The sequence below is a fragment of the Petromyzon marinus genome, chromosome 4, assembly GCF_048934315.1.
Source record: "Petromyzon marinus isolate PM22_M1 ecotype Great Lakes invasive population chromosome 4, UKy_Petmar_22M1.pri1.0, whole genome shotgun sequence".
NCBI lineage: Eukaryota > Metazoa > Chordata > Hyperoartia > Petromyzontiformes > Petromyzontidae > Petromyzon > Petromyzon marinus.
Window position 1 is genome coordinate 4459860 of NC_133670.1, and position 144179 is coordinate 4604038.

General features: G+C 44.8%; 3 protein-coding genes across 3 annotated transcripts in view; 1 reads left to right on the forward strand and 2 right to left on the reverse strand.

Annotated features, from left to right (window-relative positions):
• LOC142906425 (uncharacterized) overlaps nt 1-17835 on the reverse strand; it is a 24625-nt gene extending 6790 nt beyond the window's left edge. Inside the window, exons 1-2 of the mRNA XM_076054117.1 lie at nt 17817-17835; nt 2509-2649 (exon numbers count right to left, since the gene is read on the reverse strand). Of these exons, the coding sequence (XP_075910232.1) occupies nt 2509-2649; nt 17817-17835 (160 nt within the window). The remainder of the gene's footprint in view (nt 1-2508; nt 2650-17816) is intronic.
• Nucleotides 17836-42015: 24180 nt separating this feature from the next.
• On the reverse strand, nt 42016-116709 carry LOC142906426 (uncharacterized). Its single transcript, XM_076054127.1, has 3 exons — nt 116661-116709; nt 65657-65797; nt 42016-44918 (listed from the first exon to the last, which is right to left on the reverse strand). The coding sequence occupies exons 1-3, from the start codon at nt 116707-116709 to the stop codon at nt 43138-43140; spliced, it is 1971 nt and encodes a 656-aa protein (XP_075910242.1). The 3' UTR covers nt 42016-43137.
• A 1047-nt stretch (nt 116710-117756) lies between these two features.
• Nucleotides 117757-125863, forward strand: LOC142906624 (pre-miRNA 5'-monophosphate methyltransferase-like). The gene is made up of 2 exons (XM_076054833.1): nt 117757-118075; nt 124586-125863. The coding sequence occupies exons 1-2, from the start codon at nt 117830-117832 to the stop codon at nt 125219-125221; spliced, it is 882 nt and encodes a 293-aa protein (XP_075910948.1). The 5' UTR covers nt 117757-117829; the 3' UTR covers nt 125222-125863.
• The last annotated feature ends 18316 nt before the right edge of the window (nt 125864-144179 follow it).

Genomic DNA, 144179 nt, shown 5'->3' on the forward strand with positions numbered 1-144179 from the left:
GTACTATAGGAAACAGTATACACGTGGTCACAACACTATAGTACTGTAGTAAACAGTATACACGTGGTCCCAACACTATAGTACTATAGTAAACAGTATACACGTGGTCACAACACTATAGTACTATAGTAAACAGTATACACGTGGTCACAACACTATAGTACTATAGTAAACAGTATACACGTGGTCACAACACTATAGTACTGTAGTAAACAGTATACACGTGGTCCCAACACTATAGTACTATAGTAAACAGTATACACGTGGTCACAACACTATAGTACTGTAGTATACAGTATACACGTGGTCACAACACTACAGTACTATAGTAAACAGTATGCACGTGGTCACAACACTATAGTACTGTAGTAAACAGTATAGACGTGGTCACAACACTATAGTACTATAGTAAACAGTATACACATGGTCACAACACTATAGTACTATAGTAAACAGTATACACGTGGTCACAACACTATAGTACTGTAGTAAACAGTATACTCGTGGTCCCAACACTATAGTACTATAGTAAACAGTATACACGTGGTCACAACACTATAGTACTGTAGTATACAGTATACACGTGGTCACACCACTACAGTACTATAGTAAACAGTATGCACGTGGTCACAACACTATAGTACTGTAGTAAACAGTATAGACGTGGTCACAACACTATAGTACTATAGTAAACAGTATACACATGGTCACAACACTATAGTACTATAGTAAACATTATACACGTGGTCACAACACTATAGTACTGTAGTAAACAGTATATACGTGGTCCCAACACTATAGTACTATAGTAAACAGTATACACGTGGTCACAACACTATAGTACTGTAGTAAACAGTATACACGTGGTCCCAACACTATAGTAAACAGTATACACGTGGTCAAAACACTATAGTACTATAGTAAACAGTATACACGTGGTCACAACACTATAGTACTATATTAAACAGTATACACGTGGTCACAACACCATAGTACTGTAGTAAACAGTATACACGTGGTCACAACACAAGCAATCGTCTTCAGGTGAAATAATACAGCAGGCAGACTGCTGAGACAGGAAGAAATGTAGCGAGAGAGCTACTGCAACCAAAGGTTACACTATATACGTTTGTGGTGGGATTTGCAAGTAAATGTAAGATCGCAGAGCAAGCATACCCCGGCTAATCCCTCGGCTACTCCGAGGGGGAGTGGGAGCGGAGGGGCTGCCGTAACGGGCGAGATAGTGGGGGTGAAATTTACAGAGGGTACAAGCTGATAGAAAGAGGATCAAACTCAGCAAACTTAGAAATGTAATGCAACTCATTGAGTCGGCCAACACAACAAATAATACTTTGCCTGGTTGATCACCGTCCTTCTCTGCTTGTGTGTCTCCCTGTGTGGGGAGCGGTGGTGCAGCTGTTAGCGCTACGCTGCGCTATGAACCTGGCGACCCGGGTTCGATTCCCGCTCACGGCCAACACCAGTGACGATTATCTGAACCGGTCCCGGGCCTCCCCTAGGTCGACTCAGCCTCAAATGAGTACCTGGTGCGGTGTGTAAACATCGCCACTAGGGAGACAAAGGCGGTCGGGCGTGGTGCTGGCCACCCACCCCCTCGTGTACTGTTCCGGCCTTCACAGGTGCTCGCTAACAGCACTTGCCCCTACAGTCTGTTCAGGCTATACGGGGGATCTTTGTGTCTCCCTGTCTGTGTTTGGTCTCTCTCTCTCAAATTTAGTTTCACCTGATGACGACTGCTTGAGTTGCAATCGAAACGTCGTATTCTATTATTTTGTTTATTTTTTCTACGTGACTTTACCGAAAGACCATTGAGTAACAACAGTGTTTTTACGAATCACAGCTAAGAGACAAACAACATTATATTTTCTATTAAACATAACATTTTAATAACATGTTAAAAAATACTTTAAATCTCATCACTGCTCCTCATACTCAATCCGTGATCAGTGCCGGATTATCCTCGGAACAAAATAATCATTAGCTGTGGGCCCCGCACTTTCAAGCGCCCCGCGCTAAATGATCTCACCCTATAAATCCCCGTTCAGTGATTCTGTACTTGCTCTATTACTATAGTAAAATTACAATTACTTTACTATGCAAGTTAAAAACTTCGTGCTTTATAATTGTGTTTTTTATTTATTCTGGGCACCTTTATAATATAAGCTACAGGACCCGCACGAGCTTAATCCGGCACTGTCCGGGATACTGTTCCAGTGCCCAACCAGGCTGTTGAAGACACCGTGAGTGGAGTTGAGGGGGATCGGTGGAGGTGTGAAGGGGGCGAGTGATGCCGACGGGCTGCGAGGGGGTCATCCGAGAGGGTGCCCAGTGGGGAGATGAAGCAATGAAATCGCTCCACGTGCAGGTGCTGGGTGGATTACTGCACAGCGGCATCGTGGGAGGTGGCGACGGCTCGTGGAGGTCTCTACCCACTAGTGGATTGACCATGGCTGATGGTGGTGATGATGATGGATGTTGCTCACTCACTTGGCGACGTATGAAACGCCAGAGATGCACGGCGATGTGCAGGGTGTTCAGCAGCATGGTGGAGCTGATGGCCTCCTTGCAGCCGCTGTACAGCTGACCTACAGCGTGGAGCAGAGCAGGGAGCACGCTGTCCACAATGTCCTCACTGTGGCTACTGAACATCGGTCCCCAGGTGGCGACCCCTGCTGATGCAGAGACGTTCTTCACGAGTCCCGAGTAGTTGATCGTGGTGGTGATGGTGTTGGAGGCGTTAATGTCCGAACCCCCACGCCGAGATCCTCCGAGGAGCTCCACCATCGGCTGCGTGAGCAGCAGAACCACAGTGAGGACAGCCGTGAAGATCGCCATGGTGGTGGTGGTGGCGAAGGTCTCTGAAGAACTCGAAGTGGAGGAGCAGCGTGGGGTGAGGTGGTTTCCTCTCCAGGAGCCGACTCCACTCTGACCTCTGCCGTGACGTCACCGGGCCATGACGTCACCGTGACGTCAGAGGTTTCCACGGCTCTTACGTCATTATAGCATTTGGAACGTGGCTGTGCAATGGAACATCAACACGTGATGCACTACAACACTGTATTGTTTATAGAATTGTAATACAATACTAATTATTCACATCTGAGACAGAACATCGGCAGAGGAGGGAGCCTCACTCCTCACTTCTCCCAACCAGCTTAAAAGTCGCTACGAATCTTAACAGCGTTCATTGAAGCTCTGTGGATGTGTAGGCCTTACTTTAACATATATTTCTGTGACCAGTCACTAGCAAATCACCCAGTTATTTCAATGCTAAATTCGCCTAGTTATTTCAATGCTAAATTCTCCTGTTTTGATTTGTACTAAGTGCCTCGGTGAATGTGTATGCTCTGACTTCAACGTAACTATTTCTGTAGCAGTTACAAGCGAGTCACTCAGCCATTTCAATGCTAAATTCTATGCTAATCCCATTGTCAAGGGGTGCCTCTGCGGATGTGTATGCCTTAACTTAGCTATTTCAATGCTAAATTCTATGCTAATTCCTTTTAACAATGGGGGCCTCTGCGGATGTGTATGCTTTAACTTTTAACATAGCTATTTCTGTGACCAGTCACAAGCTAATCATTCAGCCATTTCAATGCTAAATTTTATGCTAATTCCTTCGTCAAGGCTCTTTGTTCCTCTCACACAGCTTAAAAGCCGTGATCTGAACGTGGCTCTTTCACTCCAGCGCTGTCCTACCAGACAGTCTCGCCCCCTTCACCTGATGAAGGCCGCTTGTGTTGTGGCCGAAACGTCGTGAGAATATTATTGTGTTATTTTATTTTATAAATTTATTATTTTATTCTCATTCTACGTGACTTTACCGAAAGAACCAAAGAAGATGTAGGTTTTTACTTTAACATAGCCATTTCCGTGACCAGTCACAAGCTAATCCCTCAGCTATTTGCACAAGCTAATCCCTTAGCTATTTCAATGCTAAATTACTAGTTGCCTCTGTGGATGTGTAGGTTTTGACTTTAACATAGCCATTCCTGTGACCAGTCACAAGCTAATCCCTTAGCTATTTCAATGCTAAATTACTAGTTGCCTCTGTGGATGTGTCGGTTTTGACTTTAACATAGCCAATTCCGTGACCAGTCACAAGCTAATCCCTCAGCTATTGATATGTAAACCCCTTTGTCAAGGTGCCTTACTTCTCCCAACCAGCTTAAAAGTCGCTACGAATCTTAACATCGTTAATTGAAGCTCTGTCGTCCCGACAGTACTGTACCTTTCACCTAAAGACGGCCGCTTGCGTTGTGGCCAAAACGTCGTGAGAATTTTATTGTGTTTTTTTTATTATTTTATTCTCATTCTACGTGACTTTACCGAAAGAACCAAAGAAAATAAAATAATAAAGATATAAAACAATAAAATTCCCCAAATCAAAATTCATATACTGTTGATTTATTCACTCCATCTCCGCAGTGGACACTGCCGGTTGTGTTCCTTCCTTAGCTCCCATTCCCACGTTAGTCTCGACCACCGGCCGTCATCACTTCAAGTTGTGTGTCCTGCCTCACCCCACCTTTCTAAACTAAAATTACGTCCTTAATTATATGAAGTCATATGAAGTCCAATTGACGTGTCCGTCTTCCAGTATCAGTGTAATTCTTAGGATGTGCATCATCTCTACGCTTCCTTGTGCATTTCTAAACATTGGTTCTATTTTCCGTTTGTGATGCATCTGTTTGAAAAAAACGTTCTGCTTAAGGCATATGGCTCAGTTACGTTTCATTATTAAGTTAAGATAACAATAAGCACTTTGTTCTGCCCTGATACACCTCTCTTAATCATTTTCATCCGTCTTCCCCTTCAACAACCGCCCTACGTGTAGATGCACTTCTGTGTTTTCAAGGCTGTGTCCCTGTTCTTTTTGCGTTCAGTTTGTTATTCCCCCGCACCTCCAGTAAAGCATGGTTGGCTGCGTACGGTGCGAAAGAAGTTCACCATGCAAACATACGCTGCGTTGAAAAATGATTCTACTGACTGCAGACCAATCCTGGACAGATTTCTCAATACGAGTGCAATATCGAGGGTACAGATCAATACCAACTGAACACAGATGCTAATTCATGGACGGGTGGCAACTCTAGCCATGCCCATGCAAACATACACAACATCTTGACCATGAATCGCCTATGCGGCAGATTAAATGTCAAGCATTATACATTGAATTTCGATCTACTTTTGTTCGTTTTGATTTATTTTGGCGCAGTTTCAAGTAAGTATTTTTAATAGAATTATTATATTGCCATTTACTGTATAATTGTGATAATAGACCAAGCACTGAGACATTGCCCAGGGTTGGTCTACAATCGAAAAGGTGGCAACCCCATAGCACACCCTCATGTGTTCCAGTGTTAACACATCGTATGTTTGTATCTTGAAATTCTTTCGCACCGTACGTAGCCCACCGCTCCCCCCACCACACACGTGCACAGCAGCTCCAGAGAGCGACTTTTGGGTCAGAGGTAGCCGCATTGTACTGGGGCCGTTCATAAATGAGGGGGGGGGGGGTGAGAAATGTGACGTCACATCAAAATGCGCAACTTTAAATAAATATAGACAACACGTTCTACGTAATTAAATAGACTTTTTAATAAATATTTTCTCCTACAACATCAGAGTGCAGCGCCACATTAAATAAGCACCACGATGACAATAGTTTAAAGCGATATGAAGCATGTTTTATTTTGGGGGGGGGGCACAGCTTTGTACCGTCATATTTGAGGGGGGGCTCTGACTCTTTGTGACGCCGCGTGACGATGGGAGGGGGGGTCAAAAATCGTCTAAAATCGCGTGACGTCATTTATGGACGGCCCCCACAGCGTGAAATAGCGCAACAAACCGAACCCGCGTACAGCGAGGGAAGCCCTGGCTGGTTTATCATTCATTAATCTCCAGTTCAGTCACAAACGAATCTCTTAGAGCCGAAGGCGCGATCCAGTATCACGTTGGCATGCCGTGTCAACCCGTACGGGGTTACCCCGTATTGGTGTACAGGGAGATTGAGTTCTCAGGTCCATACGGCTTACTAGAGCCGTTTCAAAACGGGCAAAACAATGTTTTGTGTTTCTCCCCTTGTGATGGGACTTTGTAGGATGAACGTTGAGATTTGTAAGGGGCACGGGGTGACCAATAAGGTCTGAATTGGTCTGTAATAAGAGAGGCAATGGTTAGGGGTTGACAGGTGTGCGTTGGCACTGCGTGCCACGTCGCGTTGTCATACAGCTGACACTCCGATGAGCAATGATTCGGCGACGCACGGTGCCAAAGGGGCCGTCCATAAATGACGTCACGCGACTTCTGACGATTTTTGACCCCACCCCCCCATTGTCACACGGCGTCACAAAAAGTCAGACCCCCCCCTCAAATATGACGTCACAAAGCTCTGGCCCCCCTCCCACCAAATAAAACATGCTTCAAATCGCTTTAAACTATTGTCATTGTAGTGCGTATTTAATGTGGCGCTGCACTCTGATGTTGTAGGAGAAAACATTTATTAAAAAGTATATTTAATTAAGTAGAACGTGTCGTCTATATTTACTTAAAGTTGCGCATTTTGATGTGACGTCACATTTCTCACCCCCCCCCCCCCCTCGTCACACATCGTCACAAATGTCTGATCGCCCCCCCCCCCAGGTGCGTGACGTCATTTATGGACGGCCCCAAAGACGTTCAACATTCGTGCGTATCCGCCGTGATGTGGGGCGAAGTAATATTCTAATCTTATTATCCGCGATGCCTGCAGGATTAGCTTTTTTCTTCTTCGTCTTCCAAAGCAGATTATTAATGAGAATATTGATGGAATTTCCCCCAGTGCATGTTGGCTGGGGAAGGGCTGTTTAAGACCCGCGGTGAACCCGCTCATCTCCACGTATCGGCATGAAATGATAAAATCGCAGATTTTCGGAAGCGCGTTCGTTTCAAGTGGATGCTTGTTGTCAACACCGCCATATTGACAGCACTCGCAATCATCCCATACTCAATTGAAACTCTTCTTAAGTAATTGCTTATTGTGTTTAGTTCCTTGTCCTTATCTCATACCTCCGATTAGCACGGTGGGCTACGTACGGTGCGAAAGAATTTCAAGATACAAACATACGATGTGTTAACACTGGAACACATGAGGGTGTGCTATGGGGTTGCCACCTTTTCGATTGTAGACCAACCCTGGGCAATGTCTCAGTGCTTGGTCTATTATCATAATTATACAGTAAATGACAATACAATAATTGTATAAAAAATACTTACTTGAAACTGCTCTAAAATCAATCAAAACGAACAAAAGTAGATCGGAATTCAATGTAAAATGCTTGACATTTAATCTGCCGCATAGGCGATTCATGGTCAAGATGTTGTGTATGTTTGTATGGGCATGGCTAGAGTTGCCAACCGTCCGAGAAATAGCATCTGTGTTCAGGTCGTATTGATCTGTACCCTCGATATTGCACTCGTATTGAGAAATCTGTCCAGGTTTGGTCTGCTATCAGTAGAATCATTTTTCAACGCAGCGTATGTTTGCATGGTGAACTTCTTTCGCACCGTACGCTGCCAACCATGCTTTAATGGAGGTGCGGGGGAATGACAAACTGAACGCAAAAAGAACAGGGACACAGCCTTGAAAACACAGAAGTGCATTTGCACGTAGGGCGGTTGTTGAAGGGGAAGAGGGATGAAAATGATTAAGAGAGGCGTATCAGGGCAGAGCAAAGTGCTTATTATTATCTTAACTTAATAATGAAACGTAACTGAGCCATATGCCTTAAGCAGAACGTTTTTTTCAAACAGATGCATCACAAACAGAAAATATAACCAATGTTTAGAAATGCACAAGGAAGCGTAGAGATGATGCGCATCCTAAGAACAACACTGATACTGGAAGACGGACACGTCAATTGGACTTCATATGCAAATTAAGGACGTAATTTTAGTTTAGAAAGGTGGGGTGAGGCAGGACACACAACTTGAAGTGATGACGGCCGGTGGTCGAGACTAACGTGGGAATGGGAGCTAAGGAAGGAACACAACCGGCAGTGTCCACTGCGGATATGGAGTGAATAAATCAACAGTATATGAATTTTGATTTGGAGAATTTTATTGTTTTATATCTTTATTATTTTATTTTCTTTGGTTCTTTCGGTAAAGTCACGTAGAATGAGAATAAAATAATAAAATGACACGATAAAATTCTCACGACGTTTTGGCCACAACGCAAGCGGCCGTCTTTAGGTGAAAGGTACAGAACTGTCGGGACGACAGAGCTTCAATTAACGATGTTAAGATTCGTAGAGACTTTTAAGCTGGTTGGGATAAGTAAGGCACCTTGACAAAGGGGTTTACATATCAATAGCTGAGGGATTAGCTTGTGACTGGTCACGGAATTGGCTATGTTAAAGTCAAAACCTACACATCCACAGAGGCAACTAGTAATTTAGCATTGAAATAGCTAAGGGATTAGCTTGTGACTGGTCACAGGAATGGCTATGTTAAAGTTAAAACCTACACATCCACAGAGGCAACTAGTAATTTAGCATTGAAATAGCTAAGGGATTGGTTTGTGCAAATAGCTGAGGGATTATCTTTATTATTTTATTGTTTCCCTTCTACGTGACTTTACCGAAAGAACCAAGAATATAGTATATGAATTAGATCATTTATTTATTTTGCTAACTTTACAATTAATCGTACATTTTAATTGTACTAGTTTAATGTCTTCAGGTTTAGTTTCTAATTCTCTAGGATAAAACAAGTTATTTTGTCAAAAAGAATGACGTTAATTGGCGCATACATTGAAAGTGCAATTTTAAATGAACCGTGTCAGTCTTCAAATACTGTTCTGGTTATTCCCACCTTGTTGGTGTCCCTATTGTCTCCTGCACCCACTAACAACGGAGTTATTGTTGGGATGGAGAGAAGCACAGCCAGCAGCCAGCCAGGAAACTCGAGACATAGAATATATTAATAGCAGCATGACTTACACTGCTACAGCAGCGAGGTGGTCATGTAACTATTTACATTCTCTGTGTCGCAAACATTAAATGGCAACTAATCTTTCCGTGGTACGCTTGTCCCCACGATTTGAGGACCAATTCCTTAGCGAAGGATTTACTACCAATTGAAGGATGATACAAGTGAAATGTGAAGTGGTAAGATTGATCTTAGATCATTGCAAGCCAATCCCAGATTCTGAGTGCGGAGTGACTCGGCAGGGCCGACGGCGTGAGCCTGGCACCTTGGGAGTTGTCATGGACAGGGAGCAATGAGGCCGCGTTACCGGTTGTCTTAGTTTTGGGGAATTCTGTGTCCAGAACTCTGGTCCACAGTAACGATGAAACAAACACAATGTAGAAAAAAAGAACAGTTGCAACTCTTGCAGGAAAATGAAAGGTATTTTATTACAAAAAACAAACATCATTTACCATTCACACAAACAGTATAGTATTATAGTAGTTCGAAAATTAGACTGTGGAAAAGTCATATGTAATGATGAAAAATAATTAAAGATAACATTTATCATTATCTTATTGCAATATATGAACGTGTAATGGCAAATTAAAACGATGCGATACAATTTGACACTCCTTTACAGCGATAGACTTAATCCAATGAAGTTGAATGTGAACGCTGAAACACGTAAATATTACTGAACATAGCGTGGATAGAAGAAACTGCTCTTTGTTTTTTTCGGTAAAGTCACGTAGAAATAAGAAATAATAAAATAAAATTACAGAATAGCATATTCCCTGGCAGTAGCTACGAGCAGATGCCAGGGGCAGCCAGAAGCGTCCAGAATGACGCAGCTGCTCCCAGGGGCTTACATCATCCGCCCAGAATCAAGAGCGTGACTCGTGTCTCAGGCTGCAGTTTATGACAAGTTCACTACAATAGCATTTAGTCCACCCTGCCAATGTGTAAGTATCAAACCATAACATTACGTATATTTTAAAAATAACCATTGTACAGAATTGATAGTTTTTTATTAATTAAGTTAAATGAAAGGGACATTCGTTGTTTTTGTGTGACTCAGTCTTTCCTGATAAGGCTGATGATGTCATTGTGCTGTGTAAGCGAGAATTTATGTTTCGGTTTGTATCACCCTTCAAAGTGTAGTAATTTCAGTTAAATATAGAAGAGCACATCACTCTGTTTTACATTCATTATGAGTGCTGAGTGAATTCCATGGCAGTAAACTGCTCACAAACTGCACCCTGAGACACGAGTCACGCTCTAGATTCTGTGCGGATGGAGGAAGTCCCTGGGAGCAGCTGCGTCATTCTGGACGCTTCTGGCTCCCCCTGGCATCTGCTCGTAGCTACTGCCAGGGCTATAAAAGCAGCTCCTGTAGCTGCACTGGCAGAACATCGGCGGAGGAGGGAGCAGCGCTCACAGCTGAAGCGAGCCTCACTGTGAACCACATCAACAAGCATGGCCCTGAGTGTTTACTTCCCTGCGATGCACGTGATGGAGAGGAGCGTCTGGCCAGGCTGGCCGGTCTGGAACCCCCGCGGTGAAAGTCTCTTCCAGCAGCTGCAGCGAGACATGAGGAGCGAGATCGAGAGGATGGAGAGAATCTTCCGTGGAGTCGATCAGCTCAGCAGCCACACGCGGGCCCCGGGCAGCCACGGAGACGCACTGCTGCAGCAGCCGGCCGTGAGCAGTGGGTTCCAGATTGAAGATCCACAGGAGCAGGGAGGCGGGTTTGTCGCGTCCCTGGACGTGCAGGACTTCTCCCCACAGGACCTGGCCGTGAAGGTGTCTGGAGACAAGCTGGTGGTGGCCGGACGGCGCGAGGTGAAGAGCGGAGAAGTCAGCAGCGGCAGCTACAGCCACAGCTGCCAGGAGTTCCACAGGGAGACGCAGCTGCCCAGGGACGTGGACCCGCAGAGCGTGAGCTGCTGCTTGACTGAAGACGGGAAGCTGAAGTTCAAGGCTCAGCGCCGCGCCCTCCCTGCAGCGGCCGAGAGGGTGGTGGTCATTGAGCAGCCAGCGACAGCGACTCCTGGCACGGCCTCTCAGTCCACTGGCACCACTCACGCGTAGAGTGGCGCCTGGAGGATCCATTCCAGCAACCTGCTTTATTGATGTTTTAATTGTATTGATATTTAGTTAAATCAGTTTCTTCTATCCACGCAATGTTCAGTAATATTTACGTGTTTCAGCGTTCACATTCAACTTCATTGGATTAGGTGTTTATTTTCCACAGTCTAATTTTCGAACTACTATAATATATACTGTTTGTGTGAATGGTAATGATGTTTGTTTTTTGTATTAAAATGCCTTTCAATTTCCTGTAACAGTTGCAACTGTTCTTTTTTCTACATTGTGTTTGTTTCATCGTTACTGTGGATCAGAGTTCTGGACACAGAATTCCCCAAAACTAAGACAACCGGTAAAACGGCCTCATTGCTCCCTGTCCATGACAACTCCCAAGGTGCCAGGCTCACGCCGTCGGCCCTGCCGAGTCACTCCGAACTCAGAATCTGGGATTGGCTTGCAATGATCTAAGGTCAATCTTACCACTTCACATTTCACTTTTATCATCCTTCAATTGGTAGTAAATCCGTCGCTAAGGAATTGGCCCTCAAATCGTGGGGACAATCGTACCACAGAAAAATTAGTTTCCATTTAATGTTTGCGGCACAGAGAATGTAACTAGTTACATGATAACATCGCTGCTGTAGCAGTGTAAGTCACGCTGCTATTAAAATATTCTATGTCTCGAGTTTCCTGGCTGGCTGCTGGCTGTGCTTCTCTCCACCCCAACAATAACTCCGTTGTTAGTGGGTGCAGGAGACAATAGGGACACCAACAAGGTGGGAATAACCAGAACAGTATTTGAAGACTCACACGGTTAATTTAAAATTTCACTTTCAATGTATGCGACAATTAACGTCATTATTTTTGACAAAATAACTTGTTTTATCCTAGAGAATTAGAAACTAAAGCTGAAGACATTAAACTAGCGCAATTAAAATGTACGATTGATTGTAAAGTTAGCAAAATAAATAAATGATCTAATTCATATACTATATTCTTGGTTCTTTCGGTAAAGTCACCAAGAAGGGAAACAATACATTAATAAAGATATAAAACAATAAAATTCTCACAAATCAAAATTCATATACTGTTGATTTATTCACTCCATCTCCGCACTTGACACTGCCGGTTGTGTCCCTCCTTAGCTCCCATTCCCACGTTAGTCTCGACCACCGGCCGTCATCACTTCAAGTTGTGTGTCCTGCCTCACCCCACCTTTCTAAACTAAAATTACGTCCTTAATTTGCATATGATGTCCAATTGACTTGTCCCTCTTCCAGTATCAGTGTAATTCTTAGGATGTGCATCATCTCTACGCTTCCTTGTGCATTTCTAAACATTGGTTCTATTTTCCGTTTGTGATGAATCTGTTTGAAAAAAACGTTGTGCTTAAGGTATATGGCTCAGTTATGTTTCATTATTAAGTTAAGATAACAATAAGCACTTTGCTCTGCCCTGATACACCTCTCTTAATCATTTTCATTCCTCTTCCCTTCAACAACCGCCCTACGTGTAGATGCACTTCTGTGTTTTCAAGGCTGTGTCCCTGTTCTTTTTGCGTTCAGTTTGTTATTCACCCGCACCTCCAGTAAAGCATGGTTGGCTGCGTACGGTGCGAAAGAAGTTCACCATGCAAACATACGCTGCGTTGAAAAATTATTCTACTGACTGCAGACCAAACCTGGACAGATTTCTCAATACGAGTGCAATATCGAGGGTACAGATCAATACCACCTGAACACAGATGCTAATTCCCGGACGGGTTGCAACTCTAGCCATGCCCATGCAAACATACACAACATCTTGACCATGAATCGCCTATGCGGCAGATTAAATGTCAAGCATTTAACATTGAATTCCGATCTACTTTTGTTCGTTTTGATTTATTTTGGCGCAGCTTCAAGTAAGTATTTTTGATATAATTATTGTATTGTCATTTACTGTATAATTATGATAATAGACCAAGCACTGAGACATTTTCCAGGGTTGGTCTACAATCGAAAAGGTGGCAACCCCATAGCACACCCTCGTGTTCCACTGTGAAGCACATCAACAAGCATGGCCCTGAGTGTTTTCTTCCCTGCGATGCACGTGATGGAGAGGAGCGTCTGGCCAGGCTGGCCGATCTGGAACCCCCGCGGTGAAAGTCTCTTCCAGCAGCTGCAGCGAGACATGAGGAGCGAGATCGAGAGGATGGAGAGAATCTTCCGTGGAGTCGATCAGCTCAGCAGCCACACGCGGGCTCCGGGCAGCCTCGGAGACGCACTGCTGCAGCAGCCGGCCGTGAGCAGTGGGTTCCAGATTGAAGATCCACAGGAGCAGAGAGGCGGGTTTGTCGCGTCCCTGGACGTGCAGGACTTCTCCCCACTTGACCTGGCCGTGAAGGTGTCTGGAGACAAGCTGGTGGTGGCCGGATGGCGCGAGGTGAAGAGCGGAGAAGTCAGCAGCGGCAGCTACAGCCACAGCTGCCAGGAGTTCCACAGGGAGACGCAGCTGCCCAGGGACGTGGACCCGCAGAGCGTGAGCTGCTGCTTGACTGAAGACGGGAAGCTGAAGTTCAAGGCTCAGCGCCGCGCCCTCCCTGCAGCGGCCGAGAGGGTGGTGGTCATTGAGCAGCCAGCGACAGCGACTCCTGGCACGGCCTCTCAGTCCACTGGCACCACTCACGCGTAGAGTGACGCCTGGAGCATCCGTTCCAGCAACCTGCTATATTGACGTTTCAATTGTGTGGATATTTAGTTTGACCGTCCCTCTGTGCTGCATTATATTGTTTCCAAACTTGACTAAATCTTGTTCAATTTGACGTGCTTCTCCATCTCTCTGTGTTTCCTCTCTCTCTTAAATTTAGCTATTCTATACCTGATGATGATTGCTTGCGTTGCAATCGAAACGTCGTATGCTATTCTGTAATTTTATTTTATTATTTCTTATTTCTACGTGACTTTACCGAAAAAACCAAAGAGCAGTTTCTTCTATCCACGTTATGTTCAGTAATATTTACGTGTTTCAGCGTTCACATTCAACTTCATTGGATTAAGTGTATCGTTGTAAAGGATTGTCAAATTGTGTCGCATCTTTTAATTTGCCATTACACGTTCATATATTGCAATAAGATAATGATAAATGTTATCTTCAATTATTTTTCATCATTACACATGACTATTTTCCACAGTCTAATTTTCGAACTGCTATAATACTATACTGTTTGTGTGAATGGTAAATGATGTTTGTTTTTTGTAATAAAATACCTTTCAATTTCCTGCAACAGTTGCAACTGTTTTTTTTCTACATTGTGTTTGATTCATCGTTACTGTGGATCACAGTTCTGGACACATAATTCCCCAAAACTAAGACAACCGGTAACGCGGCCTCATTGTTCCCTGTCCATGACAACTCCCAAGGTGCCAGGCTCACGCCGTCGGCCCTGCCGAGTCACTCCGCACTCAGAATTTGGGATTGGCTTGCAATGATCTAAGATCAATCTTACCACTTCACATTTCACTTTTATCATCCTTCAATTGGTAGTAAATCCTTCGCTAAGGAATTGGTCCTCAAATCGTGGGGACAAGCGTACCACAGAAAGATTAGTTGCCATTTAATGTTTGCGAGACAGAGAATGTAAATAGTTACATGACAACATCGCTGGTGTAGCAGTGTAAGTCACGCTGCTATTAATATGTTCTATGTCTCGAGTTTCCTGGCTGGCTGATGGCTGTGCTTCTCTCCAGCCCAACAATAACTCCGTTGTTAGTGGGTGCAGGAGACAATAGGGACACCAACAAGGTGGGCATAACCAGAACAGTATTTGAAGACTGACACGGTTCATTTAAAATTGCACTTTCAATGTATGCGCCAATTAACGTCATTCTTTTTGACAAAATAACTTGTTTTATCCTAGAGAATTAGAAACTAAACCTGAAGACATTAAACTAGCACAATTAAAATGTACGAATGAATGTAAAGTTAGCAAAATAAATAAATTATCTAATTCATATACTATATTCTTGGTTATTTCGGTAAAGTCACGTAGAAGGGAAACAATAAAATAATAAAGATATAAAACAATAAAATTCTCACAAATCACAATTCATATATTGTTGATTTATTCACTCCATCTCCGCAGTGGACACTGCCGGTTGTGTTCCCTCCTTAGCTCCCATTCCCACGTTAGTCTCGACCACCGGCCGTCATCACTTCAAGTTGTGTGTCCTGCCTCACCCCACCTTTATAAACTAAAATTACGTCCTTAATTTGCATATGATGTCCAATTGACGTGTCCGTCTTCCAGTATCAGTGTTATTCTGAGGATGTGCATCATGTCTAGGCTTCCTTTTGCATTTCTCAACATTGGTTCTATTTTCCGTTTGTGATGCATCTGTTTGAAAAAAACGTTCTGCTTAAGGCATGTGGCTCAGTTACGTTTCATTATTAAGTTAAGATAACAATAAGCACTTTGCTCTGCCCTGATACGCCTCTCTTGATCATTTTCATCCCTCTTCCCTTTCAACAACCGCCCTACGTGTAGATGCACTTCTGTGTTTTCAAGGCTGTGTCCCTGTTCTTTTTGCGTTCAGTTTGTTATTCCCCCGCACCTCCAGTAAAGCATGGTTGGCTGCGTACGGTGCGAAAGAAGTTCACCATGCAAACATACGCTGCGTTGAAAAATTATTCTACTGACTGCAGACCAAACCTGGACAGATTTCTCAATACGAGTGCAATATCGAGGGTACAGATCAATACCACCTGAACACAGATGCTAATTCCCGGACGGGTTGCAACTCTAGCCATGCCCATGCAAACATACACAACATCTTGACCATGAATCACCTATGCGGCAGATTAAATGTCAAGCATTTTACATTGAATTCCGATCTACTTTTGTTCGTTTTGATTTATTTTGCGCAGCTTCAAGTAAGTATTTTTGATATAATTATTGTATTGCCATTTACTGTATAATTATGATAATAGACCAAGCACTGAGACATTTCGCAGGGTTGGTCTACAATCGAAAAGGTGGCAACCCCATAGCACACCCTCATGTGTTCCAGTGTTAACACATCGTATGTTTGTATCTTGAACTTCTTTCGCACCGTACGTAGCCCACCGTGCTAATCGGAGGAATGAGGTGAGCGGGAATCGAACTCGTGTAGTCGGGGTTCGTAGCGCAGTGCGCTAACCGCTGCGCCACCGCTCCCCCCACCACACACGCGCACAGCAACTCCAGAGAGCGACTTTTGGGTCAGAGGTAGCCGCATTGCACTGGGGCCGTCCATAAATGACGTCACGCACCTGGGGGGGGGGGTCAGACATTTGTGACGATGTGTGACGATGGGGGGGGGGGGTGGATTGAGAAATGTGACGTCACATCAAAATGCGCAACTTTAAATAAATATAGACTACACGTTCTACATAATTAAATAGACTTTTTAAATAAATATTTTCTCCCATAACATCAGAGTGCAGCGCCACATTAAATACGCACTACAATGACAATAGTTTAAAGCGATTTGAAACATGTTTTATATTTGGGGCGTGGGGGGGGGCAGAGCTTTGTGACGTCATATTTGAGGGGGGGTCTGATTTTTTGTGACGCCGCGTGACGATGGGGGGGGGGGGGTCAAAAATCGCGTGACGTCATTTATGGACAGCCCCCACAGCGTGAAATAGCGCAACAAACCAAACCCGCGTACAGCGAGGAAGCCCTGGCTGGTTTATCATTCATTAATCTCCAGTTCAGTCACAAACGAATCTCTTAGAGCCGAAGGCGCGATCCAGTATTACCTTGGCATGCCGTGTCAACCCGTGCCGGGTTACACCGTATTGGTGTACAGGGAGATTGAGTTCTCAGGTCCATACGGCTTACTAGAGCCGTTTCAAAACGGGCAAAACAATGTTTTATGTTTCTCCCCTTGTAATGGGACTTTGTAGGATGAACGTTGAGATTTGTAAGGGGCACGGGGTGACCAATAAGGTCTGAATTGGTCTGTAATAAGAGAGGCAATGGTTAGGGGTTGACAGGTGTGCGTTGGCACTGCGTGCCACGTCGCGTTGTCATACAGCTGACACTCCGATGAGCAATGATTCGGAGACGCACGGTGCCAATGGGGCCGTCCATAAATGACGTCACGCGATTTTGGACGATTTTTGACCCCCACCCCCCCCCCCCCCATTGTCACACGGCGTCACAAAAAGTCAGACCCCCCCCTCAAATATGACGTCACAAAGCTCTGCCCCCCCCCAAAAAAAATATATGTATAAAACACGCTTCAAATCGCTTTAAACTATTGTCATTGTATTCTTGGTTCTTTCGGTAAAGTCACGTAGAAGGGAAACAATAAAATAAATAAAATATGAAACGATAATCATTGTTTTTTTGTTTCCCTTCTACGTGACTTTACCGAAAGAACCAAGAATATGAATCCCTGCAGTCACGAAAGCTTTAAATCAAAATTTATTGTCATTGTAGTGCGCTTTTAATGTGGCGCTGCACTGATGTTGTAGGAGAAACCATTTATTAAAAAGTCTATTTAATTAAGTAGAACGTGTTGTCTATATTTATTTAAAGTTGCGCATTTTGAGGTGACGTCACATTTCTCAGCCCCCCCCCCCCGTCACACATCGTCACAAATATCTGACCCCGATGCCTGCAGGATTAGCTTTTTTCTTCTTCGTCTTCCAAAGCAGATAAGTAATGAGAATATTGATGGAATTTCCCCCAGTGCATGTTGGCTGTGGAAGGGGCTGTTTAAGACCAGCGGTGAACCCGCTCATCTCCACGTATCCGCATGAAATGATAAAATCGCGGATTTTAGGAAGCGCGTTCGTTTCAAGTGGATGCTTGTTGTCAACACCGCCACATTGACAGCACTCGCAACCATCCCATACTCAATTGAAAACTCTTCTTAAGTAATTGCTCATTGTGTTTAGTTTCTTGTCCTTACCTCATACCTCCGATTAGCACGGTGGGCTACGTACGGTGCGAAAGAAGTTCAAGTTACAAACATACGATGTGTTAACACTGGAACACATGAGGGTGTGCTATGGGGTTGCCACCTATTCGATTGTAGACCAACCCTGGGCAATGTCTCAGTGCTTGGTCTATTATCATAATTATACAGTAAATGACTATACAATAATTTTATCAAACATACTTACTTGAAACTGCGCCAAAATAAATCAAAACGAACAAAAGTAGATCGGAATTCAATGTAAAATGCTTGACATTTAATCTGCCGCATAGGCGATTCATGGTCAAGATGTTGTGTATGTTTGCATTGGCACCCGTCCGGTAATTAGCATCTGTGTTCAGGTGGTATTGATCTGTACCCTCGATATTGCACTCGTATTGAGAAATGTGTCCAGGTTTGGTCTGCAGTCAGTAGAATCATTTTTCAACGCAGCGTATGTTTGCATGGTGAACTTCTTTCGCACCGTACGCAGCCAACCATGCTTTAATGGAGGTGCGGGGGAGTAACAAACTGAACGCAAAAAGAACAGGGACACAGCCTTGAAAACACAGAAGTGCATTTACACGTAGGGCGGTTGTTGAATGGGAAGAGGGATGAAAATTATTAAGAGAGGCGTATCAGGGCAGAGCAAAGTGCTTATTGTTATCTTAACTTAATAATGAAACGTAACTGAGCCACATGCCTTAAGCAGAACGTTTTTTTTCAAACAGATGCATCATAAACGGAAAATAGAACCAATGTTTAGAAATGCACAAGGAAGCGTAGAGATGATGCACATCCTAAGAAAAACACTGATACTGGAAGACGGACACGTCAATTGGACATCATATGCAAATTAAGGACGTAATTTTAGTTTAGAAAGGTGGGGTGAGGCAGGACACACAACTTGAAGTGATGACGGCCGGTGGTCGAGACTAACGTGGGAATGGGAGCTAAGGAGGGAACACAACCGGCAGCGTCAACTGCGAAGATGGAGTGAATAAATCAACGTTATATGAATTTTGATTTGTGAGAATTTTATTGTTTGTATTTTTATTATTTTATTTTCTTTGGTTCTTTCCGTAAAGTCACGTAGAATGAGAATAAAATAATAATATAACACAATAAAATTCTCACGACGTTTTGGCCACAGCGCAAGCGGCCGTCTTCAGGTGAACGGTACAGAAGTGTCGGTACGTCAGAGCTTCAATGAACGCTGTTAAGATTCGTAGCGACTTTTAAGCTGGTTGGGAGAAGTGAGGCACCTTGACAAAGGGGTTTACATATCAATAGCTGAGGGATTAGCTTGTGACTGGTCACGGAAATGGCTATGTTAAAGTCAAAACCTACACATCCACAGAGGCAAATAGTAATTTAGCATTGAAATAGCTAAGGGATTAGCTTGTGACTGGTCACAGGCATGGCTATGTTAAAGTCAAAACCTACACATCCACAGAGGCAACTAGTAATTTAGCATTGAAATAGCTAAGGGATTAGCTTGTGACTGGTCACAGGAATGGCTATGTTAAAGTAAAGGCCTACACATCCACAGAGGCAACTAGTAATTTAGCATTGAAATCGCTAAGGGATTAGCTTGTGACTTGTCACAGAAATAGATGTTAAAGTCAAAGCCTACACATCCACAGAGGCACCTCGTTCATGGACGCCAAAGGGGGCTGCAACAACTCAACTGTCATACAGTAAAGCGATGTGCAAACCAACCGGCTACCATGAGAGATTCGTTCATGAGTCCATCCACATATGAGTCCATCCGCAGCTCTTTCGCTGGCACTGACTTTTAATACCTCTCACACCACGGTTAATGGTATGGTTTATAACATGGAGTATAACAGCGCCTCGCAGCTGTTTCTCCCCTCCCTCCGCCGCTCCAACCATGGATGGACTCGTCCGTCTGAACGTAGCTGTCCGTGGTGAGGAAGGTAAGAATCCACCCGTTTTTTCACCATATAACATTGTGATATAACATTGAGGTAGTTTATATTTAGTTTTTATTGGTTTACTATATGATATTCATTATATGGTGTAGTGTATACCCAGTGAATGTTAATAGCTCAGCTTATTGAAGAATATATTGAGTACATTTATTATATTGATGTAATTTAGAATTAGGTTTTTCACATCGCTTTACTGTATGACAGTTGAGTTGTTGCAGCCCCCTTTGGCGTCCATGTACGAGGTGCCTCTGTGGATGTGTAGGCTTTGACTTTAACATAGGTATTTATATGACCAGTCACAAGCTTATCCCTTATCTATTTCAATGCTAAATTCTCCTGTTTGATTTGTACTAGGTGCCTCTGTGGATGTGTAGGTTTTTACTTTAACATAGCCATTTCCGTGACCAGTCACAAGCTAACCCCTCAGCTATTTGATATGTAAACCCCTTTGTCAAGGTGCCTCACTTCTCCCAACCAGCTTAAAAGTCGCTACGAATCTTAGCAGCGTTCATTGAAGCTCTGTGGTTGTGTAGGCCTTTACTTTAACATCTATTTCTGTGACCAGTCACAAGCTAATCCCTTAGCTATTTCAATGCTAAATTACTAGTTGCCTCTGTGGATGTGTAGGTTTTGACTTTAACATAGCCATTTCCATGACCAGTCACAAGCTAATCCCACAGCTATTTGCACTAGCTAATCCCTTAGCTATTTCAATGCTAAATTACTAGTTGCCTCTGTGGATGTGTAGGTTTTGACTTTAACATAGCCATTCCTGTGACCAGTCATAAGCTAATCCCTTACCTATCTCAATGCTAAATTACAAGTTGCCTCTGTGAATGTGTCGGTTTTGACTTTAACATAGCTATTTCCGTGACCAGTCACAAGCTAATCCCTCAGCTATTTGATATGTAAACCCCTTTGTCAAGGTGCCTCACTTCTCCCAACCAGCTTAATAGTCGCTACGAATTTTAACAGCGTTCATTGAAGCTCTGTGGATGTGTAGGCCTTTACTTTAACATCTAATTCCGTGACCAGTCACAAGCTAATCCCTTAGCTATTTCAATGCTAAATTACTAGTTGCCTCTGTGGATGTGTAGGTCTTTACTTTAACATAGCCATTTCTGTGACCAGTCACAAGCTAATCCCTCAGCTATTTGCACAAGCTAATCCCTTAGCTATTTCAATGCTAAATTACTAGTTGCATCTGTGGATGTGTAGGTTTTGACTTTAACATAGCCATTCCTGTGACCAGTCACAAGCGAATCCATTATCTATTTCAATGCTAAATTACTAGTTGCCTCTGTGGATGTGTAGGTTTTGACTTTAACATAGCCATTTCCGTGACCAGTCACAAGCTAATCCCTCAGCTATTGATATGTAAACCCCTTTGTCAAGGTGCCTCACTTCTCCCAACCAGCTTAAAAGTCGCTACGAATCTTAACATCATTCATTGAAGATCTGTCGTCCAGACAGTTCTTTACCTTTCACCTGAAGACGGCCGCTTGCGTTGTGGCCAAAACGTCGTGAGAATTTTATTGTGTTTTTTTAATTATTTTATTCTCATTCTACGTAACTTTACCGAAAGAACCAAAGAAGATGAATCCTTGCAGTCACGAAAGCTTCAAATCGAAAAATATAACTTTATTGTTTCCCTTCTACGTGACTTCACCGAAAGAACCAAGAATATAGTATATGAATTAGATCATTTATTTATTTTGCTAACTTTATAATTAATCGTACACTTTAATTGCACTAGTTTAATATCTTAAGGTTTAGTTTCTAATTCTCTAGGATAAAACAAGTTATTTTGTCAAAAACAATGACGTTAATTGGCGCATACATTGAAAGTGCATTTTTAAATTAACCGTGTCAGTCTTCAAATACTGTTCTGGTTATTCCCACATTGTTGGTGTCTCTATTGTCTCCTGCACCCACTAACAACGGAGTTATTGTTGGGGTGGAGAGAAGCACAGCCAGCAGCCAGCCAGGAAAATCGAGACATAGAATATTTTAATAGCAGCGTGACTTACACTGCTACAGCAGCAATGTTGTCATGTAACTATTTACATTCTCTGTGTCGCAAACATTAAATGGAAACTAATTTTATCTGTGGTACGCTTGTCCCCACGATTTGAGGGCCAATTCCTTAGCGAAGGATTTACTACCAATTGAAGGATGATACAAGTGAAATGTGAAGTTGTAAGATTGATCTTAGATCATTGCAAGCCAATCCCAAATTCTGAGTGCGGAGTGACTCGGCAGGGCCGAAGGCGTGAGCCCTGCACCTTGGGAGTTGTCATGGATAGGGAGCAATGAGGCCGCGTTACCGGTTGTCTTAGTTTTGGGGAATTCTGTCTCCAGAACTCTGGTCCACAGTAACGATGAAACAAACACAATGTAGAAAAAAGAACAGTTGCAAATGTTGCAGGAAATTGAAAGGCATTTTATTACAAAAATCATTACCATTCACACAAACAGTATAGTATTATAGTAGTTTGAAAATTAGACTGTAGAAATAGTCATGTGTAATGATGAAAAATACTTGAAAATAACATTTATCATTATCTTATTAGAATATATGAACGTGTAATGGCAAATTAAAAGATGCGACACAATTTGACAATCCTTTACAGCGATACACTTAATCCAATGAAGTTGAATGTAAACGCTGAAACACGTAAATATTACTGAACATAGCGTGGATAGAAGAAACTGATTTAACTAAATATCCATACAATTAAAACATCAATGAAGCAGGTTGTTGGAATGGATGCTCCAGGCGCCACTCTACGCGTGAGTGGTGCCAGTGGACTGAGAGGCCGTGCCAGGAGTCGCTGTCGCTGGCTGCTCAATGACCACCACCCTCTCGGCCGCTGCAGGGAGGGCGCGGCGCTGAGCCTTGAACTTCAGCTTCCCGTCTTCAGTCAAGCAGCAGCTCACGCTCTGCGGGTCCACGTCCCTGGGCAGCTGCGTCTCCCTGTGGAACTCCTGGCAGCTGTGGCTGTAGCTGCCGCTGCTGACTTCTCCGCTCTTCACCTCGCGCCGTCCGGCCACCACCAGCTTGTCTCCAGACACCTTCACGGCCAGGTCCTGTGGGGAGAAGTCCTGCACGTCCAGGGACGCGACAAACCCGCCTCCCTGCTCCTGTGGATCTTCAATCTGGAACCCACTGCTCACGGCCGGCTGCTGCAGCAGTGCGTCTCCGAGGCTGCCCGGAGCCCGCGTGTGGCTGCTGAGCTGATCGACTCCACGGAAGATTCTCTCCATCCTCTCGATCTCGCTCCTCATGTCTCGCTGCAGCTGCTGGAAAATACTTTCACCGCGGGGGTTCCAGACCGGCCAGCCTGGCCAGACGCTCCTCTCCATCACGTGCATCGCAGGGAAGTAAACACTGAGGGCCATGCTTGTTGATGTGCTTCACAGTGAGGCTCGCTTCAGCTGTGAGCGCTGCTCCCTCCTCCGCCGATGTTCTGCCAGTGCAGCTACAGGAGCTGCTTTTATAGCCCTGGCAGTAACTACGAGCAGATGCCAGGGGGAGCCAGAAGCGTCCAGAATGACGCAGCTGCTCCCAGGGCTTCCCTCATCCACAGCAAATAGCAGTGACTCATACCTGGGGTTCAGCTGTGTGACGCCTTCTCTAAACTAAAAATGATATTTCCATTGGAAACAAGCAGGCAAGACACAACTTTAATACACTATAGTACACCAGGACAGTGATATTTTGAAATGTACATATTGTCAATGAGAAAACGTGGTGTGCATTTGTGTCATTCCTTCACGTAAAGTCCTGGTCACAAAAGCAAAGTTTATGGGGAATAATAATACCCATTTTATATAGTTTTGAGGCATAAGCAATTAGAAAATAACACTTACTACCCAGGAACAAAAATCGTGTTACATAGTGAATTATCAGTGCAGAGCGAATTCCATGGCAGTAAACTGCTCACAGACTGCAGCCCGAGACACGAGTCACGCTCTTGATTCTGTGCGGATGGAGGAAGCCCCTGGGAGCAGCTGCGTCATTCTGGATTCTTCTGGCTGCCCCTGGCATCTGCTCGTAGCTACTGCCAGGGCTATAAAAGCAGCTCCTGTAGCTGCACTGGCAGAACATCGGAAGAGCAGGGAGCAGCGCTAACAGCTGAAGCGAGCCTCACTGTGAAGCACATCAACATGGAAGCATGAGATGTCCTTAATTAAGGCTAAGACACATTAATCAAAAACGCTAAAACACCTATTAGCAACATCAGTAAGGATGAGCGCTTTGAGCTTCCTCAATTAAAAAAGAGAGAGGACATCGTCATCCTCTCAGCCGACAAGGGCAATGTCACTGTCATCATGGAAAAAAAAAACACATACAATAACAAAATTCAGGACCTACTGAATGATTGTAGCTATACCAAAGTCAATAGAGATCCCACCAACCGCCTTGTTACAAAAACCAACAATATCATCACTGATTCAACATCTTTAATCGAACCAACCAAGCGGCTTTCCTTAAAACCCTCTGCTGCTAGACCACACAGATTTTATGGCTTACCACAAATCCATAAAGAAGATACACCACTTCATCCTATCTTCTTCATCATTAACTCACCCACCTACAAACTGGCCCGATTTCTGTCTGAGACCTTACAACCATTCACTGGTAAGACCACCTCAGCTGTACTTAAATCAGCTCACTTGGTATCGTTAATTAAGGACATCTCACTATCTCCAGGTGATTTGCTTGTCACTTTCGATCTAGTATCGTTGTTTACCAAAGTTCCTGTGCCTGACACCATTACAATCATTGAAGATTTGGTCCAACAAGGATTGAATGCTGATGTACCGGCCCTGGTTAGACACTGCCTCACCAACACTTACTTCACCTGGAATGGAACATTGTACAAACAAGTTGAAGCTACCCCAATGGATTCGCCCTTATCTCCAGTTGTAGCCAATGTTTTCATGGAAAAATGTTTTGAGACAGATGCCATCCAGGCATCCACCCTACGTCCTTGTCTAAGAGGTGCATAGATGACACGTTCGTCATCTGGCCACATGGCCTACCAGCTCTGGGCCAATTCTTCAACCACATCAATTCCATACACCCAGTGATCAAATTCACCATGGAGGTGGAAAAAGATGGAAAGCTACCCTTTTTGGATATCTTAATTAAAAGGAGACCTGATGGTTCAATGAGCCACTCTGTCTACAGCAAAGCTACCCATACAGATGCTTACTTGAAACCGGATTCCCACCACCATCCATCTCAGAAGAGCTCCCTCATCAAGACTCTATACCATGGAGCCCAATGCATTTCCGACCAGGAACACATTACCAGTGAACTCAAACACGTACACCAGGCTCTCAGGGCTAATGGTTACTCCGACTACACAATCTGCAAAGCCATCACTCCAGTCATGAAGAAGGATCCTTTTGCGGAGCCACTCAAAACCATCACCTTACCCTACATTGCAGGGGTCACTAAAAAGATCTCCAAAATCCTGAATAAACACAAGATCCAGATCCGATTCAACACAGTACATAAAATCCGTGATCTGGTTCCATCTGTAAAAGATGCTGTTCCAGACATACAGTAACCGGGTGTTTACAAACTAAAGTGCCTCTGTGGTAGTAGCTACATTGGAGAAACCAAACGACATATCTCGGACCGCATCCGCGAACATAAAGCAGACTTGAAACACAGTAGAACGAACTCCTCCGCCGTGGCAGATCACTGTTATAATTCAGTGGGCTCACATGACATTGACTTCTCCAAGACGGAGGTTCTTTGCAAGCCAACCGGCTACCATGAGAGATTCGTTCATGAGGCTATCCACATTTACAAGCACAGAGACAATTTCAACCGAGAAGATGGATTCTGGCTTAGTAACCATTGGAAAGATGTTTTAAACCATTTCGGTTCTTAATTAATTATTTTATGGTGACCTTCAGACCGCAGCTCTTTCGCTGGCATTGACTCTTAATACTTCTCACACCACGGTTAATGGTATGGTTTATAACATGATTATAACAGCGCCTCGTAGCTGTTTCTCTCCTCCCTCTGTTCCGACCATGGATGGACTCATCCGTCTGAACGGGGCTGGTAGCTGTCCGTGGTGCTGATGTGGAGGGTAAGAATCCACCCATTTTTTCGCCATATAGCATCGTGATATATAACGACTTATTGTTGGTAGCTCAGCTGATTGGAGAATATATAGAGTTTATTGTTAACATTGAGGTAGTTTATATTTTAGTTTTTTTTATCTGTTTACTATATGGTATTCATTATATAGTGTAGTGCATACCCAGTTGCTGTTATGAGCTCTGCTTATTGAAGAATATATTGAGTACATTTATTATATTGATGTAATTTGGACTCAGGTTTTTTCACATCGGTTTACTGTATGATATTTGAGTTGTTGCATCCCCCTTTTTGCATCCTTGTACGAGGTGCCTCGGTGGATGTGTAGGCTTTGACTTTAACATAGCTATTTCGTTGACCAGTCACAAGCTAATCCCTCAGCTATTCAATGCTAAAATCTCTTGTTTGATTTGTAGTAGGTGCCTCTGTTGATGTGTAGGCTTTGAATTTAACATATCTATTTTTGTGACCAGTCACAAGCTAAATCCGTCAGCTATTTCAATGATAAATTCTCCTGTTTGATATGTTAACCCCTTTGTCAAGGTGCCTCTCTTCTCTCAACCAACTTAAAAGACGCTACGAATCTTAGCAGCGTTCATTGGAGCTCTGTCGTCCAGACAGTCACAAGCTAATCCCTCAGCTATTCAATGCTAAATTCTCCCGTTTGATTTGTACTAGGTGCCTCTGTGGATGTGTAGGCTTTGACTTTAACATAGCTATTTCTGTGACCAGTCACAAGCTAAATCCCTCAGCTATTTCAATGATAAATTCTCCTGTTTGATATGTTAACCCCTTTGTCAAGGTGCCTCTCTTCTCTCAACCAGCTTAAAAGACGCTACGAATCTTAGCAGCGTTCATTGGAGCTCTGTCGTCCCGACAGTTTTTTGTTCCTTCACCTGAAGAAGGCCAATTGTGTTGTGGCCGAAACGTCGTGAGAATTTAATTGTTGTATTTTATTATTTTATTCTCATTCTACGTGATTTTACTGAAAGAACCAAATAAGATGAATCCTTGCAGTCACGAAAGCTTCAAATCGAAAAATGTCCTTAATTAACGCTAAGACACATATTAATCAAAAACGCTAAGACACCTATTAGCAACATCAGTAAGTATGTGCGCTTTGAGCTTTCTCAATTAAGAAAGAGAGAGGGCATCGTCATCCTCTCAGCCGACAAGGGCAATGTCACTGTCATCATGGAAAAAAAAACATACAATAACAAAATTCAGGATCTACTGAATGATGGTAGCTGTACCAAAATCAATAGAGATCCCACCAACCGCCTTGTTACAAAAACCAACAATATCATCACTGATTCAACATCTTTAATCGAACCAACCAAGCGGCTTTCCTTAAAACCCTCTGAATGTTAGACCACCCAGATTTTATGGCTTACCAAAAATCCATATAGAAGATACACCTCTTCATCCTATCGTCTTCATCAATAACTCACCCACCTGCAAACTGGCCCCATTTCTGTCTCAGACCTTACAACCATTCATTGGTAAGACCACCTCAGCTGTACTTAAATCAGCTCACTTGGTATCGTTATTTAAGGACATCTCACCATTTCCAGGTGATTTGCTTGTCAGTTTCGATCTAGTATCGTTGTTTACCAAAGTTCCTGTGCCTGACACCATTGCAATCATTGAAGATTTGCTCCAAACTGGAATTGAATGCTGATGTACCGGCCCTGGTTAGACACTGCCTCACCAACACTTACTTCACCTGGAATGGAACATTCTATAAACAAGGTGAAGTTAGCCCAATTGGTTCTCCCTTATCTCCAGTTATAGCCAATGTTTTCATGGAAAAATGTTTTGAGACAGATGCCATCCAGGCATCCACCCTACGTCTTTGTCTAAGAGGTACATAGATGACACGTTCGTCATCTGGCCACATGGCCTACCAGATCTGGGCCAATTTTTCAACCACATCAATTCCATACACCCAGCGATCAGATTCACGATGGAGATGGAAAAGGATGGCAAATTAACATTCTTGGATGTTTTAATCGTACAGAGACCAGATGGCTCAATGGTACACTCTGTCTACAGGAAAGCCACCCATACGAATGCCTAACAAAACCTGACTCCCACCACCATCCATCCCAGAAGAATTCTCTCATCATAACTCTACACCATAGAGCTCGATGTATTTCCGACCATCACCGCCTAGCCAGTGAACTGGATCACGTACACCAAGGCCTCAAGATGAATGGATATTTAGACTACACAATCCGAAAAGCTATCACCCCAACCATTGGGAAGGAACCATCTGAGGACCCAATCAAAACCATCACCTTGCCATACATAGCAGGGGTCACCAAAAATATTTCCAAAATCATGAGCAAACACAAGATCCAGGTTCGATTCAACACAGTACATAACATTTGTGATCTGATCCCATCTGTGAAGGATGTGATCCCTGACATGCAATACCCCGACGTCTAAAAACTAAGCTGCGTCTGCGGCAGTAGTTACATTGGGGAAACTAAGTGACATGTCTCGGACCGTGTTCGTGAACATAAGGCAGATCTGAAACACGGTAGGACCAATACCTCAGCCATGGCTGATCATTGTTTTAATGCTGTGGGCATACACGAAATTGAATTTTCCAAGACGAAGTTACTCTGCAAACCCACTGCTTATCAGCAAAGATTCGTTAATGAAGCCGTCCAGATGTGTTAACACAGACACAATTTCAACCGACTTGCGTACAAACTGAGCAATCATTGGAAGGACGTTATTAACCAGTTTAAGTCATGACGGGCCATGATGTTCCCAGCCTACCACCTTGATATTAGTTGTTTTTTTCGGCTCTCTGATTTTTTACATTAACAGATGTCATTTCTCACTAACACAGCTACCTCGTGTGCCATCCTCGAGGCTGCTGCTTCAGGATCTCCCATTAACATGCTAATCTCTCACATTAACATAGACACCTTGGCGCACTCGCCGTGAAGGAGTCTCGGCGATCTTGCATTGACATGCTAATTTCTGCCTGGCAGCCCTGTGATTGGTGGAAAGCCCACCACCGCCGCGGTCGCTACCCACCACTTGCATTGGCATTGGCTGCTGACATTTGGGCCACGCCCTTTTCAAACCTTTATACCTTTATAAGCAGTTGTTTTTAGCAGCTAACCCCACCTTTCCTGATGACGACCGCTCGTGTTGCGATTGAAACGTCGTGAAATTTTTTATTATGTTTTCTTATTTTTTCTCTCTACGTGACTTTACCTAAAGACCCAAACAATATGAATTCCTGCAGTCATGAAAGCTTTGAATCAAGGTTGATTAAATGTCAAGTATTGGAGATTTAATTCTGATACAATTATGTTAGTTTTTATTGATTTTGGCGCAGTTTCAAATAATTATTTTTATATCAGTATTTACGTAACTACACTCGTTTACATTCGGCTGTACTCAGCTCACCATTCCTTTGAACTAATAAAAAACTTCTGCTTAACAATTATTAAACATCCTCAGTTGTGTGTCATTAGGTTCAGTATACAAACTGGACTAACAACATTTGGTTTTATGCAACAAAAACTTTATTTCAAAATGTATTTTTTAAAAAGTGTACTGACGAAAGCAACAAATTAAACGTTCTTAATTATATTGTACGTGTACTGCATACAATGTTAACAGTAAGAGCTCAAAGCAGGAACGTACATGTACACCAGATAACTATATTCGTGTGTAAACAATAAATTGCTTACAATATTGTACTTAATGTTGCCCGGTGAAATGAAACATTCTAAATCTAATGAGTCGCATTGAAAATAACATCCTACAGGCTGTTAATATTACTGTTTAGATACGACACATTACATGTCTTTAACATTCTCATGAAGACAAATTACAAAATGCATGACATTGTATCACACTGAATTCCAGCACGAATACTGTTAAATAGTTAGACTACTGGAATGGATGCTCCAGGCACCACTCTACGCGTGAGTGGTGCCAGTGGACTGAGAGGCCGTGCCAGGAGTCGCTGTTGCTGGCTGCTCAATGACCACCACCCTCTCGGCCGCTGCAGGGAGGGCGCGGCGCTGAGCCTTGAACTTCAGCTTCCCGTCTTCAGTCAAGCAGCAGCTCACGCTCTGCGGGTCCACGTCCCTGGGCAGCTGCGTCTCCCTGTGGAACTCCTGGCAGCTGTGGCTGTAGCTGCCGCTGCTGACTTCTCCGCTCTTCACCTCGCGCCGTCCGGCCACCACCAGCTTGTCTCCAGACACCTTCACGGCCAGGTCCTGTGGGGAGAAGTCCTGCACGTCCAGGGACGCGACAAACCCGCCTCCCTGCTCCTGTGGATCTTCAATCTGGAACCCACTGCTCACGGCCGGCTGCTGCAGCAGTGCGTCTCCGTGGCTGCCCGGGGCCCGCGTGTGGCTGCTGAGCTGATCGACTCCACGGAAGATTCTCTCCATCCTCTCGATCTCGCTCCTCATGTCTCGCTGCAGCTGCTGGAAGAGACTTTCACCGCGGGGGTTCCAGACCGGCCAGCCTGGACGTGCAGGACTTCTCCCCACAGGACCTGGCCGTGAAGGTGTCTGGAGACAAGCTGGTGGTGGCCGGACGGCGCGAGGTGAAGAGCGGAGAAGTCAGCAGCGGCAGCTACAGCCACAGCTGCCAGGAGTTCCACAGGGAGACGCAGCTGCCCAGGGACGTGGACCCGCAGAGCGTGAGCTGCTGCTTGACTGAAGACGGGAAGCTGAAGTTCAAGGCTCAGCGCCGCGCCCTCCCTGCAGCGGCCGAGAGGGTGGTGGTCATTGAGCAGCCAGCAACAGCGACTCCTGGCACGGCCTCTCAGTCCACTGGCACCACTCACGCGTAGAGTGGTGCCTGGAGCATCCATTCCAGTAGTCTAACTATTTAACAGTATTCGTGCTGGAATTCAGTGTGATACAATGTCATGCATTTTGTAATTTGTCTTCATGAGAATGTTAAAGACATGTAATGTGTCGTATCTAAACAGTAATATTAACAGCCTGTAGGATGTTATTTTCAATGCGACTCATTAGATTTAGAATGTTTCATTTCACCGGGCAACATTAAGTACAATATTGTAAGCAATTTATTGTTTACACACGAATATAGTTATTTGGTGAACATGTACGTTCCTGCTTTGAGCTCTTACTGTTAACATTGTATGCAGTACACGTACAATATAATTTAGAACGTCAAATTTGTTGCTTTCGTCAGTACACTTTTTTAAAAATACATTTTGAAATAAAGTTTTTGTTGCATAAAACCAAATGTTGTTAGTCCAGTTTGTACACTGAACCTAATGACACGCAACTGAGGATGTTTAATAATTGTTAAGCAGAAGTTTTTTATTAGTTCAAAGGAATGGTGAGCTGAGTACAGCCGAATGGAAATGAGTGTAGTTACGTAAATACTGATATAAAAATAATTATTATAAACTGCACCAAAATCAATAAAAACGAACATAATTGTATCAGAATTAAATCTCCAATACTTGCCATTTAATCAACCTTGACTTAAAGCGTTCATGTCTGCAGGAATTCATATTGTTTGGGTCTTTCGGTAAAGTCACGTAGAGAGAAAAAATAACCAAAAAAATAATAAAAATTTCACGACGTTTCAATCGCAACATGAGCGGTCGTCATCAGGAAAAGTGGGGTTAGCTGCTAAAGACAACTGCTTATAAAGGTTTGAAAAGGGCATAGCCCAAATGTCAGCAGCCAATGCCATTGCAAGTGGTGGGTAGCGACCGCGGCGGTGGTGGGCTTTCCACCAATCACAGTGCTGCCAGGCAGAAATTAGCATGTCAATGCAAGATCGCCGAGACTCCTTCACGGCGAGTGCGCCAAGGTGGCTATGTTAATGTGAGAGATTAGTATGTTAATGGGAGATCCTGAAGCAGCAGCCTCGAGGATGGCACACGAGGTAGCTGTGTTAGTGAGAAATGACATCTGTTAATGTAAAAAACTCAGAGAGCCGAAAAAAACAACTAATATTGGAAGGTGGTAGGCTGGGAACATAATGGCCCGTTATGACTTAAACTGGTTAATAATGTCCTTCCAATGATTGCTCAGTTTGTACCCATCTTCTCGGTTGAAATTGTGTCTGTGTTTACACATCTGCATTGCTTCATGAACGAATTTTTGCTGATAGGCAGTGGGTTTGCAGAGTACCTTCGTCTTGGAAAAATCAATTTCGTGTATGCCCACAGCATTAAAACAATGATCAGCCACGGCTGAGGTATTGGTCCTACCGTGTTTCAGATCTGGCTTATGTTCACGAACATAGTCCGAAACATGTCACTTAATTTCCCCAATGTAACTACTGCCGCAGACGCAGCTTAGTTTTTAGACGCCGGGGTATTGCATGTCAGGGATCACATCCTTCACAGATGGGATCAGATCACAAATTGTATGTACTGTGTTGAATCGAACCTGGATCTTGTGTTTCCTCATGAGTTTAGAAATATTTTTGGTGACCCCTGCTATATATGGCAAGGTGATGGTTTTGATTGGTTCCTGAGATGGTTCTTTCCCAACAGTTGGGGTGATAGCTTTTCGGATTGTGTATTCTGAATATCCATTCATTTTGAGGGCTTGGTGTACGTGTTCCAGTTCACTGGCTAGGTGGTGATGGTCGGAAATACATCGAGCTCTATGGTGTAGAGTTTTGATGAGAGAATTCTTCTGGGATGGATGGTGGTGGGAGTCAGGTTTTGTTAGGCATTCGTATGGGTGGCTTTCCTGTAGACAGATTGTCCCATTGAGCCATCTGGTCTCTGTACGATGAAAACATCCAAGAATGGTAATTTGCCATCCTTTTCCACCTCCATGGTGAATTTGATCGCTGGGTGTATGGAATTGATGTAGTTGAAGAATTGGCCCAAAGCTGGTAGGCCATGTGGCCAGATGACGAACGTGTCATCTATGTACCTCTTAGACAAGGACGTAGGGTGGATGCCTGGATGGCATCTGTCTCAAAATATGTTTCCATTAAAAATTGGCTTCAACTGGAGATAAGGGCGAACCTATTGGGGTAGCTTCAACTTCTTTGTATAGTGTTCCATTCCAGGTGAAGTAAGTGTTGGTGAGGCAGTGTCCAACCAGGGCCGGTACATCAGCATTCAATCCTTGTTGGACCAAATCGTCAATGATTGCAATGGTGTAAGGCACAGGAACTTTAGTAAACAACGATACTAGATCGAAACTGACAAGCAAATCACCTGGAAATAGTGAGATGTCCTTAATTAACGATACCAAGTGAGCTGATTTAAGTACAGCTGAGGTGGTCTTACCAGTGAATGGTTGTAAGGTCTGAGACAGAAATGGGGCCCGTTTGTAGGTGAGTGAGTCAATAATGAAGACGATAGGATGAAGGGGTGTATCTTCTTTATGATTTTTGGTAAGCCATAAAGTCTGGGTGGTCTAGCAGCAGAGGGTTTTAAGGAAAGCCGCTTGGTTGGTTCGATTAAAGATGTTGAATCAGTGATGATATTGTTGGTTTTTGTAACAAGGCGGTTGGTGGGATCTCTATTGATTTTGGTAAATCTACCATCATTCAGTAGGTCCTGAATTTTGTTATTGTATGTGTTTTTTTTTCCATGAGGACAGTGAAATTGCCCTTGTCGGCTGAGATGATGACGATGTCCTCTCTCTTTTTTAATTGAGAAAGCAAAAAACGCTCATCCTTACTGATGTTGCTAATAGGTGTCTTAGCGTTTTTGATTAATATGTGTCTTAGCGTTAATTAAGGACATCTTATGCTTGCTTGTTGATGTGCTTCACAGTGACGCTCGCTTCACCTGTTAGCGCTGTGAGCGCTGCTCCTTCCTCTGCCGATGTTCTGCCAGTGCAGCTACAGGAGCTGCTTTTATCGCCCTGGCAGTAGCTACGAGCAGATTCCAGGGGAGCCAGAAGCGTCCAGAATGACGCAGCTGCTCCCAGGGCTTCCCTCATCCACAGCAAATAGCAGTGACTCAAACCTGAGGTTCAGCTGTGTGACGTCTTCTCTAAACTAGCACATCAACAAGCATGGCCCTGAGTGTTTACTTTCCTGCGATGCACGTGAAGGAGAGGAACGTCTGGCCAGGCTGGCCGGTCTGGAACCCCCGCGGTGAAAGTCTCTTCCAGCAGCTGCAGCGAGACATGAGGAGCGAGATCGAGAGGATGGAGAGAATCTTCCGTGGAGTCGATCAGCTCAGCAGCCACACGCGGGCTCCGGGCAGCCTCGGAGACGCACTGCTGCAGCAGCCGGCCGTGAGCAGTGGGTTCCAGATTGAAGATCCACAGGAGCAGGGAGGCGGGTTTGTCGCGTCCCTGGACGAGCAGGACTTCTCCCCACAGGACCTGGCCGTGAAGGTGTCTGGAGACAAGCTGGTGGTGGCCGGACGGCGCGAGGTGAAGAGCGGAGAAGTCAGCAGCGGCAGCTACAGCCACAGCTGCCAGGAGTTCCACAGGGAGACGCAGCTGCCCAGGGACGTGGACCCGCAGAGCGTGAGCTGCTGCTTGACTGAAGACGGGAAGCTGAAGTTCAAGGCTCAGCGCCGCGCCCTCCCTGCAGCGGCCGAGAGGGTGGTGGTCATTGAGCAGCCAGCGACAGCGACTCCTGGCACGGCCTCTCAGTCCACTGGCACCACTCACGCGTAGAGTGGCGCCTGGAGCATCCATTCCAGCAACCTGCTTCATTGATGTTTTAATTGTATGGATATTTTGTTTAATCAGTTTCTTCTATCCACGATATGTTCATTAATATGTACGTGTTTCAGCGTTTGCAATTAACTTAATTTGATTACGTGTATCGCTGTACAGGATTGCTAAATTGTTTCGCGTCGTTTTAATTTGCCATTACACTTTAATATATTGCAATAAGATAATGCTAAATGTGTTACTCAAGTATTTTTCATCAACGCTGCTATAGCAATGTAAGTCATACTACTATTACAATAATCTATGCCTCGAGTTTCCTTACTGGCTGGGTTTCTCTCCACCACAACATTAACTCTGTTAGTGGGTTCCAGCTGTTTCCACCGAAACTAGCTGGGTTACTGGCTACACGGATTTTTCCGTTTACAGTAACAAATAAACATTACACATACATGCAGGCATCGACTTACGAACACTCGACTTACGAATTTCCGCACTTAGGAACCAGCTATCATGAAACATGTTTTAACATTGAGAATTACAACGCGAACTCGTTCTTGCAAACTGAACCGAGGATCTATTCTTTTTTCAGCGGAGCGATCCTCCACGAGTTGTGTCATCCTCGCGCTTCCAGTGTTTGTGCTCGTGTGTGCGTGCGCGCACGTGTGTACATTATTGTGTTCCCACTTACAAACCGTTTGACTCACGAACGGGTCCCAGGAACTAATTGAGTTCATAAGTCGAGGACTGTCGGGATCGTTGTGTGAAACATAAAATACATACAAATTTATAAAAACATTTTATGTTCAAATACCTTGCATCCTGATGCTGGCTTGTCGTAAGGGGCGAAATGAGTCACCACAATTGCACACACACACACGGACAACAAACGCCACTAAGTGGCGGTGACGTTGCCACGGCACTTGTGCCAGGCTAAGTGCACTTTATGGCCACGTGATCACGGGTCAGATTCAGCTGCCATGGTTTGACAGAGATGAGTGGCAGATGCGTCAGCTGTGCCTCCCCTACTGTGCCAACTTGATGTGTTTTATCCGCCTGAGGCTCTGCTCGTTGTTGTGAGCGTCTCTCTGCTGCCCTCTGTTGTTGCTGGAGGGCGACTACCTCCAACTGCCCAGTATCGTCCATCATGAGTCTCCTCCACATAGGCCGCTCTTTACACTGCTGGTACCAGTCATTCGCAAGTCAATTCAGTTCCACATCCTCTTGTACCACATCATTTAATCTCTTCTCTAGCCCGTGCCGCGCCTGTTTAGACCCCTTTAATGCAGTGGTTAGGGAGGCGTGGTACATGACCCAGCCAATGTAGCATTACCTGCTGGAGGCGCTTACCGATGGGACTTTGTCCAGATCTGTAAAGGATTGTGAGCTCACACAATCCAGCCTGGTTAAACACAGGATGGATCGTAGGAAGGCCATCCTGAATGTTTATTACCGGCGAAGATGTTCCATTAGGGGGGTCCACGTTTGGCAAGCATCGAGAAGGAAGGGCATGACCGTGGCCGAGAAGATCCGAAGACTGCTGTGGAGCGACAGATATCAGGTAGCTTCCACACAGCGTCATGCAACCGATGAAAAGATAATGCCGCTCGACTGATTCGGAGTGAGATCTCTTCTGTCAAACCGGAGTTGGTCATAAGCACACTATCCAGATGTGGAAAACCATCCAATTTACAACTGCCCCATTACCAATGGGGAGTTAAGGGGTGGAGGGTTTAATGCAGACATGGGCTGGGCTTTTTAATCCGGCCCCCCGAACTTGTCCAAATATTATTAAATTAAATTTTACTTTTCACCTGTAATGCCCTCATTTCCCCATTAGATGGAGCACTTTGTCCGGGAATGTGGTAATTGGTTTGGGCTCAGGCCTCAGATGTTTTCATGATGTTTGATCAGTCACGTTACGACATGTTTTTGTATTGTTCATGTTCGTGCAATTTGTTAAATTGCCTTGCAAATAAATGCTTTGCTACCTGTTAAAGGCCAAATCCTTTCATGTAATGATTTTTACATGTCATTTATATTAGTTCACACAAACACTCCATCCATCTGTTCCTTGCCCGGCCCCTCTGTCAAATTTTAGAACCCATTGTGGCCCGCGAGTAAAAAAAATTGCCCACCCCTTGTTTAATGGCACAACATAGCGAGGCAGGTGCTTAGTTTTGGTGGGGCTGATGGTTAAGGCCCCACCTCTTAGTGCAGGGGTGGGGAACCTTTTTTGTGCCAAGGGCCATTTGGATATTTATAACATCATTCGCGGGCCATACAAAATCATCAACTTAAAAATGAGCCTATTATATTTGGTCAAACATTTAGTTAACTCACCCCTAATGCGATGGCTGGAACTGCTTCTCTTTGGTGAGGCGTGTGGAGATATTAGCTGGCATTGATGATGTTAGCTGGTATTGATGATGTTGCTACTCGCAACTGCTTTTCCAGGTTTGCTCCAAGATTGATTGAATTTCGAGTCCCGCCTGCGGTTGCCTTGGCAGGGCCAGACCAAATGATTTCGCAGGCCTCATGGCCGGCCGGCCGGACGTTCCCCACCCCTGTCTAGTGGCACGCTCCAGGTCTAGATCATTCGCATACGTAACATGGATGACAAATCGGGAGCAAGCTCTCAAGCGCACCCGGGCATCAATCCGCCTCCCATTGTATCTATATCAGATATAGATTGCTCCGGTACGGACATGGAAGGTTTCTCGAACGACGTGGACCAAAAATATTTTAAACAGTGTATGGAGCCAGAGGACATTACTGTCGAACCCCAAGGTTAACGGGGAATAGCTTTGTCTTCCGGCCAAGTAGCTTTACTCGGCCCTGCTCAATATCATGGAAGTCCTTAATTATTGTGAGCAGAGAGTCAGAGACTCCGAAAGCATGAAGAACAACCCAGAGTCCAGACCTATTGATGGTATCATAGGCATTGACCAGGTCAATAAAGCAGAGATGTAAGTCCTGTCGGAATTCAACACTCCTCTGCTGTAGCAAACGGAAGGAAGATGTGGCATCTGTGGCTGCCCTGGCCTGAAACCACAATGGGGCTCCCCAATCCTCTTCTCAGCATGCCTGGCAAGGTGATGTTGAATAATCCTTGCCAGGACTTTTTCTGGCACTCTAACACAGGCACAGACTCTAACCAAAACTATCGAATAATTACACGGTTTATTTAAAATTGCACTTTCAATTAATGTGCCTATTAATGTCATTATTTCGGCAAAAAATGTTTTTATCTTAAACTAGTGCAATGAAAAAAATACCCTTTATTGTAAAATTTGCAAAATATAGACGATATAATTCCTGTACTGTTTTAGTTTATCTTTCTGAATACACATTTAATGAAAATGTGTTTTAGTGAATGGTTGTTTTTGAAGGTAATATCGTGTAAATGTTTTCCAAAACTGCTTATGCAGCCGTCACCATCTCCAGCCGTGATTTCTCCACTTCTGTCCGAAGCCATCACCATCTCTTGCGGATTTGCAATGCAAAAATCTGTCTGGCTACTGCCCACCGGTTGATTTATTCGATCCATCTTCGCAGTGGACGCTCTATTGGTTGTGTTCCCTCCTTTAGCTCCCATTTCCACGTTAGTCACGACCACCGGCCGTCATCTCTTCAAGTTGTGTGTCCTGCCTCACCCCACCTTTCTAAACTAAAATTATGCCTTTAATTTGCATATGATGTCCAATTGACGTGTCCGTCTTCCATTCTCAGTTTAATTCCTAGCATGTGCATCTCTATGCTTCCTTGTGCACTTCTCAACATTGGTTCCATTGTCTTCGTCAATGGCCATGTTTGTGATGCATCTGTTGTTGCAGGTCATATCCACTGATTAAAAAACGTTCTGCTTTAGGAAAATGGCTTTGTTACGTTTCATGATTTAAGTTCAGATTCCAATCAGCACTGTGCTCTGCCCTGATACGCCTCTCTTAATAATTTTCATCCCTCTCCCCCTTCAACAACCGCCCCACGTATAAATGCACTTCTATGTTTTCAAGTTGTGTCCCTGTTCTTTTTGTTCAATTTGTTATTCCCCCGCACCTCCAATAAGCATGGTTGCCTGCGTACGGTGCGAAAAAAGTTCAGCATGCAAACATACGCTGCGTGAAAACTTACTCTACAGCATATTCACACTGGAGACGCAGGAGGGTGCTGCTATGAGATTGCCACATTTTTGACTGTAGACCAAGCCTGGACAGATTTCTCAGTCAGCACTCAGTCTAGAATTATCAGAACTACACAGTAAACGACACAATGCGGGTGCTATATCTCGTAAGAATGAATACCCACCACCTAAACACAAATGGTAATTCCTGGACAGGTGACAACTCTAGCCATGCCCATGAAAAAATATATAGTGACTAACTTGGAGACGTAACTTCTTCGAGGCAATTCTTTAATTACACACCGAGCATACTGTTACACACTCTCTGCTGTAATACAACGCTCTGTCCCTCGCTTAAACGCAACTCTCACTCGTGGCTAGCCTACAACACAACGCTCGCCATCTGACACTGACGGCGCTGAACTAAGACAGGCAACTACTGCTAGCAGCACAATTATCAAGTGGATGACGACAGCGGCGAAGGCGACGATCTTCAACAGCAACGACGACGACGACGACGGCGATCCCACTCCAAACGATGGCCCTCATCCCCTGCTCGGGGTCCCCTTTAATCCTCTTAGCGCGGCCTCGCTCCCCTCCGGCCACGCTCCCCTTCTAGAATCTACTAGCAGGATCTCGACGTGTCCTACCCGAGATCCTTCTCAGGTCTATCACGTGGTCTGCTGTCAATCAGGGCTGCTTCACTCTGCAGATCCCCTTCCCTGCCAGCAGCCAGCGCTATGCTACGTAGTGACCAATTCTATGTGACTACACATACACAACATCCTGACCATCACTCGCCTATGCGGATGATAAAATATCAAGCATTGTAGATTTAATTCTGATCTACTGTTGTTCGTTTTGATTGATTTTGGCACAGTTTAAAATATATATTTTAATATCAGTACCAGCGGGAAGTACCCAGCATTTCCCGGGGCAAAAATATATTTACAAACTTGTCTTCTCTTAAAAACATAACATATACATACACAAACACTAAGCTATTGTGCCCTTTGTCCATTTGTCCGTCAACAAAATTATAGGAGGAGCGACACTAGAAAAACGGCGTATTCTATTATTTAATTTTTTTCTGTCAACGTGACTTAACCGAAAAAACCAAAGAGTAATTCCTGCAGTCACGAAAACTTTGAATCTAGTTTTAGCGTGTTAATGTTAAATAAACGTGTTGTCTCCTATAGAAGCCTGAGTCTCCATTTGAGCCCACTACAACTGGTGTTGGAAGTGGCCAAACGTTAGTTAATTAACTATAGATTATGGAGACTAGGCGAACAATACGTACCAGGTCTCCAGATGAAGAGGACGACGACCCACCGGCCCCGGGGATGTCGGCGCAATCCCCCAGCCCCAACTGGGGGCCTGGGGTGTCCACCTCCGGTTCCAAACCGCCCTCCAAATTGCCTTACCTACGAGTCCTACTTGGTACAGGCCGGACCCGCTATTGCCGCCTGTTGGGCCCTGACTGCAGCTACATATTTTCCAGTAGTGGTGGCGGCGTATTACGCCTGACAATTACCCACCACATTAAGAAGCACGATGGTAGCTTGCAGTTGTGTGTCGACTTTAGGAAGCTTCATAAGATATCGGTGGCTGACGCGTATCCTCTCCCTCGGATGGACGATTCCCTGGACGCTCTGGCGGGAGCACAGAACTTCTCCACCCTTGATCTCCTGTCCGGATTTTGGCATTTGCCACTAAATGAGGCCTCTAAACCCAAACGGCTTTTCGAACACCTCAAGGCCTGTTTGAATTAAATCAGCTTCCCATGGGACTCCACGCAGCACCGGCTACGTTCCAATGACTGATGGAGCTGGTGCTGGCTGGACTTCAATGGGACTCATGCTTACAATACCTCGACGATGTCATCGTCTTCAGCCGTACGTTCAAAGAACATCTTGATTGGTTACGCGCTGTCTTTCTTAAAATGCGAGCGGCCCATCTCAAATTCAAGCCGCAGAAGTGTTACCCCCTTCAGAAATCCGTGCGGTATCTCGGTCATATTGTCAGTAAATCGGGCATTGCGATAGATCCCGACAAAACCACGTGTGTTCGGACGTGGCCGACCCCCACGTTGATGATGCAGGTGCAGAGTTTTATTGGTTTTGCGTCTTATTATCGCCGGTTTGTCACTGGGTTCGCTACCTTCGCAAAACCTCTCCACGCCTTGACGGTTATGGGTCAGAGGTTTCATTGGGGGGAGGAGGAAGCCGCATTTGTTGCGCTTCGCAATTCCCCTCCGCTACTCTGACTTTGCCATGCCGTGCGTCCTTGATACTGACGCAACCAACACCAGCATTGGCGCGGTTCTGTCCCAGGTTGTCAACGGGGTGGAGTGTGTTGTTGCATACGGCAGCAGAGTGCTGTCGCCAGCCGAACAGCGTTACTGTGTCACGCGCCGGGAACTATTCAGGTCTCCCACATTAACGAGTTGATTGCTCTGGACATCCCTGGTTCGGTTCCCGTCACCCCTCGTGGGAATAAATATTTGTTGGTTGGCGTCGAATATTTATCGCGCTGGCCGATGGCCTGGCAGCTATGGATGGGAGCCATCCGGTAGTGCCACCTAGGCACATGCCATGGTACAATGGTGAGCACACAGGACTTGTAATCAATACAGAGGTACTATGTACAGGGGCGGCAAGCAGCTAAAAAATGGTGCACGTTTATTATAAATACGACATTCTCAAATGGTTTCGAAATTAAGTGTCTTATCAGCAGAATCGTGCAGAGTTTCTGCCGAACATACACAGCATTAGTTCCTAACACACTTTGGCAGAGTTGGTGTCACTGCCCGGGAAAGGAACATTAATGGTGATTTTGTGGAAAGTCAGGTGAAATGGGTGGTTGGTCAGACTGACCAGCACCCTGTGCTGTGTGGATCGCTCGTGGTTCTGGCCACCAATCGCCAAGCAAATTGGTTGCAGAGACTTCCACGTGTAGAGTGACTTCAGTTGTGTGCAACCGAGTTGCGCAACTGCTTGCACCGGCTGTGGCCGTGTGCGGAAAGCTAACTCGGGTCAAACCTGGGTTTCGAAGCGCAGTGTAGCGTTAACCATGACACTACCGCTCCACACAATCACACACACGCGAAGATCGACACCAAATACGTGCTCTGTTGCACCGCACAGCAACTCACACGCACACTGCAGTGTCCAATAACAACACAAATGTATTAATCATGACAACCACCTGCTCTGCCACTCAAAGCAATGTCCATCACATGGCCATCAACGCGACACATATAGTTCATCACGGTCACCCGACCAGCAGGAGTCACGTGTGTGAGCAGTCCGTGAATGTCGCCGGGCTATGGTGATGCAGTGGTGTGGGTTGGACAAGGGGCGGATGATGATGTCTGTCGTGGAAATCTGTGGAGCGGCACGGAACAAAAGTGGGACGGGTGGCCCAGTGTGGAGCAGGAGCCGCTCGGCTGGGACGAAGGTGGGGAGGAATCCACTGATCCGGTGGAGGCGTGGGGAGGAGGGCGGGACGCCGCGTGAAGCGCGACTCGTGGGAGTGGTGCCAGGCAGAAGGGGCACCTGGGACTCCGTACGCGGGACCCCGGCCGTTGCACCTGGGCTGGGGGGGGATCCGCTGCCCTGCAGGTGGAGCGAGGCCGGGGGGAAGGTGCTCTCGGTCCGGGTGGATGGGACGAATCAATGCGGATGGAGTTGAGGATTCGAGAGGAGGTTTGCGGAGGCGGGGAGGAAGGCGGCTGTTGCGGGACTTGCGGTAACGCTGCCGTGAAGAATAGGGAGCAAAAGACTCGTGTGTCGGGCCCGGTCTGGTATCACGGTGGCGTGGAGGAACCCAGGGCTCTGGTGGAGGTGGAGGCAGGTGGAAAGCAGGGAGCTCCCAATCCTGGGGGTTAGCTTGATTACTCATGGGTGGAGGTGATGGTGCGAGTGGCGGTGGTGGCGATAGTGGCAGTGGAAGCGATGGCAGAAGTGGAGGTTGAGGCAATGGCAGGAGTGAAGGTGGAGTCGATGTCAGCAGTGGGGGTAGAGTTGATATCAGTGGTGGAGACAATGGCCTGAGTAGAGATGGAGGCGATGGCAGCAGTGGAGTTGAGAATTCGAGAGGAGGTTTGCGGAGGCGGGGAGGAAGGCGGCTGTTGCGGGACTTGCGGTAACGCTGCCGTGAAGAACAGGGAGCAAAAGACTCGTGTGCCGGGCCCGGTCTGGTATCACGGTGGGGTGGAGGAGCCCAGGGCTCTGGTGGAGGTGGAGGCAGGTGGAAAGCAGGGAGCTCCCAATCCTGGGGGTTAGCTTGATTACTCATGGGTGGAGGTGATGGTGCGAGTAGCGGTGGTGGCGATAGTGGCAGTGGAGGCGATGGCAGAAGTGAAGGTTGAGGCAATGGCAGGAGTGAAGGTGGAGTCGATGTCAGCAGTGGGGGTAGAGTTGATATCAGTGGTGGAGGCAATGGCCTGAGTAGAGATGGAGGCGATGGCAGCAGTGGAGCCGATGGCCCGATTGGAGGTGTAGGCGATGGCAGCAGTGGGGGCGATGTCCTGAGTAGAGATGGAGGCGATGGCCTGAGTAGAGGTAGAGGCGATGGCCTGAGTAGAGGTGGAGGCGATGGCCTGAGTTGAGGTGGAGACGATGGCCTGAGTAGAGGTGGAGGCGATGGCCCGAGTAGAGGTGGAGGCGATGGCCCGGGTGGAGGTGGAGGCGATTGCCTGAGTGGAGATGGAGGCGATGGCCTGAGTAGAGGTGGAGGCGATGGCCTGAGTAGAGGTAGAGGCGATGGCCTGAGTTGAGGTGGAGACGATGGCATGAGTAGAGGTGGAGGCGATGGCCTGAGTAGAGGTGGAGGCGATGGCCTGAGTGGAGGTGGAGGCGATGGCCTGAGTAGAGGTGGAGGCGATGGCCCGAGTGGAGGTGGAGAAGATGGCCCGAGTGGAGGTGGAGGCGATGGCCTGAGTGGAGGTGGAGGCGATGGAAGCAGTGGAGGTGGAGTTGATATCAGTGGGGGAGGCGATGGCCTGAGTAGAGATGGAGACGATGTCCTGAGTGGAGGTGGAGGCGATGGCCTGAGTAGAGGTGGAGGCGATGGCCTGAGTTGAGGTGGAGACGATGGCATGAGTAGAGGTGGAGGCGATGGCCTGAGTAGAGATGGAGGCGATGGCCTGAGTAGAGGTGGAGGCGATGGCCTGAGTAGAGGTGGAGGCGATGGCCTGAGTAAAGGTAGAGGCAATGGCCTGAGTAGAGGTGGAGGCGATGGCCTGAGTAGAGGTGGAGGCGATGGCCCGAGTGGAGGTAGAGGCGATTGCCTGAGTGGAGGTGGAGGCGATGGCCTGAGTAGAGGTGGAGGCGATGGCCTGAGTGGAGGTGGAGGCGATGGCCTGAGTAGAGGTGGAGGCGATGGCCCGAGTGGAGGTGGAGAAGATGGCCCGAGTGGAGGTGGAGGCGATGGCCTGAGTGGAGGTGGAGGCGATGGAAGCAGTGGAGGTGGAGTTGATATCAGTGGGGGAGGCGATGGCCTGAGTAGAGATGGAGACGATGGCCTGAGTGGAGGTGGAGGCGATGGCCTGAGTAGAGGTGGAGGCGATGGCCTGAGTAGAGGTGGAGGCGATGGCCCGAGTGGAGGTGGAGGCGATGGCCCGAGTGGAGGTGGAGGCGATGGCCCGAGTGGAGGTGGAGGCGATGGAAGCATTGGAGGTGGAGTTGATATCAGTGGGGGAGGCGATGGCCTGAGTAGAGATGGAGGCGATGGCCTGAGTGGAGGTGGAGGCGATGGCAGCGGGGGAGGCGATGGCAGCGGTGGAGGCGATGGCCCGAGTAGAGATGGAGGCAATGGCCCGAGTGGAGGTGGAGGCGATGGCCCCAGTGGGAGCGATGGCCTGAGTGGAGCTGGATTCTTCAGGTGAGGAGCACAGCTCTGCTTGGTGCCGGGGCTGTTTCCCCTCCCCTGCGCCCGCCGCTTTCGTCTCCGCGCCGCGGCCATACGAGCCCAGGGACTCGGTGCTCGGCCGAGACCTCCACCTTTCTTTCTCTGCAGCGCCCGGGAAATCTTCCTCCTTCCGGTCCTCATCCTCATTCTTATCGCTCTCTGCAAAAGTTACGAAAAACATCAACGGCGTCATTAGCTGAATCTCCCTGCTCCGTGTCTGTGAGTGCGTTGTGACCCTGGGGACAGACTTGCGAGTTTGTTTTTTACGTTTTTGAGCCAGGAGGCCAGGATTGGGAAAAACTTGGGCCACTTTTCATCCAGGCAACTGGAGAGCAGCACAGACTAAGTCTTACTTACCAAACATTTAAACTAACAACAGCATACTCTTTGGTTTCTTTCGGTAAAATCACGTAGATAGAAAAATAACTAATAAAGTGAAACCTTGGATTGCGAGCATAATTCCTTCTGGAAACGTGCTCTTAATCCAAAGCACTCGTATATCAAAGCGAATTTCCCCCATAAGAAATAATGGAAACTCAGATGATTCGTTCCACAAACCAAAAATACCGTATTCATATAAAAAAGATTAATACAAAATACCTTTTTATATTTTTATTATTTAATATAAAGTAATCAAATTTATTAATTACATTTAATCGTGGCTGGTGTGAGGGAGACGAGATAGAGGATGGTTATTGTGTAGGACGACTTTCACTTGCAGTACAGTTACTAAAGAACAGTCACTACACATGGACACAAAATAAAAAAATGCTTTACGCACACACACGTATTCACAACACTACAGTACTGTAGTAAACAGTATACACGTAGTCACAACACTATAGTACTGTAGTAAACAGTATACACGTGGTCACAACACTATAGTACTATAGTAAACAAGATAGGTTCGCACGGATGTTGACTATACGAGTGAGGCACACCGACTGAGACCGAGCATGGGAGACGATTACCCACAATCCCGCAGTATACACGTGGTTACAACACGATAGTACTATAGTAAACAGTATACACGTGGTCACAACACTATAGTACTGTAGTAAACAGTACACACGTGGTCACAACACTATAGTACTGTAGTAAACAGTATACACGTGGTCACAACACTATAGTACTATAGCAAATACAGTATACACGTGGTCACAACACTACAGTACTATAGTAAACAGTATACACGTGGTCACAACACTATAGTACTGTAGTAAACAGTACACACTTGGTCACAACACTATAGTACTGTAGTAAAGAGTATACACGTGGTCACAACACTATAGTACTGTAGTAAACAGTATACACGTGGTCACACTATAGTACTATAGTAAACAGTACACACGTGGTCACAACACTATAGTACTGTAGTAAACAGTATACACGTGGTCACAACACTATAGTACTATAGTAAACAGTATAGACGTGGTCACAACACTATAGTACTATAGTAAACAGTATACACGTGGTCACAACACTATAGTACTGTAGTAAACAGTATATACGTGGTCCCAACACTATAGTACTATAGTAAACAGTATACACGTGGTCCCAACACTATAGTACTATAGTAAACAGTATACACGTGGTCACAACACTACAGTACTATAGTAAACAGTATACACTTGGTCACAACACTATAGTACTGTAGTAAACAGTATACACGTGGTCACAACACTATAGTACCATAGTAAACAGTATACACATGGTCACAACACTATAGTACTGTAGTAAACAGTATACACGTGGTCCCAACACTATAGTACTATAGTAAACAGTATACACGTGGTCACAACACTATAGTACTATAGTAAACAGTATACACGTGGTCACAACACTATAGTACTATAGTAAACAGTATACATGTGGTCACAACACTATAGTACTGTAGTAAACAGTATACACGTGGTCCCAACACTATAGTACTATAGTAAACAGTATACACGTGGTCACAAGACTATAGTACTGTAGTATACAGTATATACGTGGTCACAACACTACAGTACTATAGTAAACAGTATGCACGTGGTCACAACACTATAGTACTGTAGTAAACAGTATAGACGTGGTCACAACACTATAGTACTATAGTAAACAGTATACACATGGTCACAACACTATAGTACTATAGGAAACAGTATACACGTGGTCACAACACTATAGTACTGTAGTAAACAGTATACACGTGGTCCCAACACTATAGTACTATAGTAAACAGTATACACGTGGTCACAACACTATAGTACTGTAGTATACAGTATACACGTGGTCACAACACTACAGTACTATAGTAAACAGTATGCACGTGGTCACAACACTATAGTACTGTAGTAAACAGTATAGACGTGGTCACAACACTATAGTACTATAGTAAACAGTATACACATGGTCACAACACTATAGTACTATAGTAAACAGTATACACGTGGTCACAACACTATAGTACTGTAGTAAACAGTATACACGTGGTCCCAACACTATAGTACTATAGTAAACAGTATACACGTGGTCACAACACTATAGTACTGTAGTATACAGTATACACGTGGTCACAACACTACAGTACTATAGTAAACAGTATGCACGTGGTCACAACACTATAGTACTGTAGTAAACAGTATAGACGTGGTCACAACACTATAGTACTATAATAAACAGTATACACATGGTCACAACACTATAGTACTATAGTAAACAGTATACACGTGGTCACAACACTATAGTACTGTAGTAAACAGTATACACGTGGTCACAACACTATAGTACTATAGTAAACAGTATACACATGGTCACAACACTATAGTACTATAGGAAACAGTATACACGTGGTCACAACACTATAGTACTGTAGTAAACAGTATACACGTGGTCCCAACACTATAGTAATGTAGTAAACATTACACACGTGGTCACAACACTATAGTACTGTAGTAAACAGTGTACACGTGGTCACAACACTATAGTACTATAGTAAACAGTATACACGTGGTCACAACACTATAGTACTGTAGTAAACAGTATACACGTGGTCACAACACTATAGTACTGTAGTAAACCGTATACACGTGGTCACAACACTATAGTACTGTAGTAAACAGTATACACGTGGTCACACTATAGTACTATAGTAAACAGTATACACGTGGTCACAACACTATAGTACTGTAGTAAACAGTATACACGTGGTCACAACACTATAGTACTGTAGTAAACATTACACACGTGATCACAACACTATAGGACTGTAGTAAACATTACACACGTGGTCACAACACTATAGTACTGTAGCAAACAGTGTACACGTGGTCACAACACTATAGTACTATAGTAAACAGTACACACGTGGTCACACCACTATAGAACTGTAGTAAACAGTATACACGTGGTCACAACATTATAGTACTATAGTAAACAGTATACACGTGGTCACAACACTATAGTACTATAGTAAACAGTATAGACGTGGTCACAAAACTATAGTACTATAGGAAACAGTATACACGTGGTCCCAACACTATAGTACTATAGTAAACAGTATACACGTGGTCACAGCACTATAGTACTGTAGTATACAGTATACACGTGGTCACAACACTACAGTACTATAGTAAACAGTATGCACGTGGTCACAACACTATAGTACTGTAGTAAACAGTATAGACGTGGTCACAACACTATAGTACTATAGTAAACAGTATACACATGGTCACAACACTATAGTACTATAGTAAACAGTATACACGTGGTCACAACACTATAGTACTGTAGTAAACAGTATACACGTGGTCACAACACTATAGTACTATAGTAAACAGTATACACATGGTCACAACAATATAGTACTATAGGAAACAGTATACACGTGGTCACAACACTATAGTACTGTAGTAAACAGTATACACGTGGTCCCAACACTATAGTAATGTAGTAAACATTACACACGTGGTCACAACACTATAGTACTGTAGTAAACAGTGTACACGTGGTCACAACACTATAGTACTATAGTAAACAGTAAACACGTGGTCACAACACTATAGTACTATAGTAAACAGTATACACGTGGTCACAACACTATAGTACTGTAGTAAACAATATACACGTGGTCACAACACTATAGTACTATAGTAAACAGTAAACACGTGGTCACAACACTATAGTACTATAGTAAACAGTATACACGTGGTCACAACACTATAGTACTGTAGTAAACAGTATACACGTGGTCACAACACTATAGTACTGTAGTAAACCGTATACACGTGGTCACAACACTATAGTACTGTAGTAAACAGTATACACGTGGTCACACTATAGTACTATAGTAAACAGTATACACGTGGTCACAACACTATAGTACTGTAGTAAACAGTATACATGTGGTCACAACACTATAGTACTGTAGTAAACATTACACACGTGATCACAACACTATAGGACTGTAGTAAACAGTACACACGTGGTCACACCACTATAGAACTGTAGTAAACAGTATACACGTGGTCACAACATTATAGTACTATAGTAAACAGTATACACGTGGTCACAACACTATATTACTATAGTAAACAGTATAGACGTGGTCACAAAACTATAGTACTATAGCAAACAGTATACACGTGGTCACAACACTATAGTACTGTAGTAAACAGTATGCACGTGGTCCCAACACTATAGTACTATAGTAAACAGTATACACGTGGTCACAACACTATAGTACTGTAGTAAACAGTATACACGTGGTCCCAACACTATAGTACTATAGTAAACAGTATACACGTGGTCACAACTCTACAGTACTATAGTAAACAGTATACACTTGGTCACAACACTATAGTACTGTAGTAAACAGTATACACGTGGTCACAACACTATAGTACCATAGTAAACAGTATACACATGGTCACAACACTATAGTACTATAGGAAACAGTATACACGTGGTCACAACACTATAGTACTGTAGTAAACAGTATACACGTGGTCCCAACACTATAGTACTATAGTAAACAGTATACACGTGGTCACAACACTATAGTACTATAGTATACAGTATACACGTGGTCACAACACTACAGTACTATAGTAAACAGTATGCACGTGGTCACAACACTATAGTACTGTAGTAAACAGTATACACGTGGTCACAACACTATAGTACTATAGTAAACAGTATACACATGGTCACAACACTATAGTACTATAGTAAACAGTATACACGTGGTCACAACACTATAGTACTGTAGTAAACAGTATACACGTGGTCACAACACTATAGTACTATAGTAAACAGTATACACATGGTCACAACAATATAGTACTATAGGAAACAGTATACACGTGGTCACAACACTATAGTACTGTAGTAAACAGTATACACGTGGTCCCAACACTATAGTAATGTAGTAAACATTACACACGTGGTCACAACACTATAGTACTGTAGTAAACAGTGTACACGTGGTCACAACACTATAGTACTATAGTAAACAGTAAACACGTGGTCACAACACTATAGTACTATAGTAAACAGTAAACACGTGGTCACAACACTATAGTACTGTAGTAAACAATATACACGTGGTCACAACACTATAGTACTATAGTAAACAGTAAACACGTGGCCACAACACTATAGTACTGTAGCAAACAGTGTACACGTGGTCACAACACTATAGTACTATAGTAAACAGTACACACGTGGTCACACCACTATAGAACTGTAGTAAACAGTATACACGTGGTCACAACATTATAGTACTATAGTAAACAGTATACACGTGGTCACAACACTATAGTACTATAGTAAACAGTATAGACGTGGTCACAAAACTATAGTACTATAGGAAACAGTATACACGTGGTCCCAACACTATAGTACTATAGTAAACAGTATACACGTGGTCACAACACTATAGTACTGTAGTATTCAGTATACACGTGGTCACAACACTACAGTACTATAGTAAACAGTATGCACGTGGTCACAACACTATAGTACTGTAGTAAACAGTATAGACGTGGTCACAACACTATAGTACTATAGTAAACAGTATACACATGGTCACAACACTATAGTACTATAGTAAACAGTATACACGTGGTCACAACACTATAGTACTGTAGTAAACAGTATACACGTGGTCACAACACTATAGTACTATAGTAAACAGTATACACATGGTCACAACAATATAGTACTATAGGAAACAGTATACACGTGGTCACAACACTATAGTACTGTAGTAAACAGTATACACGTGGTCCCAACACTATAGTAATGTAGTAAACATTACACACGTGGTGACAACACTATAGTACTGTAGTAAACCGTATACACGTGGTCACAACACTATAGTACTGTAGTAAACAGTATACACGTGGTCACACTATAGTACTATAGTAAACAGTATACACGTGGTCACAACACTATAGTACTGTAGTAAACAGTATACACGTGGTCACAACACTATAGTACTGTAGTAAACATTACACACGTGATCACAACACTATAGGACTGTAGTAAACAGTACACACGTGGTCACACCACTATAGAACTGTAGTAAACAGTATACACGTGGTCACAACATTATAGTACTATAGTAAACAGTATACACGTGGTCACAACACTATAGTACTATAGTAAACAGTATAGACGTGGTCACAAAACTATAGCACTATAGCAAACAGTATACACGTGGTCACAACACTATAGTACTGTAGTAAACAGTATGCACGTGGTCCCAACACTATAGTACTATAGTAAACAGTATACACGTGGTCACAACACTATAGTACTGTAGTAAACAGTATACACGTGGTCCCAACACTATAGTACTATAGTAAACAGTATACACGTGGTCACAACTCTACAGTACTATAGTAAACAGTATACACTTGGTCACAACACTATAGTACTGTAGTAAACAGTATACACGTGGTCACAACACTATAGTACCATAGTAAACAGTATACACATGGTCACAACACTATAGTACTATAGGAAACAGTATACACGTGGTCACAACACTATAGTACTGTAGTAAACAGTATACACGTGGTCCCAACACTATAGTACTATAGTAAACAGTATACACGTGGTCACAACACTATAGTACTGTAGTATACAGTATACACGTGGTCACAACACTACAGTACTATAGTAAACAGTATGCACGTGGTCACAACACTATAGTACTGTAGTAAACAGTATAGACGTGGTCACAACACTATAGTACTATAGTAAACAGTATACACATGGTCACAACACTATAGTACTATAGTAAACAGTATACACGTGGTCACAACACTATAGTACTGTAGTAAACAGTATACACGTGGTCCCAACACTATAGTACTATAGTAAACAGTATACACGTGGTCACAACACTATAGTACTGTAGTATACAGTATACACGTGGTCACAACACTACAGTACTATAGTAAACAGTATGCACGTGGTCACAACACTATAGTACTGTAGTAAACAGTATAGACGTGGTCACAACACTATAGTACTATAATAAACAGTATACACATGGTCACAACACTATAGTACTATAGTAAACAGTATACACGTGGTCACAACACTATAGTACTGTAGTAAACAGTATACACGTGGTCACAACACTATAGTACTATAGTAAACAGTATACACATGGTCACAACACTATAGTACTATAGGAAACAGTATACACGTGGTCACAACACTATAGTACTGTAGTAAACAGTATACACGTGGTCCCAACACTATAGTAATGTAGTAAACATTACACACGTGGTCACAACACTATAGTACTGTAGTAAACAGTGTACACGTGGTCACAACACTATAGTACTATAGTAAACAGTATACACGTGGTCACAACACTATAGTACTGTAGTAAACAGTATACACGTGGTCACAACACTATAGTACTGTAGTAAACCGTATACACGTGGTCACAACACTATAGTACTGTAGTAAACAGTATACACGTGGTCACACTATAGTACTATAGTAAACAGTATACACGTGGTCACAACACTATAGTACTGTAGTAAACAGTATACACGTGGTCACAACACTATAGTACTGTAGTAAACATTACACACGTGATCACAACACTATAGGACTGTAGTAAACATTACACACGTGGTCACAACACTATAGTACTGTAGCAAACAGTGTACACGTGGTCACAACACTATAGTACTATAGAAAACAGTACACACGTGGTCACACCATTATAGAACTGTAGTAAACAGTATACACGTGGTCACAACATTATAGTACTATAGTAAACAGTATACACGTGGTCACAACACTATAGTACTATAGTAAACAGTATAGACGTGGTCACAAAACTATAGTACTATAGGAAACAGTATACACGTGGTCCCAACACTATAGTACTATAGTAAACAGTATACACGTGGTCACAACACTATAGTACTGTAGTATACAGTATACACGTGGTCACAACACTACAGTACTATAGTAAACAGTATGCACGTGGTCACAACACTATAGTACTGTAGTAAACAGTATAGACGTGGTCACAACACTATAGTACTATAGTAAACAGTATACACATGGTCACAACACTATAGTACTATAGTAAACAGTATACACGTGGTCACAACACTATAGTACTGTAGTAAACAGTATACACGTGGTCACAACACTATAGTACTATAGTAAACAGTATACACATGGTCACAACAATATAGTACTATAGGAAACAGTATACACGTGGTCACAACACTATAGTACTGTAGTAAACAGTATACACGTGGTCCCAACACTATAGTAATGTAGTAAACATTACACACGTGGTCACAACACTATAGTACTGTAGTAAACAGTGTACACGTGGTCACAACACTATAGTACTATAGTAAACAGTAAACACGTGGTCACAACACTATAGTACTATAGTAAACAGTATACACGTGGTCACAACACTATAGTACTGTAGTAAACAATATACACGTGGTCACAACACTATAGTACTATAGTAAACAGTAAACACGTGGTCACAACACTATAGTACTATAGTAAACAGTATACACGTGGTCACAACACTATAGTACTGTAGTAAACAGTATACACGTGGTCACAACACTATAGTACTGTAGTAAACCGTATACACGTGGTCACAACACTATAGTACTGTAGTAAACAGTATACACGTGGTCACACTATAGTACTATAGTAAACAGTATACACGTGGTCACAACACTATAGTACTGTAGTAAACAGTATACACGTGGTCACAACACTATAGTACTGTAGTAAACATTACACACGTGATCACAACACTATAGGACTGTAGTAAACAGTACACACGTGGTCACACCACTATAGAACTGTAGTAAACAGTATACACGTGGTCACAACATTATAGTACTATAGTAAACAGTATACACGTGGTCACAACACTATAGTACTATAGTAAACAGTATAGACGTGGTCACAAAACTATAGTACTATAGCAAACAGTATACACGTGGTCACAACACTATAGTACTGTAGTAAACAGTATGCACGTGGTCCCAACACTATAGTACTATAGTAAACAGTATACACGTGGTCACAACACTATAGTACTGTAGTAAACAGTATACACGTGGTCCCAACACTATAGTACTATAGTAAACAGTATACACGTGGTCACAACTCTACAGTACTATAGTAAACAGTATACACTTGGTCACAACACTATAGTACTGTAGTAAACAGTATACACGTGGTCACAACACTATAGTACCATAGTAAACAGTATACACATGGTCACAACACTATAGTACTATAGGAAACAGTATACACGTGGTCACAACACTATAGTACTGTAGTAAACAGTATACACGTGGTCCCAACACTATAGTACTATAGTAAACAGTATACACGTGGTCACAACACTATAGTACTATAGTAAACAGTATACACGTGGTCACAACACTATAGTACTGTAGTAAACAGTATACACGTGGTCACAACACTATAGTACCATAGTAAACAGTATACACATGGTCACAACACTATAGTACTGTAGTAAACAGTATACACGTGGTCACAACACTATAGTACTATAGCAAATACAGTATACACGTGGTCACAACACTACAGTACTATAGTAAACAGTATACACGTGGTCACAACACTATAGTACTGTAGTAAACAGTACACACTTGGTCACAACACTATAGTACTGTAGTAAAGAGTATACACGTGGTCACAACACTATAGTACTGTAGTAAACAGTATACACGTGGTCACACTATAGTACTATAGGAAACAGTACACACGTGGTCACAACACTATAGTACTGTAGTAAACAGTATACACGTGGTCACAACACTATAGTACTGTAGTAAACATTACACACGTGATCACAACACTATAGTACTGTAGTAAACATTACACACGTGGTCACAACACTATAGTACTGTAGCAAACAGTGTACACGTGGTCACAACACTATAGTACTATAGTAAACAGTACACACGTGGTCACACCACTATAGTACTGTAGTAAACAGTATACACGTGGTCACAACATTATAGTACTATAGTAAACAGTATACACGTGGTCACAACACTATAGTACTATAGTAAACAGTATAGACGTGGTCACAACACTATAGTACTATAGTAAACAGTATACACGTGGTCACAACACTATAGTACTGTAGTAAACAGTATATACGTGGTCCCAACACTATAGTACTATAGTAAACAGTATACACGTGGTCCCAACACTATAGTACTATAGTAAACAGTATACACGTGGTCACAACACTACAGTACTATAGTAAACAGTATACACTTGGTCACAACACTATAGTACTGTAGTAAACAGTATACACGTGGTCACAACACTATAGTACCATAGTAAACAGTATACACATGGTCACAACACTATAGTACTGTAGTAAACAGTATACACGTGGTCCCAACACTATAGTACTATAGTAAACAGTATACACGTGGTCACAACACTATAGTACTATAGTAAACAGTATACACGTGGTCACAAAACTATAGTACTATAGTAAACAGTATACATGTGGTCACAACACTATAGTACTGTAGTAAACAGTATACACGTGGTCCCAACACTATAGTACTATAGTAAACAGTATACACGTGGTCACAAGACTATAGTACTGTAGTAAACAGTATACACGTGGTCCCAACACTATAGTACTATAGTAAACAGTATACACGTGGTCACAACACTATAGTACTGTAGTATACAGTATACACGTGGTCACAACACTACAGTACTATAGTAAACAGTATGCACGTGGTCACAACACTATAGTACTGTAGTAAACAGTATAGACGTGGTCACAACACTATAGTACTATAGTAAACAGTATACACATGGTCACAACACTATAGTACTATAGTAAACAGTATACACGTGGTCACAACACTATAGTACTGTAGTAAACAGTATACACGTGGTCCCAACACTATAGTACTATAGTAAACAGTATACACGTGGTCACAACACTATAGTACTGTAGTATACAGTATACACGTGGTCACAACACTACAGTACTATAGTAAACAGTATGCACGTGGTCACAACACTATAGTACTGTAGCAAACAGTATAGACGTGGTCACAACACTATAGTACTATAATAAACAGTGTACACATGGTCACAACACTATAGTACTATAGTAAACAGTATACACGTGGTCACAACACGATAGTACTGTAGTAAACAGTATACACGTGGTCACAACACTATAGTACTATAGTAAACAGTATACACATGGTCACAACACTATAGTACTATAGGAAACAGTATACACGTGGTCACAACACTATAGTACTGTAGTAAACAGTATACACGTGGTCCCAACACTATAGTAATGTAGTAAACATTACACACGTGGTCACAACACTATAGTACTGTAGTAAACAGTGTACACGTGGTCACAACACTATAGTACTATAGTAAACAGTATACACGTGGTCACAACACTATAGTACTGTAGTAAACAGTATACACGTGGTCACAACACTATAGTACTGTAGTAAACCGTATACACGTGGTCACAACACTATAGTACTGTAGTAAACAGTATACACGTGGTCACACTATAGTACTATAGTAAACAGTATACACGTGGTCACAACACTATAGTACTGTAGTAAACAGTATACACGTGGTCACAACACTATAGTACTGTAGTAAACATTACACACGTGATCACAACACTATAGGACTGTAGTAAACATTACACACGTGGTCACAACACTATAGTACTGTAGCAAACAGTGTACACGTGGTCACAACACTATAGTACTATAGTAAACAGTACACACGTGGTCACACCACTATAGAACTGTAGTAAACAGTATACACGTGGTCACAACATTATAGTACTATAGTAAACAGTATACACGTGGTCACAACACTATAGTGCTATAGTAAACAGTATAGACGTGGTCACAAAACTATAGTACTATAGGAAACAGTATACACGTGGTCCCAACACTATAGTACTATAGTAAACAGTATACACGTGGTCACAACACTATAGTACTGTAGTATACAGTATACACGTGGTCACAACACTACAGTACTATAGTAAACAGTATGCACGTGGTCACAACACTATAGTACTGTAGTAAACAGTATAGACGTGGTCACAACACTATAGTACTATAGTAAACAGTATACACATGGTCACAACACTATAGTACTATAGTAAACAGTATACACGTGGTCACAACACTATAGTACTGTAGTAAACAGTATACACGTGGTCACAACACTATAGTACTATAGTAAACAGTATACACATGGTCACAACAATATAGTACTATAGGAAACAGTATACACGTGGTCACAACACTATAGTACTGTAGTAAACAGTATACACGTGGTCCCAACACTATAGTAATGTAGTAAACATTACACACGTGGTCACAACACTATAGTACTGTAGTAAACAGTGTACACGTGGTCACAACACTATAGTACTATAGTAAACAGTAAACACGTGGTCACAACACTATAGTACTATAGTAAACAGTATACACGTGGTCACAACACTATAGTACTGTAGTAAACAATATACACGTGGTCACAACACTATAGTACTATAGTAAACAGTATACACGTGGTCACAACACTATAGTACTATAGCAAATACAGTATACACGTGGTCACAACACTACAGTACTATAGTAAACAGTATACACGTGGTCACAACACTATAGTACTGTAGTAAACAGTACACACTTGGTCACAACACTATAGTACTGTAGTAAAGAGTATACACGTGGTCACAACACTATAGTACTGTAGTAAACAGTATACACGTGGTCACACTATAGTACTATAGGAAACAGTACACACGTGGTCACAACACTATAGTACTGTAGTAAACAGTATACACGTGGTCACAACACTATAGTACTGTAGTAAACATTACACACGTGATCACAACACTATAGTACTGTAGTAAACATTACACACGTGGTCACAACACTATAGTACTGTAGCAAACAGTGTACACGTGGTCACAACACTATAGTACTATAGTAAACAGTACACACGTGGTCACACCACTATAGTACTGTAGTAAACAGTATACACGTGGTCACAACATTATAGTACTATAGTAAACAGTATACACGTGGTCACAACACTATAGTACTATAGTAAACAGTATAGACGTGGTCACAACACTATAGTACTATAGTAAACAGTATACACGTGGTCACAACACTATAGTACTGTAGTAAACAGTATATACGTGGTCCCAACACTATAGTACTATAGTAAACAGTATACACGTGGTCCCAACACTATAGTACTATAGTAAACAGTATACACGTGGTCACAACACTACAGTACTATAGTAAACAGTATACACTTGGTCACAACACTATAGTACTGTAGTAAACAGTATACACGTGGTCACAACACTATAGTACCATAGTAAACAGTATACACATGGTCACAACACTATAGTACTGTAGTAAACAGTATACACGTGGTCCCAACACTATAGTACTATAGTAAACAGTATACACGTGGTCACAACACTATAGTACTATAGTAAACAGTATACACGTGGTCACAACACTATAGTACTATAGTAAACAGTATACATGTGGTCACAACACTATAGTACTGTAGTAAACAGTATACACGTGGTCCCAACACTATAGTACTATAGTAAACAGTATACACGTGGTCACAAGACTATAGTACTGTAGTATACAGTATACACGTGGTCACAACACTACAGTACTATAGTAAACAGTATGCACGTGGTCACAACACTATAGTACTGTAGTAAACAGTATAGACGTGGTCACAACACTATAGTACTATAGTAAACAGTATACACATGGTCACAACACTATAGTACTATAGGAAACAGTATACACGTGGTCACAACACTATAGTACTGTAGTAAACAGTATACACGTGGTCCCAACACTATAGTACTATAGTAAACAGTATACACGTGGTCACAACACTATAGTACTGTAGTATACAGTATACACGTGGTCACAACACTACAGTACTATAGTAAACAGTATGCACGTGGTCACAACACTATAGTACTGTAGTAAACAGTATAGACGTGGTCACAACACTATAGTACTATAGTAAACAGTATACACATGGTCACAACACTATAGTACTATAGTAAACAGTATACAAGTGGTCACAACACTATAGTACTGTAGTAAACAGTATACACGTGGTCCCAACACTATAGTACTATAGTAAACAGTATACACGTGGTCACAACACTATAGTACTGTAGTATACAGTATACACGTGGTCACAACACTACAGTACTATAGTAAACAGTATAGACGTGGTCACAAAACTACAGTACTATAGCAAACAGTATACACGTGGTCACAACACTATAGTACTGTAGTAAACAGTATGCACGTGGTCCCAACACTATAGTACTATAGTAAACAGTATACACGTGGTCACAACACTATAGTACTGTAGTAAACAGTATACACGTGGTCCCAACACTATAGTACTATAGTAAACAGTATACACGTGGTCACAACTCTACAGTACTATAGTAAACAGTATACACTTGGTCACAACACTATAGTACTGTAGTAAACAGTATACACGTGGTCACAACACTATAGTACCATAGTAAACAGTATACACATGGTCACAACACTATAGTACTATAGGAAACAGTATACACGTGGTCACAACACTATAGTACTGTAGTAAACAGTATACACGTGGTCCCAACACTATAGTACTATAGTAAACAGTATACACGTGGTCACAACACTATAGTACTATAGTAAACAGTATACACGTGGTCACAACACTATAGTACTGTAGTAAACAGTATACACGTGGTCACAACACTATAGTACCATAGTAAACAGTATACACATGGTCACAACACTATAGTACTATAGGAAACAGTATACACGTGGTCACAACACTATAGTACTGTAGTAAACAGTATAGACGTGGTCACAACACTATAGTACTATAGTAAACAGTATACACGTGGTCACAACACTATAGTACTGTAGTAAACAGTATACACGTGGTCCCAACACTATAGTAATGTAGTAAACATTACACACGTGGTCACAACACTATAGTACTGTAGTAAACAGTGTACACGTGGTCACAACACTATAGTACTATAGTAAACAGTAAACACGTGGTCACAACACTATAGTACTATAGTAAACAGTATACACGTGGTCACAACACTATAGTACTGTAGTAAACAATATACACGTGGTCACAACACTATAGTACTATAGTAAACAGTATACACGTGGTCACAACACTATAGTACTATAGCAAATACAGTATACACGTGGTCACAACACTACAGTACTATAGTAAACAGTATACACGTGGTCACAACACTATAGTACTGTAGTAAACAGTACACACTTGGTCACAACACTATAGTACTGTAGTAAAGAGTATACACGTGGTCACAACACTATAGTACTGTAGTAAACAGTATACACGTGGTCACACTATAGTACTATAGGAAACAGTACACACGTGGTCACAACACTATAGTACTGTAGTAAACAGTATACACGTGGTCACAACACTATAGTACTGTAGTAAACATTACACACGTGATCACAACACTATAGTACTGTAGTAAACATTACACACGTGGTCACAACACTATAGTACTGTAGCAAACAGTGTACACGTGGTCACAACACTATAGTACTATAGTAAACAGTACACACGTGGTCACACCACTATAGTACTGTAGTAAACAGTATACACGTGGTCACAACATTATAGTACTATAGTAAACAGTATACACGTGGTCACAACACTATAGTACTATAGTAAACAGTATAGACGTGGTCACAACACTATAGTACTATAGTAAACAGTATACACGTGGTCACAACACTATAGTACTGTAGTAAACAGTATATACGTGGTCCCAACACTATAGTACTATAGTAAACAGTATACACGTGGTCCCAACACTATAGTACTATAGTAAACAGTATACACGTGGTCACAACACTACAGTACTATAGTAAACAGTATACACTTGGTCACAACACTATAGTACTGTAGTAAACAGTATACACGTGGTCACAACACTATAGTACCATAGTAAACAGTATACACATGGTCACAACACTATAGTACTGTAGTAAACAGTATACACGTGGTCCCAACACTATAGTACTATAGTAAACAGTATACACGTGGTCACAACACTATAGTACTATAGTAAACAGTATACACGTGGTCACAACACTATAGTACTATAGTAAACAGTATACATGTGGTCACAACACTATAGTACTGTAGTAAACAGTATACACGTGGTCCCAACACTATAGTACTATAGTAAACAGTATACACGTGGTCACAAGACTATAGTACTGTAGTATACAGTATACACGTGGTCACAACACTACAGTACTATAGTAAACAGTATGCACGTGGTCACAACACTATAGTACTGTAGTAAACAGTATAGACGTGGTCACAACACTATAGTACTATAGTAAACAGTATACACATGGTCACAACACTATAGTACTATAGGAAACAGTATACACGTGGTCACAACACTATAGTACTGTAGTAAACAGTATACACGTGGTCCCAACACTATAGTACTATAGTAAACAGTATACACGTGGTCACAACACTATAGTACTGTAGTATACAGTATACACGTGGTCACAACACTACAGTACTATAGTAAACAGTATGCACGTGGTCACAACACTATAGTACTGTAGTAAACAGTATAGACGTGGTCACAACACTATAGTACTATAGTAAACAGTATACACATGGTCACAACACTATAGTACTATAGTAAACAGTATACAAGTGGTCACAACACTATAGTACTGTAGTAAACAGTATACACGTGGTCCCAACACTATAGTACTATAGTAAACAGTATACACGTGGTCACAACACTATAGTACTGTAGTATACAGTATACACGTGGTCACAACACTACAGTACTATAGTAAACAGTATAGACGTGGTCACAAAACTATAGTACTATAGCAAACAGTATACACGTGGTCACAACACTATAGTACTGTAGTAAACAGTATGCACGTGGTCCCAACACTATAGTACTATAGTAAACAGTATACACGTGGTCACAACACTATAGTACTGTAGTAAACAGTATACACGTGGTCCCAACACTATAGTACTATAGTAAACAGTATACACGTGGTCACAACTCTACAGTACTATAGTAAACAGTATACACTTGGTCACAACACTATAGTACTGTAGTAAACAGTATACACGTGGTCACAACACTATAGTACCATAGTAAACAGTATACACATGGTCACAACACTATAGTACTATAGGAAACAGTATACACGTGGTCACAACACTATAGTACTGTAGTAAACAGTATACACGTGGTCCCAACACTATAGTACTATAGTAAACAGTATACACGTGGTCACAACACTATAGTACTATAGTAAACAGTATACACGTGGTCACAACACTATAGTACTGTAGTAAACAGTATACACGTGGTCACAACACTATAGTACCATAGTAAACAGTATACACATGGTCACAACACTATAGTACTATAGGAAACAGTATACACGTGGTCACAACACTATAGTACTGTAGTAAACAGTATAGACGTGGTCACAACACTATAGTACTATAGTAAACAGTATACACGTGGTCACAACACTATAGTACTGTAGTAAACAGTATACACGTGGTCCCAACACTATAGTACTATAGTAAACAGTATACACGTGGTCACAACACTATAGTACTGTAGTATACAGTATACACGTGGTCACAACACTACTCTACTATAGTAAACAGTATGCACGTGGTCACAACACTATAGTACTGTAGTAAACAGTATAGACGTGGTCACAACACTATAGTACTATAGTAAACAGTATACACATGGTCACAACACTATAGTACTATAGGAAACAGTATACACGTGGTCACAACACTATAGTACTGTAGTAAACAGTATACACGTGGTCCCAACACTATAGTAAACAGTATACACGTGGTCACAACACTATAGTACTGTAGTATACAGTATACACGTGGTCACAACACTACAGTACTATAGTAAACAGTATGCACGTGGTCACAACACTATAGTACTGTAGTAAACAGTATAGACGTGGGCACAACACTATAGTACTATAGTAAACAGTATACACATGGTCACAACACTATAGTACTATAGTAAACAGTATACACGTGGTCACAACACTATAGTACTGTAGTAAACAGTATACACGTGGTCCCAACACTATAGTACTATAGTAAACAGTATACACGTGGTCACAACACTATAGTACTGTAGTATACAGTATACACGTGGTCACACCACTACAGTACTATAGTAAACAGTATGCACGTGGTCACAACACTATAGTACTGTAGTAAACATTATAGACGTGGTCACAACACTATAGTACTATAGTAAACAGTATACACATGTTCACAACACTATAGTACTATAGTAAACAGTATACACGTGGTCACAACACTATAGTACTGTAGTAAACAGTATATACGTGGTCCCAACACTATAGTACTATAGTAAACAGTATACACGTGGTCACAACACTATAGTACTGTAGTAAACAGTATACACGTGGTCCCAACACTATAGTACTATAGTAAACAGTATACACGTGGTCACAACACTATAGTACTGTAGTAAACAGTATACACGTGGTCCCAACACTATAGTACTATAGTAAACAGTATACACGTGGTCAAAACACTATAGTACTATAGTAAACAGTATACACGTGGTCACAACACTATAGTACTATATTAAACAGTATACACGTGGTCACAACACCATAGTACTGTAGTAAACAGTATACACGTGGTCACAACACAAGCAATCGTCTTCAGGTGAAATAATACAGCAGGCGGACTGCTGAGACAGGAAGAAATGTAGCGAGAGAGCTACTGCAACCAAAGGTTACACTATATACGTTTGTGGTGGGATTTGCAAGTAAATGTAAGATCGCAGAGCAAGCATACCCCGGCTAATCCCTCGGCTACTCCGAGGGGGAGTGGGAGCGGAGGGGCTGCCGTAACGGGCGAGATAGTGGGGGTGAAATTTACAGAGGGTACAAGCTGATAGAAAGAGGATCAAACTCAGCAAACTTAGAAATGTAATGCAACTCATTGAGTCGGCCAACACAACAAATAATACTTTGCCTGGTTGATCACCGTCCTTCTCCGCTTGTGTGTCTCCCTGTGTGTGGGGAGCAGTGGTGCAGCTGTTAGCGCTACGCTGCGCTATGAACCTGGCGACCCGGGTTCGATTCCCGCTCACGGCCAACACCAGTGACGATTATCTGAACCGGTCCCGGGCCTCCCCTAGGTCGACTCAGCCTCAAATGAGTACCTGGTGCGGTGTGTAAACATCGCCACTAGGGAGACAAAGGCGGTCGGGCGTGGTGCTGGCCACCCACCCCCTCGTGTACTGTTCCGGCCTTCACAGGTGCTCGCTAACAGCACTTGCCCCTACAGTCTGTTCAGGCTATACGGGGGATCTTTGTGTCTCCCTGTCTGTGTTTGGTCTCTCTCTCTCAAATTTAGTTTCACCTGATGACGACTGCTTGAGTTGCAATCGAAACGTCGTATTCTATTATTTTGTTTATTTTTTCTACGTGACTTTACCGAAAGACCATTGAGTAACAACAGTGTTTTTACGAATCACAGCTAAGAGACAAACAACATTATACTTTCTATTAAACATAACATTTTAATAACATGTTAAAAATACTTTAAATCTCATCACTGCTCCTCATACTCAATCCGTGATCAGTGCCGGATTATCCTCGGAACAAAATAATCATTAGCTGTGGGCCCCGCACTTTCAAGCGCCCCGCGCTAAATGATCTCACCCTATAAATCCCCGTTCAGTGATTCTGTACTCGCTCTATTACTATAGTAAAATTACAATTACTTTACTATGCAAGTTAAAAACTTCGTGCTTTATAATTGTGTTTTTTTATTTATTCTGGGCACCTTTATAATATAAGCTACAGGACCCGCACGAGCTTAATCCGGCACTGTCCGGGATACTGTTCCAGTGCCCAACCAGGCTGTTGAAGACACCCTGAGTGGAGTTGAGGGGGATCGGTGGAGGTGTGAAGGGGGTGAGTGATGCCGACGGGCTGCGAGGGGGTCATCCGAGAGGGTGCCCAGTGGGGAGATGAAGCAATGAAATCGCTCCACGTGCAGGTGCTGGGTGGATTACTGCACAGCGGCATCGTGGGAGGTGGCGACGGCTCGTGGAGGTCTCTACCCACTAGTGGATTGACCATGGCTGATGGTGGTGATGATGATGGATGTTGCTCACTCACTTGGCGACGTATGAAACGCCAGAGATGCACGGCGATGTGCAGGGTGTTCAGCAGCATGGTGGAGCTGATGGCCTCCTTGCAGCCGCTGTACAGCTGACCTACAGCGTGGAGCAGAGCAGGGAGCACGCTGTCCACAATGTCCTCACTGTGGCTACTGAACATCGGTCCCCAGGTGGCGACCCCTGCTGATGCAGAGACGTTCTTCATGAGTCCCGAGTAGTTGATCGTGGTGGTGGTGTTGGAGCCGTTGATGACCGAACCCCCACGCCGAGATCCTCCGAGGAGCTCCACCATCGGCTGCGTGAGCAGCAGAACCACAGTGAGGACAGCCGTGAAGATCGCCATGGTGGTGGTGGTGGCGAAGGTCTCTGAAGAACTCGAAGTGGAGGAGCAGCGTGGGGCGAGGTGGTTTCCTATCCAGGAGCCGACTCCACTCTGACCTCTGCCGTGACGTCACCGGGCCATGACGTCACCGTGACGTCAGAGGTTTCCACGGCTCTTACGTCATTATAGCATTTGGAACGTGGCTGTGCAATGGAACATCAACACGTGATGCACTACAACACTGTATTGTTTATAGAATTGTAATACAATACAAATTATTCACATCTGAGACAGAACATCGGCAGAGGAGGGAGCCTCACTCCTCACTTCTCCCAACCAGCTTAAAAGTCGCTACGAATCTTAACAGCGTTCATTGAAGCTCTGTGGATGTGTAGGCCTTACTTTAACATATATTTCTGTGACCAGTCACAAGCTAATCCCTTAGCTATTTCAATGCTAAATTACTAGTTGCCTCCGTGGATGTGTAGGTTTTTACTTTAACATAGCCATTTCCGTGACCAGTCACAAGCTAATCCCTCAGCTATTTGCACAAGCTAATCCCTTAGCTATTTCAATGCTAAATTACTAGTTGCCTCTGTGGATGTGTAGGTTTTGACTTTAACATAGCCATTCCTGTGACCAGTCACAAGCTAATCCCTTAGCTATTTCAATGCTAAATTACTAGTTGCCTCTGTGGATGTGTCGGTTTTGACTTTAACATAGCCAATTCCGTGACCAGTCACAAGCTAATCCCTCAGCTATTGATATGTAAACCCCTTTGTCAAGGTGCCTTACTTCTCCCAACCAGCTTAAAAGTCGCTACGAATCTTAACATCGTTAATTGAAGCTCTGTCGTCCCGACAGTACTGTACCTTTCACCTAAAGACGGCCGCTTGCGTTGTGGCCAAAACGTCGTGAGAATTTTATTGTTTTTTTATTATTTTATTCTCATTCTACGTGACTTTACCGAAAGAACCAAAGAAAATAAAATAATAAAGATATAAAACAATAAAATTCCCCAAATCAAAATTCATATACTGTTGATTTATTCACTCCATCTCCGCAGTGGACACTGCCGGTTGTGTTCCTTCCTTAGCTCCCATTCCCACGTTAGTCTCGACCACCGGCCGTCATCACTTCAAGTTGTGTGTCCTGCCTCACCCCACCTTTCTAAACTAAAATTACGTCCTTAATTATATGAAGTCATATGAAGTCCAATTGACGTGTCCGTCTTCCAGTATCACTGTAATTCTTAGGATGTGCATCATCTCTACGCTTCCTTGTGCATTTCTAAACATTGGTTCTACTTTCCGTTTGTGATGCATCTGTTTGAAAAAAACGTTCTGCTTAAGGCATATGGCTCAGTTACGTTTCATTATTAAGTTAAGATAACAATAAGCACTTTGTTCTGCCCTGATACACCTCTCTTAATCATTTTCATCCGTCTTCCCCTTCAACAACCGCCCTACGTGTAGATGCACTTCTGTGTTTTCAAGGCTGTGTCCCTGTTCTTTTTGCGTTCAGTTTGTTATTCCCCCGCACCTCCAGTAAAGCATGGTTGGCTGCGTACGGTGCGAAAGAAGTTCACCATGCAAACATACGCTGCGTTGAAAAATGATTCTACTGACTGCAGACCAATCCTGGACAGATTTCTCAATACGAGTGCAATATCGAGGGTACAGATCAATACCAACTGAACACAGATGCTAATTCATGGACGGGTGGCAACTCTAGCCATGCCCATGCAAACATACACAACATCTTGACCATGAATCGCCTATGCGGCAGATTAAATGTCAAGCATTATACATTGAATTTCGATCTACTTTTGTTCGTTTTGATTTATTTTGGCGCAGTTTCAAGTAAGTATTTTTAATAGAATTATTGTATTGCCATTTACTGTATAATTGTGATAATAGACCAAGCACTGAGACATTGCCCAGGGTTGGTCTACAATCGAAAAGGTTGCAACCCCATAGCACACCCTCATGTGTTCCAGTGTTAACACATCGTATGTTTGTATCTTGAAATTCTTTCGCACCGTACGTAGCCCACCGCTCCCCCCACCACACACGTGCACAGCAGCTCCAGAGAGCGACTTTTGGGTCAGAGGTAGCCGCATTGTACTGGGGCCGTCCATAAATGAGGGGGGGGGTTGAGAAATGTGACGTCACATCAAAATGCGCAACTTTAAATAAATATAGACAACACGTTCTACGTGATTAAATAGACTTTTTAATAAATATTTTCTCCTACAACATCAGAGTGCAGCGCCACATTAAATAAGCACCACGATGACAATAGTTTAAAGCGATATGAAGCATGCTTTATTTTGGGGGGGGGGCACAGCTTTTTGAGGGGGGGCTCTGACTCTTTGTGACGCCGCGTGACGATGGGAGGGGGGGTCAAAAATCGTCTAAAATCGCGTGACGTCATTTATGGACGGCCCCCACAGCGTGAAATAGCGCAACAAACCGAACCCGCGTACAGCGAGGGAAGCCCTGGCTGGTTTATCATTCATTAATCTCCAGTTCAGTCACAAACGAATCTCTTAGAGCCGAAGGCGCGATCCAGTATCACGTTGGCATGCCGTGTCAACCCGTACGGGGTTACCCCGTATTGGTGTACAGGGAGATTGAGTTCTCAGGTCCATACGGCTTACTAGAGCCGTTTCAAAACGGGCAAAACAATGTTTTGTGTTTCTCCCCTTGTGATGGGACTTTGTAGGATGAACGTTGAGATTTGTAAGGGGCACGGGGTGACCAATAAGGTCTGAATTGGTCTGTAATAAGAGAGGCAATGGTTAGGGGTTGACAGGTGTGCGTTGGCACTGCGTGCCACGTCGCGTTGTCATACAGCTGACACTCTGATGAGCAATGATTCGGCGACGCACGGTGCCAAAGGGGCCGTCCATAAATGACGTCACGCGACTTCTGACGATTTTTGACCCCAACCCCCCATTGTCACACGGCGTCACAAAAAGTCAGACCCCCCCCTCAAATATGACGTCACAAAGCTCTGGCCCCCCTCCCACCAAATAAAACATGCTTCAAATCGCTTTAAACTATTGTCATTGTAGTGCGTATTTAATGTGGCGCTGCACTCTGATGTTGTAGGAGAAAACATTTATTAAAAAGTATATTTAATTAAGTAGAACGTGTCGTCTATATTTACTTAAAGTTGCGCATTTTGATGTGACGTCACATTTCTCACCCCCCCCCCCCCCCTCGTCACACATCGTCACAAATGTCTGATCGCCCCCCCCCCCCCAGGTGCGTGACGTCATTTATAGACGGCCCCAAAGACGTTCAACATTCGTGCGTATCCGCCGTGATGTGGGGCGAAGTAATATTCTAATCTTATTATCCGCGATGCCTGCAGGATTAGCTTTTTTCGTCTTCCAAAGCAGATTATTAATGAGAATATTGATGGAATTTCCCCCAGTGCATGTTGGCTGGGGAAGGGCTGTTTAAGACCCGCGGTGAACCCGCTCATCTCCACGTATCGGCATGAAATGATAAAATCGCAGATTTTCGGAAGCGCGTTCGTTTCAAGTGGATGCTTGTTGTCAACACCGCCATATTGACAGCACTCGCAATCATCCCATACTCAATTGAAACTCTTCTTAAGTAATTGCTTATTGTGTTTAGTTCCTTGTCCTTATCTCATACCTCCGATTAGCACGGTGGGCTACGTACGGTGCGAAAGAATTTCAAGATACAAACATACGATGTGTTAACACTGGAACACATGAGGGTGTGCTATGGGGTTGCCACGTTTTCGATTGTAGACCAACCCTGGGCAATGTCTCAGTGCTTGGTCTATTATCATAATTATACAGTAAATGACAATACAATAATTGTATAAAAAATACTTACTTGAAACTGCTCCAAAATCAATCAAAACGAACAAAAGTAGATCGGAATTCAATGTAAAATGCTTGACATTTAATCTGCCGCATAGGCAATTCATGGTCAAGATGTTGTGTATGTTTGTATGGGCATGGCTAGAGTTGCCAACCGTCCGAGAAATAGCATCTGTGTTCAGGTCGTATTGATCTGTACCCTCGATATTGCACTCGTATTGAGAAATCTGTCCAGGTTTGGTCTGCTATCAGTAGAATCATTTTTCAACGCAGCGTATGTTTGCATGGTGAACTTCTTTCGCACCGTACGCTGCCAACCATGCTTTAATGGAGGTGCGGGGGAATGACAAACTGAACGCAAAAAGAACAGGGACACAGCCTTGAAAACACAGAAGTGCATTTGCACGTAGGGCGGTTGTTGAAGGGGAAGAGGGATGAAAATGATTAAGAGAGGCGTATCAGGGCAGAGCAAAGTGCTTATTATTATCTTAACTTAATAATGAAACGTAACTGAGCCATATGCCTTAAGCAGAACGTTTTTTTCAAACAGATGCATCACAAACAGAAAATATAACCAATGTTTAGAAATGCACAAGGAAGCGTAGAGATGATGCGCATCCTAAGAACAACACTGATACTGGAAGACGGACACGTCAATTGGACTTCATATGCAAATTAAGAACGTAATTTTAGTTTAGAAAGGTGGGGTGAGGCAGGACACACAACTTGAAGTGATGACGGCCGGTGGTCGAGACTAACGTGGGAATGGGAGCTATGGAAGGAACACAACCGGCAGTGTCCACTGCGGATATGGAGTGAATAAATCAACAGTATATGAATTTTGATTTGGATAATTTTATTGTTTTATATCTTTATTATTTTCTTTTCTTTGGTTCTTTCGGTAAAGTCACGTAGAATGAGAATAAAATAATAAAATGACACGATAAAATTCTCACGACGTTTTGGCCACAACGCAAGCGGCCGTCTTTAGGTGAAAGGTAACTGTCGGGACGACAGAGCTTCAATTAACGATGTTAAGATTCGTAGAGACTTTTAAGCTGGTTGGGATAAGTGAAGCACCTTGACAAAGGGGTTTACATATCAATAGCTGAGGGATTAGCTTGTGACTGGTCACGGAATTGGCTATGTTAAAGTCAAAACCTACACATCCACAGAGGCAACTAGTAATTTAGCATTGAAATAGCTAAGGGATTAGCTTGTGACTGGTCACAGGAATGGCTATGTTAAAGTCAAAACCTACACATCCACAGAGGCAACTAGTAATTTAGCATTGAAATAGCTAAGGGATTGGTTTGTGCAAATAGCTGAGGGATTATCTTTATTATTTTATTGTTTCCCTTCTACGTGACTTTACCGAAAGAACCAAGAATATAGTATATGAATTAGATCATTTATTTATTTTGCTAACTTTATAATTAATCGTACACTTTAATTGCACTAGTTTAATATCTTAAGGTTTAGTTTCTAATTCTCTAGGATAAAACAAGTTATTTTGTCAAAAAGAATGACGTTAATTGGCGCATACATTGAAAGTGCAATTTTAAATGAACCGTGTCAGTCTTCAAATACTGTTCTGGTTATTCCCACCTTGTTGGTGTCCCTATTGTCTCCTGCACCCACTAACAACGGAGTTATTGTTGGGATGGAGAGAAGCACAGCCAGCAGCCAGCCAGGAAACTCGAGACATAGAATATATTAATAGCAGCATGACTTACACTGCTACAGCAGCGAGGTGGTCATGTAACTATTTACATTCTCTGTGTTGCAAACATTAAATGGCAACTAATCTTTCCGTGGTACGCTTGTCCCCACGATTTGAGGACCAATTCCTTAGCGAAGGATTTACTACCAATTTAAGGATGATACAAGTGAAATGTGAAGTGGTAAGATTGACCTTAGATCATTGCAAGCCAATCCCAAATTCTGAGTGCGGAGTGACTCGGCAGGGCCGACGGCGTGAGCCCTGCACCTTGGGAGTTGTCATGGACAGGGAGCAATGAGGCCGCGTTACCGGTTGTCTTAGTTTTGGGGAATTCTGTCTCCAGAACTCTGGTCCACAGTAACGATGAAACAAACACAATGTAGAAAAAAGAACAGTTGCAAATGTTGCAGGAAATTGAAAGGAATTTTAGTACAAAAATCATTACCATTCACACAAACAGTATAGTATTATAGTAGTTCGAAAATTAGACTGTAGAAAATAGTCATGTGTAATGATGAAAAATACTTGAATATAACATTTATCATTATCTTATTAGAATATATGAACGTGTAATGGCAAATTAAAACGATGCGATACGATTTGACAATCCTTTACAGCGATACACTTAATCCAGTGAAGTTGAATGTGAACGCTGAAACACGTAAATATTACTGAACATAGCGTGGATAGAAGAAACTGATTTAACAAAATATCCATGCAATTAAAACATCAATGAAGCAGGTTGCTGGAATGGATGCTCCAGGCGCCACTCTACGCGTGAGTGGTGCCAGTGGACTGAGAGGCCGTGCCAGGAGTCGCTGTCGCTGGCTGCTCAATGACCACCACCCTCTCGGCCGCTGCAGGCAGGGCGCGGCGCTGAGCCTTGAACTTCAGCTTCCCGTCTTCAGTCAAGCAGCAGCTCACGCTCTGCGGGTCCACGTCCCTGGGCAGCTGCGTCTCCCTGTGGAACTCCTGGCAGCTGTGGCTGTAGCTGCCGCTGCTGACTTCTCCGCTCTTCACCTCGCGCCGTCCGGCCACCGCCAGCTTGTCTCCAGACACCTTCACGGCCAGGTCCTGTGGGGAGAAGTCCTGCACGTCCAGGGACGCGACAAACCCGCCTCCCTGCTCCTGTGGATCTTCAATCTGGAACCCACTGCTCACGGCCGGCTGCTGCAGCAGTGCGTCTCCGAGGCTGCCCGGAGCCCGCGTGTGGCTGCTGAGCTGATCGACTCCACGGAAGATTCTCTCCATCCTCTCGATCTCGCTCCTCATGTCTCGCTGCAGCTGCTGGAAAATACTTTCACCGCGGGGGTTCCAGACCGGCCAGCCTGGCCAGACGCTCCTCTCCATCACGTGCATCGCAGGGAAGTAAACACTGAGGGCCATGCTTGTTGATGTGCTTCACAGTGAGGCTCGCTTCAGCTGTGGGCGCTGCTCCCTCCTCCGCCGATGTTCTGCCAGTGCAGCTACAGGAGCTGCTTTTATAGCCCTGGCAGTAACTACGAGCAGATGCCAGGGGGAGCCAAAAGCGTCCAGAATGACGCAGCTGCTCCCAGGGCTTCCCTCATCCACAGCAAATAGCATTGACTCATACCTGGGGTTCAGCTGTGTGACGCCTTCTCTAAACTAAAAATGATATTTCCATTGGAAACAAGCAGGCAAGACACAACTTTAATACACTATAGTACACCAGGACAGTGATATTTTGAAATGTACATATTGTCAATGAGAAAACGTGGTGTGCATTTGTGTCATTCCTTCATGTAAAGTCCTGGTCACAAAAGCAAAGTTTATGGGGAATAATACCCATTTTATATAGTTTTGAGGCATAAGCAATTAGAAAATAACACTTACTACCCAGGAACAAAAATCGTGTTACATAGTGAATTATCAGTGCAGAGCGAATTCCATGGCAGTAAACTGCTCACAGACTGCAGCCCGAGACACGAGTCACGCTCTTGATTCTGTGCGGATGGAGGAAGCCCCTGGGAGCAGCTGCGTCATTCTGGATTCTTCTGGCTGCCCCTGGCATCTGCTCGTAGCTACTGCCAGGGCTATAAAAGCAGCTCCTGTAGCTGCACTGGCAGAACATCGGAAGAGCAGGGAGCAGTGCTAACAGCTGAAGCGAGCCTCACTGTGAAGCACATCAACATGGACGCATGAGATGTCCTTAATTAACGCTAAGACACATTAATCAAAAACGCTAAAACACCTATTAGCAACATCAGTAAGGATGAGCGCTTTGAGCTTCCTCAATTAAAAAAGAGAGAGGACATCGTCATCCTCTCAGCCGACAAGGGCAATGTCACTGTCATCATGGAAAAAAAAACATACAATAACAAAATTCATGATCTACTGAATGATGGTAGCTGTACCAAAATCAAAAGAGATCCCACCAACCGCCTTGTTACAAAAACCAACAATATCATCACTGATTCAACATCTTTAATCGAACCAACCAAGCGGCTTTCCTTAAAACCCTCTGCTGCTAGACCACACAGATTTTATGGCTTACCACAAATCCATAAAGAAGATACACCCCTTCATCCTATCTTCTTCATCATTAACTCACCCACATACAAACTGGCCCCATTTCTGTCTCAGACCTTACAACCATTCACTGGTAAGACCACCTCAGCTGTACTTAAATCAGCTCACTTGGTATCGTTAATTAAGGACATCTCACTATCTCCAGGTGATTTGCTTGTCACTTTCGATCTAGTATCGTTGTTTACCAAAGTTCCTGTGCCTGACACCATTACAATCATTGAAGATTTGGTCCAACAAGGATTGAATGCTGATGTACCGGCCCTGGTTAGACACTGCCTCACCAACACTTACTTCACCTGGAATGGAACATTGTACAAACAAGTTGAAGCTACCCCAATGGATTCGCCCTTATCTCCAGTTGTTGCCAATGTTTTCATGGAAAAATGTTTTGAGACAGATGCCATCCAGGCATCCACCCTACGTCCTTGTCTAAGAGGTGCATAGATGACACGTTCGTCATCTGGCCACATGGCCTACCAGCTCTGGGCCAATTCTTCAACCACATCAATTCCATACACCCAGCGATCAAATTCACCATGGAGGTGGAAAAAGATGGAAAGCTACCCTTTTTGGATATCTTAATTAAAAGGAGACCTGATGGTTCAATGAGCCACTCTGTCTACAGGAAAGCTACCCATACAGATGCTTACTTGAAACCGGATTCCCACCACCATCAATCCCAGAAGAGCTCCCTCATCAAGACTCTATACCATGGAGCCCAATGCATTTCCGACCAGGAACACATTACCAGTGAACTCAAACACGTACACCAGGCTCTCAGGGCTAATGGTTACTCCGACTACACAATCTGCAAAGCCATCACTCCAGTCATGAAGAAGGATCCTCTTGCGGAGCCACTCAAAACCATCACCTTACCCTACATTGCAGGGGTCACTAAAAAGATCTCCAAAATCCTGAATAAACACAAGATCCAGATCCGATTCAACACAGTACATAAAATCCGTGATCTGGTTCCATCTGTAAAAGATGCTGTTCCAGACATACAGTAACCGGGTGTTTACAAACTAAAGTGCCTCTGTGGTAGTAGCTACATTGGAGAAACCAAACGACATATCTCGGACCGCATCCGCGAACATAAAGCAGACTTGAAACACAGTAGAACGAACTCCTCCGCCGTGGCAGATCACTGTTATAATTCAGTGGGCTCACATGACATTGACTTCTCCAAGACGGAGGTTCTTTGCAAGCCAACCGGCTACCATGAGAGATTCGTTCATGAGGCTATCCACATTTACAAGCACAGAGACAATTTCAACCGAGAAGATGGATTCTGGCTTAGTAACCATTGGAAAGATGTTTTAAACCATTTCGGTTCTTAATTAATTATTTTATGGTGACCTTCAGACCGCAGCTCTTTCGCTGGCATTGACTCTTAATACTTCTCACACCACGGTTAATGGTATGGTTTATAACATGATTATAACAGCGCCTCGTAGCTATTTCTCTCCTCCTTCTGTTCCGACCATGGATGGACTCATCCGTCTGAACGGGGCTGGTAGCTGTCCGTGGTGCTGATGTGGAGGGTAAGAATCCACCCATTTTTTCGCCATATAGCATCGTGATATATAACGACTTATTGTTGGTAGCTCAGCTGATTGGAGAATATATAGAGTTTATTGTTAACATTGAGGTAGTTTATATTTTAGTTTTTTTTATCTGTTTACTATATGGTATTCATTATATAGTGTAGTGCATACCCAGTTGCTGTTATGAGCTCTGCTTATTGAAGAATATATTGAGTACATTTATTATATTGATGTAATTTGGACTCAGGTTTTTTCACATCGGTTTACTGTATGATATTTGAGTTGTTGCATCCCCCTTTTTGCATCCTTGTACGAGGTGCCTCGGTGGATGTGTAGGCTTTGACTTTAACATAGCTATTTCGTTGACCAGTCACAAGCTAATCCCTCAGCTATTCAATGCTAAAATCTCTTGTTTGATTTGTACTAGGTGCCTCTGTTGATGTGTAGGCTTTGAATTTAACATATCTATTTTTGTGACCAGTCACAAGCTAAATCCGTCAGCTATTTCAATGATAAATTCTCCTGTTTGATATGTTAACCCCTTTGTCAAGGTGCCTCTCTTCTCTCAACCAACTTAAAAGACGCTACGAATCTTAGCAGCGTTCATTGGAGCTCTGTCGTCCCGACAGTCACAAGCTAATCCCTCAGCTATTCAATGCTAAATTCTCCCGTTTGATTTGTACTAGGTGCCTCTGTGGATGTGTAGGCTTTGACTTTAACATAGCTATTTCTGTGACCAGTCACAAGCTAAATCCCTCAGCTATTTCAATGATAAATTCTCCTGTTTGATATGTTAACCCCTTTGTCAAGGTGCCTCTCTTCTCTCAACCAGCTTAAAAGACGCTACGAATCTTAGCAGCGTTCATTGGAGCTCTGTCGTCCCGACTGTTTTTTGTTCCTTCACCTGAAGAAGGCCAATTGTGTTGTGGCCGAAACGTCGTGAGAATTTTATTGTTATATTTTATTATTTTATTCTCATTCTACGTGATTTTACTGAAAGAACCAAATAAGATGAATCCTTGCAGTCACGAAAGCTTCAAATCGAAAAATGTCCTTAATTAACGCTAAGACACATATTAATCAAAAACGCTAAGACACCTATTAGCAACATCAGTAAGTATGTGCGCTTTGAGCTTTCTCAATTAAGAAAGAGAGAGGGCATCGTCATCCTCTCAGCCGACAAGGGCAATGTCACTGTCATCATGGAAAAAAAAAACATACAATAACAAAATTCAGGATCTACTGAATGATGGTAGCTGTACCAAAATCAATAGAGATCCCACCAACCGCCTTGTTACAAAAACCAACAATATCATCACTGATTCAACATCTTTAATCGAACCAACCAAGCGGCTTTCCTTAAAACCCTCTGAATGTTAGACCACCCAGATTTTATGGCTTACCAAAAATCCATATAGAAGATACACCCCTTCATCCTATCGTCTTCATCATTAACTCACCCACCTGCAAACTGGCCCCATTTCTGTATCAGACCTTACAACCATTCACTGGTAAGACCACCTCAGCTGTACTTAAATCAGCTCACTTGGTATCGTTATTTAAGGACATCTCACCATTTCCAGGTGATTTGCTTGTCAGTTTCGATCTAGTATCGTTGTTTACCAAAGTTCCTGTGCCTGACACCATTGCAATCATTGAAGATTTGCTCCAAACTGGAATTGAATGCTGATGTACCGGCCCTGGTTAGACACTGCCTCACCAACACTTACTTCACCTGGAATGGAACATTCTATAAACAAGGTGAAGTTACCCCAATTGGTTCTCCCTTATCTCCAGTTATAGCCAATGTTTTCATGGAAAAATGTTTTCAGACAGATGCCATCCAGGCATCCACCCTACGTCTTTGTCTAAGAAGTACATAGATGACACGTTCGTCATCTGGCCACATGGCCTACCAGATCTGGGCCAATTTTTCAACCACATCAATTCCATACACCCAGCGATCAGATTCACGATGGAGATGGAAAAGGATGGCAAATTACCATTCTTGGATGTGTTAATCGTACAGAGACCAGATGGCTCAATGGTACACTCTGTCTACAGGAAAGCCACCCATATGAATGCCTAACAAAACCTGACTCCCACCACCATCCATCCCAGAAGAATTCTCTCATCATAACTCTACACCATAGAGCTCGATGTATTTCCGACCATCACCGCCTAGCCAGTGAACTGGAACACGTACACCAAGGCCTCAAGATGAATGGATATTTAGACTACACAATCCGAAAAGCTATCACCCCAACCATTGGGAAGGAACCATCTGAGGACCCAATCAAAACCATCACCTTGCCATACATAGCAGGGGTCACCAAAAATATTTCCAAAATCATGAGCAAACACAAGATCCAGGTTCGATTCAACACAGTACATAACATTTGTGATCTGATCCCATCTGTGAAGGATGTGATCCCTGACATGCAATACCCCGACGTTTAAAAACTAAGCTGCGTCTGCGGAAGTAGTTACATTGGGGAAACTAAGTGACATGTCTCGGACCGTGTTCGTGAACATAAGGCAGATCTGAAACACGGTAGGACCAATACCTCAGCCATGGCTGATCATTGTTTTAATGCTGTAGGCATACACGAAATTGATTTTTCCAAGACGAAGTTACTCTGCAAACCGACTGCTTATCAGCAAAGATTCGTTAATGAAGCCGTCCAGATGTGTTAACACAGACACAATTTCAACCGACTTGCGTACAAACTGAGCAATCATTGGAAGGACGTTATTAACCAGTTTAAGTCATGACGGGCCATGATGTTCCCAGCCTACCACCTTGATATTAGTTGGTTTTTTCGGCTCTCTGATTTTTTACATTAACAGATGTCATTTCTCACTAACACAGCTACCTCGTGTGCCATCCTCGAGGCTGCTGCTTCAGGATCTCCCATTAACATGCTAATCTCTCACATTAACATAGCCACCTTGGCGCACTCGCCGTGAAGGAGTCTCGGCGATCTTGCATTGACATGCTAATTTCTGCCTGGCAGCCCTGTGATTGGTGGAAAGCCCACCACCGCCGCGGTCGCTACCCACCACTTGCATTGGCATTGGCTGCTGACATTTGGGCCACGCCCTTTTCAAACCTTTATACCTTTATAAGCAGTTGTTTTTAGCAGCTAACCCCACTTTTCCTGATGACGACCGCTCGTGTTGCGATTGAAACGTCGTGATATTTTTTATTATGTTTTGTTATTTTTTCTCTCTACGTGACTTTACCGAAAGACCCAAACAATATGAATTCCTGCAGTCATGAAAGCTTTGAATCAAGGTTGATTAAATGGCAAGTATTGGAGATTTAATTCTGATACAATTATGTTAGTTTTTATTGATTTTGGCGCAGTTTCAAATGATTATTTTTATATCAGTATTTACGTAACTACACTCGTTTACATTCGGCTGTACTCAGCTCACCATTCCTTTGAACTAATAAAAAACTTCTGCTTAACAATTATTAAACATCCTCAGTTGTGTGTCATTAGGTTCAGTATACAAACTGGACTAACAACATTTGGTTTTATGCAACAAAAACTTTATTTCAAAATGTATTTTTTTAAAAGTGTACTGACGAAAGCAACAAATTAAACGTTCTAAATTATATTGTACGTGTACTGCATACAATGTTAACAGTAAGAGCTCAAAGCAGGAACGTACATGTACACCAGATAACTATATTCGTGTGTAAACAATAAATTGCTTACAATATTGTACTTAATGTTGCCCGGTGAAATGAAACATTCTAAATCTAATGAGTCGCATTGAAAATAACATCCTACAGGCTGTTAATATTACTGTTTAGATACGACACATTACATGTCTTTAACATTCTCATGAAGACAAATTACAAAATGCATGACATTGTATCACACTGAATTCCAGCACGAATACTGTTAAATAGTTAGACTACTGGAATGGATGCTCCAGGCACCACTCTACGCGTGAGTGGTGCCAGTGGACTGAGAGGCCGTGCCAGGAGTCGCTGTCGCTGGCTGCTCAATGACCACCACCCTCTCGGCCGCTGCAGGGACGGCGCGGCGCTGAGCCTTGAACTTCAGCTTCCCGTCTTCAGTCAAGCAGCAGCTCACGCTCTGCGGGTCCACGTCCCTGGGCAGCTGCGTCTCCCTGTGGAACTCCTGGCAGCTGTGGCTGTAGCTGCCGCTGCTGACTTCTCCGCTCTTCACCTCGCGCCGTCCGGCCACCACCAGCTTGTCTCCAGACACCTTCACGGCCAGGTCCTGTGGGGAGAAGTCCTGCACGTCCAGGGACGCGACAAACCCGCCTCCCTGCTCCTGTGGATCTTCAATCTGGAACCCACTGCTCACGGCCGGCTGCTGCAGCAGTGCGTCTCCGTGGCTGCCCGGGGCCCGCGTGTGGCTGCTGAGCTGATCGACTCCACGGAAGATTCTCTCCATCCTCTCGATCTCGCTCCTCATGTCTCGCTGCAGCTGCTGGAAGAGACTTTCACCGCGGGGGTTCCAGACCGGCCAGCCTGGACGTGCAGGACTTCTCCCCACAGGACCTGGCCGTGAAGGTGTCTGGAGACAAGCTGGTGGTGGCCGGACGGCGCGAGGTGAAGAGCGGAGAAGTCAGCAGCGGCAGCTACAGCCACAGCTGCCAAGAGTTCCACAGGGAGACGCAGCTGCCCAGGGACGTGGACCCGCAGAGCGTGAGCTGCTGCTTGACTGAAGACGGGAAGCTGAAGTTCAAGGCTCAGCGCCGCGCCCTCCCTGCAGCGGCCGAGAGGGTGGTGGTCATTGAGCAGCCAGCAACAGCGACTCCTGGCACGGCCTCTCAGTCCACTGGCACCACTCACGCGTAGAGTGGTGCCTGGAGCATCCATTCCAGTAGTCTAACTATTTAACAGTATTCGTGCTGGAATTCAGTGTGATACAATGTCATGCATTTTGTAATTTGTCTTCATGAGAATGTTAAAGACATGTAATGTGTCGTATCTAAACAGTAATATTAACAGCCTGTAGGATGTTATTTTCAATGCGACTCATTAGATTTAGAATTCATTTCACCGGGCAACATTAAGTACAATATTGTAAGCAATTTATTGTTTACACACGAATATAGTTATTTGGTGAACATGTACGTTCCTGCTTTGAGCTCTTACTGTTAACATTGTATGCAGTACACGTACAATATAATTTAGAACGTCAAATTTGTTGCTTTCGTCAGTACACTTTTTTAAAAATACATTTTGAAATAAAGTTTTTGTTGCATAAAACCAAATGTTGTTAGTCCAGTTTGTATACTGAACCTAATGACACACAACTGAGGATGTTTAATAATTGTTAAGCAGAAGTTTTTTATTAGTTCAAAGGAATGGTGAGCTGAGTACAGCCGAATGGAAATGAGTGTAGTTACGTAAATACTGATATAAAATAATTATTATAAACTGCACCAAAATCAATAAAAACGAACATAATTGTATCAGAATTAAATCTCCAATACTTGCCATTTAATCAACCTTGACTTAAAGCGTTCATGTCTGCAGGAATTCATATTGTTTGGGTCTTTCGGTAAAGTCACGTAGAGAGAAAAAATAACCAAAAAAATAATAAAAATTTCACGACGTTTCAATCGCAACATGAGCGGTCGTCATCAGGAAAAGTGGGGTTAGCTGCTAAAGACAACTGCTTATAAAGGTTTGAAAAGGGCATAGCCCAAATGTCAGCAGCCAATGCCATTGCAAGTGGTGGGTAGCGACCGCGGCGGTGGTGGGCTTTCCACCAATCACAGGGCTGCCAGGCAGAAATTAGCATGTCAATGCAAGATCGCCGAGACTCCTTCACGGCAAGTGCGCCAAGGTGGCTATGTTAATGTGAGAGATTAGTATGTTAATGGGAGATCCTGAAGCAGCAGCCTCGAGGATGGCACACGAGGTAGCTGTGTTAGTGAGAAATGACATCTGTTAATGTAAAAAACTCAGAGAGCCGAAAAAAACAACTAAAATTGGAAGGTGGTAGGCTGGGAACATAATGGCCCGTTATGACTTAAACTGATTAATAATGTCCTTCCAATGATTGCTCAGTTTGTACCCATCTTCTCGGTTGAAATTGTGTCTGTGTTTACACATCTGCATTGATTCATGAACGAATCTTTGCTGATAGGCAGTGGGTTTGAAGAGTACCTTCGTCTTGGAAAAATCAATTTCGTGTATGCCCACAGCATTAAAACAATGATCAGCCACGGCTGAGGTATTGGTCCTACCGTGTTTCAGATCTGGCTTATGTTCACGAACATAGTCCGAGACATGTCACTTAGTTTCCCCAATGTAACTACTGCCGCAGACGCAGCTTAGTTTTTAGACGCCGGGGTATTGCATGTCAGGGATCACATCCTTCACAGATGGGATCAGATCACAAATTGTATGTACTGTGTTGAATCGAACCTGGATCTTGTGTTTCCTCATGAGTTTAGAAATATTTTTGGTGACCCCTGCTATATATGGCAAGGTGATGGTTTTGATTGGTTCCTGAGATGGTTCTTTCCCAACAGTTGGGGTGATAGCTTTTCGGATTGTGTATTCTGAATATCCATTCATTTTAAGGGCTTGGTGTACGTGTTCCAGTTCACTGGCTAGGTGGTGATGGTCGGAAATACATCGAGCTCTATGGTGTAGAGTTTTGATGAGAGAATTCTGCTGGGATGGATGGTGGTGGGAGTCAGGTTTTGTTAGGCATTCGTATGGGTGGCTTTCCTGTAGACAGATTGTCCCATTGAGCCATCTGGTCTCTATACGATGAAAACATCCAAGAATGGTAATTTGCCATCCTTTTCCACCTCCATGGTGAATTTGATCGCTGGGTGTATGGAATTGATGTGGTTGAAGAATTGGCCCAAAGCTGGTAGGCCATGTGGCCAGATGACGAACGTGTCATCTATGTACCTCTTAGACAAGGACGTAGGGTGGATGCCTGGATGGCATCTGTCTCAAAATATGTTTCCATTAAAAATTGGCTTCAACTGGAGATAAGGGCGAACCCATTGGGGTAGCTTCAACTTCTTTGTATAGTGTTCCATTCCAGGTGAAGTAAGTGTTGGTGAGGCAGTGTCCAACCAGGGCCGGTACATCAGCATTCAATCCTTGTTGGACCAAATCGTCAATGATTGCAATGGTGTAAGGCACAGGAACTTTAGTAAACAACGATACTAGATCGAAACTGACAAGCAAATCACCTGGAAATAGTGAGATGTCCTTAATTAACGATACCAAGTGAGCTGATTTAAGTACAGCTGAGGTGGTCTTACCAGTGAATGGTTGTAAGGTCTGAGACAGAAATGGGGCCCGTTTGTAGGTGAGTGAGTCAATAATGAAGACGATAGGATGAAGGGGTGTATCTTCTTTATGATTTTTGGTAAGCCATAAAGTCTGGGTGGTCTAGCAGCAGAGGGTTTAAGGAAAGCCGCTTGGTTGGTTCGATTAAAGATGTTGAATCAGTGATGATATTGTTGGTTTTTGTAACAAGGCGGTTGGTGGGATCTCTATTGATTTTGGTAAATCTACCATCATTCAGTAGGTCCTGAATTTTGTTATTGTATGTGTTTTTTTTCCATGAGGACAGTGAAATTGCCCTTGTCGGCTGAGATGATGACGATGTCCTCTCTCTTTTTTAATTGAGAAAGCAAAAAACGCTCATCCTTACTGATGTTGCTAATAGGTGTCTTGCGTTTTTGATTAATATGTGTCTTAGCGTTAATTAAGGACATCTTATGCTTGCTTGTTGATGTGCTCCACAGTGACGCTTGCTTCACCTGTTAGCGCTGTGAGCGCTGCTCCTTCCTCTGCCGATGTTCTGCCAGTGCAGCTACAGGAGCTGCTTTTATAGCCCTGGCAGTAGCTACGAGCAGATTCCAGGGGAGCCAGAATCGTCCAGAATGACGCAGCTGCTCCCAGGGCTTCCCTCATCCACAGCAAATAGCAGTGACTCAAACCTGGGGTTCAGCTGTGTGACGTCTTCTCTAAACTAGCACATCAACAAGCATGGCCCTGAGTGTTTACTTCCCTGCGATGCACGTGAAGGAGAGGAACGTCTGGCCAGGCTGGCCGGTCTGGAACCCCCGCGGTGAAAGTCTCTTCCAGCAGCTGCAGCGAGACATGAGGAGCGAGATTGAGAGGATGGAGAGAATCTTCCGTGGAGTCGATCAGCTCAGCAGCCACACGCGGGCTCCGGGCAGCCTCGGAGATGCACTGCTGCAGCAGCCGGCCGTGAGCAGTGGGTTCCAGATTGAAGATCCACAGGAGCAGGGAGGCGGGTTTGTCGCGTCCCTGGACGTGCAGGACTTCTCCCCACAGGACCTGGCCGTGAAGGTGTCTGGAGACAAGCTGGTGGTGGCCGGACGGCGCGAGGTGAAGAGCGGAGAAGTCAGCAGCGGCAGCTACAGCCACAGCTGCCAGGAGTTCCACAGGGAGACGCAGCTGCCCAGGGACGTGGACCCGCAGAGCGTGAGCTGCTGCTTGACTGAAGACGGGAAGCTGAAGTTCAAGGCTCAGCGCCGCGCCCTCCCTGCAGCGGCCGAGAGGGTGGTAGTCATTGAGCAGCCAGCGACAGCGACTCCTGGCACGGCCTCTCAGTCCACTGGCACCACTCACGCGTAGAGTGGCGCCTGGAGCATCCATTCCAGCAACCTGCTTCATTGATGTTTTAATTGTATGGATATTTTGTTTAATCAGTTTCTTCTATCCACGATATGTTCACTAATATGTACGTGTTTCAGCGTTTGCAATTAACTTAATTTGATTACGTGTATCGCTGTACAGGATTGCTAAATTGTTTCGCGTCGTTTTAATTTGCCATTACACTTTAATATATTGCAATAAGATAATGCTAAATGTGTTATTCAAGTATTTTTCATCAACGCTGCTATAGCAATGTAAGTCATACTACTATTACAATAATCTATGCCTCGAGTTTCCTTACTGGCTGGGTTTCTCTCCACCACAACATTAACTCTGTTAGTGGGTTCCAGCTGTTTCCACCGAAACTAGCTGGGTTACTGGCTACACGGATTTTTCCGTTTACAGTAACAAATAAACATTACACATACATGCAGGCATCGACTTACGAACACTCGACTTACGAATTTCCGCACTTAGGAACCAGCTACCATGAAACATGTTTTAACATTGAGAATTACAACGCGAACTCGCACTTGCAAACTGAACCGAGGATCTATTCTTTTTTCAGCGGAGCGATCCTCCACGAGTTGTGTCATCCTCGCGCTTCCAGTGTTTGTGCTCGTGTGTGCGTGCGCGCACGTGTGTACATTATTGTGTTCCCACTTACAAACCGTTTGACTCACGAACGGGTCCCAGGAACTAATTGAGTTCATAAGTCGAGGACTGTCGGGATCGTTGTGTGAAACATAAAATACATACAAATTTATAAAAACATTTTATGTTCAAATACCTTGCATCCTGATGCTGGCTTGTCGTAAGGGGCGAAATGAGTCACCACAATTGCACACACACACACGGACAACAAACGCCACTAAGTGGCGGTGACGTTGCCACGGCACTTGTGCCAGGCTAAGTGCACTTTATGGCCACGTGATCACGGGTCAGATTCAGCTGCCATGGTTTGACAGAGATGAGTGGCAGATGCGTCAGCTGTGCCTCCCCTACTGTGCCAACTTGATGTGTTTTATCCGCCTGAGGCTCTGCTCGTTGTTGTGAGCGTCTCTCTGCTGCCCTCTGTTGTTGCTGGAGGGCGACTACCTCCAACTGCCCAGTATCGTCCATCATGAGTCTCCTCCACATAGGCCGCTCTTTACACTGCTGGTACCAGTCATTCGCAAGTCAATTCAGTTCCACATCCTCTTGTACCACATCATTTAATCTCTTCTCTAGCCCGTGCCGCGCCTGTTTAGACCCCTTTAATGCAGTGGTTAGGGAGGCGTGGTACATGACCCAGCCAATGTAGCATTACCTGCTGGAGGCGCTTACCGATGGGACTTTGTCCAGATCTGTAAAGGATTGTGAGCTCACACAATCCAGCCTGGTTAAACACAGGATGGATCGTAGGAAGGCCATCCTGAATGTTTATTACCGGCGAAGATGTTCCATTAGGGGGGTCCACGTTTGGCAAGCATCGAGAAGGAAGGGCATGACCGTGGCCGAGAAGATCCGAAGACTGCTGTGGAGCGACAGATATCAGGTAGCTTCCACACAGCGTCATGCAACCGATGAAAAGATAATGCCGCTCGACTGATTCGGAGTGAGATCTCTTCTGTCAAACCGGAGTTGGTCATAAGCACACTATCCAGATGTGGAAAACCATCCAATTTACAACTGCCCCATTACCAATGGGGAGTTAAGGGGTGGAGGGTTTAATGCAGACATAGGCTGGGCTTTTTAATCCGGCCCCCCGAACTTGTCCAAATATTATTAAATTAAATTTTACCTTTCACCTGTAATGCCCTCATTTCCCCATTAGATGGAGCACTTTGTCCGGGAATGTGGTAATTGGTTTGGGCGCAGGCCTCAGATGTTTTCATGATGTTTGATCAGTCACGTTACGACATGTTTTTGTATTGTTCATGTTCGTGCAATTTGTTAAATTGCCTTGCAAATAAATGCTTTGCTACCTGTTAAAGGCCAAATCCTTTCATGTAATGATTTTTACATGTCATTTATATTAGTTCACACAAACACTCCATCCATCTGTTCCTTGCCCGGCCCCTCTGTCAAATTTTAGAACCCATTGTGGCCCGCGAGTAAAAAAAATTGCCCACCCCTTGTTTAATGGCACAACATAGCGAGGCAGGTGCTTAGTTTTGGTGGGGCTGATGGTTAAGGCCCCACCTCTTAGTGCAGGGGTGGGGAACCTTTTTTGTGCCAAGGGCCATTTGGATATTTATAACATCATTCGCGGGCCATACAAAATCATCAACTTAAAAATGAGCCTATTATATTTGGTCAAACATTTAGTTAACTCACCCCTAATGCGATGGCTGGAACTGCTTCTCTTTGGTGAGGCGTGTGGAGATATTAGCTGGCATTGATGATGTTAGCTGGTATTGATGATGTTGCTACTCGCAACTGCTTTTCCAGGTTTGCTCCAAGATTGATTGAATTTCGAGTCCCGCCTGCGGTTGCCTTGGCAGGGCCAGACCAAATGATTTCGCAGGCCTCATGGCCGGCCGGCCGGACGTTCCCCACCCCTGTCTAGTGGCACGCTCCAGGTCTAGATCATTCGCATACGTAACATGGATGACAAATCGGGAGCAAGCTCTCAAGCGCACCCGGGCATCAATCCGCCTCCCATTGTATCTATATCAGATATAGATTGCTCCGGTACGGACATGGAAGGTTTCTCGAACGACGTGGACCAAAAATATTTTAAACAGTGTATGGAGCCAGAGGACATTACTGTCGAACCCCAAGGTTAACGGGGAATAGCTTTGTCTTCCGGCCAAGTAGCTTTACTCGGCCCTGCTCAATATCATGGAAGTCCTTAATTATTGTGAGCAGAGAGTCAGAGACTCCGAAAGCATGAAGAACAACCCAGAGTCCAGACCTATTGATGGTATCATAGGCATTGACCAGGTCAATAAAGCAGAGATGTAAGTCCTGTCGGAATTCAACACTCCTCTGCTGTAGCAAACGGAAGGAAGATGTGGCATCTGTGGCTGCCCTGGCCTGAAACCACAATGGGGCTCCCCAATCCTCTTCTCAGCATGCCTGGCAAGGTGATGTTGAATAATCCTTGCCAGGACTTTTTCTGGCACTCTAACACAGGCACAGACTCTAACCAAAACTATCGAATAATTACACGGTTTATTTAAAATTGCACTTTCAATTAATGTGCCTATTAATGTCATTATTTCGGCAAAAAATGTTTTTATCTTAAACTAGTGCAATGAAAAAAATACCCTTTATTGTAAAATTTGCAAAATAAAGACGATATAATTCCTGTACTGTTTTAGTTTATCTTTCTGAATACACATTTAATGAAAATGTGTTTTAGTGAATGGTTGTTTTTGAAGGTGATATCGTGTAAATGTTTTCCAAAGCTGCTTATGCAGCCGTCACCATCTCCAGCCGTGATTTCTCCACTTCTGTCCGAAGCCATCACCATCTCTTGCGGATTTGCAATGCAAAAATCTGTCTGGCTACTGCCCACCGGTTGATTTATTCGATCCATCTTCGCAGTGGATGCTCTATTGGTTGTGTTCCCTCCTTTAGCTCCCATTCCCACGTTAGTCACGACCACCGGCCGTCATCTCTTCAAGTTGTGTGTCCTGCCTCACCCCACCTTTCTAAACTAAAATTATGCCTTTAATTTGCATATGATGTCCAATTGACGTGTCCGTCTTCCATTCTCAGTTTAATTCCTAGCATGTGCATCTCTATGCTTCCTTGTGCACTTCTCAACATTGGTTCCATTGTCTTCGTCAATGGCCATGTTTGTGATGCATCTGTTGTTGCAGGTCATATCCACTGATTAAAAAACGTTCTGCTTTAGGAAAATGGCTTTGTTACGTTTCATGATTTAAGTTCAGATTCCAATCAGCACTGTGCTCTGCCCTGATACGCCTCTCTTAATAATTTTCATCCCTCTCCCCCTTCAACAACCGCCCCACGTATAAATGCACTTCTATGTTTTCAAGTTGTGTCCCTGTTCTTTTTGTTCAATTTGTTATTCCCCCGCACCTCCAATAAGCATGGTTGCCTGCGTACGGTGCGAAAGAAGTTCAGCATGCAAACATACGCTGCGTTGAAAACTTACTCTACAGCATATTCACACTGGAGACGCAGGAGGGTGCTGCTATGAGATTGCCACATTTTTGACTGTAGACCAAGCCTGGACAGATTTCTCAGTCAGCACTCAGTCTAGAATTATCAGAACTACACAGTAAACGACACAATGTGGGTGCTATATCTCGTAAGAATGAATACCCACCACCTAAACACAAATGGTAATTCCTGGACAGGTGACAACTCTAGCCATGCCCATGAAAAAATATATAGTGACTAACTTGGAGATGTAACTTCTTCGAGGCAATTCTTTAATTACACACCGAGCATACTGTTACACACTCTCTGCTGTAATACAACGCTCTGTCCCTCGCTTAAACGCAACTCTCACTCGTGGCTAGCCTACAACACAACGCTCGCCATCTGACACTGACGGCGCTGAACTAAGACAGGCAACTACTGCTAGCAGCACAATTATCAAGTGGATGACAACAGCGGCGAAGGCGACGATCTTCAACAGCAACGACGACGACGACGACGGCGATCCCACTCCAAACGATGGCCCTCATCCCCTGCTCGGGGTCCCCTTTAATCCTCTTAGCGCGGCCTCGCTCCCCTCCGGCCACGCTCCCCTTCTAGAATCTACTAGCAGGATCTCGACGTGTCCTACCCGAGATCCTTCTCAGGTCTATCACGTGGTCTGCTGTCAATCAGGGCTGCTTCACTCTGCAGATCCCCTTCCCTGCCAGCAGCCAGCGCTATGCTACGTAGTGACCAATTCTATGTGACTACACATACACAACATCCTGACCATCACTCGCCTATGCGGATGATAAAATATCAAGCATTGTAGATTTAATTCTGATCTACTGTTGTTCGTTTTGATTGATTTTGGCACAGTTTAAAATATATATTTTAATATCAGTACCAGCGGGAAGTACCCAGCGTTTCCCGGGGCAAAAATATATTTACAAACTTGTCTTCTCTTAAAAACATAACATATACATACACAAACACTAAGCTATTGTGCCCTTTGTCCATTTGTCCGTCAACAAAATTATAGGAGGAGCGACACTAGAAAAACGGCGTATTCTATTATTTAATTTTTTTTCTGTCAACGTGACTTAACCGAAAAAACCAAAGAGTAATTCCTGCAGTCACGAAAACTTTGAATCTAGTTTTAGCGTGTTAATGTTAAATAAACGTGTTGTCTCCTATAGAAGCCTGAGTCTCCATTTGAGCCCACTACAACTGGTGTTGAAAGTGGCCAAACGTTAGTTAATTAACTATAGATTATGGAGACTAGGCGAACAATACGTACCAGGTCTCCAGATGAAGAGGACGACGACCCACCGGCCCCGGGGATGTCGGCGCAATCCCCCAGCCCCAACTGGGGGCCTGGGGTGTCCACCTCCGGTTCCAAACCGCCCTCCAAATTGCCTTACCTACGAGTCCTACTTGGTACAGGCCGGACCCGCTATTGCCGCCTGTTGGGCCCTGACTGCAGCTACATATTTTCCAGTAGTGGTGGCGGCGTATTACGCCTGACAATTACCCACCACATTAAGAAGCACGATGGTAGCTTGCAGTTGTGTGTCGACTTTAGGAAGCTTCATAAGATATCGGTGGCTGACGCGTATCCTCTCCCTCGGATGGACGATTCCCTGGACGCTCTGGCGGGAGCACAGAACTTCTCCACCCTTGATCTCCTGTCCGGATTTTGGCATTTGCCACTAAATGAGGCCTCTAAACCCAAACGGCTTTTCGAACACCTCAAGGCCTGTTTGAATTAAATCAGCTTCCCATGGGACTCCACGCAGCACCGGCTACGTTCCAATGACTGATGGAGCTGGTGCTGGCTGGACTTCAATGGGACTCATGCTTACAATACCTCGACGATGTCATCGTCTTCAGCCGTACGTTCAAAGAACATCTTGATTGGTTACGCGCTGTCTTTCTTAAAATGCGAGCGGCCCATCTCAAATTCAAGCCGCAGAAGTGTTACCCCCTTTAGAAATCCGTGCGGTATCTCGGTCATATTGTCAGTAAATCGGGCATTGCGATAGATCCCGACAAAACCACGTGTGTTCGGACGTGGCCGACCCCCACGTTGATGATGCAGGTGCAGAGTTTTATTGGTTTTGCGTCTTATTATCGCCGGTTTGTCACTGGGTTCGCTACCTTCGCAAAACCTCTCCACGCCTTGACGGTTATGGGTCAGAGGTTTCATTGGGGGGAGGAGGAAGCCGCATTTGTTGCGCTTCGCAATTCCCCTCCGCTACTCTGACTTTGCCATGCCGTGCGTCCTTGATACTGACGCAACCAACACCAGCATTGGCGCGGTTCTGTCCCAGGTTGTCAACGGGGTGGAGTGTGTTGTTGCATACGGCAGCAGAGTGCTGTCGCCAGCCGAACAGCGTTACTGTGTCACGCGCCGGGAACTATTCAGGTCTCCCGCATTAACGAGTTGATTGCTCTGGACATCCCTGGTTCGGTCCCCGTCACCCCTCGTGGGAATAAATATTTGTTGGTTGGCGTCGAATATTTATCGCGCTGGCCGATGGCCTGGCAGCTATGGATGGGAGCCATCCGGTAGTGCCACCTAGGCACATGCCATGGTACAATGGTGAGCACACAGGACTTGTAATCAATACAGAGGTACTATGTACAGGGGCGGCAAGCAGCTAAAAAATGGTGCACGTTTATTATAAATACGACATTCTCAAATGGTTTCGAAATTAAGTGTCTTATCAGCAGAATCGTGCAGAGTTTCTGCCGAACATACACAGCATTAGTTCCTAACACACTTTGGCAGAGTTGGTGTCACTGCCCGGGAAAGGAACATTAATGGTGATTTTGTGGAAAGTCAGGTGAAATGGGTGGTTGGTCAGACTGACCAGCACCCTGTGCTGTGTGGATCGCTCGTGGTTCTGGCCACCAATCGCCAAGCAAATTGGTTGCAGAGACTTCCACGTGTAGAGTGACTTCAGTTGTGTGCAACCGAGTTGCGCAACTGCTTGCACCGGCTGTGGCCGTGTGCGGAAAGCTAACTCGGGTCAAACCTGGGTTTCGAAGCGCGGTGTAGCGTTAACCATGACACTACCGCTCCACACAATCACACACACGCGAAGATCGACACCAAATACGTGCTCTGTTGCACCGCACAGCAACTCACACGCACACTGCAGTGTCCAATAACAACACAAATGTATTAATCATGACAACCACCTGCTCTGCCACTCAAAGCAATGTCCATCACATGGCCATCAACGCGACACATATAGTTCATCACGGTCACCCGACCAGCAGGAGTCACGTGTGTGAGCAGTCCGTGAATGTCGCCGGGCTATGGTGATGCAGTGGTGTGGGTTGGACAAGGGGCGGATGATGATGTCTGTCGTGGAAATCTGTGGAGCGGCACGGAACAAAAGTGGGACGGGTGGCCCAGTGTGGAGCAGGAGCCGCTCGGCTGGGACGAAGGTGGGGAGGAATCCACTGATCCGGTGGAGGCGTGGGGAGGAGGGCGGGACGCCGCGTGAAGCGCGACTCGTGGGAGTGGTGCCAGACAGAAGGGGCACCTGGGACTCCGTACGCGGGACCCCGGCCGTTGCACCTGGGCTGGGGGGGGATCCGCTGCCCTGCAGGTGGAGCGAGGCCGGGGGGAAGGTGCTCTCGGTCCGGGTGGATGGGACGAATCAATGCGGATGGAGTTGAGGATTCGAGAGGAGGTTTGCGGAGGCGGGGAGGAAGGCGGCTGTTGCGGGACTTGCGGTAACGCTGCCGTGAAGAATAGGGAGCAAAAGACTCGTGTGCCGGGCCCGGTCTGGTATCACGGTGGGGTGGAGGAACCCAGGGCTCTGGTGGAGGTGGAGGCAGGTGGAAAGCAGGGAGCTCCCAATCCTGGGGGTTAGCTTGATTACTCATGGGTGGAGGTGATGGTGCGAGTGGCGGTGGTGGCGATAGTGGTAGTGGAAGCGATGGCAGAAGTGGAGGTTGAGGCAATGGCAGGAGTGAAGGTGGAGTTGATGTCAGCAGTGGGGGTAGAGTTGATATCAGTGGTGGAGACAATGGCCTGAGTAGAGATGGAGGCGATGGCAGCAGTGGAGTTGAGGATTCGAGAGGAGGTTTGCGGAGGCGGGGAGGAAGGCGGCTGTTGCGGGACTTGCGGTAACGCTGCCGTGAAGAACAGGGAGCAAAAGACTCGTGTGCCGGGCCCGGTCTGGTATCACGGTGGGGTGGAGGAGCCCAGGGCTCTGGTGGAGGTGGAGGCAGGTGGAAAGCAGGGAGCTCCCAATCCTGGGGGTTAGCTTGATTACTCATGGGTGGAGGTGATGGTGCGAGTGGCGGTGGTGGCGATAGTGGCAGTGGAGGCGATGGCAGAAGTGAAGGTTGAGGCAATGGCAGGAGTGAAGGTGGAGTCGATGTCAGCAGTGGGGGTAGAGTTGACATCAGTGGTGGAGGCAATGGCCTGAGTAGAGATGGAGGCGATGGCAGCAGTGGAGCCGATGGCCCGATTGGAGGTGTAGGCGATGGCAGCAGTGGGGGCGATGTCCTGAGTAGAGATGGAGGCGATGGCCTGAGTAGAGGTAGAGGCGATGGCCTGAGTAGAGGTGGAGGCGATGGCCTGAGTTGAGGTGGAGACGATGGCCTGAGTAGAGGTGGAGGCGATGGCCCGAGTAGAGGTGGAGGCGATGGCCCGAGTGGAGGTGGAGGCGATGGCCTGAGTAGAGGTGGAGGCGATGGCCTGAGTAGAGGTGGAGGCGATGGCCTGAGTAGAGGTGGAGGCGATGGCCCGAGTGGAGGTGGAGGCGATGGCCTGAGTGGAGGTGGAGGCGATGGAAGCAGTGGAGGTGGAGTTGATATCAGTGGGGGAGGCGATGGCCTGAGTAGAGATGGAGACGATGTCCTGAGTGGAGGTGGAGGCGATGGCCTGAGTAGAGGTGGAGGCGATGGCCTGAGTTGAGGTGGAGACGATGGCATGAGTAGAGGTGGAGGCGATGGCCTGAGTAGAGATGGAGGCGATGGCCTGAGTAGAGGTGGAGGCGATGGCCTGAGTAGAGGTGGAGGCGATGGCCTGAGTAAAGGTAGAGGCAATGGCCTGAGTAGAGGTGGAGGCGATGGCCTGAGTAGAGGTGGAGGCGATGGCCCGAGTGGAGGTAGAGGCGATTGCCTGAGTGGAGGTGGAGGCGATGGCCTGAGTAGAGGTGGAGGCGATGGCCTGAGTGGAGGTGGAGGCGATGGCCTGAGTAGAGGTGGAGGCGATGGCCCGAGTGGAGGTGGAGAAGATGGCCCGAGTGGAGGTGGAGGCGATGGCCTGAGTGGAGGTGGAGGCGATGGAAGCAGTGGAGGTGGAGTTGATATCAGTGGGGGAGGCGATGGCCTGAGTAGAGATGGAGACGATGGCCTGAGTGGAGGTGGAGGCGATGGCCTGAGTAGAGGTGGAGGCGATGGCCTGAGTAGAGGTGGAGGCGATGGCCCGAGTGGAGGTGGAGGCGATGGCCCGAGTGGAGGTGGAGGCGATGGCCCGAGTGGAGGTGGAGGCGATGGAAGCATTGGAGGTGGAGTTGATATCAGTGGGGGAGGCGATGGCCTGAGTAGAGATGGAGGCGATGGCCTGAGTGGAGGTGGAGGCGATGGCAGCGGAGGAGGCGATGGCAGCGGTGGAGGCGATGGCCCGAGTAGAGATGGAGGCAATGGCCCGAGTGGAGGTGGAGGCGATGGCCTGAGTAGAGGTGGAGGCGATGGCCTGAGTAGAGGTGGAGGCGATGGCCTGAGTGGAGGTGGAGGCGATGGCCTGAGTAGAGGTGGAGGCGATGGCCCGAGTGGAGGTGGAGAAGATGGCCCGAGTGGAGGTGGAGGCGATGGCCTGAGTGGAGGTGGAGGCGATGGAAGCAGTGGAGGTGGAGTTGATATCAGTGGGGGAGGCGATGGCCTGAGTAGAGATGGAGGCAATGGCCCGAGTGGAGGTGGAGGCGATGGCCCCAGTGGGAGCGATGGCCTGAGTGGAGCTGGATTCTTCAGGTGAGGAGCACATCTCTGCTTGGTGCCGGGGCTGTTTCCCCTCCCCTGCGCCCGCCGCTTTCGTCTCCGCGCCGCGGCCATACGAGCCCAGGGACTCGGTGCTCGGCCGAGACCTCCACCTTTCTTTCTCTGCAGCGCCCGGGAAATCTTCCTCCTTCCGGTCCTCATCCTCATTCTCATCGCTCTCTGCAAAAGTTACGAAAAACATCAACGGCGTCATTAGCTGAATCTCCCTGCTCCGTGTCTGTGAGTGCGTTGTGACCCTGGGGACAGACTTGCGAGTTTGTTTTTTACGTTTTTGAGCCAGGAGGCCAGGATTGGGAAAAACTTGGGCCACTTTTCATCCAGGCAACTGGAGAGCAGCACAGACTAAGTCTTACTTACCAAACATTTAAACTAACAACAGCATACTCTTTGGTTTCTTTCGGTAAAATCACGTAGATAGAAAAATAACTAATAAAGTGAAACCTTGGATTGCGAGCATAATTCCTTCTGGAAACGTGCTCTTAATCCAAAGCACTCGTATATCAAAGCGAATTTCCCCCATAAGAAATAATGGAAACTCAGATGATTTGTTCCACAAACCAAAAATACCGTATTCATATAAAAAATATTAATACAAAATACCTTTTTATATTTTTATTATTTAATATAAAGTAATCAAATTTATTAATTACATTTAATCGTGGCTGGTGTGAGGGAGACGAGATAGAGGATGGTTATTGTGTAGGACGACTTTCACTTGCAGTACAGTTACTAAAGAACAGTCACTACACATGGACACAAAATAAAAAAATGCTTTACGCACACACACGTATTCACAACACTACAGTACTGTAGTAAACAGTATACACGTAGTCACAACACTATAGTACTGTAGTAAACAGTATACACGTGGTCACAACACTATAGTACTATAGTAAACAAGATAGGTTCGCACGGATGTTGACTATACGAGTGAGGCACACCGACTTAGACCGAGCATGGGAGACGATTACCCACAATCCCGCAGTATACACGTGGTCACAACACTATAGTACTATAGTAAACAGTATACACGTGGTCACAACACTATAGTACTGTAGTAAACAGTACACACGTGGTCACAACACTATAGTACTGTAGTAAACAGTATACACGTGGTCACAACACTATAGTACTATAGCAAATACAGTATACACGTGGTCACAACACTACAGTACTATAGTAAACAGTATACACGTGGTCACAACACTATAGTACTGTAGTAAACAGTACACACTTGGTCACAACACTATAGTACTGTAGTAAAGAGTATACACGTGGTCACAACACTATAGTACTGTAGTAAACAGTATACACGTGGTCACACTATAGTACTATAGTAAACAGTACACACGTGGTCACAACACTATAGTACTGTAGTAAACAGTATACACGTGGTCACAACACTATAGTACTGTAGTAAACATTACACACGTGATCACAACACTATAGTACTGTAGTAAACATTACACACGTGGTCACAACATTATAGTACTGTAGCAAACAGTGTACACGTGGTCACAACACTATAGTACTATAGTAAACAGTACACACGTGGTCACACCACTATAGTACTGTAGTAAACAGTATACACGTGGTCACAACATTATAGTACTATAGTAAACAGTATACACGTGGTCACAACACTATAGTACTATAGTAAACAGTATAGACGTGGTCACAACACTATAGTACTATAGTAAACAGTATACACGTGGTCACAACACTATAGTACTGTAGTAAACAGTATATACGTGGTCTCAACACTATAGTACTATAGTAAACAGTATACACGTGGTCACAACACTATAGTACTATAGTAAACAGTATACACGTGGTCACAACACTACAGTACTATAGTAAACAGTATACACTTGGTCACAACACTATAGTACTGTAGTAAACAGTATACACGTGGTCACAACACTATAGTACCATAGTAAACAGTATACACATGGTCACAACACTATAGTACTATAGGAAACAGTATACACGTGGTCACAACACTATAGTACTGTAGTAAACAGTATACACGTGGTCCCAACACTATAGTACTATAGTAAACAGTATACACGTGGTCACAACACTATAGTACTATAGTAAACAGTATACACGTGGTCACAACACTATAGTACTATAGTAAACAGTATACACGTGGTCACAACACTATAGTACTGTAGTAAACAGTATACACGTGGTCCCAACACTATAGTACTATAGTAAACAGTATACACGTGGTCACAAGACTATAGTACTGTAGTATACAGTATACACGTGGTCACAACACTACAGTACTATAGTAAACAGTATGCACGTGGTCACAACACTATAGTACTGTAGTAAACAGTATAGACGTGGTCACAACACTATAGTACTATAGTAAACAGTATACACATGGTCACAACAATATAGTACTATAGGAAACAGTATACACGTGGTCACAACACTATAGTACTGTAGTAAACAGTATACACGTGGTCCCAACACTATAGTACTATAGTAAACAGTATACACGTGGTCACAACACTATAGTACTGTAGTATACAGTATACACGTGGTCACAACACTACAGTACTATAGTAAACAGTATGCACGTGGTCACAACACTATAGTACTGTAGTAAACAGTATAGACGTGGTCACAACACTATAGTACTATAGTAAACAGTATACACATGGTCACAACACTATAGTACTATAGTAAACAGTATACACGTGGTCACAACACTATAGTACTGTAGTAAACAGTATACACGTGGTCCCAACACTATAGTACTATAGTAAACAGTATACACGTGGTCACAACACTATAGTACTGTAGTATACAGTATACACGTGGTCACAACACTACAGTACTATAGTAAACAGTATGCACGTGGTCACAACACTATAGTACTGTAGTAAACAGTATAGACGTGGTCACAACACTATAGTACTATAGTAAACAGTATACACATGGTCACAACACTATAGTACTATAGTAAACAGTATACACGTGGTCACAACACTATAGTACTGTAGTAAACAGTATACACGTGGTCACAACACTATAGTACTATAGTAAACAGTATACACATGGTCACAACACTATAGTACTATAGGAAACAGTATACACGTGGTCACAACACTATAGTACTGTAGTAAACAGTATGCACGTGGTCCCAACACTATAGTAATGTAGTAAACATTACACACGTGGTCACAACACTATAGTACTGTAGTAAACAGTGTACACGTGGTCACAACACTATAGTACTATAGTAAACAGTAAACACGTGGTCACAACACTATAGTACTATAGTAAACAGTATACACGTGGTCACAACACTATAGTACTGTAGTAAACAATATACACGTGGTCACAACACTATAGTACTATAGTAAACAGTAAACACGTGGTCACAACACTATAGTACTATAGTAAACAGTATACACGTGGTCACAACACTATAGTACTGTAGTAAACAGTATACACGTGGTCACAACACTATAGTACTGTAGTAAACCGTATACACGTGGTCACAACACTATAGTACTGTAGTAAGCAGTATACACGTGGTCACACTATAGTACTATAGTAAACAGTATACACGTGGTCACAACACTATAGTACTATAGTAAACAGTATACACGTGGTCACAACACTATAGTACTGTAGTAAACATTACACACGTGATCACAATACTATAGGACTGTAGTAAACATTACACACGTGGTCACAACACTATAGTACTGTAGCAAACAGTGTACACGTGGTCACAACACTATAGTACTATAGTAAACAGTACACACGTGGTCACACCACTATAAAACTGTAGTAAACAGTATACACGTGGTCACAACATTATAGTACTATAGTAAACAGTATACACGTGGTCACAACACTATAGTACTGTAGCAAACAGTATACACGTGGTCACAACACTATAGTACTGTAGTAAACAGTATACACGTGGTCCCAACACTATAGTACTATAGTAAACAGTATACACGTGGTCACAACACTATAGTACTGTAGTAAACAGTATACACGTGGTCCCAACACTATAGTACTATAGTAAACAGTATACACGTGGTCACAACTCTACAGTACTATAGTAAACAGTATACACTTGGTCACAACACTATAGTACTGTAGTAAACAGTATACACGTGGTCACAACACTATAGTACCATAGTAAACAGTATACACATGGTCACAACACTATAGTACTATAGGAAACAGTATACACGTGGTCACAACACTATAGTACTGTAGTAAACAGTATACACGTGGTCCCAACACTATAGTACTATAGTAAACAGTATACACGTGGTCACAGCACTATAGTACTATAGTAAACAGTATACACGTGGTCACAACACTATAGTACTGTAGTAAACAGTATACACGTGGTCACAACACTATAGTACCATAGTAAACAGTATACACATGGTCACAACACTATAGTACTATAGGAAACAGTATACACGTGGTCACAACACTATAGTACTGTAGTAAACAGTATACACGTGGTCACAACACTACAGTACTATAGTAAACAGTATGCACGTGGTCACAACACTATAGTACTGTAGTAAACAGTATAGACGTGGTCACAACACTATAGTACTATAGTAAACAGTATACACGTGGTCACAACACTATAGTACTGTAGTAAACAGTATACACGTGGTCCCAACACTATAGTACTATAGTAAACAGTATACACGTGGTCACAACACTATAGTACTGTAGTATACAGTATACACGTGGTCACAACACTACAGTACTATAGTAAACAGTATGCACGTGGTCACAACACTATAGTACTGTAGTAAACAGTATAGACGTGGTCACAAAACTATAGTACTATAGTAAACAGTATACACATGGTCACAACACTATAGTACTATAGGAAACAGTATACACGTGGTCACAACACTATAGTACTGTAGTAAACAGTATACACGTGGTCCCAACACTATAGTAAACAGTATACACGTGGTCACAACACTATAGTACTGTAGTATACAGTATACACGTGGTCACAACACTACAGTACTATAGTAAACAGTATGCACGTGGTCACAACACTATAGTACTGTAGTAAACAGTATAGACGTGGTCACAACACTATAGTACTATAGTAAACAGTATACACATGGTCACAACACTATAGTACTATAGTAAACAGTATACACGTGGTCACAACACTATAGTACTGTAGTAAACAGTATACACGTGGTCCCAACACTATAGTACTATAGTAAACAGTATACACGTGGTCACAACACTATAGTACTGTAGTATACAGTATACACGTGGTCACACCACTACAGACCTATAGTAAACAGTATGCACGTGGTCACAACACTATAGTACTGTAGTAAACAGTATAGACGTGGTCACAACACTATAGTACTATAGTAAACAGTATACACATGTTCACAACACTATAGTACTATAGTAAACAGTATACACGTGGTCACAACACTATAGTACTGTAGTAAACAGTATATACGTGGTCCCAACACTATAGTACTATAGTAAACAGTATACACGTGGTCACAACACTATAGTACTGTAGTAAACAGTATACACGTGGTCCCAACACTATAGTACTATAGTAAACAGTATACACGTGGTCACAACACTATAGTACTGTAGTAAACAGTATACACGTGGTCCCAACACTATAGTACTATAGTAAACAGTATACACGTGGTCAAAACACTATAGTACTATAGTAAACAGTATACACGTGGTCACAACACTATAGTACTATATTAAACAGTATACACGTGGTCACAACACCATAGTACTGTAGTAAACAGTATACACGTGGTCACAACACAAGCAATCGTCTTCAGGTGAAATAATACAGCAGGCGGACTGCTGAGACAGGAAGAAATGTAGCGAGAGAGCTACTGCAACCAAAGGTTACACTATATACGTTTGTGGTGGGATTTGCAAGTAAATGTAAGATCGCAGAGCAAGCACACCCCGGCTAATCCCTCGGCTACTCCGAGGGGGAGTGGGAGCGGAGGGGCTGCCGTAACGGGCGAGATAGTGGGGGTGAAATTTACAGAGGGTACAAGCTGATAGAAAGAGGATCAAACTCAGCAAACTTAGAAATGTAATGCAACTCATTGAGTCGGCCAACACAACAAATAATACTTTGCCTGGTTGATCACCGTCCTTCTCTGCTTGTGTGTCTCCCTGTGTGTGGGGAGCGGTGGTGCAGCTGTTAGCGCAACGCTGCGCTATGAACCTGGCGACCCGGGTTCGATTCCCGCTCACGGCCAACACCAGTGACGATTATCTGAACCGGTCCCGGGCCTCCCCTAGGTCGACTCAGCCTCAAATGAGTACCTGGTGCGGTGTGTAAACATCGCCACTAGGGAGACAAAGGCGGTCGGGCGTGGTGCTGGCCACCCACCCCCTCGTGTACTGTTCCGGCCTTCACAGGTGCTCGCTAACAGCACTTGCCCCTACAGTCTGTTCAGGCTATACGGGGGATCTTTGTGTCTCCCTGTCTGTGTTTGGTCTCTCTCTCTCAAATTTAGTTTCACCTGATGACGACTGCTTGAGTTGCAATCGAAACGTCGTATTCTATTATTTTGTTTATTTTTTCTACGTGACTTTACCGAAAGACCATTGAGTAACAACAGTGTTTTTACGAATCACAGCTAAGAGACAAACAACATTATATTTTCTATTAAACATAACATTTTAATAACATGTTAAAAATACTTTAAATCTCATCACTGCTCCTCATACTCAATCCGTGATCAGTGCCGGATTATCCTCGGAACAAAATAATCATTAGCTGTGGGCCCCGCACTTTCAAGCGCCCCGCGCTAAATGATCTCACCCTATAAATCCCCGTTCAGTGATTCTGTACTTGCTCTATTACTATAGTAAAATTACAATTACTTTACTATGCAAGTTAAAAACTTCGTGCTTTATAATTGTGTTTTTTATTTATTCTGGGCACCTTTATAATATAAGCTACAGGACCCGCACGAGCTTAATCCGGCACTGTCCGGGATACTGTTCCAGTGCCCAACCAGGCTGTTGAAGACACCGTGAGTGGAGTTGAGGGGGATCGGTGGAGGTGTGAAGGGGGCGAGTGATGCCGACGGGCTGCGAGGGGGTCATCCGAGAGGGTGCCCAGTGGGGAGATGAAGCAATGAAATCGCTCCACGTGCAGGTGCTGGGTGGATTACTGCACAGCGGCATCGTGGGAGGTGGCGACGGCTCGTGGAGGTCTCTACCCACTAGTGGATTGACCATGGCTGATGGTGGTGATGATGATGGATGTTGCTCACTCACTTGGCGACGTATGAAACGCCAGAGATGCACGGCGATGTGCAGGGTGTTCAGCAGCATGGTGGAGCTGATGGCCTCCTTGCAGCCGCTGTACAGCTGACCTACAGCGTGGAGCAGAGCAGGGAGCACGCTGTCCACAATGTCCTCACTGTGGCTACTGAACATCGGTCCCCAGGTGGCGACCCCTGCTGATGCAGAGACGTTCTTCATGAGTCCCGAGTAGTTGATCGTGGTGGTGGTGGTGGTGTTGGAGCCGTTGATGACCGAACCCCCACGCCGAGATCCTCCGAGGAGCTCCACCATCGGCTGCGTGAGCAGCAGAACCACAGTGAGGACAGCCGTGAAGATCGCCATGGTGGTGGTGGTGGCGAAGGTCTCTGAAGAACTCGAAGTGGAGGAGCAGCGTGGGGCGAGGTGGTTTCCTCTCCAGGAGCCGACTCCACTCTGACCTCTGCCGTGACGTCACCGGGCCATGACGTCACCGTGACGTCAGAGGTTTCCACGGCTCTTACGTCATTATAGCGTTTGGAACGTGGCTGTGCAATGGAACATCAACACGTGATGCACTACAACACTGTATTGTTTATAGAATTGTAATACAATACTAATTATTCACATCTGAGACAGAACATCGGCAGAGGAGGGAGCCTCACTCCTCACTTCTCCCAACCAGCTTAAAAGTCGCTACGAATCTTAACAGCGTTCATTGAAGCTCTGTGGATGTGTAGGCCTTACTTTAACATATATTTCTGTGACCAGTCACAAGCTAATCCCTTAGCTATTTCAATGCTAAATTACTAGTTGCCTCCGTGGATGTGTAGGTTTTTACTTTAACATAGCCATTTCCATGACCAGTCACAAGCTAATCCCTCAGCTATTTGCACAAGCTAATCCCTTAGCTATTTCAATGCTAAATTACTAGTTGCCTCTGTGGATGTGTAGGTTTTGACTTTAACATAGCCATTCCTGTGACCAGTCACAAGCTAATCCCTTAGCTATTTCAATGCTAAATTACTAGTTGCCTCTGTGGATGTGTCGGTTTTGACTTTAACATAGCCAATTCCGTGACCAGTCACAAGCTAATCCCTCAGCTATTGATATGTAAACCCCTTTGTCAAGGTGCCTTACTTCTCCCAACCAGCTTAAAAGTCGCTACGAATCTTAACATCGTTAATTGAAGCTCTGTCGTCCCGACAGTACTGTACCTTTCACCTAAAGACGGCCGCTTGCGTTGTGGCCAAAACGTCGTGAGAATTTTATTGTTTTTTTATTATTTTATTCTCATTCTACGTGACTTTACCGAAAGAACCAAAGAAAATAAAATAATAAAGATATAAAACAATAAAATTCCCCAAATCAAAATTCATATACTGTTGATTTATTCACTCCATCTCCGCAGTGGACACTGCCGGTTGTGTTCCTTCCTTAGCTCCCATTCCCACGTTAGTCTCGACCACCGGCCGTCATCACTTCAAGTTGTGTGTCCTGCCTCACCCCACCTTTGTAAACTAAAATTACGTCCTTAATTATATGAAGTCATATGAAGTCCAATTGACGTGTCCGTCTTCCAGTATCAGTGTAATTCTTAGGATGTGCATCATCTCTACGCTTCCTTGTGCATTTCTAAACATTGGTTCTACTTTCCGTTTGTGATGCATCTGTTTGAAAAAAACGTTCTGCTTAAGGCATATGGCTCAGTTACGTTTCATTATTAAATTAAGATAACAATAAGCACTTTGTTCTGCCCTGATACACCTCTCTTAATCATTTTCATCCGTCTTCCCCTTCAACAACCGCCCTACGTGTAGATGCACTTCTGTGTTTTCAAGGCTGTGTCCCTGTTCTTTTTGCGTTCAGTTTGTCATTCCCCCGCACCTCCAGTAAAGCATGGTTGGCTGCGTACGGTGCGAAAGAAGTTCACCATGCAAACATACGCTGCGTTGAAAAATGATTCTACTGACTGCAGACCAATCCTGGACAGATTTCTCAATACGAGTGCAATATCGAGGGTACAGATCAATACCAACTGAACACAGATGCTAATTCATGGACGGGTGGCAACTCTAGCCATGCCCATGCAAACATACACAACATCTTGACCATGAATCGCCTATGCGGCAGATTAAATGTCAAGCATTATACATTGAATTTCGATCTACTTTTGTTCGTTTTGATTTATTTTGGCGCAGTTTCAAGTAAGTATTTTTAATAGAATTATTGTATTGCCATTTACTGTATAATTGTGATAATAGACCAAGCACTGAGACATTGCCCAGGGTTGGTCTACAATCGAAAAGGTTGCAACCCCATAGCACACCCTCATGTGTTCCAGTGTTAACACATCGTATGTTTGTATCTTGAAATTCTTTCGCACCGTACGTAGCCCACCGCTCCCCCCACCACACACGTGCACAGCAGCTCCAGAGAGCGACTTTTGGGTCAGAGGTAGCCGCATTGTACTGGGGCCGTCCATAAATGAGGGGGGGGGGGGTTGAGAAATGTGACGTCACATCAAAATGCGCAACTTTAAATAAATATAGACAACACGTTCTACGTAATTAAATAGACTTTTTAATAAATATTTTCTCCTACAACATCAGAGTGCAGCGCCACATTAAATAAGCACCACGATGACAATAGTTTAAAGCGATATGAAGCATGCTTTATTTTGGGGGGGGGGCACAGCTTTGTACCGTCATATTTGAGGGGGGGCTCTGACTCTTCGTGACGCCGCGTGACGATGGGAGGGGGGGTCAAAAATCGTCTAAAATCGCGTGACGTCATTTATGGACGGCCCCCACAGCGTGAAATAGCGCAACAAACCGAACCCGCGTACAGCGAGGGAAGCCCTGGCTGGTTTATCATTCATTAATCTCCAGTTCAGTCACAAACGAATCTTTTAGAGCCGAAGGCGCGATCCAGTATCACGTTGGCATGCCGTGTCAACCCGTACGGGGTTACCCCGTATTGGTGTACAGGGAGATTGAGTTCTCAGGTCCATACGGCTTACTAGAGCCGTTTCAAAACGGGCAAAACAATGTTTTGTGTTTCTCCCCTTGTGATGGGACTTTGTAGGATGAACGTTGAGATTTGTAAGGGGCACGGGGTGACCAATAAGGTCTGAATTGGTCTGTAATAAGAGAGGCAATGGTTAGGGGTTGAGAGGTGTGCGTTGGCACTGCGTGCCACGTCGCGTTGTCATACAGCTGACACTCCGATGAGCAATGATTCGGCGACGCACGGTGCCAAAGGGGCCGTCCATAAATGACGTCACGCGACTTCTGACGATTTTTGACCCCAACCCCCCATTGTCACACGGCGTCACAAAAAGTCAGACCCCCCCCTCAAATATGACGTCACAAAGCTTTGGCCCCCCTCCCACCAAATAAAACATGCTTCAAATCGCTTTAAACTATTGTAATTGTAGTGCGTATTTAATGTGGCGCTGCACTCTGATGTTGTAGGAGAAAACATTTATTAAAAAGTATATTTAATTAAGTAGAACGTGTCGTCTATATTTATTTAAAGTTGCGCATTTTGATGTGACGTCACATTTCTCACCCCCCCCCCCCCTCGTCACACATCGTCACAAATGTCTGATCGCCCCCCCCCCAGGTGCGTGACGTCATTTATGGACGGCCCCAAAGACGTTCAACATTCGTGCGTATCCGCCGTGATGTGGGGCGAAGTAATATTCTAATCTTATTATCCGCGATGCCTGCAGGATTAGCTTTTTTCTTCTTCGTCTTCCAAAGCAGATTATTAATGAGAATATTGATGGCATTTCCCCCAGTGCATGTTGGCTGGGGAAGGGCTGTTTAAGACCCGCGGTGAACCCGCTCATCTCCACGTATCGGCATGAAATGATAAAATCGCAGATTTTCGGAAGCGCGTTCGTTTCAAGTGGATGCTTGTTGTCAACACCGCCATATTGACAGCACTCGCAATCATCCCATACTCAATTGAAACTCTTCTTAAGTAATTGCTTATTGTGTTTAGTTCCTTGTCCTTATCTCATACCTCCGATTAGCACGGTGGGCTACGTACGGTGCGAAAGAATTTCAAGATACAAACATACGATGTGTTAACACTGGAACACATGAGGGTGTGCTATGGGGTTGCCACCTTTTCGATTGTAGACCAACCCTGGAAAATGTCTCAGTGCTTGGTCTATTATCATAATTATACAGTAAATGACAATACAATAATTGTATAAAAAATTCTTACTTGAAACTGCTCCAAAATCAATCAAAACGAACAAAAGTAGATTGGAATTCAATGTAAAATGCTTGACATTTAATCTGCCGCATAGGCGATTCATGGTCAAGATGTTGTGTATGTTTGTATGGGCATGGCTAGAGTTGCCAACCGTCCGAGAAATAGCATCTGTGTTCAGGTCGTATTGATCTGTACCCTCGATATTGCACTCGTATTGAGAAATCTGTCCAGGTTTGGTCTGCTATCAGTAGAATCATTTTTCAACGCAGAGTATGTTTGCATGGTGAACTTCTTTCGCACCGTGCGCTGCCAACCATGCTTTAATGGAGGTGCGGGGGAATGACAAACTGAACGCAAAAAGAACAGGGACACAGCCTTGAAAACACAGAAGTGCATTTGCACGTAGGGCGGTTGTTGAAGGGGAAGAGGGATGAAAATTATTAAGAGAGGCGTATCAGGGCAGAGCAAAGTGCTTATTATTATCTTAACTTAATAATGAAACGTAACTGAGCCATATGCCTTAAGCAGAACGTTTTTTTTCAAACAGATGCATCACAAACAGAAAATAGAACCAATGTTTAGAAATGCACAAGGAAGCGTAGAGATGATGCGCATCCTAAGAACAACACTGATACTGGAAGACGGACACGTCAATTGGACTTCATATGCAAATTAAGGACGTAATTTTAGTTTAGAAAGGTGGGGTGAGGCAGGACACACAACTTGAAGTGATGACGGCCGGTGGTCGAGACTAACGTGGGAATGGGAGCTAAGGAAGGAACACAACCGGCAGTGTCCACTGCGGAGATGGAGTGAATAAATCAACAGTATATGAATTTTGATTTGGAGAATTTTATTGTTTTATATCTTTATTATTTTATTTTCTTTGGTTCTTTCGGTAAAGTCACGTAGAATGAGAATAAAATAATAAAATGACACGATAAAATTCTCACGACGTTTTGGCCACAACGCAAGCGGCCGTCTTTAGGTGAAAGGTACAGAACTGTCGGGACGACAGAGCTTCAATTAACGATGTTAAGATTCGTAGAGACTTTTAAGCTGGTTGGGATAAGTGAAGCACCTTGACAAAGGGGTTTACATATCAATAGCTGAGGGATTAGCTTGTGACTGGTCACGGAATTGGCTATGTTAAAGTCAAAACCTACACATCCACAGAGGCAACTAGTAATTTAGCATTGAAATAGCTAAGGGATTAGCTTGTGACTGGTCACAGGAATGGCTATGTTAAAGTCAAAATCTACACATCCACAGAGGCAACTAGTAATTTAGCATTGAAATAGCTAAGGGATTGGCTTGTGCAAATAGCTGAGGGATTATCTTTATTATTTTATTGTTTCCCTTCTACGTGACTTTACCGAAAGAACCAAGAATATAGTATATGAATTAGATCATTTATTTATTTTGCTAACTTTACAATTAATCGTACATTTTAATTGTACTAGTTTAATGTCTTCAGGTTTAGTTTCTAATTCTCTAGGATAAAACAAGTTATTTTGTCAAAAAGAATGACGTTAATTGGCGCATACATTGAAAGTGCAATTTTAAATTAACTGTGTCAGTCTTCAAATACTGTTCTGGTTATTCCCACCTTGTTGGTGTCCCTATTGTCTCCTGCACCCACTAACAACGGAGTTATTGTTGGGATGGAGAGAAGCACAGCCAGCAACCAGCCACGAAACTCGAGACATAGAATATATTAATAGCAGCATGACTTACACTGCTACAGCAGCGAGGTGGTCATGTAACTATTTACATTCTCTGTGTCGCAAACATTAAATGGCAACTAATCTTTCCGTGGTACGCTTGTCCCCACGATTTGAGGACCAATTCCTTAGCGAAGGATTTACTACCAATTGAAGGATGATACAAGTGAAATGTGAAGTGGTAAGATTGATCTTAGATCATTGCAAGCCAATCCCAGATTCTGAGTGCGGAGTGACTCGGCAGGGCCGACGGCGTGAGCCTGGCACCTTGGGAGTTGTCATGGTCAGGGAGCAATGAGGCCGCGTTACCGGTTGTCTTAGTTTTGGGGAATTCTGTGTCCAGAACTCTGGTCCACAGTAACGATGAAACAAACACAATGTAGAAAAAAAGAACAGTTGCAACTCTTGCAGGAAAATGAAAGGTATTTTATTACAAAAAACAAACATCATTTACCATTCACACAAACAGTATAGTATTATAGTAGTTCGAAAATTAGACTGTGGAAAATAGTCATGTGTAATGATGAAAAATAATTAAAGATAACATTTATCATTATCTTATTGCAATATATGAACGTGTAATGGCAAATTAAAACGATGCGATACAATTTGACAATCCTTTACAGCGATACACTTAATCCAATGAAGTTGAATGTGAACGCTGAAACACGTAAATATTACTGAACATAGCGTGGATAGAAGAAACTGCTCTTTGTTTTTTTCGGTAAAGTCACGTAGAAATAAGAAATAATAAAATAAAATTACAGAATAGCATATTCCCTGGCAGTAGCTACGAGCAGATGCCAGGGGCAGCCAGAAGCGTCCAGAATGACGCAGCTGCTCCCAGGGGCTTACATCATCCGCCCAGAATCAAGAGCGTGACTCGTGTCTCAGGCTGCAGTTTATGACAAGTTCACTACAATAGCATTTAGTTCACCCTGCCAATGTGTAAGTATCAAACCATAACATTACGTATATTTTAAAAATAACCATTGTACAGAATTGATAGTTTTTTATTAATTAAGTTAAATGTAAGGGACATTCGTTGTTTTTGTGTGACTCAGTCTTTCCTGATAAGGCTGATGATGTCATTGTGCTGTGTAAGCGAGAATTTAAGTTTCGGTTTGTATCACCCTTCAAAGTGTAGTAATTTCAGTTAAATATAGAAGAGCACATCACTCTGTTTTACATTCATTATGAGTGCTGAGTGAATTCCATGGCAGTAAACTGCTCACAAACTGCACCCTGAGACACGAGTCACGCTCTAGATTCTGTGCGGATGGAGGAAGCCCCTGGGAGCAGCTGCGTCATTCTGGACGCTTCTGGCTCCCCCTGGCATCTGCTCGTAGCTACTGCCAGGGCTATAAAAGCAGCTCCTGTAGCTGCACTGGCAGAACATCGGCGGAGGAGGGAGCAGCGCTCACAGCTGAAGCGAGCCTCACTGTGAAGCACATCAACAAGCATGGCCCTGAGTGTTTACTTCCCTGCGATGCACGTGATGGAGAGGAGCGTCTGGCCAGGCTGGCCGGTCTGGAACCCCCGCGGTGAAAGTCTCTTCCAGCAGCTGCAGCGAGACATGAGGAGCGAGATCGAGAGGATGGAGAGAATCTTCCGTGGAGTCGATCAGCTCAGCAGCCACACTCGGGCCCCGGGCAGCCACGGAGACGCACTGCTGCAGCAGCCGGCCGTGAGCAGTGGGTTCCAGATTGAAGATCCACAGGAGCAGGGAGGCGGGTTTGTCGCGTCCCTGGACGTGCAGGACTTCTCCCCACAGGACCTGGCCGTGAAGGTGTCTGGAGACAAGCTGGTGGTGGCCGGACGGCGCGAGGTGAAGAGCGGAGAAGTCAGCAGCGGCAGCTACAGCCACAGCTGCCAGGAGTTCCACAGGGAGACGCAGCTGCCCAGGGACGTGGACCCGCAGAGCGTGAGCTGCTGCTTGACTGAAGACGGGAAGCTGAAGTTCAAGGCTCAGCGCCGCGCCCTCCCTGCAGCGGCCGAGAGGGTGGTGGTCATTGAGCAGCCAGCGACAGCGACTCCTGGCACGGCCTCTCAGTCCACTGGCACCACTCACGCGTAGAGTGGCGCCTGGAGCATCCATTCCAACAACCTGCTTCATTGATGTTTTAATTGTGTGGATATTTAGTTAAATCAGTTTCTTCTATCCACGCTCTGTTCAGTAATATATACGTGTTTCAGCGTTTACATTCAACTTCATTGGATTAAGTGTATCGCTGTAAAGGATTGTCAAATTGTATCGCATCGTTTTAATTTGCCATTACACGTTCATATATTGCAATAAGATAATGATAAATGTTATCTTCAAGTATTTTTCATCATTACACATGACTATTTTCCACAGTCTAATTTTCGAACTACTATAATACTATAGTGTTTGTGTGAATTTTAATGATGTTTGTTTTTTGTAATAAAATGCCTTTCAATTTCCGTATTCGTGTACAGGGAAATTGATTTTTCAGGTCCATACGGCTTACTACAGCCGTTTTATAACGGGCAAAACAATGTTTTGTGTTTTTCCCCTTGTGATGGGACTTTGTAGGATGAACGTTGAGATTTGTAAGGGGCACGGGGTGACCAATAAGGTCTGAATTGGTCTGTAATAAGAGAGGCAATGGTTAGGGGTTGACAGGTGTAAGTTGGCACTGCGTGCCACGTCGCGTTGTCATACAGCTGGCACTCCGATGAGCAATGATTCAGCGACGCACGGTGCCAAAGGGGCCGTCCATAAATGACGTCACGCGATTTTTGACCCCCCCCCCCCATCGTCACACGGCGTCACAAAAAGTCAGACCCCCCCCTCAAATATGACGTCACAAAGCTTTGGCCCCCCTCCCACCAAATAAAACATGCTTCAAATCGCTTTAAACTATTGTAATTGTAGTGCGTATTTAATGTGGCGCTGCACTCTGATGTTGTAGGAGAAAACATTTATTAAAAAGTATATTTAATTAAGTAGAACGTGTCGTCTATATTTATTTAAAGTTGCGCATTTTGATGTGACGTCACATTTCTCACCCCCCCCCCCCCTCGTCACACATCGTCACAAATGTCTGATCGCCCCCCCCCCAGGTGCGTGACGTCATTTATGGACGGCCCCAAAGACGTTCAACATTCGTGCGTATCCGCCGTGATGTGGGGCGAAGTAATATTCTAATCTTATTATCCGCGATGCCTGCAGGATTAGCTTTTTTCTTCTTCGTCTTCCAAAGCAGATTATTAATGAGAATATTGATGGCATTTCCCCCAGTGCATGTTGGCTGGGGAAGGGCTGTTTAAGACCCGCGGTGAACCCGCTCATCTCCACGTATCGGCATGAAATGATAAAATCGCAGATTTTCGGAAGCGCGTTCGTTTCAAGTGGATGCTTGTTGTCAACACCGCCATATTGACAGCACTCGCAATCATCCCATACTCAATTGAAACTCTTCTTAAGTAATTGCTTATTGTGTTTAGTTCCTTGTCCTTATCTCATACCTCCGATTAGCACGGTGGGCTACGTACGGTGCGAAAGAATTTCAAGATACAAACATACGATGTGTTAACACTGGAACACATGAGGGTGTGCTATGGGGTTGCCACCTTTTCGATTGTAGACCAACCCTGGAAAATGTCTCAGTGCTTGGTCTATTATCATAATTATACAGTAAATGACAATACAATAATTGTATAAAAAATTCTTACTTGAAACTGCTCCAAAATCAATCAAAACGAACAAAAGTAGATTGGAATTCAATGTAAAATGCTTGACATTTAATCTGCCGCATAGGCGATTCATGGTCAAGATGTTGTGTATGTTTGTATGGGCATGGCTAGAGTTGCCAACCGTCCGAGAAATAGCATCTGTGTTCAGGTCGTATTGATCTGTACCCTCGATATTGCACTCGTATTGAGAAATCTGTCCAGGTTTGGTCTGCTATCAGTAGAATCATTTTTCAACGCAGAGTATGTTTGCATGGTGAACTTCTTTCGCACCGTGCGCTGCCAACCATGCTTTAATGGAGGTGCGGGGGAATGACAAACTGAACGCAAAAAGAACAGGGACACAGCCTTGAAAACACAGAAGTGCATTTGCACGTAGGGCGGTTGTTGAAGGGGAAGAGGGATGAAAATTATTAAGAGAGGCGTATCAGGGCAGAGCAAAGTGCTTATTATTATCTTAACTTAATAATGAAACGTAACTGAGCCATATGCCTTAAGCAGAACGTTTTTTTTTTCAAACAGATGCATCACAAACAGAAAATAGAACCAATGTTTAGAAATGCACAAGGAAGCGTAGAGATGATGCGCATCCTAAGAACAACACTGATACTGGAAGACGGACACGTCAATTGGACTTCATATGCAAATTAAGGACGTAATTTTAGTTTAGAAAGGTGGGGTGAGGCAGGACACACAACTTGAAGTGATGACGGCCGGTGGTCGAGACTAACGTGGGAATGGGAGCTAAGGAAGGAACACAACCGGCAGTGTCCACTGCGGAGATGGAGTGAATAAATCAACAGTATATGAATTTTGATTTGGAGAATTTTATTGTTTTATATCTTTATTATTTTATTTTCTTTGGTTCTTTCGGTAAAGTCACGTAGAATGAGAATAAAATAATAAAATGACACGATAAAATTCTCACGACGTTTTGGCCACAACGCAAGCGGCCGTCTTTAGGTGAAAGGTACAGAACTGTCGGGACGACAGAGCTTCAATTAACGATGTTAAGATTCGTAGAGACTTTTAAGCTGGTTGGGATAAGTGAAGCACCTTGACAAAGGGGTTTACATATCAATAGCTGAGGGATTAGCTTGTGACTGGTCACGGAATTGGCTATGTTAAAGTCAAAACCTACACATCCACAGAGGCAACTAGTAATTTAGCATTGAAATAGCTAAGGGATTAGCTTGTGACTGGTCACAGGAATGGCTATGTTAAAGTCAAAATATACACATCCACAGAGGCAACTAGTAATTTAGCATTGAAATAGCTAAGGGATTGGCTTGTGCAAATAGCTGAGGGATTATCTTTATTATTTTATTGTTTCCCTTCTACGTGACTTTACCGAAAGAACCAAGAATATAGTATATGAATTAGATCATTTATTTATTTTGCTAACTTTACAATTAATCGTACATTTTAATTGTACTAGTTTAATGTCTTCAGGTTTAGTTTCTAATTCTCTAGGATAAAACAAGTTATTTTGTCAAAAAGAATGACGTTAATTGGCGCATACATTGAAAGTGCAATTTTAAATTAACTGTGTCAGTCTTCAAATACTGTTCTGGTTATTCCCACCTTGTTGGTGTCCCTATTGTCTCCTGCACCCACTAACAACGGAGTTATTGTTGGGATGGAGAGAAGCACAGCCAGCAACCAGCCACGAAACTCGAGACATAGAATATATTAATAGCAGCATGACTTACACTGCTACAGCAGCGAGGTGGTCATGTAACTATTTACATTCTCTGTGTCGCAAACATTAAATGGCAACTAATCTTTCCGTGGTACGCTTGTCCCCACGATTTGAGGACCAATTCCTTAGCGAAGGATTTACTACCAATTGAAGGATGATACAAGTGAAATGTGAAGTGGTAAGATTGATCTTAGATCATTGCAAGCCAATCCCAGATTCTGAGTGCGGAGTGACTCGGCAGGGCCGACGGCGTGAGCCTGGCACCTTGGGAGTTGTCATGGTCAGGGAGCAATGAGGCCGCGTTACCGGTTGTCTTAGTTTTGGGGAATTCTGTGTCCAGAACTCTGGTCCACAGTAACGATGAAACAAACACAATGTAGAAAAAAAGAACAGTTGCAACTCTTGCAGGAAAATGAAAGGTATTTTATTACAAAAAACAAACATCATTTACCATTCACACAAACAGTATAGTATTATAGTAGTTCGAAAATTAGACTGTGGAAAATAGTCATGTGTAATGATGAAAAATAATTAAAGATAACATTTATCATTATCTTATTGCAATATATGAACGTGTAATGGCAAATTAAAACGATGCGATACAATTTGACAATCCTTTACAGCGATACACTTAATCCAATGAAGTTGAATGTGAACGCTGAAACACGTAAATATTACTGAACATAGCGTGGATAGAAGAAACTGCTCTTTGTTTTTTTCGGTAAAGTCACGTAGAAATAAGAAATAATAAAATAAAATTACAGAATAGCATATTCCCTGGCAGTAGCTACGAGCAGATGCCAGGGGCAGCCAGAAGCGTCCAGAATGACGCAGCTGCTCCCAGGGGCTTACATCATCCGCCCAGAATCAAGAGCGTGACTCGTGTCTCAGGCTGCAGTTTATGACAAGTTCACTACAATAGCATTTAGTTCACCCTGCCAATGTGTAAGTATCAAACCATAACATTACGTATATTTTAAAAATAACCATTGTACAGAATTGATAGTTTTTTATTAATTAAGTTAAATGTAAGGGACATTCGTTGTTTTTGTGTGACTCAGTCTTTCCTGATAAGGCTGATGATGTCATTGTGCTGTGTAAGCGAGAATTTAAGTTTCGGTTTGTATCACCCTTCAAAGTGTAGTAATTTCAGTTAAATATAGAAGAGCACATCACTCTGTTTTACATTCATTATGAGTGCTGAGTGAATTCCATGGCAGTAAACTGCTCACAAACTGCACCCTGAGACACGAGTCACGCTCTAGATTCTGAGCGGATGGAGGAAGCCCCTGGGAGCAGCTGCGTCATTCTGGACGCTTCTGGCTCCCCCTGGCATCTGCTCGTAGCTACTGCCAGGGCTATAAAAGCAGCTCCTGTAGCTGCACTGGCAGAACATCGGCGGAGGAGGGAGCAGCGCTCACAGCTGAAGCGAGCCTCACTGTGAAGCACATCAACAAGCATGGCCCTGAGTGTTTACTTCCCTGCGATGCACGTGATGGAGAGGAGCGTCTGGCCAGGCTGGCCGGTCTGGAACCCCCGCGGTGAAAGTCTCTTCCAGCAGCTGCAGCGAGACATGAGGAGCGAGATCGAGAGGATGGAGAGAATCTTCCGTGGAGTCGATCAGCTCAGCAGCCACACTCGGGCCCCGGGCAGCCACTGAGACGCACTGCTGCAGCAGCCGGCCGTGAGCAGTGGGTTCCAGATTGAAGATCCACAGGAGCAGGGAGGCGGGTTTGTCGCGTCCCTGGACGTGCAGGACTTCTCCCCACAGGACCTGGCCGTGAAGGTGTCTGGAGACAAGCTGGTGGTGGCCGGACGGCGCGAGGTGAAAAGCGGAGAAGTCAGCAGCGGCAGCTACAGCCACAGCTGCCAGGAGTTCCACAGGGAGACGCAGCTGCCCAGGGACGTGGACCCGCAGAGCGTGAGCTGCTGCTTGACTGAAGACGGGAAGCTGAAGTTCAAGGCTCAGCGCCGCGCCCTCCCTGCAGCGGCCGAGAGGGTGGTGGTCATTGAGCAGCCAGCGACAGCGACTCCTGGCACGGCCTCTCAGTCCACTGGCACCACTCACGCGTAGAGTGGCGCCTGGAGCATCCATTCCAACAACCTGCTTCATTGATGTTTTAATTGTGTGGATATTTAGTTAAATCAGTTTCTTCTATCCACGCTCTGTTCAGTAATATTTACGTGTTTCAGCGTTTACATTCAACTTCATTGGATTAAGTGTATCGCTGTAAAGGATTGTCAAATTGTATCGCATCGTTTTAATTTGCCATTACACGTTCATATATTGCAATAAGATAATGATAAATGTTATCTTCAAGTATTTTTCATCATTACACATGACTATTTTCCACAGTCTAATTTTCGAACTACTATAATACTATAGTGTTTGTGTGAATTTTAATGATGTTTGTTTTTTGTAATAAAATGCCTTTCAATTTCCGTATTCGTGTACAGGGAAATTGATTTTTCAGGTCCATACGGCTTACTACAGCCGTTTTATAACGGGCAAAACAATGTTTTGTGTTTTTCCCCTTGTGATGGGACTTTGTAGGATGAACGTTGAGATTTGTAAGGGGCACGGGGTGACCAATAAGGTCTGAATTGGTCTGTAATAAGAGAGGCAATGGTTAGGGGTTGACAGGTGTAAGTTGGCACTGCGTGCCACGTCGCGTTGTCATACAGCTGGCACTCCGATGAGCAATGATTCAGCGACGCACGGTGCCAAAGGGGCCGTCCATTAATGACGTCACGCGATTTTTGACCCCCCCCCCCCCATCGTCACACGGCGTAACAAAAAGTCAGACCCCCCCCCCCTCAAATATGACGTCACAAAGCTCTGCCCCCCCCCAAAAAAACATGCTTCAAATCGCTTTAAACTATTGTCATTGTAGTGCGTATTTAATGTGGCGCTGCACTCTGATGTTGTAGGAGAAAACATTTATTAAAAAGTATATTTATTAAGTAGAACGTGTTGTCTGTATTTATTTAAAGTTGCGCATTTTGATGTGACGTCACATTTCTCAGCCCCCCCCCTCGTCACACATCGTCACAAATATCTGACCCCCCCCCGCCCCCCCTAGGTGCGTGATGTCATTTATGGACGGCGCCAGTACAATGCGGCTACCTCTGACCCAAAAGTCGCTCTCTGGAGTTGCTGTGCGCGTGTGTGGTGGGGGGAGCGGTGGCGCAGCGGTTAGCGCACTGCACTCTGAACCCCGACTACACGAGTTCGAATCCTGGGTCCCCCTTCCCCCTAGGTCGACTCAGCCTCAAATGAGTACCTGGTGCGCGGTGTGTAGTAAACATCGCCACTGGGGGAGACAAAGGCGGCCGGGCGTGGTGTTGGCCAACCACCCCGTCGTGTGCCACAGTGCCGATCTTAATCGGTGCTGCCACTCGCTAACAGCACTTGCCCCAACAGTCTGTCACAGGCTACACGGGGGATCTTTGTCTTTGTTGGACTGTGAGCGCTGTGCCCCAGTGTTTTTATGTATTTGGAACGTCGCCGGCTGTGTCCACGCTGTTCACTTCCCGACGTAACATGGCGGAATGTTCCTCCACGTCGTTGACTTCCCCACATAACATGGCTGACTCTGTCTCCACGGTGTTTACTTCCCCACGTAACATGGCTGACTGCCTCCACAGTGTTCACTTCCCCACGTAACATGGCTGACTACCTCCACAGTGTTCACTTCCCCACGTAACATGGCTGACTGCCTCCACGGTGTTCACTTCCCCACGTAACATGGCTGACTGCCTCCACGGTGTTCACTTCCCCACGTAACATGGCTGACTGCCTCCACGGTGTTCACTTCCCCACGTAACATGGCTGACTACCTCCACAGTGTTCACTTCCCCACGTAACATGGCTGACTGCCTCCACAGTGTTCATTTCCCCACGTAACATGGCTGACTGCCTCCACGGTGTTCACTTCCCCACGTAACATGGCTGACTACCTCCACAGTGTTCACTTCCCCACGTAACATGGCTGACTGCCTCCACAGTGTTCATTTCCCCACGTAACATGGCTGACTGCCTCCACGGTGTTTACTTCCCCACGTAACATGGCTGACTACCTCCACGGTGTTTACTTCCCCACGTAACATAACTGACTGCCTCCACAGTGTTCACTTCCCCACGTAACATGGCTGACTCTGTCTCCACAGTGTTTTACTTCCCCACGTAACATGGCTGACTGCCTCCACAGTGTTCACTTCCCCACGTAACATGGCTGACTGTGCCTCCACGGTATTTACTTCCCCACGTAACATGGCTAACTGTGCCTCCACGGTGTTTACTTCCCCACGTAACATGGCTGACTGTGCCTCTACGGTGTTCACTTCCCCACGTAACATGGCTGACTCTGTCTCCACAGTGTTTACTTCCCCACGTAACATGGCTGACTGTGCCTCTACGGTGTTCAATTCCCCACGTAACATGGCTGACTCTGTCTCCACAGTGTTTACTTCCCCACGTAACATGGCTGACTGTGCCTCTACGGTGTTCACTTCCCCACGTAACATGGCTGACTCTGTCTCCACAGTGTTTACTTCCCCACGTAACATGGCTGACTGTGCCTCTACGGTGTTCAATTCCCCACGTAACATGGCTGACTGTGCCTCCACACACTCGCGCGTCCCGCTCCCCTCCTTTTGCTTGTGCCGCTCCCGCCTGACAGCCTCCTCGCTTACGGCCTCCACAGGGATGGAGGCGAGGAAAGAGGAGGACGAGGAGGAGATTAAGAAGGAGGACGGCGGGGAGGAGATGGCAGCGCCCGGGGCCCCGAGGAAGAGGGAGCCAGGCGCGGCTCCCCACGGGAACTTCATCAACTACGCGGCCTTCAACCCCCCGGCTCGACGCGTCGCGCTGCTGCCCCGCGAGCTTCTGAGGCGGCTCCTGCCGGAGTCCGCGCCGCCGTTCCTCGCCCTGGACATGGGCTGCAACAGCGGGGTGAGCGCAACTCCACGTTACCACGGACGGGGCTGAGGACGTCGACCGCTGGGGAAGGTTCTGAAACTCTCGGGACGTTCACTCGAACAAAGCCGTGGCTGTGAGACTCGTCCAGTCCCAGTGTGGTATAGTGTACTAGTCACTATGGTAGTGTACTAGTCACTGTGGTAGTGTGGTAGTGTACTAGTCACTGTGTAGTAGTGTGGTAGTGTACTAGTCACTGTGTGGTAGTGTGGTAGTGTACTAGTCACTATGGTAGTGTACTAGTCACTGTGGTAGTGTGGTAGTGTACTAGTCACTGTGGTAGTGTGGTAGTGTACTAGTCACTGTGGTAGTGTACTAGTCACTGTGGTAGTGTGGTAGTGTACTAGTCACTGTGGTAGTGTGGTAGTGTACTAGTCACTGTGTGGTAGTGTGGTAGTGTACTAGTCACTGTGTGGTAGTGTACTAGTCACTGTGTAGTAGTGTGGTAGTGTACTAGTCACTGTGTGGTAGTGTACTAGTCACTGTGTAGTAGTGTGGTAGTGTACTAGTCACTGTGTGGTAGTGTACTAGTCACTGTGTGGGGGTGTACTAGTCACTATGGTAGTGTGGTAGTGTACTAGTCGCTGTGGTAGTGTGGTAGTGTACTAGTCACTGTGTGGTAGTGTACTAGTCACTGTGTGGTAGTGTGGTAGTGTACTAGTCACTGTGTGGTAGTGTACTAGTCACTGTGTGGTAGTGTACTAGTCACTGTGTGGGGGTGTACTAGTCACTATGGTAGTGTGGTAGTGTACTAGTCACTGTGGTAGTGTGGTAGTGTACTAGTCACTGTGTGGTAGTGTACTAGTCACTGTGTGGTAGTGTACTAGTCACTGTGTGGTAGTGTGGTAGTGTACTAGTCACTGTGTGGTAGTGTGGTAGTGTACTAATCACTGTGTGGTAGTGTGGGGGTGTACTAGTCACTGTGTAGTAGTGTGGTAGTGTACTAGTCACTGTGTGGTAGTGTACTAGTCACTGTGTAGTAGTGTGGTAGTGTACTAGTCACTGTGTGGTAGTGTACTAGTCACTGTGTGGGGGTGTACTAGTCACTATGGTAGTGTGGTAGTGTACTAGTCGCTGTGGTAGTGTGGCAGTGTACTAGTCACTGTGTGGTAGTGTACTAGTCACTGTGTGGTAGTGTGGTAGTGTACTAGTCACTGTGTGGTAGTGTACTAGTCACTGTGTGGGGGTGTACTAGTCACTATGGTAGTGTGGTAGTGTACTAGTCACTGTGGTAGTGTGGTAGTGTACTAGTCACTGTGTGGTAGTGTTCTAGTCACTGTGTGGTAGTGTACTAGTCACTGTGTGGTAGTGTGGTAGTGTACTAGTCACTGTGTGGTAGTGTGGTAGTGTACTAATCACTGTGTGGTAGTGTGGGGGTGTACTAGTCACTGTGTGGTGGTGTGGTAGTGTACTAGTCACTGTGTGGGGGTGTACTAGTCACTGTGTGGTGGTGTGGTAGTGTACTAGTCACTGTGTGGTAGTGTGGGGGTGTACTAGTCACTGTGTGGTAGTGTGGGGGTGTACTAGTCACTGTGAGGTAGTGTGGGGGTGTACTAGTCACTGTGTGGTAGTGTGGGGGTGTACTAGTCACTGTGTGGTAGTGTGGGGGTGTACTAGTCACTGTGTGGTAGTGTACTAGTCACTGTGGTAGTGTGGTAGTGTACTAGTCACTGTGGTAGTGTGGTAGTGTACTAGTCACTGTGTGGTAGTGTGTTGGTGTACTAGTCACTGTGTGGTAGTGTACTAGTCACTGTGTGGTAGTGTACTAGTCACTGTGGTAGTGTGGGGGTGTACTAGTCGCTGTGTGGTAGTGTGGGGGTGTACTAGTCACTGTGTGGTAGTGTGTTGGTGTACTAGTCACTGTGTGGTGGTGCACTAGTCATTGTGTGGTAGTGTGGGGGTGTACTAGTCACTGTGTGGTAGTGTACTAGTCACTGTGTGGTAGTGTGGGGGTGTACTAGTCACTGTGTGGTAGTGTGGGGGTGTACTAGTCACTGTGTGGTAGTGTGGGGGTGTACTAGTCACTGTGTGGTAGTGTGGGGGTGTACTAGTCACAGTGTGGTAGTGTGGGGGTGTACTAGTCACTGTAGGGTAGTGTGGTAGTGTACTAGTCACTGTGTGGTAGTGTGGGGGTGTACTAGTCACTGTGTGGTAGTGTGGTAGTGTACTAGTCACTGTAGGGTAGTGTGGTAGTGTACTAGTCACTGTGTGGTAGTGTGGGGGTGTACTAATCACTGTGTGGTAGTGTACTAGTCACTGTGGTAGTGTGGTAGTGTACTAATCACTGTGTGGTAGTGTTGAGGTGTACTAGTCACTGTGTGGTAGTGTGGGGGTGTACTAGTCACTGTGTGGTAGTGTGGTAGTGTACTAGTCACTGTGTGGTAGTGTTGAGGTGTACTAGTCACTGTGTGGTAGTGTTGAGGTGTACTAGTCACTGTGTGGTAGTGTGGTAGTGTACTAGTCACTGTGTGGTAGTGTGGGGGTGTACTAGTCATTGTGTGGTAGTGTGGTAGTGTACTGGTCACTGTGTGGTAGTGTGGTAGTGTACTAGTCACTGTGTGGTAGTGTGGTAGTGTACTAGTCACTGTGTGGTAGTGTGGTAGTGTACTAGTCACTGTGTGGTAGTGTACTAGTCACTGTGTGGTAGTGTACTAGTCACTGTGTAGTAGTGTGGTAGTGTACTAGTCACTGTGTGGTAGTGTGGTAGTGTACTAGTCACTGTGTGGTAGTGTACTAGTCACTGTCTGGTAGTGTACTAGTCACGGTGTGGTAGTGTACTAGTCACTGTGTGGTAGTGTGGTAGTGTACTAGTCACTGTGTAGTAGTGTGGTAGTGTACTAGTCACTGTGTGGTAGTGTGGTAGTGTACTAGTCACTGTGTGGTAGTGTACTAGTCACTGTGTGGTAGTGGGGGGGTGTACTAGTCACTGTGTGGTAGTGTGGTAGTGTACTAGTCACTGTGTGGTAGTGTACTAGTCACTGTGTAGTAGTGTGGTAGTGTACTAGTCACTGTGTGGTAGTGTACTAGTCACTGTGTAGTAGTGTGGTAGTGTACTAGTCACTGTGTGGTAGTGTACTAGTCACTCTGTGGGGGTGTACTAGTCACTATGGTAGTGTGGTAGTGTACTAGTCACTGTGGTAGTGTGGTAATGTACTAGTCACTGTGTGGTAGTGTACTAGTCACTGTGTGGTAGTGTGGTAGTGTACTAGTCACTGTGTGGTAGTGTACTAGTCACTGTGTGGTAGTGTACTAGTCACTGTGTGGGGGTGTACTAGTCACTATGGTAGTGTACTACTCACTGTGGTAGTGTGGTAGTGTACTAGTCACTGTGTGGTAGTGTACTAGTCACTGTGTGGTAGTGTACTAGTCACTGTGTGGTAGTGTGGTAGTGTACTAGTCACTGTGTGGTAGTGTGGTAGTGTACTAGTCACTGTGTGGTAGTGTACTAGTCACTGTGGTAGTGTGGTAGTGTGGTAGTGTACTAGTCACTGTGTGGTAGTGTACTAGTCACTGTGTGGAGGTGTACTAGTCACTATGGTAGTGTGTTAGTGTACTAGTCACTGTGAGGTAGTGTGGTAGTGTACTAGTCACTGTGTAGTAGTGTGTTAGTGTACTAGTCACTGTGTGATAGTGTGGTAGTGTACTAGTCATTGTGTAGTAGTGTGGGGGTGTACTAGTCACTGTGTGGTAGTGTGGTAGTGTACTAGTCACTGTGTAGTAGTGTGGTAGTGTACTAGTCACTGTGTAGTAGTGTGGTAGTGTACTAGTCACTGTGTGGTAGTGTACTAGTCACTGCGGTAGTGTACTAGTCACTGTGTGGTAGTGTACTAGTCACTGTGTGGGGGTGTACTAGTCACTATGGTAGTGTACTAGTCACTGTGGTAGTGTGGTAGTGTACTAGCCACTGTGTGGTAGTGTGGTAGTGTACTAGTCACTGTGTGGTAGTTTACTAGTCACTGTGGTAGTGTGGTAGTGTACTAGTCACTGTGTGGTAGTGTTCTAGTCACTGTGTGGGGGTGTACTAGTCACTATGGTAGTGTGTTAGTGTACTAGTCACTGTGAGGTAGTGTGGTAGTGTACTAGTCACTGTGTAGTAGTGTGTTAGTGTACTAGTCACTGTGTGATAGTGTGGTAGTGTACTAGTCACTGTGTAGTAGTGTGGGGGTGTACTAGTCACTGTGTGGTAGTGTGGTAGTGTACTAGTCACTGTGTAGTAGTGTGGTTGTGTACTAGTCACTGTGTGGTAGTGTGGGGGTGTACTAGTCACTGTGCGGTAGTGTGGGGGTGTACTAGTCACTGTGTGGTAGTGTGTGCGTGTACTAGTCACTGTGTGGTAGTGTCGGGGTGTACTAGTCACTGTGTGGTAGTGTAGTAGTGTACTAGTCACTGTGTGGTAGTGTGGGGGTGTACTAGTCACTGTGTGGTAGTGTACTAGTCACTGTGTGGTAGTGTGGTAGTGTACTAGTCACTGTGTGGTAGTGTGGTAGTGTACTAGTCACTGTGTGGTAGTGTGGTAGTGTACTAGTCACTGTGTGGGGATGTACTAGTCACTGTGTGGTAGTGTGGTAGTGTACTAGTCACTGTGTGGTAGTGTGGGGGTGTACTAGTCACTGTGAGGTAGTGTGGGGGTGTACTAGTCACTGTGTGGTAGTGTGGGGGTGTACTAGTCACTGTGTGGTAGTGTACTAGTCACTGTGGTAGTGTGGTAGTGTAATAGTCACTGTGGTAGTGTGGTAGTGTACTAGTCCCTGTGGTAGTGTGGTAGTGTACTAGTCACTGTGGTAGTGTGGTAGTGTACTAGTCACTGTGTGGTAGTGTACTAGTCACTGTGTGGTAGTGTACTAGTCACTGTGTGGTAGTGTGGTAGTGTACTAGTCACTGTGTGGTAGTGTGGTAGTGTACTAATCACTGTGTGGTAGTGTGGGGGTGTACTAGTCACTGTGTGGTGGTGTGGTAGTGTACTAGTCACTGTGTGGGGGTGTACTAGTCACTGTGTGGTGGTGTGGTAGTGTACTAGTCACTGTGTGGTAGTGTGGGGGTGTACTAGTCACTGTGTGGTAGTGTGGGGGTGTACTAGTCACTGTGTGGTAGTGTGTTGGTGTACTAGTCACTGTGTGGTGGTGTACTAGTCACTGTGTGGTAGTGTGGGGGTGTACTAGTCACTGTGTGGTAGTCTACTAGTCACTGTGTGGTAGTGTGGGGGTGTACTAGTCACTGTGTGGTAGTGTGGGGGTGTACTAGTCACTGTGTGGTAGTGTGGGGGTGTACTAGTCACTGTGTGGTAGTGTGGGGGTGTACTAGTCACAGTGTGGTAGTGTGGGGGTGTACAAGTCACTGTAGGGTAGTGTGGTAGTGTACTAGTCACTGTGTGGTAGTGTGGGGGTGTACTAGTCACTGTGTGGTAGTGTACTATTCACTGTAGGGTAGTGTGGTAGTGTACTAGTCACTGTGTGGTAGTGTGGTAGTGTACTAGTCACTGTGTGGTAGTGTACTAGTCACTGTGGTAGTGTGGTAGTGTACTAGTCACTGTGTGGTAGTGTTGAGGTGTACTAGTCACTGTGTGGTAGTGTTGAGGTGTACTAGTCACTGTGTGGTAGTGTGGTAGTGTACTAGTCACTGTGTGGTAGTGTGGGGGTGTACTAGTCATTGTGTGGTAGTGTGGTAGTGTACTAGTCACTGTGTGGTAGTGTACTAGTCACTGTGTGGTAGTGTGGTAGTGTACTAGTCACTGTGTGGTAGTGTAGGGGTGTACTAGTCACAGTGGGGTAGTGCGGGTGGCCATGGGCCTGAGACATGTTTACAAAAATGCATTTTCACCTTTCTCCCACAGATGGAATACACTACCCCATATGCGCGTTGTTCATCAAACATGTGAGTCATGGAAATTCATCATTAGCTCCAGACTTTTTGTCAATTAACTGCTGGATGAAGGCCTATGCCATGCCATGTTGGTCACGGGTGGTTTTGGCAATCAAGGTTGCTGAAGGTGCGTGTCAAGGACTGGTTCAGACATATCACCGGTTTGAGGCGTTTATTAGATATTTAAAGTTGCATTCATGTCAGTAGCTGAACATCGAACTTAGTCTCGTTGGATTTTTTGACCTAGAATCACTGCGTCATAGGTTTGTATTGAATAAAGTTGCATCTAATACTGTGGCCAGAATCAAAATATTCATACTGGAGGAATGCGATGAGCGATAAAGCTCTTTTTCGCAGACGTCCAGTAGAAGGAGGGTAAGAACGTTACAACAACAAAAAATACAAAACATGATAGTAGTGCAAAGTGCAAGAGAGGTAAACACATCACCCAAACACATACAAATAAAACTAAACCATCCCCATCCTACCGGGCAAAGCCCACTGAGGTATTAACTTATTTTCATTTTGAATAATGAAGTACTCCATCCTCGCATCACGTCTGTTTTTTTACGACATTCTCCAGCAAAGAAACAAACCCGCCACCGGTGTCCTCGTGTTTTCTCGCAGGAGCTGACGGTGGCTGTGTATCGGCACCTGACGGGGCTGGACCAGCCCGAGGGTGGACGCTCTGGGCAGGTTGCCCGCGTGCTGCCGCTGTCTGTGCTGGCGTGCGACCTGGACACCGATCTGGTGGAGCGTGCGCGGGGCGACAATCCTCACCCGGAGGTCATCGCCTACGAGGCGTTTGACTTCATGGACACCGCAGCACGAGACGCCGCGCTGGACGCCTTCCTGCGACGCCACGGCCGGGCGCGCTTTGACCTGTGCCTCTGCATGTCGGTGACGATGTGGATTCACCTGCACCACGGCGATGCCGGCCTGCGGCGTTTCCTCGCGGCCGCCGCGCGCACCGCCACCTTCCTGTTGGTCGAGCCGCAGCCGTGGAGGTGCTACCGAGCGGCCGCGCGCCGCCTGCGCCGTCTGGGGCTGGCCGAGTTCCCCCTCCTGCCGGATCTGCGGCTCCTGCGTGGGGCTGGCGGCGGTGGCGGCCGCGCGGAGGCCGATGAGCTGGCCGCCTTGCTGGGAGAGGAGGGAGACATGCGCTTGCTGTCCAGCCTGGGCAGCACCGAGTGGGGGCGGTCCCTGCTGCTGTTTGGACGAACGGGAGTGGCCTTGGGATGCATTGACAAAAGTACCGATTGAAACTGCGTTGCTGCTGTGGCCTTCGAGGATCTGTTGCCTATTTGGAGAGAATTCGTGGTCGGAAATGTTAAGTGTTTGTCAGTTTTTAACACCTTTATTTGTTGATGGTACGTTGTTTTCTCGTCGTGCGTGTAAATGCAGCATGTTGTTGAAAACGTGTTATAATTTATCAGAATATTATATATAAAGTGACAACAATGCACAACGTACCTTTTTTGTACCTCTGAAAATAAAATTGTATGCAAAAAGAGTTGTCAGTTTTGAAGGACCCAACCAGAATCATTTATGATAAAGGGAATGAATGTTTTTTTTTTAATAAATGGGACAACAGCATCTCATAAAATGGAAAATGAAGAATATCACCAACTTCAAGTCATTGTTTGGAGGAGGCATTTTGAAAATTATATCAAACCCAGCCCATGGAAGACATACAGAAATATTTCCTCTTCACATGCGATTTTCCTCAAATAATTTAAGGCAGCTCATGATGTGACAGTGGAGGCTGCTTTGTAAAGGTGAACTATGTCCCTGTTTCCTTTGGATTTCCACGTGCATCTGAAATCTTATTGAAATGCACATGTAAATGTTTTGGATACGCCACTTTTATATTTATAGTGAAATAAAATCTGAACATTGTAAATAGTTGATGGGTGCATTGTAATTGTGTGAAGTCATAATTGCCATTCATCCTCCCATTAACCACAACATCTGGTATGGAGGCAATCCATCCCATGTTCCTGTCCAGTGAGCTCCCTCCGCTCCATAAATATCTTTGTTGTGTTGTCTATATGCACGGTTTGCAGAGTGCACTCAGACTGACATAAGTGCCGTTGCGATATCACCACGACCGAGTGGCAACTAGCGTGCAATGCTCTGTTTGATAGATATGTTTCAGCAGTTAAGGGTGAAAAGTTAGACAAGCGGGATTTGATTGCTGAAAAAAAAATCTTCGGGTTGGCCATCGCAAACGATGATGACTGCCGAGAAGAGCTGCTCGTAGCATTTTCCTGCACACTGGTGGGAAGAGCCCAGCAACTTGAGCGGAAGCATCGATCGCACTGTCGGCAAGAGTTGCTCGTCTGCTGAATGGGACTTGTGTTGTGCCGTTACTGGTGTTGATGCCGATGGGCTCTTTCACGTTTTTCTTTAATCCGCTTGGCTGAGTCGGCTATGGAACTTCTCCACTGCTTACAGCTGCTCTCAAAGTAAACATCTAGAAAAAATATCTACGGACAAAAATAATGCTTACCCAATGTTACTGATAATCTTGGACCAATATCTTTAAATGGTAACTGTTTGAGGCCAAACCAGTGTGATGAGACCCATGGAGATGACACTTCTCCGTTGTACCTACTGAAAACAGGGTACGCAGCAGCATTGGTGCCTGATTAGATTTCTTGAAGTGGAATCTGATCATTTGCTGTAACTGCTGCAATGGAACAATCTTTGCGGTGGCGGAATGTTATGACACGTCTGTTATTCATAGCCATGCACTTAGTGTCCTGCCTCGCACAAGCATACAATGTCACCGACCATCCAAAATTATAATTTCAATCATGAAAGAATCTTACAAGTTAGTGAGTTTTTTTTCGTACATACGTCAGGAAGCAGCTGGTTGTGTATGGAGCTGGTTAAGCATGGGGCTGGTTATGCATGGGGCTGGTTATGCATGGGGCTGGTTATGCATGGGGCTGGTTATGCATGGGGCTGCTTATGCATGGGGCTGGTTATGCATGGGGCTGGTTATGCATGGGGCTGGTTATGCATGGGGCTGGTTATGCATGGGGCTGGTTATGCATGGGGCTGGTTATGCATGGGGCTGGTTATGCATGGGGCTGGTTATGCATGGGGCTGGTTATGCATGGGGCTGGTTAAGCAGGTGTGAATTATCGTGTGTGGGAGGGAGGGGAGTCAGTCTAATTTCCAGTTTAGTCAAGTAAACTCAGGGTCTCTGGAGTGGCATTCATGAGGGGGCCCCAGATATGGGACAACTCCCCTTCCCTATTCCTCAGTTTAAGACTCAAGTGTTCTAAAGCTACTACACCATTGTCTCGTGAGTAGAGCTCTGAGTAGTGTTCTACCCACCTGGCCATTTGCTCTTGTTTATCAGTGATGATGGCCCCTGTGCTGGATTTAAGGGGGGCAGTCCTCCTGATGTTTGGACCAAAGGCTGTCTTGATGCCTTCATACATGGCACGGATATTGCCAGTGTCAGAGGCGAGTTGGATCCTACTACTGAGATTCACCCAGTAGTCGTTGGCACAGCGTCTGGCGGTCGTTTGAGCTGCACTGCGAGCAGCTTTCAGTGCCCTTAACGATCCTGTACTTGGGACTTGCTTGTACTTCAAGAGCGCCATGCGTTTGGCTTGGAGGATGGGTTCCAATATAGCCAGGTGTTCCTCAAACCAGTCTGTGTTCCGCCTTGTCTGCTTGCCGAAGCTATTGATGGCTGCATTAAAGATGGCGTCTCTGATGTATGCCCACTTTGTCTCCACGCTTCCATCTGGTGTGTCGTGTAGGGACTGCTCAAGGCTGTGCTGGAAAATTGAGGGAGCTCTGGGAGGGATGTCTTGGCAGAGTTGATGCGTAGGTAGCGCTTTTGTTTGAGTCTGTGTATCTTTTTGGGGCGTAGTCTGACCTTGCTGGATACCAGCGAGTGATCGGTGTCACAGACTGCACTGTGGTAGCTGCGTGTGATGAGTACCGAGTTGAGGAGGGCTCGTCGGGTGATGACGAGGTCCAGTTGGTGCCAATTAAGAGACCTTGGATGTCTCCATGATACTTTATGGCATGGTTTTGTGAGAAAGAATGAGTTTCTGATACAGAGATTGTGGTATGAACAAAGCTCCAGTAGTCTTTGGCCACTGGCATTTATCTTTCCAATGCCATGATAGCCAAGGCATGCGGGCCACGCGTCGTGGTCAGCCCCAACCCTTGCATTGAAGTCTCCCAACAGAAACATGTGCTCAGAGCTGGGGATTTTGCGAATAATATTGTGAAGCTCTTCATAGAATTGGTCATGAATCTCCGGAGGTGAGTAGAGTGTTGGGGCGTAGACACTCAGGATGTTTACATGGCCAGAAGCAGTGAGCAATCTCATGAGTAGAATCCGCTCGGAGCCTGCAGTCGGTGGTTCTATCATGCCAAGGAGTGTGTTTTTGACAGCAAATTTAACACCATGTTGCCTTGGTTCGTTCTGCTGTTTTCCTTGCCAGTGGAAAGTGTAGTCACTCTCTCGTAGTGAGCCACTGCCAGCAAGCCGGGTCTCCTGCAGTGCTGCAATATCGACATGGAGTCTCGCCAACTCCCTGTCGATAACTCCAGTCTTGCGGATGTCCTCAATCTGCAATAGATCTTCGGAGAGTCCAGAACACATTGTGCGTACATTCCAGCTTGCAAAATGAAGGGCTGGAACCTTCTTTCGTTTTGTTTTGCTTTTGTCTGGTGCAAGTTTTGCAGCCCACTTGTCTGGTGATGAACCATAAGGTCCAAGCACCCATTGGAGCAGGTGAGCCGTGGCGGGAAAGGACCTTATTGGCCGGGGGCTGCCCAGCCTGAGGCGGGTGGCGGTAGCTATCCATTGGGGTGCAATGACCCCTCCCACCGACGATGGAAACCCGTGGCGCCCATTTTTTACGCCAATCTAAAATGAGCTTATAACCCGTGACTGCTGCCATCCGTGTTTCTTGGCCACGATTAGGTGGCCGAGGAGTGTCCTCTCCCCATTTTTGCACCTCTTGTTAGCGCAAAGCCCGGGCAGGTTATTCTGGAAATCCTGGGTTGCCCATGCGTCAGGATCCCCCCTCGGCCTTGCCGGTGATGTCCAAAGGAGTGCGTAGCACGACGTTTGGTACCAGTTTGGCTGCAGGGGCTGCCGGGAATGTGCCGCAGTGTGTCACAAAACCGCCTGAGGGGCCCCACTCCTGATTTTCTGTCGGGGTTTACTCCCTTAGCCATTGACTCTCCCGAGACACTCACAAGGCAGTGAGAAAACCGCGTAACCCTGGGAGGGGCCCTTGCCAGGTACTGACAGCCGGGCCAGCTGTGCCTGGGACTCGCGTAAGGCAGGGTCGTCACGCCCTGAGGTAGTTTATCACAAACTACCCGCTACCACACCGCGGGGCCAAATTGGTCACCCCGTGCCCCTTACAAATCTCAACGTTCATCTTACAAAGTCCCATCACAAGGGGAGAAACACAAAACATTGTTTTGCCCGTTTTGAAACGGCTCTAGTAAGCCGTATGGACCTGAAAAACTAAATTTCCCTTCGGCTCTAAGAGATTCGTTTGTGACTGAACTGGAGATTAATGAATGATAAACCAGCCAGGGCTTCCCTCGCTGTACGCGGGTTTGGTTTGTTGCGCTATTTCACGCTGTGGAGTCCGTCCATAAATGACGTCACGCGATTTTAGACGATTTTTGACCCCCCCCCCCATCGTCACGCGGCGTCACAAAAAGTCAGACCCCCCCCCTCAAATATGACGTCACAAAGCTGTGCTCCGCCCCCCCCCCCCAAAATATAAAAATGCTTCAAATCGCTTTGAACTATTGTCATTGTAGTGCATATTTAATGTGACGCTGCACTCTGATGTTATGGGAGAAAAGATTTGTTAAAAAGTATATTTAATTAAGTAGAACGTGTTGTCTATATTTATTTAAGGTGACGTCATATTTCTCAACCCCCCCCCCCTCATCGTCACACATCGTTACAAATGTCTGACCCCCCCCCCCCCCCCCACGTGCGTGACGTCATTTATGGACGGCCCCAGTGCAATGCGGCTACCTCTGACCCAAAAGTCGCTCTCTGGGGTTGCTGTGCGCATGTGTGGTGGGGGGAGCGGTGGCGCAGCAGTTAGCGCGCTGCGCTACGAACCCCGACTACAGGGATGAAAATGATTAAGAGAGGCGTATCAGGGCAGAGCAAAGTGCTTATTGTTATCTTAACTTAATAATGAAACGTAACTGAGCCATATGCCTTAAGCAGAACGTTTTTTTTTCAAACAGATGCATCACAAACGGAAAATAGAACCAATGTTTAGAAATGCACAAGGAAGCGTAGAGATGATGCACATCCTAAGAAAACACTGATACTAGAAGACGGACACGTCAATTGGACATCATATGGAAATTAAGGACGTAATTTTAGTTTAGAAAGGTGGGGTGAGGCAGGACACACAACTTGAAGTGATGACGGCCGGTGGTCGAGACTAACGTGGGAATGGGAGCTAAGGAGGGAACACAACCGGCAGTGTCAACTGCGGAGATGGAGTGAATAAATCAACAGTATCTGAATTTTGATTTGTGAGAATTTTATTGTTTTATATCTTTATTATTGTATTTTCTTTGGTTCTTTCGGTAAAGTCATATAGAATGAGAATAAAATAATAAAATAACACAATAAAATTCTCACGACGTTTTGGCCACAACGCAAGCGGCCGTCTTCAGGTGAAAGGTACAGAACTGTCGGGACGACAGAGCTTCAGTGAACAATGTTAAGATTCGTAGCGACTTTTAAGCTGGTTAGGAGAAGTGAGGCACCTTGAGAAAGGGGTTTACATAGCAATAGCTGAGGGATTAGCTTGTGACTGGTCACGGAAATGGCTATGTTAATGTCAAAACCTACACATCCACAGAGGCAACTAGTAATTTAGCATTGAAATAGCTAAGGGATTAACTTGTGACTGGTCACAGGAATGGCTATGTTAAAGTAAAAACCTACACATCCACAGAGGCAACTAGTAATTTAGCATTGAAATAGCTAAGGGATTAGCTTGTGACTGTAGCTGCCGATGCTGACTTCTCCGCTCTTCACCTCGCGCCGTCCGGCCACCGCCAGCTTGTCTCCAGACACCTTCACGGCCAGGTCCTGTGGGGAGAAGTCCTGCACGTCCAGGGACGCGACAAACCCGCCTCCCTGCTCCTGTGGATCTTCAATCTGGAACCCACTGCTCACGGCCGGCTGCTGCAGCAGTGCATCTCCGAGGCTGCCCGGAGCCCGCGTGTGGCTGCTGAGCTGATCGACTCCACGGAAGATTCTCTCCATCCTCTCGATCTCGCTCCTCATGTCTCGCTGCAGCTGCTGGAAAATACTTTCACCGCGGGGGTTCCAGACCGGCCAGCCTGGCCAGACGCTCCTCTCCATAACGTGCATCGCAGGGAAGTAAACACTGAGGGCCATGCTTGTTGATGTGCTTCACAGTGAGGCTCGCTTCAGTTGTGAGCGCTGCTCCCTCCTCCGCCGATGTTCTGCCAGTGCAGCTACAGGAGCTGCTTTTATAGCCCTGGCAGTAGCTATGAGCAGATGCCAGGGGGAGCTAGAAGCGTCCAGAATGACGCAGCTGCTCCCAGGGCTTCCCTCATCCGCAGCAAATAGCAGTGACTCATACCTGGGGTTCAGCTGTGTGACGCCTTCTCTAAACTAAAAATGATATTTCCATTGGAAACAAGCAGGCAAGACACAACTTTAATACACTATAGTACACCAGGACAGTGATATTTTGAAATGTACATATTGTCAATGAGAAAACGTGGTGTGCATTTGTGTCATTCCTTCACGTAAAGTCCTGGTCACAAAAGCAAAGTTTATGGGGAATAATAATACCCATTTTATATAGTTTTGAGGCATAAGCAATTAGAAAATAACACTTACTACCCAGGAACAAAAATCGTGTTACATAGTGAATTATCAGTGCAGAGCGAATTCCATGGCAGTAAACTGCTCACAGACTGCAGCCCGAGACACGAGTCACGCTCTTGATTCTGTGCGGATGGAGGAAGCCCCTGGGAGCAGCTGCGTCATTCTGGATTCTTCTGGCTGCCCCTGGCATCTGCTCGTAGCTACTGCCAGGGCTATAAAAGCAGCTCCTGTAGCTGCACTGGCAGAACATCGGAAGAACAGGGAGCAGCGCTAACAGCTGAAGCGAGCCTCACTGTGAAGCACATCAACATGGAAGCATGAGATGTCCTTAATTAACGCTAAGACACATTAATCAAAAACGCTAAAACACCTATTAGCAACATCAGTAAGGATGAGCGCTTTGAGCTTCCTCAATTAAAAAAGAGAGAGGTCATCGTCATCCTCTCAGCCGACAAGGGCAATGTCACTGTCATCATGGAAAAAAAAACATACAATAACAAAATTCAGGATCTACTGAATGATGGTAGCTGTACCAAAATCAATAGAGATCCCACCAACCGCCTTGTTACAAAAACCAACAATATCATCACTGATTCAACATCTTTAATCGAACCAACCAAGCGGCTTTCCTTAAAACCCTCTGCTGCTAGACCACACAGATTTTATGGCTTACCACAAATCCATAAAGAAGATACACCCCTTCATCCTATCTTCTTCATCATTAACTCACCCACCTACAAACTGGCCCCATTTCTGTCTCAGACCTTACAACCATTCACTGGTAAGACCACCTCAGCTGTACTTAAATCAGCTCACTTGGTATCGTTAATTAAGGACATCTCACTATCTCCAGGTGATTTGCTTGTCACTTTCGATCTAGTATCGTTGTTTACCAAAGTTCCTGTGCCTGACACCATTACAATCATTGAAGATTTGGTCCAACAAGGATTGAATGCTGATGTACCGGCCCTGGTTAGACACTGCCTCACCAACACTTACTTCACCTGGAATGGAACATTGTACAAACAAGTTGAAGCTACCCCAATGGATTCGCCCTTATCTCCAGTTGTAGCCAATGTTTTCATGGAAAAATGTTTTGAGACAGATGCCATCCAGGCATCCACCCTACGTCCTTGTCTAAGAGGTGCATAGATGACACGTTCGTCATCTGGCCACATGGCCTACCAGCTCTGGGCCAATTCTTCAACCACATCAATTCCATACACCCAGCGATCAAATTCACCATGGAGGTGGAAAAAGATGGAAAGCTACCCTTTTTGGATATCTTAATTAAAAGGAGACCTGATGGTTCAATGAGCCACTCTGTCTACAGGAAAGCTACCCATACAGATGCTTACTTGAAACCGGATTCCCACCACCATCCATCCCAGAAGAGCTCCCTCATCAAGACTCTATACCATGGAGCCCAATGCATTTCCGACCAGGAACACATTACCAGTGAACTCAAACACGTACACCAGGCTCTCAGGGCTAATGGTTACTCCGACTACACAATCTGCAAAGCCATCACTCCAGTCATGAAGAAGGATCCTCTTGCGGAGCCACTCAAAACCATCACCTTACCCTACATTGCAGGGGTCACTAAAAAGATCTCCAAAATCCTGAATAAACACAAGATCCAGATCCGATTCAACACAGTACATAAAATCCGTGATCTGGTTCCATCTGTAAAAGATGCTGTTCCAGACATACAGTAACCGGGTGTTTACAAACTAAAGTGCCTCTGTGGTAGTAGCTACATTGGAGAAACCAAACGACATATCTCGGACCGCATCCGCGAACATAAAGCAGACTTGAAACACAGTAGAACGAACTCCTCCGCCGTGGCAGATCACTGTTATAATTCAGTGGGCTCACATGACATTGACTTCTCCAAGACGGAGGTTCTTTGCAAGCCAACCGGCTACCATGAGAGATTCGTTCATGAGGCTATCCACATTTACAAGCACAGAGACAATTTCAACCGAGAAGATGGATTCTGGCTTAGTAACCATTGGAAAGATGTTTTAAACCATTTCGGTTCTTAATTAATTATTTTATGGTGACCTTCAGACCGCAGCTCTTTCGCTGGCATTGACTCTTAATACTTCTCACACCACGGTTAATGGTATGGTTTATAACATGATTATAACAGCGCCTCGTAGCTGTTTCTCTCCTCCTTCTGTTCCGACCATGGATGGACTCATCCGTCTGAACGGGGCTGGTAGCTGTCCGTGGTGCTGATGTGGAGGGTAAGAATCCACCCATTTTTTCGCCATATAGCATCGTGATATATAACGACTTATTGTTGGTAGCTCAGCTGATTGGAGAATATATAGAGTTTATTGTTAACATTGAGGTAGTTTATATTTTAGTTTTTTTTTTATCTGTTTACTATATGGTATTCATTATATAGTGTAGTGCATACCCAGTTGCTGTTATGAGCTCTGCTTATTGAAGAATATATTGAGTACATTTATTATATTGATGTAATTTGGACTCAGGTTTTTTCACATCGGTTTACTGTATGATATTTGAGTTGTTGCATCCCCCTTTTTGCATCCTTGTACGAGGTGCCTCGGTGGATGTGTAGGCTTTGACTTTAACATAGCTATTTCGTTGACCAGTCACAAGCTAATCCCTCAGCTATTCAATGCTAAAATCTCTTGTTTGATTTGTACTAGGTGCCTCTGTTGATGTGTAGGCTTTGAATTTAACATATCTATTTTTGTGACCAGTCACAAGCTAAATCCGTCAGCTATTTCAATGATAAATTCTCCTGTTTGATATGTTAACCCCTTTGTCAAGGTGCCTCTCTTCTCTCAACCAACTTAAAAGACGCTACGAATCTTAGCAGCGTTCATTGGAGCTCTGTCGTCCCGACAGTCACAAGCTAATCCCTCAGCTATTCAATGCTAAATTCTCCCGTTTGATTTGTACTAGGTGCCTCTGTGGATGTGTAGGCTTTGACTTTAACATAGATATTTCTGTGACCAGTCACAAGCTAAATCCCTCAGCTATTTCAATGATAAATTCTCCTGTTTGATATGTTAACCCCTTTGTCAAGGTGCCTCTCTTCTCTCAACCAGCTTAAAAGACGCTACGAATCTTAGCAGCGTTCATTGGAGCTCTGTCGTCCCGACTGTTTTTTGTTCCTTCACCTGAAGAAGGCCAATTGTGTTGTGGCCGAAACGTCGTGAGAATTTAATTGTTATATTTTATTATTTTATTCTCATTCTACGTGATTTTACTGAAAGAACCAAATAAGATGAATCCTTGCAGTCACGAAAGCTTCAAATCGAAAAATGTCCTTAATTAACGCTAAGACACATATTAATCAAAAACGCTAAGACACCTATTAGCAACATCAGTAAGTATGTGCGCTTTGAGCTTTCTCAATTAAGAAAGAGAGAGGGCATCGTCATCCTCTCAGCCGACAAGGGCAATGTCACTGTCATCATGGAAAAAAAAAACATACAATAACAAAATTCAGGATCTACTGAATGATGGTAGCTGTACCAAAATCAATAGAGATCCCACCAACCGCCTTGTTACAAAAACCAACAATATCATCACTGATTCAACATCTTTAATCGAACCAACCAAGCGGCTTTCCTTAAAACCCTCTGAATGTTAGACCACCCAGATTTTATGGCTTACCAAAAATCCATATAGAAGATACACCCCTTCATCCTATCGTCTTCATCATTAACTCACCCACCTGCAAACTGGCCCCATTTCTGTATCAGACCTTACAACCATTCACTGGTAAGACCACCTCAGCTGTACTTAAATCAGCTCACTTGGTATCGTTATTTAAGGACATCTCACCATTTCCAGGTGATTTGCTTGTCAGTTTCGATCTAGTATCGTTGTTTACCAAAGTTCCTGTGCCTGACACCATTGCAATCATTGAAGATTTGCTCCAAACTGGAATTGAATGCTGATGTACCGGCCCTGGTTAGACACTGCCTCACCAACACTTACTTCACCTGGAATGGAACATTCTATAAACAAGGTGAAGTTACCCCAATTGGTTCTCCCTTATCTCCAGTTATAGCCAATGTTTTCATGGAAAAATGTTTTCAGACAGATGCCATCCAGGCATCCACCCTACGTCTTTGTCTAAGAGGTACATAGATGACACGTTCGTCATCTGGCCACATGGCCTACCAGATCTGGGCCAATTTTTCAACCACATCAATTCCATACACCCAGCGATCAGATTCACGATGGAGATGGAAAAGGATGGCAAATTACCATTCTTGGATGTGTTAATCGTACAGAGACCAGATGGCTCAATGGTACACTCTGTCTACAGGAAAGCCACCCATATGAATGCCTAACAAAACCTGACTCCCACCACCATCCATCCCAGAAGAATTCTCTCATCATAACTCTACACCATAAAGCTCGATGTATTTCCGACCATCACCGCCTAGCCAGTGAACTGGAACACGTACACCAAGGCCTCAAGATGAATGGATATTTAGACTACACAATCCGAAAAGCTATCACCCCAACCATTGGGAAGGAACCATCTGAGGACCCAATCAAAACCATCACCTTGCCATACATAGCAGGGGTCACCAAAAATATTTCCAAAATCATGAGCAAACACAAGATCCAGGTTCGATTCAACACAGTACATAACATTTGTGATCTGATCCCATCTGTGAAGGATGTGATCCCTGACATGCAATACCCCGACGTTTAAAAACTAAGCTGCGTCTGCGGAAGTAGTTACATTGGGGAAACTAAGTGACATGTCTCGGACCGTGTTCGTGAACATAAGGCAGATCTGAAACACGGTAGGACCAATACCTCAGCCATGGCTGATCATTGTTTTAATGCTGTGGGCATACACGAAATTGATTTTGCCAAGACGAAGTTACTCTGCAAACCGACTGCTTATCAGCAAAGATTCGTTAATGAAGCCGTCCAGATGTGTTAACACAGACACAATTTCAACCGACTTGCGTACAAACTGAGCAATCATTGGAAGGACGTTATTAACCAGTTTAAGTCATGACGGGCCATGATGTTCCCAGCCTACCACCTTGATATTAGTTGGTTTTTTCGGCTCTCTGATTTTTTACATTAACAGATGTCATTTCTCACTAACACAGCTACCTCGTGTGCCATCCTCGAGGCTGCTGCTTCAGGATCTCCCATTAACATGCTAATCTCTCACATTAACATAGCCACCTTGGCGCACTCGCCGTGAAGGAGTCTCGGCGATCTTGCATTGACATGCTAATTTCTGCCTGGCAGCCCTGTGATTGGTGGAAAGCCCACCACCGCCGCGGTCGCTACCCACCACTTGCATTGGCATTGGCTGCTGACATTTGGGCCACGCCCTTTTCAAACCTTTATACCTTTATAAGCCGTTGTTTTTAGCAGCTAACCCCACTTTTCCTGATGACGACCGCTCGTGTTGCGATTGAAACGTCGTGATATTTTTTATTATGTTTTGTTATTTTTTCTCTCTACGTGACTTTACCGAAAGACCCAAACAATATGAATTCCTGCAGTCATGAAAGCTTTGAATCAAGGTTGATTAAATGGCAAGTATTGGAGATTTAATTCTGATACAATTATGTTAGTTTTTATTGATTTTGGCGCAGTTTCAAATGATTATTTTTATATCAGTATTTACGTAACTACACTCGTTTACATTCGGCTGTACTCAGCTCACCATTCCTTTGAACTAATAAAAAACTTCTGCTTAACAATTATTAAACATCCTCAGTTGTGTGTCATTAGGTTCAGTATACAAACTGGACTAACAACATTTGGTTTTATGCAACAAAAACTTTATTTCAAAATGTATTTTTTTAAAAGTGTACTGACGAAAGCAACAAATTAAACGTTCTAAATTATATTGTACGTGTACTGCATACAATGTTAACAGTAAGAGCTCAAAGCAGGAACGTACATGTACACCAGATAACTATATTCGTGTGTAAACAATAAATTGCTTACAATATTGTACTTAATGTTGCCCGGTGAAATGAAACATTCTAAATCTAATGAGTCGCATTGAAAATAACATCCTACAGGCTGTTAATATTACTGTTTAGATACGACACATTACATGTCTTTAACATTCTCATGAAGACAAATTACAAAATGCATGACATTGTATCACACTGAATTCCAGCACGAATACTGTTAAATAGTTAGACTACTGGAATGGATGCTCCAGGCACCACTCTACGCGTGAGTGGTGCCAGTGGACTGAGAGGCCGTGCCAGGAGTCGCTGTCGCTGGCTGCTCAATGACCACCACCCTCTCGGCCGCTGCAGGGAGGGCGCGGCGCTGAGCCTTGAACTTCAGCTTCCCGTCTTCAGTCAAGCAGCAGCTCACGCTCTGCGGGTCCACGTCCCTGGGCAGCTGCGTCTCCCTGTGGAACTCCTGGCAGCTGTGGCTGTAGCTGCCGCTGCTGACTTCTCCGCTCTTCACCTCGCGCCGTCCGGCCACCACCAGCTTGTCTCCAGACACCTTCACGGCCAGGTCCTGTGGGGAGAAGTCCTGCACGTCCAGGGACGCGACAAACCCGCCTCCCTGCTCCTGTGGATCTTCAATCTGGAACCCACTGCTCACGGCCGGCTGCTGCAGCAGTGCGTCTCCGTGGCTGCCCGGGGCCCGCGTGTGGCTGCTGAGCTGATCGACTCCACGGAAGATTCTCTCCATCCTCTCGATCTCGCTCCTCATGTCTCGCTGCAGCTGCTGGAAGAGACTTTCACCGCGGGGGTTCCAGACCGGCCAGCCTGGACGTGCAGGACTTCTCCCCACAGGACCTGGCCGTGAAGGTGTCTGGAGACAAGCTGGTGGTGGCCGGACGGCGCGAGGTGAAGAGCGGAGAAGTCAGCAGCGGCAGCTACAGCCACAGCTGCCAGGAGTTCCACAGGGAGACGCAGCTGCCCAGGGACGTGGACCCGCAGAGCGTGAGCTGCTGCTTGACTGAAGACGGGAAGCTGAAGTTCAAGGCTCAGCGCCGCGCCCTCCCTGCAGCGGCCGAGAGGGTGGTGGTCATTGAGCAGCCAGCAACAGCGACTCCTGGCACGGCCTCTCAGTCCACTGGCACCACTCACGCGTAAAGTGGTGCCTGGAGCATCCATTCCAGTAGTCTAACTATTTAACAGTATTCGTGCTGGAATTCAGTGTGATACAATGTCATGCATTTTGTAATTTGTCTTCATGAGAATGTTAAAGACATGTAATGTGTCGTATCTAAACAGTAATATTAACAGCCTGTAGGATGTTATTTTCAATGCGACTCATTAGATTTAGAATTCATTTCACCGGGCAACATTAAGTACAATATTGTAAGCAATTTATTGTTTACACACGAATATAGTTATTTGGTGAACATGTACGTTCCTGCTTTGAGCTCTTACTGTTAACATTGTATGCAGTACACGTACAATATAATTTAGAACGTCAAATTTGTTGCTTTCGTCAGTACACTTTTTTAAAAATACATTTTGAAATAAAGTTTTTGTTGCATAAAACCAAATGTTGTTAGTCCAGTTTGTATACTGAACCTAATGACACACAACTGAGGATGTTTAATAATTGTTAAGCAGAAGTTTTTTATTAGTTCAAAGGAATGGTGAGCTGAGTACAGCCGAATGGAAATGAGTGTAGTTACGTAAATACTGATATAAAAATAATTATTATAAACTGCACCAAAATCAATAAAAACGAACATAATTGTATCAGAATTAAATCTCCAATACTTGCCATTTAATCAACCTTGACTTAAAGCGTTCATGTCTGCAGGAATTCATATTGTTTGGGTCTTTCGGTAAAGTCACGTAGAGAGAAAAAATAACCAAAAAAATAATAAAAATTTCACGACGTTTCAATCGCAACATGAGCGGTCGTCATCAGGAAAAGTGGGGTTAGCTGCTAAAGACAACTGCTTATAAAGCTTTGAAAAGGGCATAGCCCAAATGTCAGCAGCCAATGCCATTGCAAGTGGTGGGTAGCGACCGCGGCGGTGGTGGGCTTTCCACCAATCACAGGGCTGCCAGGCAGAAATTAGCATGTCAATGCAAGATCGCCGAGACTCCTTCACGGCGAGTGCGCCAAGGTGGCTATGTTAATGTGAGAGATTAGTATGTTAATGGGAGATCCTGAAGCAGCAGCCTCGAGGATGGCACACGAGGTAGCTGTGTTAGTGCGAAATGACATCTGTTAATGTAAAAAACTCAGAGAGCCGAAAAAAACAACTAATATTGGAAGGTGGTAGGCTGGGAACATAATGGCCCGTTATGACTTAAACTGGTTAACAATGTCCTTCCAATGATTGCTCAGTTTGTACCCATCTTCTCGGTTGAAATTGTGTCTGTGTTTACACATCTGCATTGCTTCATGAACGAATCTTTGCTGATAGGCAGTGGGTTTGCAGAGTACCTTCGTCTTGGAAAAATCAATTTCGTGTATGCCCACAGCATTAAAACAATGATCAGCCACGGCTGAGGTATTGGTCCTACCGTGTTTCAGATCTGGCTTATGTTCACGAACATAGTCCGAAACATGTCACTCAATTTCCCCAATGTAACTACTGCCGCAGACGCAGCTTAATTTTTAGACGCCGGGGTATTGCATGTCAGGGATCACATCCTTCACAGATGGGATCAGATCACAAATTGTATGTACTGTGTTGAATCGAACCTGGATCTTGTGTTTCCTCATGAGTTTAGAAATATTTTTGGTGACCCCTGCTATATATGGCAAGGTGATGGTTTTGATTGGTTCCTGAGATGGTTCTTTCCCAACAGTTGGGGTGATAGCTTTTCGGATTGTGTATTCTGAATATCCATTCATTTTGAGGGCTTGGTGTACGTGTTCCAGTTCACTGGCTAGGTGGTGATGGTCGGAAATACATCGAGCTCTATGGTGTAGAGTTTTGATGAGAGAATTCTTCTGGGATGGATGGTGGTGGGAGTCAGGTTTTGTTAGGCATTCGTATGGGTGGCTTTCCTGTAGACAGATTGTCCCATTGAGCCATCTGGTCTCTGTACGATGAAAACATCCAAGAATGGTAATTTGCCATCCTTTTCCACCTCCATGGTGAATTTGATCGCTGGGTGTATGGAATTGATGTGGTTGAAGAATTGGCCCAAAGCTGGTAGGCCATGTGGCCAGATGAGGAACGTGTCATCTATGTACCTCTTAGACAAGGACGTAGGGTGGATGCCTGGATGGCATCTGTCTCAAAATATGTTTCCATTAAAAATTGGCTTCAACTGGAGATAAGGGCGAACCCATTGGGGTAGCTTCAACTTCTTTGTATAGTGTTCCATTCCAGGTGAAGTAAGTGTTGGTGAGGCAGTGTCCAACCAGGGCCGGTACATCAGCATTCAATCCTTGTTGGACCAAATCGTCAATGATTGCAATGGTGTAAGGCACAGGAACTTTAGTAAACAACGATACTAGATCGAAACTGACAAGCAAATCACCTGGAAATAGTGAGATGTCCTTAATTAACGATACCAAGTGAGCTGATTTAAGTACAGCTGAGGTGGTCTTACCAGTGAATGGTTGTAAGGTCTGAGACAGAAATGGGGCCCGTTTGTAGGTGAGTGAGTCAATAATGAAGACGATAGGATGAAGGGGTGTATCTTCTTTATGATTTTTGGTAAGCCATAAAGTCTGGGTGGTCTAGCAGCAGAGGGTTTTAAGGAAAGCCGCTTGGTTGGTTCGATTAAAGATGTTGAATCAGTGATGATATTGTTGGTTTTTGTAACAAGGCGGTTGGTGGGATCTCTATTGATTTTGGTAAATCTACCATCATTCAGTAGGTCCTGAATTTTGTTATTGTATGTGTTTTTTTTTTCCATGAGGACAGTGAAATTGCCCTTGTCGGCTGAGATGATGACGATGTCCTCTCTCTTTTTTAATTGAGAAAGCAAAAAACGCTCATCCTTACTGATGTTGCTAATAGGTGTCTTAGCGTTTTTGATTAATATGTGTCTTAGCGTTAATTAAGGACATCTTATGCTTGCTTGTTGATGTGCTTCACAGTGACGCTCGCTTCACCTGTTAGCGCTGTGAGCGCTGCTCCTTCCTCTGCCGATGTTCTGCCAGTGCAGCTACAGGAGCTGCTTTTATCGCCCTGGCAGTAGCTACGAGCAGATTCCAGGGGAGCCAGAAGCGTCCAGAATGACGCAGCTGCTCCCAGGGCTTCCCTCATCCACAGCAAATAGCAGTGACTCAAACCTGGGGTTCAGCTGTGTGACGTCTTCTCTAAACTAGCACATCAACAAGCATGGCCCTGAGTGTTTATTTTCCTGCGATGCACGTGAAGGAGAGGAACGTCTGGCCAGGCTGGCCGGTCTGGAACCCCCGCGGTGAAAGTCTCTTCCAGCAGCTGCAGCGAGACATGAGGAGCGAGATTGAGAGGATGGAGAGAATCTTCCGTGGAGTCGATCAGCTCAGCAGCCACACGCGGGCTCCGGGCAGCCTCGGAGATGCACTGCTGCAGCAGCCGGCCGTGAGCAGTGGGTTCCAGATTGAAGATCCACAGGAGCAGGGAGGCGGGTTTGTCGCGTCCCTGGACGTGCAGGACTTCTCCCCACAGGACCTGGCCGTGAAGGTGTCTGGAGACAAGCTGGTGGTGGCCGGACGGCGCGAGGTGAAGAGCGGAGAAGTCAGCAGCGGCAGCTACAGCCACAGCTGCCAGGAGTTCCACAGGGAGACGCAGCTGCCCAGGGACGTGGACCCGCAGAGCGTGAGCTGCTGCTTGACTGAAGACGGGAAGCTGAAGTTCAAGGCTCAGCGCCGCGCCCTCCCTGCAGCGGCCGAGAGGGTGGTGGTCATTGAGCAGCCAGCGACAGCAACTCCTGGCACGGCCTCTCAGTCCACTGGCACCACTCACGCGTAGAGTGGCGCCTGGAGCATCCATTCCAGCAACCTGCTTCATTGATGTTTTAATTGTATGGATATTTTGTTTAATCAGTTTCTTCTATCCACGATATGTTCACTAATATGTACGTGTTTCAGCGTTTGCAATTAACTTAATTTGATTACGTGTATCGCTGTACAGGATTGCTAAATTGTTTCGCGTCGTTTTAATTTGCCATTACACTTTAATATATTGCAATAAGATAATGCTAAATGTGTTATTCAAGTATTTTTCATCAACGCTGCTATAGCAATGTAAGTCATACTACTATTACAATAATCTATGCCTCGAGTTTCCTTACTGGCTGGGTTTCTCTCCACCACAACATTAACTCTGTTAGTGGGTTCCAGCTGTTTCCACCGAAACTAGCTGGGTTACTGGCTACACGGATTTTTCCGTTTACAGTAACAAATAAACATTACACATACATGCAGGCATCGACTTACGAACACTCGACTTACGAATTTCCGCACTTAGGAACCAGCTACCATGAAACATGTTTTAACATTGAGAATTACAACGCGAACTCGCACTTGCAAACTGAACCGAGGATCTATTCTTTTTTCAGCGGAGCGATCCTCCACGAGTTGTGTCATCCTCGCGCTTCCAGTGTTTGTGCTCGTGTGTGCGTGCGCGCACGTGTGTACATTATTGTGTTCCCACTTACAAACCGTTTGACTCACGAACGGGTCCCAGGAACTAATTGAGTTCATAAGTCGAGGACTGTCGGGATCGTTGTGTGAAACATAAAATACATACAAATTTATAAAAACATTTTATGTTCAAATACCTTGCATCCTGATGCTGGCTTGTCGTAAGGGGCGAAATGAGTCACCACAATTGCACACACACACACGGACAACAAACGCCACTAAGTGGCGGTGACGTTGCCACGGCACTTGTGCCAGGCTAAGTGCACTTTATGGCCACGTGATCACGGGTCAGATTCAGCTGCCATGGTTTGACAGAGATGAGTGGCAGATGCGTCAGCTGTGCCTCCCCTACTGTGCCAACTTGATGTGTTTTATCCGCCTGAGGCTCTGCTCGTTGTTGTGAGCGTCTCTCTGCTGCCCTCTGTTGTTGCTGGAGGGCGACTACCTCCAACTGCCCAGTATCGTCCATCATGAGTCTCCTCCACATAGGCCGCTCTTTACACTGCTGGTACCAGTCATTCGCAAGTCAATTCAGTTCCACATCCTCTTGTACCACATCATTTAATCTCTTCTCTAGCCCGTGCCGCGCCTGTTTAGACCCCTTTAATGCAGTGGTTAGGGAGGCGTGGTACATGACCCAGCCAATGTAGCATTACCTGCTGGAGGCGCTTACCGATGGGACTTTGTCCAGATCTGTAAAGGATTGTGAGCTCACACAATCCAGCCTGGTTAAACACAGGATGGATCGTA

Excerpts from the sequence above, each read along its gene's own strand:
- LOC142906426 (XM_076054127.1), bottom strand. The coding sequence starts at position 116,709 with ATGTTATGTGGGGAAGTCAACGACGTGGAGGAACATTCCGCCATGTTA. Across the intron at positions 65,798-116,660 it reads GGAACATTCCGCCATGTTAC|GACATTGTGGACAGCGTGCT; the intron begins GTCGGGAAGTGA and ends AGCCACAGTGAG. Across the intron at positions 44,919-65,656 it reads GGCGTTTCATACGTCGCCAA|AGAGCGATAAGAATGAGGAT; the intron begins GTGAGTGAGCAA and ends TAACTTTTGCAG.
- LOC142906624 (XM_076054833.1), top strand. The coding sequence starts at position 117,830 with ATGGAGGCGAGGAAAGAGGAGGACGAGGAGGAGATTAAGAAGGAGGAC. Across the intron at positions 118,076-124,585 it reads ACATGGGCTGCAACAGCGGG|GAGCTGACGGTGGCTGTGTA; the intron begins GTGAGCGCAACT and ends GTTTTCTCGCAG.